Source organism: Lemur catta, chromosome 13 (genome assembly GCF_020740605.2).
Source record: "Lemur catta isolate mLemCat1 chromosome 13, mLemCat1.pri, whole genome shotgun sequence".
NCBI classification, from domain to species: Eukaryota; Metazoa; Chordata; class Mammalia; order Primates; family Lemuridae; genus Lemur; species Lemur catta.
Genome location: NC_059140.1, coordinates 73,954,865 through 74,099,043, shown reverse-complemented (window position 1 = coordinate 74,099,043; position 144,179 = coordinate 73,954,865). Strand labels below are relative to the sequence as shown.

Below are 144,179 nucleotides of genomic sequence, written 5' to 3'. Positions count from 1 at the left end.
TCAGGTTGGAGGGGCCAGATGCCAGTTTTTGTTTCCTAAATGACACATTCTTAAAGAAAAATATTTGCCTTTTCAAAGCTATTTAATCTACCCAGGCAGTTTTGTCTTTTAAAATGTTAAAACTATTAAGTGTTCTTATTTTCCACAGTAGGGAACAAATTTATTTTCATGCATTGACGACTCAAACCCAAGGAGATTCCAAGTTGGTGTGTGTAACACCAGTGGCAGGGGGATAGTGTCACCCTCTTCATTGGCTCCTAAAGACACTCAGGCCAAAGAAGGATAAATGGAAATTTCTGGAATGAAACTTAAGAGTTTAATAAGAACACACTTTGTGCCCCCATGAAACAGCTGAGGTCTTTAGGCATCCAGAAACTCATCTGATTATATCCCAATTCTGGGGGCCTGAGGACAGTGGAAAGTGGCTCATGGACAGAAGAGGTGGGCAGGAGATTCTCTAATCTGGGATTTCATGTCGAGAATCAATCTGGTCCCAGCTGTGACATAGCCTAAGGCTATGGCAGAACCCAAACTATTAGTGTGAGTCTGTCTTGCGCGTAAATTTGTTGAGATCTTCTTAGCTCATGTGTAGCCTGTGGTCTCCCACAATGACCAGGCATAGCTGTATTTCAGTTTCCCAAAAAAGAGAAGATTTATATTTTTTGTTCTTGTTAAATTCTTGTGTGTCAGGCACACTAGAAGATTTACAAACATCGCATTTAACAAAAACTCTCTGAGGTAGATATGATACGTTATTATCCCCGTGCTACACATGCAGGATGTGAAGGTCGTGTTGGTTAATGAATCTTCTTAAGGTCATGCAATTAGGAGCAGATGAGCCAGGACTTGGATTCAGGTCTGCATGACCCCCAATCCTAGTTTATTTCCACTATACATGCTGCTTCCACTTGCTCCAAGAGAGGATTCTTCCATTTTCGGCTTTGCTCATGGAATCTGGGGGTAGAGGCGGAGGTCAGAGCAACCTTGAGAAGGTGACAGACAGCCTAAAATATCTGTCTAGGTTTGCCCAGCGCTTCTTTCTGACTCATGCCCACATGCTTCCTGCTGAATTCTCTCACATAATTCAATTACTTCAAGGTCCATAATTTCTGGGATTTGACCCTGACCTGACCCAGGGACTGGTCTTGCTCATGGGGGGAGGGTTTTTGCTCCACTTAGAAGGAAATATTATGAAATTCTCTCTGGCTCATTTGTCATTTGTAGTTCTATGTGACCACAGGCTTAGTCACCAACAAGCTGCTCACTAGTAAGTGGCCCCACTTCCTTAGAGTGTCATGACCAAGGGAAATTGGGATCAATATGTGACTTGGATCAAATGTTCCAATAGGAGCATGATATTAATTCACTTATTTTTCATGGTGTATCTGTGTCTTGCTCTGAAGAACAAGGAGTTCTTTCTTACAGACACATAACACACGGGCATTAATTATGGCACTTGGACTCCAGGAAGAAAAACAGCAAAGCCAAATGACGAAAAAGGTAGTAACTCCGAGAGTTCAGCTGAGTCAAAGTGTTCTACCCACCAGGAGACAGGTTCCCATCTGGCCCCAAAGCAGCCTTCCTGCCTTTCAGAGATTCTGCTGTTCCCGTTGAATTTGCTTTGGTCTAGACTTGTATTTTTTTCACTGTCAAAATCCATTTTAAATACTAACCAAAGTAATTGTGGATTCTCAAAAACCTCCCTAATAGACAAATATCAGGAATTTCATAGAAAGAGAGGTTATTGGTTACATTCAAATGGTTTCAAAATACAAAGTAGGAAATGTAAAAGAGCCTAAGACGTGTTTAGATTTCAGATGCATCAAAGCAGTGGAGAATGGAGTGCTGTGGGGGACAGCAAAAACAGAGGCAAGAACACCACTTGGGGTCCAGAGCTTGCTGAAATGTCCCAGACCAGAAATCGTGAGGGTGTGACTTCAGGCAATAGCAGGGGAGGGGCTGTATTTAAGATAAAACTTTTGCGAATCAAAGAACACTGTCAAGAGAGTGAAAAGGCAACCTATAGAATGAAAGAGAATATTTGCAAGTTGTGTTATCTAATAAGCTTCTATTATCCAGAATATATAAAGAATGCCTATGCCTCAACAGCAAAAGGACAAACAACCCAATAAAAATACGGGCAAAGAATGTGAATGGACTTTTCGCCAAAGAAGATATATAAATGGCCAAAGAACACATGAAAAAAGCTCAACATCATTAATCATTAGGGAAATGCAAATCAAAACCACAATGCCATACAACTTCATATCCACTAGGATGGCTGTAATTAAAAAAAAAAACACAGAAAATAAGAAGCGTTAACAGGAATGTGGAGAAATTGGAACCCTTGTACATGGCTGGTGGGAATATAAAATGGTGCCGCTACTGTGGAAAAACTGTTTGGTGGTTCTTTAAGAAATTAAATATAGAACTATCATGTGATCCAGCAATTCTGCTCCTAAGCATATACCACAAAGAACTGAAAACAGAGGGTCAAACAGATATTTGTACACCAACATTCATAGGAGCATTATTCACAATAGCCGAAAGGCAGAAACAACCCAAGTTTCCGCCAACATATTAATGGTAAATAAAATGTAGTATAGTTGTCCCTCTGTATCCATGGTTTCTGCATCCATGGATTCAACCGACCTCGGATCAAAAATATTCAGAAATAAAAGCTTGTGTCTGTACTGAACATATATAGCCTTTTTTCCCCCTTGTCATTATTCCCTAAACAATACTGTATGACCAACTATTGACACAGCATTTACATTGTATTAGGTATTACAAGTGATCTAGAGATGATTTAAAGTACACAGGAGGGTGTGTGTCTGTTGTATGCAAGTACTATGCCATTTTACATTAGGAACTTGAGCAGCTGTGGATTTTGTTACCCACAAGAGGCCCTGGGACCAATCCCCCACGGATACTGAGGGATGACTATATATACAGTTGATTCTCATTATATTAGTCCATGGTAGTAATGTTCTATAGTCACTGCAAAAAAATGAATTAGTGAATGCTGAATCATTGTTACTAGAGAAATACAGGGTTAGGTTCCTGGGAACATCTACTCACAATATTTTCATCAACTAATCAGTGTATAACCTTGTTTTATGCATGTTTCTGTTTAAAGACACTTGATTTAATGTGTATTGTTGACTCCTCAATATTGAACTCATGGACAGTAGCACTTATGCCTGGATGAAGCTTCTCTGACACATGCATTTTCTCCATGAGGAAAATCACAGCCTTCGTGCCCTCAGAAGCCCTGACAGCACTTCAGCACTATGCCTAGGGGCCATTTTAACACATTGACTGCCGCACTAGAAAAAAATTTTTTTTCTTGGGGCCATGGTATTTTATTATGAAAATAGAATAAAAACTTTGAAAACAAAATGATCCTTTCTAATTTAATGAAAAAAGAAATTCACTGACTTCTATTCATTTAATATACGTTTTCAGAATTAATTTGTCAATACTAATTGTAACAAGAACATCAACAAGTAAGATTTTCACAAACCAACTGCAGGGTTTTGCCCAGGTTTTGCTTCATGAGGCCCCAGGCTCAAAACTAGTGTGAGTTAAATACAACTGACATGGCAGTCAAACTGTTAAACGATGAAATCACCAATAAAAGCACAAAAAATGTAGAAAACGTGTTGCTACACAGACCACAGAAATGACACGTGTACAGTATGAGAGCTGAAATGATCAGAGCATTGCTTTGTTCAACCTCAGCTGAGAAGGTGGATGTCAGGTGATTAAAATATGTTGCCACTCTGTGCATGTCCACAAATGACCACAAAAGCCTCTTGAATACGGATTTTGTGGTCACGAATAAATTTTAGCAAGTAGACAGATTCATAAATATGGAATCTCTGAATAGTAAGGATCAACTGGACATACAATGGATTATCCAGCCTCTATTCCTGTAAAAAGAAATGACTCGAGGCAACAGGGATGGACTTTGAAAAGATCATGTTAAATGAAATAAGTCAGACACAAAGGGACAAATATTATATAATTCCACTCACATGAAATTCTATAATAGACAAATTTATAGAAACAGAAAGTATATTGGAGGTTACCAGGGGCTGAGGTGTGTGTGCTGGGGGACCATGGGGGGTAGTTAGTGCTAAATGGATATAAAGTTTCAACTTGGGGTGATGAGTTTCGGAAATAGATAGTGGTGATGATTGCACAACATTGTGAATGTGATTCACTGAATTAAACTTAAAGATGGCTAATATGGCAAATTTGTTATGTTTTACACAATTAAAAAAAATTTTTAAAGACACATCAAGAAAGACGTAGTAACTAGTTGCCTTTAGGGGTCAAAAAGGAGTGGGAATGCAAGCATGTTATATCTTCAGCTCTCGGTGAAATAAGTAATGGTATTCAAAAAACGTTATTTCATTAGTATCATAATTGTTACCAGCTTATCTGACTTTAGAGCTCATCCCTCTCAGCACTGTGACAGTACACATGCAACGGTCCTTCTGCATGTCACTGTGAAAGTCCCTAATGGTGAGTCATAGAAAGGATGCAACGAATGACAGTTGAATCCTCTATACAAGGCAACAGGGACATATATTTAAGTGGAAAATCCAAGGTTTTATGGCCTGCCTAGTGGGTTATTAATAAAGCTGAGTAAGCAACTTACCTCTAATAACTAGTCCTGCGAGCCCTCTGCTTCTCTACACATGATTACCTCCACAAAATGTTCTCACTTTTGTATTGATTCAGTCCCCTGCGCGGTTGCTAACTCCTTTCTCTTACTTTCTCAAGGGGGAAAAGGAAATCAATTCAGCGTGGCTGGAAGACATTCGGCTTTATCTAAAAGTGATCGATGGCAATAATTTTCATCTCTGTTATTCTCTTGTTCCAAGAAGCTGAGCTTCAAAAAGCTTTTCAGAAAAAAAAGCAGATGGTGGAGAAAAACATAAGGTAATAGTACCTCAGGGGCAGGGGCTCAGAAGAGCTTTGTGGGATCATTCAAGGGCAACACTCAGAAGGCAACTGGGAAAATTTACGTGAGCAAAAAGAAACATTTACAAAGAAGCTGAGGAAAATAGGCTTTTGACTATTTCTCATGTTTAATGCATATTTAAAAACTGAGGTTTGGTCATGAGTCTTCAATGAAAACAACCATATGTTTGCTACATGTTTGTTGGACAGCCTAGTAAGTGCCTTATAATCTTAGGAGATGGGTGTTCTGATAGTACTTCTTATATTACCAAAGGTAGAGTGTAGGATATCTTGGAGGACAAGATTAGAAACATGGATGTTGCATTCTTCATGACTTTTTCTTCTTTAATACATGTCAAAAATGCATACTTTGTTATTTGCCAATGAAGCCTTCTATTTTAATTCTATATTATATAATGAAAAAAATGAAACACTTAGGTATTTGCAATGAATTGAATGTCTGTCTCTCCCCAACGTTCCTAAGTTGAAATCCTAACCCTCAGTGTGATGGTGTTAGCGGGTAGGGCCTTTGGGAGGAAATTAGATCATGAGGTCTTATAGAGTCCTCATAAATGAGATTAGTACTTGTGTGTGTGTGTGTGTGTGTGTGTGTGTGTATTTTTTACACATATAAAAGAGAGCTTCCTCACCCTCTTTTCACCATGTGAGGATACAAGAAGACAGCAGTCTGCAACCCAGAAGAGGGCCCTCACAAGAAATGACCGTGCTAACACTCTAATAGTGGATTTCCAGCCTTCAGAAATAAATTTCTTTTATCAGTAAGCCAACCAGCCCATGACTCATTGTTATAGCAGCCTATATAGACTAAGATAATACTGAAATAAAAATTTCAGTTTTTAATCTGAGGGGGAAAAATAACAATCTTAGGCAAGTTAAATTGAGGATTTCTTATCGGGAAATTAGGTGTTAACTCTTATGTGTCAGTCTCTGTTGCCTTAAACCTACCGCGAGTGACAAGGGATGGCTCTCTCTGCCACTACAGTAGGTCAGACATCAGGGAATCTCTGCAATGTGAAGTCATAGAACCTTGTTATGTATTCAAAAATACAAGTTTCTTTCCTTGTTCTTGTTACCAAGTCAGACCCTGGAAATTGGATTAACCAGATTTTGAGGGTTGAGTATAATTTACTTTTAGAGAGTGTTAAAAGAAAAAACTTTAGACAAATTTAAGAGTTTGAGTAAAGAATGGTTCACGAAAAGAATGGGCAGCACTCAGAACCAAGAGAGGTTCAGAAAGCTCCACTGTGCAATGTGGGCAGCCAATAATCATAGATAGAAAACAGAAGTAAAGTACAGAATTGGCCTGATTGGTTACAGCTAGACGTTTGTTTTATTTGGACATGATATGATCAGTTGGCAGACTGTGATTGACTGAAGCTCAGCTCCTTGTGGTTAGCTGAGACCTAGCTATCTGCTATAAAAACATACTCCTAAAATAGGTTTTTGTTCAGTTATGTACTAATTTAGGTTGCAGTCCCTTACGTAGAAACTTCAAGTAGGGAGACAGCCTCCCTCAGACCAACGGCCTCCTGCTTACTGAATTTAACAATAGAGAGGCTTTGCTACCTCAGCTTTCTGTGAACAAGTACAGATGCACATGAACAAGGAGGGGTTTGCTCTTGGGTACCGTGAAAGGTAAACAACTTTCTTGAGAGGGAAATTCTACATTGAGTCTGCTGGGTCCTGTATGTGAGCATTAGCGTGTGTGACGGTATCTGATCCAATCACTAACCTCCACAAAATGGTCATGGGTTACTAAATGGAGGAGACCAGGGGTAAGTAGGAATGGGTGGTGTTCATTGGTTCATATGCCACAAAGACCAAGAGCACTTGGTCTTGGAGAAGGTGAAGAGATACTAAGAGTGACTCTGCTCAAGTCTGTGAAAGGCAATCCAGTCTTCCTAGAAAGTGGCACGCAACAAAGAAAAGAGGATGGCACACATTTAGACAGAATAAGGGAAATCAAATCAAGGTAGAAGAATATGATACATGCAAGAAAGAGAGGGCTGTCACTGTTAAATTACACCTACAGGGCTATGTATCATCAGGCATAGGGCTCTGCCCTCAAAGATGATTAGGACTTTCAAATAAAATGGAATATGAAGAAGTGGTAGGGAGGACTTCTATCACAGATGGCAGAGGAGGAACAAATGAATTGGGGCTGCTCGTAACTCATGATGGCTGGCTTCAAATAGCCTGGTGTGGCTGGTCATGGGACCTGAGAGAACACTGGGATCAACTTCCTCTTTTTACATAGCATCAGTGTGAGGCCTGGAGGAATCACATAAGCTGAGCAGAATCAAACCCTTATTCAGTGCTAACTCTGCTCAACACTGCTTTGGTTTTACCATGTTACTCATGGGGGAGCTATTTTTAAGGGGTGCATAGCTCCGGGAAGGAATAACATATCCTATCTGCAAAACATTCCCAAAACATATGAGAATTACTACTTACATGTATTGAGCACTTATGAGTTCCAGGTGCTGTTCTGTGTGTCTTCACACGTATTAGCCCATTTCAGCCTCACAACAAACCTATGAGGGGGCCACTATTATTATCCCCTTTTACAAATGTGGAAACTGGGACACAGACCCAGGAGCTAGGTATAGGAAGGATTAGTTTTGTGCATCATCTTTGAGTATAGAGGGAGATTATTTTAAAAATATTCTTGCCACATACAGGAATTAACAGCTTCTCAAAGTATGTGATTACTCCAAGAGAATCACATTTGTGAGGAATCATAGAAACCAATCATCATGACCATTAGTCATTTTCATTATGCTAACGGAGCCACATTCAAGCACATTTAGAAGCAGGTTAGCTCACTCCTTAGCTATATTCTTTTCTGCTTTCCTTTGCCCAGCCTGGCTTGATTTTCATATTTTAGATTATATATTAATTGTGCCCTAGGACACAAGCCATACAGTAGAATAGTATTTATGAATTTTCAACCAAGAGCATCTTTTGAAAAATGTTACCAATTTCTAAGTAGTCATATTCATTTATTATAAAATTACTCCATAATAAATTCAAGCCAAATACTTTGAAAAAAGAAAGGATAGAGAGTTTCCACTTTAATGTTTTTGTAAGGGTATGCAAGTCTTTTAGGCAATATAAACCCACAGTACCTTCCCATTCACTTCCTGCTCCCATCTGAGGAAAGGAGCAGGAAAATGCCAGCAGCAAAAATTCTGAAGAGCAGACTAGAACAGTGGTGAGCACAAGGAGGGCACTTTCTACCTACATGAGTCAAGGTTCTCCACAGAAACAGAACCAACAGGATGGATAGATAGATACCTCTATGTGGGTGTGTAAATAAATTAAAAATAGTATAATATACATAATAAAGAGTTTTATTTTAATGAATTGTCTCATATGATCATGGAGGCTGAGAAGTCCCATGATCTGCAGTTGGGAAGCTAGAGACCAGGAGAGCTGATGATATAGTCTGAATATAAAGGCCTGAGAAGCTGGAAAGCCAATGGTGTGAGTTCTAGTCTGAGTCCAAGTCCAAGGGCAGGAGAAGACTGATGTCCCAGCTTGAAGCTAGGCAGTTAGAAAATTCTCCCTTATTCAGCCTTTTGTTCTACTCAAGCCTTCGGTGAATTGGATGAGGCCCACCCATATCGGGGAGGGCAATCCGCTTTACTCAGTATATCATTTCAAATGTTAATCTCATCCAGAGATACTCTCAGATGCACCCAGAATAATGTTTAACCAAATATCTGTGGCCTAGTCAGTTGACCCATAAGATTAATCATCATCTTATCTTCTTCTTTCCATCTCTATGGGGTACTTTGGCCCCAGTGAACCACACCTCCTGATATTCATACTCTATGTGCCCTCTGGGCTTGACTATGTATCTAGTTTTAGTTAATAGTACATTAGCAAGTGTGATGAAGTTGGAGATTTTATAAGCATTTGCACAGTGGGGATTGTACTCTCAGAACATTCCTTTCTGAAACACAACCACCATGTTGTTAGGAAGCCCAAGTAGCCACAGGAGACACCTATGTGGAGGAGAACTGAGACCTCTGGTTGAAAGCCCCAGCTGAGCTCCCAGTTTGTGGCCTCTACCAATCACCAGCCATGCAAGTGAGGCCATTTGGACATTCTGGTTATTCCCAAGCCCCACTTGATACCACATCATTCAGAAGAACAAATGAGCCAATCCACAGAATCATGAGAAATAATAAAATTTTTTAAGCCAGTGAGTTTGGGGATGTTTTGTTACACATCAATAGCTAACTGAAACAAGCCTTCTGTGCTCTGCTAATCCAAACCCTCATCAATTTACTTCTGGATTACTGTCATACCCTTGGAGCTAACTTTCCACATTCAACTACTCCAGGGCATACTCCAAACTCTAACCAGAGGGATCTTTCTAAAAACCATCAATGGCTCCCCAGGGCCTTTAAGATAAGGTATAGTTTATAACATGGGACACGAAGATGACTATAGTCAGACCCTTACTTATCTCTCTGGTTCAGCCTATTACTTTACTCCAGCGCTCACACTCTACCAACTCCCAGTCATTCTTGAACTGTCCTTCCCACTTTGACTTACCATGCCAACTCCTCTTTACCCTTCAAAACCCAGCTTGCATTCCCCTCCCCAGGATCCTGTAGCATTCTGCTTACCTCCATTATAGCACTTATTTGCTACACTGCAATTGTCTCCTTTCTTATCTCTCCCCTTATTAGACTACAGACTATTTGAGGACATCGAATAAATATTTCACTTCTGTGTCCAACACTGGCCACAGTGCTTGGAGCATTGTAGGTGCTCAGAATGTGCTTGCTCAGTGAATATTATTTACTCCACTCTGCCATCATTCCAAGATAACACTGCTTACTTTTTCCAGGCTTATTCTTACTCCCCCATTAGGGACAGATGAGGAAGCTATTACTTGGGAAAAAATGGTTTGACAAAATCACATCTTATATTCTAGAATAATGTCAAATGGGTGGCAAAAAGTCAGGTTAAGCAAGATTTCAGAGGAAAGCCAAGCTACAAAGGTGGGGACTTTGCTAGAGACAAAAGTTTAGAGCTTGAATAACTCCTGCGCTTCTCCAGAATTCATTTCATATTTCACTTCCTCTGAGACATCTGACTGCCAAGAAGACTAGGGATGAGCTCCAAATCAGGAGATACAAAGAGTTAAGAACTAGGACAATAAAACCAAGTCGAAAGCACCCCAGAATCAAATCTGGGGTGGTAGAGATGGTGCTTCTGAGTATTTGCACCAAATTCTGGCTGTTTGAGTCTTTGACCCTGTATACTATCAGAAAGGCAGGAAGCCGGTGGAGCAGCCTGGCTGTCAGGACAGGTTCAGGGCAAGTGCTATCAGGCAGCTTAAAAGCACAATAAAGAAAATGATCAGGGCTTGCGGTCTAAGGAATAATGGTAGGTTTGGGATCAAGAGGGCTAATAATTTGGAACTATAGAATGTGTGGTGACTACAATTGTTCTAGGTCACGTGGTGTAATATTTCAGTAAATGCTGTGAAGTCTTCTATCTGCATTTTTAGTGCTCTGGTTATAAACTGCTGGGTTAGCAACAATGCTGACTCTTTGTGGTTGGGGGATTTAAAACCCTTGAAGGGATGTGTATCAAATTTGCCTGGAAAACTTGCTAAAAATGCAAACAAATTTCAGGACTTCATCCCAGTGAGCTTCTGAGCAAGTAGAGAATCTGTACTTTAATTCAACGCCCCAGGCAATTCTGACATAGCCGGTCGGTACCACACTTGAGAAACACTGACTTAATACTTAGCATGATTTTCTGGCTCAAGAATTTTTGGAATTCATTGACATTTGAGAGGCATACGCTGCTAAACAATTCTATATTCCTGTATCCCCCAAACTCAATCACTTGAGGCAGCTGGAGAAGCGTGGTTTGGTTTTACATTACATTCTCCTTACCGAACATCTCACTTATATTCTGAGACACATCATGGGAGAGGAATTCATTTTGTTTGTTCCCAGTTTGATCAACTGAGAATGAAATATGTGACACTCCGGCTGCCTCAAACCTTTATAGAAAGGTCTGGAAAATATATACAGCCCCTGCCCCCCCCCACTCATTAAAAATACATTATAAGATCTTTCTAGAAGGATTTTTTACACTTTTAATGGGTAACAAGATGCAAAGACATTAGCAGAGAATGTAAAATTAAAGCACTGATACAGAATCCTGTGCTTTGGGTTTGCAAGGGGGAGACTGGAGCAAGTAGAGAGGGCTACATCACTGCCCCACAAAGAAAGAACTGAGATCCAAGTGCCACCTGCAGTCAGCATTTCAAGTCAAGCAGCACAGGCAGGTTTCTTGGCAACTGCATGTTTTTCCTTCACAGACCTCTCAAGTAGCACATACTGTTTTGTAAACTACTTTCCCATTCTTTAGCTTGTCTGCCAGAACAACCATCTAGAAATCTGGGCTCTGTGATAACTCTAATAATAGTGGGGCAGAAATAACTTTATAGTAACCCTTTAGTCCAGGAGAAGGGAGAGTGAAAGTCTTTATTCACTTTTGTAAGAACAACTATGATAGAATCCATTCTGGAAATGATTGCTGTGTTCAGTTCTGATTATAATGTTTTATTTAGAGGATATTGGTTTAAACGGAATAGCAACCAACTGAAAGAGGAGGATGAGGGGTTCTTAGAAATTTTTCAAATATGAGAAATGCCTGAGAAAGCAAAGTGCATACTCACATTTAATTTTTTTAATGTATTATGAAATACAATATTTTGAGAATTCTGAGATGCACATCTTTTCACATTTTAACAACTCTAACCCATCCAAACAGCAACAAGTCAGATTAAAAGGTAGAACGATACCAATATCATTGAAAACTCCTAGGTGCCTCTTTTGGGTCACATTTCACTTTCTTACCTTCCTGGGGTTGCCACCATCTTTATTTTTATAGTTATCATTCCATTTCCTTTTCCTATAATTGTATTTTATATGTTTGTATATGTGTCTTTACAAATATGTTTTTGAGGTTTTATGATTGATACTGTGCTACAGATAATCTTTCAATTTCATTCAATGTCATTTCTGAGATTTATCAATGTCATATATTATTTCATCATTTTCACTACTGTTCAGTACTCCATTATGTGACTATACCAAATTTTTCATCATCTACTGAGGATATTTGGGTTGGTGCCATTTGTTTTTTTCTACTATAAAGAATACTACAGCAAACCTTCTTTTACATGTTAAAACCTATTGATTTATAGAAAATATTTCTTAGGTTCTTGGCATAATTACTTATATTATGTGTGCTACAAAGATCTTCTAGTTTATGGGTTGTATTTTTATTTTATTTATAGTATCATTCTTATTTTTTTAAGTTTTGTTTTATTTTTAATTGACACATAATAATTTAACATATTTATGAGGGACTATGGGATGTTTCAATACTTGTATACTTTGTGTAATGATCAAATCATAGTAATTAGCAAATCTATCATCTCAAACATTTTTCATTTCTTTGTGATAAGAATTTCAAAATCCTCTCCTCTATCTGTTTTGAAATATACAGTAGTGTTAACTACAGTCACCCTACTGTGCAATAGAACACCATAGTTTATTCCTCCCGTCTAACGGTACATTTGTACACATTGACCAACCTGTCCCTCTCCCCCAACGCCTTCCACCAGTCCCTGATAATCACCATTCTACTCTCTACCGCTATGGGATGAACATTTTAGATTCCACATATGAGTGAGGTCATGTGGTAGCTGTCTTTATGTGTCTGGCTTATTTCACTTAACATAGTCTCTTCCAGGTTCATCATGCTGTCACAAATGATAGGATTTCATTTCTTCTTATGGCTGAATAGTAGTCCATTCTGTATACAAAACATGTTTGCTTTACCCATTCATCTGTTGATGAACACACGTTGATTCCTAAGTGTCCTGATAGTGCAACAATAAACATGAGGGTGCAGGTATCTCTTTGACATAATGATTTCACTTTCTTTGGGTATATACCCAGTAGTGAGATTGCTGGATCATATGGTAGTTTCTATTTTTTCATTTTTTGAGGAAACTCCATACTGTTTTACATAAATGCTGCACTAATTTATATTCCCACCAACAGCATACAAGGGTTTCCTTTTCTCCTCATCCTCGTCAGCACCTGTTATCTTTTGTCTTATTGATAATAGCCACTATCTCTAACTGGAGTGAGGTGATATCTCATAGTGGTTTTGATTTGCATTCCTCTGAAGATTAGAGATGTTGAGAATTTTTTTCATACACCTGTTGGCTATTTGTATGTCTTCTTTTCAGAAATTTTTATTCAATTCTTTCGCTCACTTTAAAATTCAGATTATTTGCTTTGGTTTTGTCTTTTGCTATTAAGTTGTTTGAGTTCATTGTATACTCTGGATATTAAACCCCTGTCAGATGTATAGTTTGCAAATATTTTCTCCCATTCTTTAGGTCTCTTCACTCTGTTGATTGTTTCCTTTGCCTTTCAGAAGTTTCTTAGTTTGATATAATCCCATTAGTCTACTTTTTTCTTTTGTTGCCTGTGCTTTTGAGGTCTTATTCAAAAAATCCTTGCCTAGACCAATGTCACAAAGCATTTCCCCTATGTTTTCTTACTAGTTTCACAGTTTTGGTCTTACATTTAAGTCTTTAATCCATTTTGAATTGATTCGTGTATATGGTGAGAGATAGTGGTCTAGTTTCATTCTTCTGCAAATAGTCAACCAGTTTTTCCAGTACCACTTATTGAAGAGACTGTTCTTCCTCTAGTGTGTGTTCTTGGCATCTTTGTCCAAAATCAGATGGCTGTAGATTTGTGGATTTATTTAAGGGTTCTCTATTCTGTTCCATTGGTCTGTGTGTCTATTTTTATGTTTTGGTTACCATAGCTTTGCAGTATATTTTGAAGTCAGATAGTGTGATGCCTCCAGCTTTGTTCCTTTTGTTTGAGATTGCTTCGGCTATTTGGGGGTCTATTGTGGTTCAATACAAATTTTAGCATTGTTTTTTCTATTTCTGTGAAGAATGTCATTGGTATTACGATAGAGATTGCATTGAGTCTGTAGATTGCTTTGGGTAGTATGAACATTTTAACAATATTAATTCTTCCAATCCATGAAAGTGGATATCTTTCTTTTATTTGTGTCCTCCTCTTCAATTTCTTTCATCAGTGTTTTATAGTTTTCAGTGTAGGGATATTTCACCTACTGGGTTAAACTTTTTTTTTTCAGAATATTATGGGGGTACAAATGTTTTGGTTACATGAATTGCTTCCCCTTGATTAAACTTATTGCTGTGTATCTTTTTTTGTAGCTATTGTAAATGGCATTTTTTTATTAATTTCTTTTTCAGCTGGTTCACTATTAGTGTAAAGAAATACTATTAATTTTTGTATGTTGATTTTATATCCTGCAACTTTATTGAATTAGTTTATTAGTTCTAACAGGTTTTTTGGTGGAGTCATTTAGGGTTTTCTATGTATAAGATCATGCCCTCTGCAAACAGAAAGTTTGACTTCCTCCTTTCTTATATAGATGACTTTTATTTCTTTCTATTGCCTAATTGCTTTGGCTAGGACTTCCAGTACTATGTTGAATAGAAATGGTGAAAATGGGCATTCTTGTCTTGTTCCAGATCTTGGAGAAAAAGCTTACAAGTTTTCCCTGTTCAGTGTGATGTTAGCTGTGGGTTTGTCATATATGGCTTTTACTATGTTGTGGTGCTTACCTTCTATGCCTAATTTGTTGAGAGTTTTTATCATGTAGGGATGTTGAACTTTGTCAAATGATTTTTTGCATCTATTGAAATGATCATATGAGGGTTTTTTCCTGCTTCATTCTGTTCCTGTGATGAATCATGTTTATTGATTTGTGTATGTTGAATCATTCTTGCATCCTTGGGATAAATCCCACTTGATCATGGTGAATATTTTTTAATGTGCTGTTGAATTCAGTGTGATAGTATTTTGTTGAGGATTTTTGCATCCATGTTCAGGGATATTGGTCTGAAATTTTCTTTTTTTGTTGCATCCTTTTCTGGTTTTGTTATCATGGTAATGCGGGCTTCATAGAATTAGACTGAAAGAATTCCCTCCTCTTCAAATTTCTTGAATAGTTTGAGAAGAACTGGTATTATTTCTTCTTTAAATGTTTGGTAGAATTCACTAGTAAAGCCATTGGTCCTGGACTTTTCTTTGATGGGAGACTTTTTATTACTGTTTTAATCTTATTACTTGTTATTGGCTTGTTCAGATTTTCTATTTCATGATTAAATCTTGGTAGATTGCATATGTCTAGGAATTTATTCATTTCTTCTAGGTCATTCATTTTGTTGGTGTATAGTTATTCATAATAGTCTCTTATGATCCTTTGTATTTCTGTGGTATCAGTTATAATGTCTACTTTTTCATCTCTGATTTCATTTGACTCTTCTCTCTTTTTTCTTTGATAGTCTGGCTAAAGTTTTGTGAATTTTGTCTATCTTTTCAAAAAAACACTTTGTTTTATTGATCTTTTAGTATTTTTTTGTCTCTATTTTGTTGATTTCTGTTCTGATTTTTATTATTTCTTTTTTTATACTAATTTTGGGTTTAGTTTTTTTTTCTAGTTCTTTGAGGTGCAACATTCAGTTGTGTATCTGAGATCTTTTTTGAGGTTCTGTCTCAAAAAAAAAAAAGATATGATTCAGAGAAGATGAAAATAAAGATGAAAAAAGGAGAATCAGGCAAATGCAAGTACATAATCAACCAAAAAGGAGAGATTACAATCTTAATAGCAAACAAGGTGGAAGTCAGGTAAAAAAAATTAAATGAGTCAAAGATGGGAACACTAAAATGTTAATGAAGATACAAGATTGTGAATATCCATCTATGTGTAAAATAATGAAGCCATAATATTCACAAACCAGAAAATGAGGAAGAAAAAGATTAACAGCCCAGTAGAAAAATGGGCAATATATATAAAATGTGTTAACAGAAAAGCATATACAAATGGCTCTTAAACACATGAAAATATAGACATTTTCATTCATAGTAATATAAACGCAATTTAATTTTGTACAGAGAAATCATGTTTCATCTATCATGTTACATATAATCCAAAAGATTGAAAATTCACTGTGGGACTGAGGGAAAATGGGTACTTTCCTAAGCTGTTGGTGAGTGTAAAAATTGGCACATTCCTCCCATTGCCCTATAGAGGTCAATTTGGCAATATTATGAAAACTTCCTTTGCATATATCCTTAGGCCCAACAATGCAACTCCGGAGGTGTTGAATTTGTTCTGTAGATGCACCTGCATGAATGTTAAATAATAAATATGCCTGGTTATTTATTCACTGTAGTATTATTTATAGTAGCATAAGATTTGAGACAGACCTATGTCCACTAATAGAGGACCAATAGCTCATTCCTACTTTAAAACACTATGCAAAATTATTTAAAAAATAAAAAAATCATTCTATATGCTGATACAAGAAGGAAAAAACTTTCAGGATAATATGATATGTGAAAAAAACAGGGAGCAGAGCAGTGAATACTACTTTTTGTCTAAGATTTTGAGAGAGAGGAAAATATACAGGCATAAAGAAACTACCAAATATGCATAAGAAATCAGTAGCAGAAGTAGGTGGGGTGCAAGGGAAATCATTTGCTTTTTGCTTTTTTATTTTGTAATTGTTTAATGATGTAAATGTATTATCCATATAAAAGTTAATTTATAATATGTTAATATAAGGGGGAGATTGTTATAGCACCACTACATTTATATTTTTTCCCAAGTTATGACATTTAAAAAAAATCCTGTCATCTATTATAACTGTTAAATCATAAAAGAAAAGAAAGGGCATCTTGAAACAAATAAGCAAAAGCAATAAAGAATGACATTTTTTAAGAATAGTCTTTTACATTGATACAAAATTACGTTTTTCTCATTTCACTGTAGACCAGTGCACACGTCATCACTACCTGGTGCCGGCCCACAAGGAAGCATGGGGAAACCACCAGCAGAAATGGAGGGAACAAGGGAGCTCTTGATCATAGAAGAGATATAAGACTTCCTCTGGAACTTCATGGGAAGGACATTATCATAATGAGATGCCCTAATTCTTATATATCAATATCTACGTATCTGTATCTACATATATTTATACCTTTATCAAATCCTGAAATATTAGGAATGATCAAAAAAGATTTAAAAATTATAAAGACAAAGATTAAAAAACAAACTCTAGAAGCTGAGGTCCAAAAGATAATCCCTCAAGTGGAGGCTGAGGTTCTCTGTGAGTGGGAAAGTGCTCCTCCCCAGAACAATGCTGTTGTCCAGGCCACACATTCTCGGCTGCGGCTGGCTGCGGGACACCCTGCTGGCCCTGGGCTGTGGAGCAGTGCATGGGGTCCATGTGATGGCCAGTAAAGGACACTTTCTTAGGTCTGGGTGCTATCTCTGGACTCTCCTGTCTTAATTCCCTGCCCCTACAGGTGGTTTTGAGGATGAGGGATCAAAAGGTATGAATTCAGTTTCGCTATCCCCTGCAGTTAGGTAGAAATGAGTACATGTAATTAGGGCATAGAAAACCTTTCTTAGTTTTTGGAAGGGGCACTTACACATACCGATGCCTAATTTGCCATAATATAAAAAGTAAACTGAGGCAGAAGAACAGATTGGTCTCCAATGACAGTAATAATGAACAATAACAGCTAACATTTGCTAAGCCCTGGCTACACCCAAGTTGTAGTTTAAGCTCTTTGTACATGTTACATTATTGAATCTGCACATCTCTGTGAGATGGGTAACATCCCCATTCATCTAAGAAATTATGGAGGCACTGAAGCCTCAGGAAGTTGAGGCCAGTTGTACCAGGCCATGCAGCTAATAGAGAACCCTTTCTCTTTTGTGTTCTATGCACAGAGACACCATGGCAGCAGTGGAAATAATTCTGGATTGGAAGTAAGACACCCAAATTCTTTTTATGGTTCTAGCTTCTAGGTAAATTATTTTATTTTTATTTTTCCAGGTCTGTTTGTTCATCTTAAAATTACAGAAATGGAGTTTCTAACATAGTCACAATCTAACATAGTCTAATGTAGACATGGTCCCCAGCTGGTGCTTACTGAACTGTGCAACTCGCCAGCCCACCCTGGTGCCTCCACCAGTGCACAGAGTGATAAGAGAGTTCCTGGCCACACTCTGAGGGTATGCCACTTGAACTGATGCAGTGCCTAATTCTGATCCATAGATTTCTGAAGGTGGTGGTCCACTGTAGTGTGTCATGCCAGAAACACTGAAATGGACAGGGATATAGTAAGCCTGGAAAGAAGATGAGCTCTTCCAGTCTTGCTCTGTCCTCCGTGGCCCTCAGCTGGTGCAGAAGGTCTCTGTAGTTCCTGTGACTTAGTGGGAAGAGGCTCAGGGAGACAGACACTGTGGAGCTGGCAGGTGACTGCAGCCTTGTGGTTGGCCATGTCCCACTGCAGGGACCAAGAGGAAACACGGCTGCCTCCCTGATGGGGGATGCCAGTGATTGAGAATGTCAGGGTGAGAGCAAACACCACCCTACAGAAAGCACACGCACCAAAGATCACTGCATCGGCAGAGCCATCAGCATCAGTCTAAACCTGAGTGAGAGAGATCTCAGGCAACTCCCCATGAGCACCGTGAGTACAATTGTACAGGAAGATATCTAAGAAAACATCCATAACCTCTTTCTCCTCTGCGTTCTAAGAACCAGATTACTCTCCTCCTGAACTCCAACCACAAATATGTAAGTTTTGACTCACATTCTGTTTTGAAGATTTTAAAAATAAATAGGACTCGTGTTATGACCAGAATGGGCCTGTTCTTGTAATCAAAAGTGACAAGAAAGTTATGCAAATTGTTTTTAAGGGGTTCAGCAATAAAAGGGACATGACACAGTATACTTGAAAGTAATGAAGGGAAAAAATAAATCCATTTCATATTTATATTCCCAAGAAGTTAAAATTTGTCATCTTATTAGAAAACATTTATGATACAACAATTAAAAACATGGTGTAAGAGGGCGCTGTCAATGGCTCCCAAAGTTGTTCTAGCCCTTTTCCACTCTTTTGTCCTTCTTTTCACAGAACAGCTTACCACCATGTCTTTTGATTAAAAAATAAAAAATAATAATACCTTTGCTGTAGGGCTGTTTTAAGCATTAATAATATAAATGTTTAATAATGGAAGGTGTTATTGTCACTATTTCTACCATCTTCCAATTGGAAACATGTTTTCAATATTATTTTTGCCTTTTTTTTTATTTCAGAATATTACTGGAGTGCAAATGCTTTGCTCACATAAATTGCCTTTGCACTGCCCACGTCAAAGCTATAAGCATGCCCATCCCCTAGACAGCACACAGCGCACCTGTTAGGTGTGAATTTACCCATCTATTCCTCCCCTCTCCCACTTGCCTGACCCCCGATGAATGTTACTTCCGGATGTGTGTGTGTTGATCAATTAGTACCAATTTAATGATGAGTACATGTGGTGTTGGTTTTTCCATTTTTGTGATACTTTACTAGGAAGAACGGGCTCCATTTCCATCCAGGTTAATAATACAAGAGGTATTAGTTCACCATTTTTTTAATGGTTGAGCAGTATTCCATAGTATACATATACCACATTTTATTAATCCACTCATGTATTGGTGGGCATTTGGGTTGTTTCCACATCTTTGCAATTGTGAATCATGCTGCTATAAATATTCGAGTGCAGATGTCTTTTTTACAGAATGTCTTTTTTTTCCTTTGAGTAGATGCCCAGTAATGGGATTGCTAGATCATATTGTCATCAAAGAGCAATAGTTTGACCTCTTCTGCCTGCGTTTGGATACCCTTGATTTCCTTATCTTTTCTGATTGCTCGGGCTAGGACTTCTGGCACTATGTTGAATAGAAGCGGCAACAGAAGGCAACCTTCTCTAGTTCTACTTCTAAGTGGGAATGCTTTCATTTTTTCCCTGTTCAGTATGATGTTGGCTGTGGGTTTGTCATATATGCCTTTTATCATTCTATGCCTACTTTGTTAAGTGTTCTTATCATAAAAGGACGCTGAATTTTTTCAAATGCTTTTTCTGCAACTATTGAGAGGATCATATGGTCTTTGTTTTTACTTCTATTTATGTGGTGAATTACATTTATAGGTTTGCGTATGTTGAACCATCTCTGGGATGAAGCCCACTTGGTCGTGATGGATTATTTTTTTGATGAACAGCTGAATTTGGTTTGCTAGGATTTTACTGAGAATTTTTGCATCTATATTCATAAGGGATATTGGTCTGTAGTTTTCTTTTTTTGTTGAGTCCTTTCCTGGCTTTGGTATCAAGGTGATGTTGGCTTTGTAAAATGTGTTGGGAGGATTCCGTCCTTCTCAATATTATGCAATAATTTCTGCAGGATAGGCACCAGTTCTTCTTTGTAGGTCTGGTAGAATTTGGGTGTGAAACCATCTGGTCTGGGATTTTCTTTGTTGGAAGATTTTTTCTTGCTGCTTCAATTTCAGTATTTGATATTGGTCTGTTCAGGAGTTCTATTTCTTCCTGACTGAGCCTAGGGAGGCTGTGTGTTTCTAAGAATTTGTCTATTTCCTCCACGTTTTCAAGTTTATGTTCAGGGCTCAATAGTCATTGCAGGACTGTTCACAATAGCCAAAGTATGGAATCAACCCAAGTATTCATCAACAGATGAATAGATAAAGCAAATGTGGTATATGTACACATGGAATACTATTCAGTCTTAAAAAAAAAAAAAGAAAATTCTGTCCCTTGTGACAACATAGATGGAATTGGAGAACATTGCACTAAGTGAAATAAGCCAGGCAAGGAAAGACAAATCCCATTTGTTCTCACTTACGTGTGGAATCTAAAACAATTGAACTCAAAGAAGCAGAGATTAGAATGGTGATTACTAGAGCCTAGGGGCTGGGAAGTGGAGGGAGTTGGGGAGATGATGATCAAAGTCTACAAAGTCTCAGTTAGATGGGAAGAACAAGGTTTGTTTTTTTTTTTTTAAAGATCCTTTGAGATCTGTATCACAGCATGGTGAATACAGTTAATACTAGTGTTTGTATATTTCAAAATTGCTAAAAGAGTAAATTTCAAATATTCTCATCACAAAAATGACAAGTACAATATTTGAGGTGAGAGCTATGTGAATTAGCTTAATTTAATTCTATATTGTATTCATAGATCCTAATATCACTTTGTATATCATAAATATGTACAATTATAATTTGTCAATTTGCAGTAAAAATTTTTTTAATTATGTTTTTAAGTGCTCTAGGACAGTGATTTCCAAAACACCTTTAGCCTTGGAGTGGTTTGCACAAAAGACGTCTTATGTGGAAGCTCCACAATGAAACAGAAGGAAACTAAATCCACCCTGGAAATGGAGGGAGCAGGTATTGTCCGTGTTCTAATTAGGGTTTAGGGTGGATGTGTTTGTTCCCAGGGATGAGGGCAGAGTGGAAGGTGGGGATCTGAGAAGAGTGGGAAGACTTGGCACAGAAAAGAGTCTGCTATAGATAATCAAAGAATTGTATAGCAAAATTCCCATTTGTCTTCATTTGGTGGACATTTCTTGTAGGTCTCTTTGATGATAATAAATAATTCAAATATATGCAATATCTTAAATATACATTTACAAAGTTTAAAAAATTTTGTAGGGCACATATGATATTTTAGTTTACCAACTAGCCAATGAACTAAGCAGAACAGCCATTATTATTATAAGTCCTATTTCACAAATTAGGCAATATAGCCACAAGTGAGTTGGCATATTTTTAGAAACATTTGCAAATAATTACCCAAGTGGTAATTGTATTCATAATTAATTTCATAAAACTGCTTTAATTGGAATTATTTAATTCATATAGACTATTGAATTTAAGTTTAAATCCATTCAATAAAAGAGGAAAAAAGTGCGAAATTGCTTAGATTATGAAAGATTTTTATAACTATTCCATTTACTCATCCCTGATCTGATTTTTTTTTTGAAAAATCATTTGTTTTGCATCCAGAGCTTGTCCTGTGAAACTTGCCCTAATATGCCGTCAGAAGCTTATTCAGTTCTCCTTTTCTGTGACATATATGTATAATGTTTTATTTTATTTTAGACTCAGATATAACCAAAGTCACTCTTGGAACTAGATTTCCTCTTTCTTTGTGCCCCACAGGAAGCCTAGCTGGAAGGAAATAAGTGTTGATTAAGAAGTACATGAAACATGGAGCCAATTATTTCTGTGCAAACTATTTAAATACAGTGATTTTTGTTCACAGAAGGAGGATCGAGAGAAGCTGAGCCATCTGGAATCTAGAGAATTGAAGAAATGCATTGGGTACAAATAACAGGAAAATGGGAAAGAGGAAGCTGTCAACTTTTAAAAGTGGTAACTTTAAAATAACTTGTTTGGAGATCCAGTCCTGCTCTGCACATTCCCAAGGGAGACACTTCCTAGAGTGGCCACATGATGAGCTCTGTGAATGAACTCCCCAGTGAAACACCATAACTGGTAAAAATTGTGTAAAAACAACCATTTAAAGTCTCTGAAAATTGTTCTACAGTCATACAGAAAACAAAGAAACATTTATTCAAGAAAATTATTGTATCTATTGATTCAATAACAGCGAGACTCTGCAGCACTTAAGTCACAACCTTCTTCCCCTCACTTCCCTCTCCCAGCTCAGTGTGATGGAAACTCCACTGGATGAGCGTGGCCAAGAAAACAAGCCTCCCTCTCCTCCAAACTCCAAGTTAAGGGTGCTATCTCCCCCAAGAGGAGAAGGCAACCAGCACTTTTCATCACCCCAGTTTCATGTTGCACAGGTTAACTTCTAAGCAAGTGTTGCCGAAAGATTGAGACTCCCTTGCTCTACCCACCCCCACTTGTAGGGTGGAGATTCTACCCCAGCTGTGTTAGACTGAGAATAGTGGGGCCCAATTGCCCTCACTTCAGCTTCCTTATAGGGTGGAGATTCCATGGTGGGAGAGGCAAGTCAAGAAGACTAGAGGCTGTCACCTCTGTCCAGCATCCTGCTCATAAATCAGGGTTGTCACTCCAAGGAAAGAAGATTGTTGTCCTTTAACCTAGCTCAGGAGCAGTAGCTCAGAGATCTTGCCCAGGGTCAGAGGCAGCCCAGGAGAACAGAGAGATCCAAAGCTCTACATAAAAGAACTTTCTTTATTTGGAAGAAGTGGAGAGGTGCAAGCCTGAGGGTGCTCTCTAAAACAATGAAAATTTTGGTGGTAGGTTCCTGAGAGGAGGTTGATAATTACTTGAAAGCTATGAGTGAAACTCTAGGTCTATTTGCTCACCAGAGAGAACCACAGAAAGGGCTAGCTAGGAAAATCCCTCCAGGGATCAGAACAAATATCAAAGACTAGACTCAAAAATTATCCCTGCAAAGGGGCTTAAATTAAACTGGATAAGATGGTGGAACAACTTATGTTGCAGGACTTCGTTGGAAACCAAAGAGCAGTCAGCTGACACTTAGTGAAGCCTAACATCTGGTTGTGATAAGCCTCAGGGAAAGACTCAAAGTATAGACAATAAAAAGCCCTGCTAAAACCATAGTCCACCCAGGGTGACCATGTGTATGTCCAATGCTGTGGCCTCTGAGGGACAAAACCAGAGGCTCCATAACTGTCAAGGGGAGTAGACTTAAGTAAAATAGTCCAGTCAAGCTGTTAAACCAATAAGCAAGCAAACAATAACAATAAGTCTCTGGTAGGGGATCAGTATCCAGAGTTGCTATATTATTTTAAATGCCTAGCTTTCAACAACAACAGAAAAATTATGGGACATGCAAAGAAACAGGAAAGTTTGACTCAAGCACAGGGGGAAGAAATTTAAAAACAAGCAGGCAACAGAAACTGACTACGAGAGGGCGAAGGCAAAATGTTATATTTAACAAATTTAACGAAATCTAACAAATTTGTTAAAGTTAACAAATGGCTTCAAAGGAGCCATTATAAATATGTTAAAAAAACTAAAGGAAATCATGCTTAAAGAAGAAAAGAAAGGTATGATGACAATGTCTTGTCAAATAGAGGCTAGTGAGAAGATATAACTTATTTAAAAATGGAAATTCAGGAATTGAAAAGCACAATAATTGAAATTAAAAATTCACTGAAGGAGTTCAACAGAAGATTTGAAATGGCAGGAGAAAGAATCAATAAACTTAAAGATATATCAATAAAGATTGTACAATGCAAACAACAAAACAACAAGAACAACAACAAAAAAAAAAAGACCGAAGGAAAAAAGAAGAAAATAGGTACCTATAAAACACTCCACTCCAAAAGAGCAGAATACATGGTATTCTCAAGTGCACATGAAACATTCTTCTGGATAAAACATAGGCTAGGCTATAAAACAAGCCTCAGTAAATTTAAAATGATACAATTATACAAAGTATGTCCTCTGCCTATAATGAAATGAAATTCAAAATAACAGAAAGAAAATTAGGATATTCACAAATATATGGAAATTATACAATATACTCCTAAATAACCACTGAATCAAAAAATAGATCACAAGAGAGATTAGAAAATACTTTGAGATAAATGAAAATGAAGACACACATACCAAAACTTATGGGATGCAGTGAAAGCAGTGCTCAGAGGAAAATTCATAGTTGTAAATATTTATATTAGGAGAAAGATCTCTAATCAATAGCCTAATCTGACACCTTAAGAAACTAGATAAAGAAAAGCAAATGAAATACAAGGCAAACAAAGAAATAAAAAAGATAGAATGGAAATAAATAAAATAGTGAATACCAAAACAATAGAGAAATAAATGAAACCAAAAGTTGGTCTTAAAAAGATCAACAAAATTGACAAACTATTAGCTTAATGGACCAGGATGAAAAGAGAAAAGACTCAAATTACTAAAATCATTAATTAAACAGGGGGCATTACTACCAACCTTACAGAAATAAAAGGGACTATAAAAAGGCCATGAACAACTGTATGACAACACATTAGATAACCTATATGTAAAATAGAAAATTCCTAAAAAGACACAAACTATTGAGATTGCCTCAAAAAGAAATAGAAAATCCTCATAGAACTGTGACAATTTTTTTCAATTAGTAATCAAAAAACTTCCTACAAAGAAAAGCCCAGGACCAGATGGTTTCACTTATATATTCTACTAAATGCTTAAAGGATAATTAACAACAATCCTTTACTAACTCTTCTAAGAAATAGAAAAAGAGGAAACACTTTTCAACTTACTATTTGAGGCCAGCATTATTCTTAATACCACAGCCAAACCAAGACATCATAAGTAAAACTACAGAACAATATCTCCTATGAATATAGATGAAAAAATCCTCAAGAAAATACTAGCAAACTGAATCCAGCAACATGTAATAAGGATTACACATATTACCAGGTGGGATTTATTCCAAGGTTACAAAGTTTAACATCTGAAAGTCAAGAATGTTGATGCTGAATTAGAGACAACTCTTTGTAATAAGAAATAGGTTGAATCCCAACTTTGTCATAATTTATCCTACTGGCTGTGATTTTCCAAACATTACTTAACCTTCTGTGCTGCCATTTTCTCACTTATGAAATTATTGTAATATACCACATCAATAAGCCATGCGATCATCTCAATAGATGCAGAAAAGGCATTTGACAAAATTCAATACTCTTTCATGATAAAAACACTTAACAAACTAGGAATAGAAGAAAACTTACTCAAGCTGATACAGGGCATATATGAAAACCCATAGCTAACATCGTACTTAATGGTGGGACTAAATACTTTTCCCTAAGATCAAGAGCAAGACAGGACTACTCTATTCAATATTGTACTGAAGATCATAAGCAGGTTAGTCAGGCAGTAAAATAAAATAAAAGGCAACCAGATTTGAAAGATGTAAATACGAGACCTGTCCGGAAAGTATCCAGCCATTGTTAACAAGAACATGTTGGATCATAACAATCTTCCTAGCTACTCCCTTGCTCTTTCCCCTTCAGCCTCACTGATGCAAACAAGCAAAGCAAGTTAAGCCCTGTGTGGAAAATGGCCACATCAAAGGCAAAAGAATCTTGGGTCCCTAAATCAATGCTTGGAGAAGAACAATATTTCTGCTTGGGATTTCCCATATTAGAGCCATAATATTAATACGTTTTGAGATTTGTGTATTACAATAGCTAATGTAAACTTAACTAATATGAATTCCTAAAAAAAAAATAATAAAAGAAATGTCATCCTTATCTATTAGAAGAAAATCATACAAAAGACATGCACAAAAAACCCATACCAAATTATAAGTGTGAATTAACTCATGAGCCTGTGTTAATCTGATAGATGTAAGTCAATATTATACTTTATTTATTTTCTGTCACTTCTCTTTGTTGTGTTTCTGAGTAAGGCCTATCCCTAAAACCTGACAGAGAGGGAACTGGCTGTTCAGCCTCATAGAAATGTGGAGATATTTCTTAGCCTGAGCCTTGGCAACATATCTTGAAAAGCAAATGTTCTATTTACTGCTATAACATTTAGAAAAATATTGTTAGCAGACATTTTAACAAGGTCCTCTTTTTTACTGGGCACATCACTCGCAGATATATGGCTTCAATACAGCTTACCTTTTTTTTTTTTTTTTTTTTAATGTAGGCAAACATGGTTTCAAAGGCTTTCCTTGAAGAACTTTTATTTCTTCAACAAGGCTTTTCTCCTTTGGGGAACCGGGAGAATACAAAAATAAAGCTCACAGGAGGGAAAATGAAAATCAAGATATTCACATGCAAAGGTAAGCAAGGCATGATAACCATTTTATATTCTTGAGAAGCTTTCAGTATGAAGAGTATTGATTTATGAATACAAAGTTTTATCTTATTTCAGTGTCTCTGACTTGGGTATTTTAACTTCCTAAGATAACATTTATCTCAATCAATATTTTCCTTGACTATGGGGGCTCCTGGGAGATGAGCTAAAGTCTGTAGAAATCTGATTACTTTTACATTTCTTGGACAAAGATGAGAGCATTTAGCTTTCCAAACTATGTTGTAAATGTAACGTGATTCTGGGAAACTAATTGTCATAAGAATTGATATTATATAGTAGATTATAATTAACTGAAAGAAAAAACCTTTCTGAAATATGTCTGGCCTGTCTTAGGATAAAATGATTGCTAAGAACATAGAGATGCCGTTTAGTCAAAATGTAAGATATATGATCTAGATGACTGGCTATTTTTGACTGTTATGTGATAGCTCTGAGAATTATATAAAACATAAAATTTAAAATCAGGGTTACCTGCCCATCTTCCCTAATCAGAGACTAATGCAAAGTATTGGAATTCTGGATTATTGCAACAACCACCAGCTGATGCCCATCCAGATTTTTCCCATCCAATTCATCACCACGCAACCAAAGCGAGAGTCTCTCCCCAGTATAAAGCCACACGGTGGACCAATGTGACTCCCAGTAGTCCACAGAATAAATTCCAACAATCTTCACATAATTTTCAAGAAATGGTATCATCTGGCGTTGCTTATTCTTCTCACTTTTATCAGTCATTGAGTGAGAAATCTTAATTTCTTGGGGTAAAAACATTAAAAAGTTCTTATTTATTATTCTCTTTTGCTAAATCTCTTTCCATGGTTATCGTTCATTTCTTTTTCCTTTTTGTAATTTTATTGAGTGGGTCATACATAACTGCAAAATTCAAAAGTTTTGTAATGGTGTATAAGAAAAATAACTCTATCTTCCACCCAGTTACTCACCGTGGAGGCAATAATTATAACTTATTTCTTTGTATACTTCAAAATATAGTCCAATTATAGAAGAGTTTTTTTTTGTTTTGACACACAAATGGTAGCATAAAAGACACAGTATTCTTTGTCTTGCTTTATTTCATTATCTATGTATAATTTATGTTTACAGACATTCAATGCCAGTCCATATAGAACTGTTTCATTTTAATTAACTTCATAGTATTCCATTGTATGGAATTAAAAAAACCCTATTACCTTAGTTTAGATGCTCTAGAAACTAGAGCCTGATGCATGAATTTAGTGCTCACACTTTCAGAGGCACAAACCCGGGGCAATGTGAGGGAAGAGGAAAGTGAGGCAGAGCCAAGAGTGAGGGCACGCGATGTGATGTGCTACCTGTGGCCTTCTGCTTCATGACCAGCCTGACAACACACAGCAGAGTGCTTAGTTCACATGACACAGGAGACTTCCCCAAAAGGATTCCAAGGAGGAAACACATCTCACTGTAATCCACAATGGAGGAAAAGGAGGCCGTGGTATATCTGTCCATCTCCGTTCTGTCACCTCTTTTCCATTGGTCGAGATCCACCCTCAGCCTATCTCTGCACTTTTTAGTGGTGTCGCCCAGCCCCTCAGGAGACCAGGTGTATGTCTCACAGTGTCGTATTTTATCCAAATCCAAAATTGTTAGGATGATCCCTTGTGGTGGGGAAAGTAAAGAGAATCAGGAAAGGACCACAAGCTTAATATCTCAATAGACATAGTGTATAAGAGAATTATGAAAAACTTAGTGTGGTTGGAGAGGATGAGGGAGAGAGGATGTATCAATTGATTGTCATTTACATTTGTTTTACATTTAACAATGCAGCAATGAATATCCTTCTTTGTGATATTAAGTGTGATTATATCTGTAGGATTCTTCTGAGAACTGCAATTGTTGAATCAAAGGGAAGGTACATTTAAAAGTTTTGCCAAATACATATGTGTTTATTTGATTTTCTTCTGCTCAGGGTTTAATGAAGTTCTAGAATCTGTGGCTTATTATCTTCTACCGGTTTTGTAAAATTCTTAACCATTGTGCCTTTAAATATTGCTTCTTCCCCCATTCTCTCTCTTCTCTATTTTTGGGACTTTGATTCATGTCTGTTAAATTTTTCCTCCATGTCTCATATACTTCTTCTGTTTCTGTCCTTTGGTCTCTTCTTGCTTCTGCTTGGATATGTTCCAGTAGACTATGCCTCTCTTCTGCTGTGTCCAATCTGCTCTTCAGCCAACCTGGCGGCTTTTTAAAATCTAAACTTGCCACATATCAAATTTACCATATATGCTGCTCCTGTCTCTCTGGAATCTTGGCCCTCAAGCCTTGAAACCATGGTTACCCTAAACACAAATTTTAGTCTCCTCAGCACCACACGATAAATAGCTGCAAGTTCTGCTCTGTTCCCCAGCTGCCAAGCTGCCACATTGCTTTCTGCTGAGCTTCTCAGTCTCTGAGTTTCATGAAAGTTATTCATTGGCAAGCTCCTTGCAGGAAAAATTGTTGAGGACTATGGGGCTGTCCTCAAGGTGTTTCCATTCTTTCCAGGATCTTGGTCTGTTGGTGGGGGGGACAGGAATATATTCAGTTGACTCTTGAACAGCATGGGTTTGAATGGTGTGCAGACTTTTTCCTGCCTCTGGCACTCCTGAGACCACAAGACCAACCTCTTCTCTTCCTCCTTCTCCTCAGTCTACTCAACATGCAGAGGATGAGGATAAAGACCTTTATGGTGATTCACTTCCATTTAATTAATAGTAAATATATTTTCTCTTCCTTATGATTTTCTTAATAACATTTTCTTTTTTCTAGTTTACTTTATTTTAAGAATATAGTATATAATACATATTACATACAAAATATGTGTTAATTGGATGTTTATGCTATTGGTAAGGCTCTGATCAAAAGTAGGCTATTAATAGTTAAGTTTTGGGGGAGTGAAAAGTTACATGCAGATTTTTGACTGTGCAGGGGGTTGGCACTCCTAACCACCACGTTATTTAAGGGTTAATTATATATGTGTCTTGTTTTATATAAATGTATATGTATAGTTTTATAGAAAGAGAGAATACTAGAGCATATATAGAAAACTAGAATGCCGATATAACTAGGAAACTATACATAGAAAACTAGGATGCATCTATTTATTTATCTATAATATATTGGTCTCCCATTTTTTCTGGTTTTTCTCAGTGAGAGGGTAGTGTGATACAAAACATTCCATTGTGAGTATAGTGTTAGTGAAAATCAAAACTTAAAACTCTTGATGTGTGTCCTAAATTAAGAGTGACATTAATATTTTGAGGATATCCTAGAATTCCAGGAACATGTTTTCAATGTGGCCCACCTCTGACTGGAGTACTATGTCAAATTTAATGCCCTGCATTGTGAGAGGACTAGTAAAAAGAAAATAAAAGATAAATAAAAGAAATTGTATGGTTGGGAAATCAGTATAAATAGGAAATGTTCTAGAAGTGTATGGAGAAATTTATAGATCATGCTGACAATTTTAAAGTCTATAAAAAATAAAACTGTTAACATTCTCATCCAAGAAAAGGATATATGAAATAAAGTTTGAAAGGAATTTATATATATAGATATGTATGAGAGAAAATGGATGTGTAGGATCTTTTTTAGAAAAGAAAAACTGGCAGTATTGCCATAAAAAATTAGATATGACCTGCCCTTATAAATTGAACACACACTAAAGTCTAACTTGACAAATGATTATAAACTGTAAAAGGTAAAACTTTATTGTAAATTGACCTTTAATTAGATAGCTGGGCCCTTCTATTTTTAATTAATTCATGTATCCATGTATTATTATAATACTGGAATAAAACAGAATTTAGCATCAATTCTATTCCTATTTTTCATTTTTTATAGATGTAAATGATAAGAAATTCTGTTACATAAATTTAAAAATGGGAGTAAGAATTTTTTTTAAAAAAAATAGCAATGACAGTTCTTAGAATTCTTTCTAAATACATGCCAAAATTTGTATAGTGATCAAGTACCAAATATTTTTGCAAAAGTGGCAAAATGTTGATAATTTTTGAAGCTGGATGATTGTAGTGTAGGAATTCATTATACAGTTCTCACTACCTTTGTGTATGCTTAACAATTTCCATAACGTTTTTAAAATTACTTCATAATCTATCAGATGATAACTTTATTAGGTTCTCTGTAAATTTTGTTGAAAGCAAAGAATTGAAAACCTACTGGCTTTGTGAAATGATTCATTACTTAGCCATTAGAATCATTTATTTTCCCAAGACAAAAAATCAATATTTTCAATTATCCTATTGTTTGGGATTCTTAAGATTTTTATACCTCAAGGAAATTAGTGCATCATATTAAGATTTGGTCAGGTGAAAGGTATGTGTTTCTTTTGTAAATCTGAAGTAGGGCAATGGTGAAAGGAAGAGGGAAAAGGAGGTACCTCTCACCATGGGGTTGTCCTGGGCAGATTAATTTCAGGGAAAAGCACATATGAAAGTTGAAGATCTTGGCAATTTCTTTAAACTCTCTTCCTCTGGAATGGCTTTAATTCCCTGGGTATTTGCATAATAATTTGAAGGCTCCTGGTATAAGCCACGTTTCTCTCCCCATCACCTCCCACCCCCATCAGTATTTGTTGCATTGGTATAGGAGCTTTGCTTTTGTAACTAGGAGACTGAGGTGCTTTATTTGAATGGAAGGCCTGGTGTCTGTCCCAAAATAGCCACTTCCACTGGGTTTAAGATCTTATGATTGAAGGGATAAGGACTAGAAACTTTTCATGGGACTTGGTGAAATTCCAGATAAGGAGTGAACAAAGGGGTGGAAGCAATGTGGTATTGTTTGAGAGAGACATTATGAGACCCTGGGCAAGACAGAGCTTCCAGATCCAGAGGTTAAAATAGGTCAAAGAGAAAGAGTTGGAACTCATGTCAGAGTAGCTGGCTTTAGGAGCAATTATAAATGGCATCTTTAGCCAGGTCATTCTAAGTTTTAACTTGGGTGGTAAGTGGAGGTATGGGGCCTTAGGCCATTGTCATTTTGTTATTATGTTAATTTTGCTTCATTTTGTAATCACAGGTTATTGATGCCTGAACTTAGAGTTATTCTAAGAAAATGGGTTCTATCCAAAGTAGAAGTACATTGTAGTGTTCCTTAGAAACCTAAGATTCCTCAGAGGGCACAACACCATCCTGGGAAGGCACCTTCCTCTCCCTCAATGAGGGCAGTTCTAATTTTATTAGTTTTGTATACTGGGGCTTAACATAATATTTCATTTGGAAGAAGGATTAGTTCTACCTCTGTTTATTTTATAGGAACATGAGTTTGGGAATCAGTGCTCTATTTCTAACCTTAGAGAAGTTACCTTAACTCTTTTTACCCTTGGTTATCTGTAAAATGGGAACAATTATGCATTCCCTTCAGTGCTATCATCTATAGTTATTTCTCAAAGTTTAACAAATTTTAGGAACAGGAGTTACTTTAAAATATCCCCTTTTAGGTATGGGTGAACAATTGTGTAATTATATTTATCTAAGGTTAAACAAATGAATAAATCTATTGTAGATAATGAGAGTCAGATTTCTCACTGTCAGAGAAAAAAGTTACAAACTCTGTGGAGGTATTGATGTGAACACGTGGTTTAATAGATGATGGATGGATGGATGGATGGATGCAGATGCACATTTAGATATGCATTGGTATTCATACATTTATTCCAAAGCTCTGCCTGCAGAGACAATAAAAAAGCAGTGACATTATGGTAACACAGAACACATCTAGTGCCCAGATCTTGGTTTCTAAATATGATTCTTCAATAAAAGGAACTCGGGTGCCTTGGAGAAGTGATTGATTCCAGGGCTGAGGCAGGGAACATACAAGATAAACCTGGAGAATCTAGCCCAAACCTGTGAAGTAGCTACTGGTATTCCCATTATATAGATCACCTTGGACAAAGTTGAGTAATCTGCTTGAAGTTTCTCAGCTACTAGTAGGGGAGCTCAGAGGCAGACCCAGATCTGTCTAGCGTAGAGTTTGTGCCCTATTCCCTAAACTGCACTTCCTTCCTAACCAGCACATTTGTACTTAACTGCTTTATGTCCATATATTGATGCCCAAATTGACTGTGGACCTGGGGTTTGAAATCAGATGTTACTGACCGGTCTCACCTCCAGAAAAGGAATGAAACTTCTGGCCAAAAGCACTGAGCCCACTATCACTTTCTCCATGGTTCAATCAGCAGGGCATCCCAGAAGCAGAAATTGCTAAGTACAATAGACACAGAGATATCAATGCTGACTCCCTGAATTTGGAAGTAGACACAATGTAGTCAATTATTGTACAACTATTTTTGGTGGTGGGGGGTTGGTGCCACAAAGGGTTCCCTTAGAGAGCTAGAGGTGAGTTTAGCATTTGAACACTGCAGCTGAAAGGGTCCTTAGGGACATTTCAGTCATTGGAGCTGTTCTCTAATAAAGCCAGAAGGGAGTCTGGTCCCTTCAACCCACCACATCCCGACTCCCAGAGGTCTTTTTAATATCTACTTCTAAAGTTAATATGCTGTCCCTAAAGCCAGAGTCTTTTGTAATATGTGCACTTTTTAACCAACTCATTTATTTCCTTGTATGTAAGACAAATATTTATGTTCCCAAGGAAGCACAAACAAATATAATCTCTGGAAGCATTTTCATAAGAGTTTAAACACTGGAAACAACACAAATATCCACTAATACAATGGTTATATGACTTATTAAATAGTTGTAATATGGAATATTATTTCTTTGTTTAAAAGTATGAGGTAGATCTGTAGAGTACTTGAAAAGATTTATGAGATATATATATATATATAATTATGTGAAAATGCAAATTACAAAAACGTTTATATACAACATCTGATTCCCGTCTGCACAAACCAACACAAAAATGAAACCTATATATTTGTATATGTATATATATCATGTCAATACATGAAAGTGGGCTGAAATGACACACACTAAACTCTTCCAAGTAATCATTTCTTGGGAAGGTAATAGGAATAATGAGAAGGAAAGAGTGAACTTCATGTTTTATTCTCTATGCTTATATATTATTTTATTTTTATAATGTGGCTGTATTAACATAAATTATAAAGATTTGTTCAAAATAGTGTTTTTTAAATAAGTCTTACCTTTTTTAAATACAAGGAATTACTGAAGAAAAGAAGATATAATAGACCTAAATTCCAGGTTAACTATTCCAATGACCACTATCTAACTCTAAGTGAGTTACCTTTTAAAAAAAATTAAAAGTAAGCGAAGATGAGGCTTTCAGAGATTGTTAAATGTGTTAATGAGCAACAGAACCAGACAATAGAATTAATTAAGCACCCCCAATTTTAAGATAAATGTATGAAAATATCAGAGAAGGGAGGAAAAGTTATATGAGTTTAAAAAAATCTAGTGATTTTCCTCAATAATATTTTAACCTTGTTGCATGAAAAAAGAAATGAGCACTTAAAAACAGCTGCTTTCCCAAAATCGGTCTAGCTCTGGTCTAAACCGAGACACAGACCCTTAAGTTAAGATCTGAACTCCTGGGCTCTAGATTTCTCTGGCAGCAATGACATTGGCCTTTTAAAGAATATCATGCATATAAATGAAGGGAACCAAATATTTCAGATTGCATTCATTTTGGAAACTATACAATAATGATAATCGCGAGGACTATCTCATGTGGGGAGTCATGTGCTGGGTTTTGAACCCATGTGATTGACCTAAGTTATCTCAGTTAGTCTTTATGACATCACTGTGAAGGGAGAGTAATTGCACTCCTTTTATTAAGTCAGCAGCCAAGACTCTAAGAGGTTAGAACTTCTGAGAGATACAGAAGCTACATTGCTTAAAAAAAAAAAAAAATCAGGCACAGATAAGGAATGCAAGCCCTGGACAGATGAAGAGATCTGTCATCTGCTGGATGAGAATGGAACCCAGGGCTTCAGCTTTTAACTCTTTTATTAAGACTTCATGGACTGGCACATGCTCTGTCCTCCATCTTGTCTCCTACACAAACTTGAGTCATGACCAGGGAAAACTCTAGTTTATTTTTGAATAGCTCAGGTAGAACAGCAGTAACACACATAACCAAGCTAAGCCTAACTCAATAAACACAACTCTGAAATCATCACTTCATTGGTCACAAAGCTGCACATGCCTTGGAACACCCAGCTCATCCACCTCTCACTCCAACTAGTTCTTTCAACAAATAATAAAAATTATTTCTGCCCATCTTGAAAATGACTTCTTTTGACATTTCTGAACCATGCTGACTTTTTGTAATTTACAAAGAGAGATGACAGCTTACCAAAATATTATTTTGAATCAAGCTATATGCATTCATCACATTAAATATATATTCATCACATCAGGTTGTATATCACTGATCAGTAGGTTTCCACGGCAGTAATCAGCAACAGGGTTTTGTCATTGCTGTTACCACCACTGCGTGCACTGGCCTAACATAGATCCTCAATCCACCCAGCACCATGTCAGCGTTGGTGTCTGCATTAGTCAGTCATTACAGCAATGTGGCAAATATGAGTTTGGGTCATTACCATTGGGGGTTAATTTATGATGAAATGGTAAAAGATGGGAAGGGAGAAATGAGAAACAGAGCCCGTGGGAAATGAGAGGGCTGTGTCAGTCAGGGATCTTGGGTAAAAGCTGCACTATTTCGAAAATGGGGAGAATAAAAGGATGCTAACTAGTGGTCAGACTACAGCTAGACCCTGCCACAAAGTGAGTATGGTAAGGACATGCCTGTCACCATCACCAAATGCCAGATTCCCATCCCCAAATACTGACTGGACTTTCACTGTCTTCAGACCCAACCACATCAGATAATCAATTTCAGATTGCCTCATTTTCTTTGAAGTCTATTGCCTGCAACCATTTCTATGTCTGTTAAGTTTCTGTCTGCTGATTCTGGAAAGAAAGGGGAAGAGGAAAGGGAGATGTTACAAAACATATCAAAGAGTTTTCAACAAACTAAAGAATCAGGCTTAGAAAATAGGTGGAAACAATGAAAGGTAGGAGCAATAAACATCACCCTTTCTCCTCCTTCCCATCTTCTCCCAAGAAAAGACTGTTCAGTGAGGACACGATTCCTGCCCACCACTGGCTGCAGCAATGGACAAGAGATGCCACAGCTGTACCACTGCCCTCAGTACCTAAAACCTAATGCTGTTGTGGCTGTTGCCACCTCCTGCCCCCCAAAAGAATTCTTTATGGCCCCTGCTCTTTATTTGTCTAGCTCTCGATTCAAGATCCAAGGGCAGTGCTGCTGACTGGTAAATCAGTACTATTAATAGCTCACATGCCCATGCTCAAGCTATAACGGCAAAGAAAGTGCATAGCTGGGGTTTTCAGTTTCCATATGAGTAGGTTAAATTTACTTACCATTAAGACTTAAAAGGTAAGAAATTTTCAAACATAAGAAGAGGTTCGAATGTCAGATAAATGGGTGGGGAAAAAAGATAAATGTCTATTCCAAAATGGGAGAGGGTTTCACCTGATTTCTTGCATTAGAGAAATCAAGGATCACATGAACCAGATCCAGAACTGAATCTCATCAATATCCTGTAGTTTGAGGCTCTACACACCAGCTGACATTACCCCCAGGAAGAGAGAGAAATACATGTACAATTATTGTTATTTTTTAAATTGTCAGTATTTTGACTGTACTGTGGTCACCGTTTAAATTATATCATTCAGAGCTTTACCACATTGTGCATCATCGATGACAAAAATGGGACATTCTGCCTCTTTTGCTTGGTTTTACTTCTTGGTCTGTAGGAGAAATGTACACTTGATTTCAAGTGATTGATCTGGTATTTCCCTTCTTGTCTTTTGCTCTTGTTTTTTCTATACTATATTATTTCTGCAAGTAGGGACTTTCTTTGAAATTTATTGTTTCCACATTTGTAAAAACTTCACATTATTTCTTTTCTAGTTATGAGAGAAGTTTATTATCTCCCAAGGGATGTGCATTTATCATTGTAGCAGGTTCCGAGGACCTGCCTTTCATTGATCTTACTGACAGGAAATGCTCCTTATGGGCAAATCTTCTCCAGACCTTTTCTATTTCTGAACAAAGAGCATTTTGGGAACAATTTGCTCAAAGTCTACTTTTCATTCAGGAAAAAAAATACACCTAATTCCTTGTTTTGCATCTCTGATATTTCTTGTTTTTCCATTAGTGTCGTTAGACTTGCTCTGGTAACTATCTGTACATGCATCCAATTTTCTCATTCCAATACCTTGCATTTATATAATATTCCACATTATCACAATTTTATACTAATAGGTAGAGAATCAGATGTCCAATAAGGTTGAATAACTTGCTCTACATCTTGCAACTAGCATATGGTAGAATCAAGATTCAGATGCAGATTTTCCTGCTCTACATCCCTGTTCTTCTCAATCTACCTCAGGCCTGACATACAGTAAGTGCTTAATAGATGCTTGTTAGATACAAGAACAACTTGGAAATTAAATAAAATGCATCAAAATATATTTTGTGTTTTCTGGGTAATATTTGGTTATATGAGCCTTTGATATTTAAATCAACTGATTAAAATTTGCTATTGCTACTTAACCAAGTACTAGTTTAACATCTAGATTCCCTGGAAATTCTGACATTGGTAGCTCAGGTAATTTTTGTCATTCGGAGAAGTCTCAGAAACACTCTTTTTCATCAACCAACTACCAGAAAAACATGGAGCTTGGTCCAACAAGAATAGGGTTGGATGTCATGGAAGACTCAGTAAACTTCTTGAATCATTTCATCTGGAGCCTGATGAAAGTGAAAACATCAATCAACTGGCAAGATGATCTTTTCTCATTGCTGCAATAGTCCCTATCTTTGCCAAATTTCATACAACCCCCAAACCAAATGATTTTTCCTTGTCATCTGTATATGTTGGCATTCTAGAGACATGGCCTAGGTCATACAAAATGATCATCCTTTTAACGTTTCTCATGCTTCTAACACTGTACTATGTATGCAAATGTCAGAGGCTGTATTAGTTTTCTAGTGCTGCTGTAACAAAGTACTACAAACTGGGTGGCATAAAACACCAGAAATTTATTCTCTCACGTTTCTGCAGGCCAGAAGTCCTAACTCAAGTTGGCAGGGCTATGCTTTCTCTGAAGGTTCCAGGGAAGTATCCTTCTCTGTCTCCTCCAGCTGCTGGTGGTTGCTGGCAATCCTTGATGTTCCTGGCTTGTAAATGCAGTGCTACAATCTCTGCATCCATCTTCACTGGCCTTCTCCAAAAACTGTGTCCAAATTTCCTTCTTCTTGTAAGAACACCACTTACAATGGATTTAGGAAATGTTCTAAATCCAATATGCCCTCATCTCAATTTCATCTGCAAAGACTCTATTTCCATATAAAGGTTCTGGGTGGACAAGAATGTTGGGAAGACACTATTCAATGCAGTATAGGGGTTAAGAAATACTTGTTCATAAAAGGAATAAAATGTCAAGGTCTTGTGCTTTAGTCTGTGCCAAGAAGGAAATGCAAACAATTGCTTTGCAGAATGATCCCTCCTTCAATCTTTGAGTTATAAATTGACAACACCATTTCACTCCAAACAGAGAATTTAAGCATTTCTTCCCACTTCTTTTATGTTTTTCCTTCAAATTGTTACCACATTTTCTGATCAAGTATTTCTATGACTTAGTAAATTAGATGCACACTTACAGTTTTTACAATGTCTTCTTCCCCCACTCTTCTTGTTTCCTTATCCTCTTGGGAGTGGTGCTTTTCTCCAGATGGACTAACTATTCAGAAATTCAGTAAGATTCAACTGCCAAGGATTAGTAGTGAATACCTTCCCTGGGAGGTCCCTAACCAGGACTATTGCTAGAAGAATGCAATGTACAGTGTGAAGCCCCCTCTGCCACCCCCATCTCCAGAGATATTATTATTTATATAAAAACTGCTTCAAATCAACACAAAGGCACTCTCAGAGGGAGAAAAAGACACAAATTTTCTGAAAAAGGGCATGTTGCTCTGTTTGGGATAAAGAACATCTACAAAAACCTACATTTATCATAGTTAATGGTGAGAAACTAGATGTTTTCCCCTAAGATTGGGAACAAGGCAAGGATGTCCTCTCTCACTACTTCTATTCAGCATTGTACTGGAAAATCTAGCTAGAAAAAAAAACCAAAAATACTACAGAAGTCAGAAAACAATTAACAAAATGGCAATGATAAGTCCTTACCTATTAAGAATTACTTTAAACCTAAATGAATTTAAATTTTCCAATCAATAGACATGGAGTGGCCATCCTTTGATCCTCCAGGGGGTTAGGGTAGGGAAGATCCTTTTAGGTTAGTCGCTGTTACATGTAGGCAAGGTAAAGATTGGAAGGATTTTCTTTTATCTGTATTGGAAACAAATTGAGGAAACAAAACCCACAGTAAGTAGTTCCCAAAATTGCGTCAAAAATTTAGACACAATATTTGAAAAATAATTACTTTGTTTGTTAAACATTTTACTAAGGCCTAATGTTAAATCACATTCAATTATACATTCATTAAATCACCTTCAGGAAAATAAATAATTTTATCAAACCAGAACTATTCAAAAAATGAGATCAATATAAAGATCACCACAAAAGCAGCGGTCACATTTGTCTGTCAAGAATGCTTGTAGATAGCCTGGCAATCCTCCAGTAAGGGCAGTTTTTCAGAGCTGTGCCATGTTTGTAGCTGTGCCACTCACGTTTCAAGACGAAACTTCTCTGTGAGGGCCACCACTGGAATATTCTGTAGCATGGCTGTCCTCATCTCACAGAGTGTTTCTAGAGCTTTGAATATGGACTGAATTTAACTTTGTGATTTTGCAACTTAAGTCTTTATGAAACTTACATATTTTTCTTAATAAATGGCAAATGGCTTGACTGTCTTTTTCTTTTTCCTTTTTTTGAAAAAAATGTTTAAAAAAACTATCTTTGATGTCTTACCTATTCATGGAAAAATGACAACTCAACCAGCTTTCAAATACGAAGATATTGCTATAGTCTGCATTTATCCCTCTGCCCCCCAATTTCAGTTATTTGGGACAACAATGATGCCCACTCAGTTCATGATGATAGAGTAGATCCACCACCACCATTTAACATACATGTTAAATGATATATACAATCACCATTCCTAATCGTCTTCATTAAAACTAAAATATTTGGACAACATTCAAAACATCAATTTTATGTAATTTCAGGGATCTGAAATGCTTGGGAACATCCCACCTAAAGCTCTGTCTACATATTACCAAGCAATATAAATTTCTGGATTATGTAAATCAACCCAAAGATAATAGTCACTGATTAACTGCATAGAGATAAACGTAAAGGTATTTTTATGTCATGCTATCATCTTTCTCTAAAATGACACCAACAAATGATCTCCCTATTTTGTTTATTTTATTATTGACAATATCTATGTCTCTACTGTCTCTATTTTTTTTTTTTGACACAGTGTCTTGCTCTGTCACCCAGGCTGGAATGGAGTGCAGTGGTGAGATCATACCTCATTACAGCCTCAAACTCCTGGGCTCCAGTGATGCTCCCACCCCAGCCTCTCAAGAAACTAGGACTATAGATAGGTATGTACCACCATGCCTGGCTAATTTTTAAATTTTTTTGTAGATATTGGGTCTCACTCTGATGTCCAGGCTGGTCTCAAACTCATGGCTTCAAGTGATCCTTTTGCCTCAGCCTCCCAAAATGCTGAGATTACAGGTGTGAGCCACTGCACCTGGTCCAAGTCTCCATTTTTTATTCCATTTTTAGTGCCTGGAGTTGCAAATTTTATCTTTCTTTCCAAGATCAAAACCACGTGTGCAATGCTCTTTCTGGGATAATTTGACAAACTGATTTTCACTTTTTTACTGTAATAACTCATAGCAAAGGCATTCTCATTTTAATGGCAGCTCTTAGATACATTATTCTAGAGGAACAAGTCTAATGGTAGAAAATCCATGCAGATTGTCTATGAAGATGTTTTAGATTAGATTGACATTTTAGCACCATTCTAATCTTCTGTTTGTCTATATTTAAGGTTGATAGATGTGTGATATACACACATTGTGTTATCCTTCTTTCTTATGAAGATTTCATTTCTTTAAATGAAGGAAGATGAAAATGTAAACTGTGATTATATAGCTAGGTACAAATGATCTTGATCAGCACTGTCTGATATAAATATTTTATGTATAAAATTTTAAATTTTCTATTAGCCACATTTATAAAAGTAAAACAAAGGAGGATAAATTAATTTTAATAATCTACTTTAACCCAATATACTTAAAATATTATCATTTCAAAATATAATAAATATTAAAATTGTAGTTGATGTATTTTAGTTCTTTTTGTACCGTCTTTGGAATCTGTCTGGGTTTTACACATACAGCACATTTCTATTTGAACTAGCCACATTTCAAGTGACCTTCTTGGACAGTGCAAGTCTAGTTACAGTGGTGATTAAGAGGGGGAAACTGGGCTTCAGGTGGATTAAGAATTGCAGCTAGTATGATATAATAAGAAAAATGTGGATTTTGGTTACCCAATTTATACTTAAATTTCAGTTTTCCTAATTAACTAAGGACCTTTAGAAAAATTACCTTACATTTCCCTGTCTGTCTGCATGTTTCTCAAATACAGATAACGTTGTTTCATCTGGTTGGTTATACTTAAGATTAAATGAGGTAACATGCATAAGTCTTTGGAAAATGCAGAAAAGCCAGTGTTCAGAGCACAGGGCTCTCATGGGGGAGGGAGCCTTGAAGAAAATGAGAAACCCCAGGAATCCAGGAAACTCAGCTGGAAGTGAACTATTCTGCAACTAGATTCCCTTTGGGAGGTAGGTTGGATGGAGACTGCTGTGATGGTTATTGACAGGAAGAAAGATGCTCTTGGGTCTAGCAACTGAGGATTCAATGCCAACTCCACAGACCACTGACCGGTGCTGAGAGATGCACATGCTGCCCACGTGGAATCCTCTGGGTCTAGTGGAGTTGAATATCAATCTGCAAGAGACTGGAACTTGGTGTTCCAGTCTCTTGTGCATGGCTCAGATGAAGCTGGGTTTTGGACAGAGATTCATGCTTCTATTTTTTAATAGCTAGAATAAGATGGGATGGGGAAGATAATTTTATAGTTCTATTGTTCTATAAAACAAAGTCTTATAATTGTGAAAATTGAAAAGGCAAGGAATACAGTCTTTTCTAAGGGAGAAATTGGAGGGGAATATAACCTAAGAATACTAAGCTGGTTTGATGCTAAATCAAGGGAAGGATGTACATTTTACAGTAAAAATAAAAATCTGAGCTCAATGGGCAATTGTCAAGAGGTAGTGGGAAGGAGGCAACCTTACCATGATGAAAACAGGAAGTTCAAGGTGCTGGAGTCATTGAAGAGGAAAATGTACATGCAGGTATGTAATGAGATAAATTAAAAATAACAGAAATGTGTTTGTTTCATCAAGTATACAGAAACACAAGACGGCTTGAAAAACAAACCTTATAAATATGTAATAAATTATATGTCCCTCAAGAGAGAAGGCCCAGAACTGTCTGTTTCCTGTTACACAAATATCTTCATAAAAACACCAGTGCAAGTAAAAATCTTTAGAATATGTATAAATGAATAAATAAAGAAATGTGTAAATACATGACTATTCAATAGAGTAGAAATAGAAGTTGGAGAATAAGAAAAAGAAAGGAAAAAAAATAAGTATGTAGGTCTAGGAGTGGGAGGAAAAACCTAATTCCATCCTATCAGAAGACTTTATCTCATAGGACCAGGAAAAAACAAACAAAATGTAGCAAACCCAATGTACAAAGTTAGAAGAAGATGTTAACAGCAAAAACAGTTTGATGTTTTTGTTTCATTTTGCTTGTTCCTTTTTTGATGGTGTTGGAATGGGTATTATTACTGCTGGTGTCCCTCTGCTTAAAGAAACTTACTAAACAAACATCCATTTTTACAAAACCAATTAATTTTGAAGTATTAATAGCTGTATTCTAAGACTGATTTAATTCTCCCCTTAAAAATTCATCCTTTCTAGTACTTTTTTTTAAGCCCTGATATTCCACTAAGTGGGAAATAACTGAATGGGAAAAAATGATTGAGAAACAAGTGTCTTTTCTTATAAAAATAATTTGAGGGATGGGTGGTATACAGTTGAGTTCATTTCCTAGTCTGTGAAAATGGCTGAATGCAATGACCATGTTCCACAGCGTCACCTAGTGGTCTTAAGGGACAGGACCCAGAGCTGAGGCAAACACTGGGTAGATGTACTTCTGGCTTCAGAAGCCTGCCATTTCAGAGAGTAACCTTCTCTTTTTATTGAAGATAGGGATTTAAAAGAATTAATAACTGCCCTCAGAGCTCGGTGTTGAGGCCAACACTCTCCAGCTTAACCTATGCTGCCGTGTCTCACAGCACTGGCCTCAGTTATTTTTATAAGCTTTAAGTCAGTGTTTTAAAATTGGGTTTCCACACATTTGATGTAAAACTGCTTAGTCTTGTGTTTTTGAGATTTCTGTCTGAGAGCAAGATAGAGAAAAAGTCAGAAAAATAAATGCATGGCTTTATGCAAACATCATTTCTAAGTTTTGTGGAAATGATGTGTCCACAAATAGCGTCATTCTTGCTTCATGCTCTCACTATGTCTCCAGTGTTTGATTGCCACTGGATTACAAGGTCGTGGGCCTCACTGATGTGGCAATGCACTGTCCTTTGTTTGTCAAGACACTGTCCTTTGTTTCCAGGATCATTGTATAACTGTCCCTTAACTGACTTACCTGCTATCTTAGTTCCTTTTCTGTTAGTATAACAGAATATCACAGACTGGGTAGTTTATAAGGGAAATAAGTTTATTTTGGCTCATAAAACTGGAGGCTGGGAAGTCCAAGAACATAGTACCAACATCTGGTGAGGGCCTTGTGCTGCTTCATAACATGGTGGAAGGTATCACATGGCCAGAGAGGAAGCAACAGAAACCTGAGGAAGCCAAACTTGCTTTTATAACAACCTCGTCTCACCATAACTAACCCCCTCCCATGAGAACTATCTCATTCCTGCAAGAATGTCATTAGTCCTTTTATGAGGGCAGAGTCCCCATGAACCAAACGCCTCTTAAAGCAGCAGTCCCCAACCTTTTTGGCACTAGGGACTGTTTTCGTGGAAGACAATTTTTCCATGGACTGGGGTTTGGGGGTGGTGGCAGATGGTTTTGGGATGATTCAAGTGCATTACATTTATTGTGCACTTTATTTCTGTTATTATTACATTGTAAGATATAATCAAATAATGATACAACTCACTATAGGTTGGGGACCTCTTAAAGGTCCTACCACCTCTCCACACCATTACATGTAAGACCAAATTTCAACACGAATGTTGGAGAGGACAAACCACATCCACCCCATGGCACCTGCCTATATCCTGAACCCCTCAGAATTTGTCCACCACATTGCTGCCAGTCCACTTTCTAAAATGTCAATGTGACATGTTCCTTGCCTAAACCCTTTAGGGATCTCTCTTTGCCTTCAGCACAAAGTCCAAATTCCTTAAGGGACATGTAAGCCTCCTCGGGACCCAACCATCTCCCAGCCTTGTCTCCTACTACTCTTGCTCACATTCCAAGTCCAGCTGGACTGGGCTTGGGGGATGCAGACCGCAGTCCTGGCTCGTGTTGTTCCTACTACTAGAAAATTCTTCCCCTCTCCCTCTCTACCTATGTTATGCTTGTCCTTTGTCCTTTCGCAACCTTAAATTTGGGTTAGGTACCTTTTCCAGATCCTCCTAGAGTATTTAACATGATCCATAATGTGATACTTAATATGCCATTTAATAATTACTTATATTTCTACCCCATTATACTATTAACTCTTAGAGTATCTTATACCTTATCCCCAGTGCTTTGAAGAGTGCCTGGGACATACGTAATCTTGGTAAATATTTGAATACAAGAATATATGAATGATTCGGTCAATGGCTTGCTTCTCTGCCCCTAACACAACCAGTCAATCAACCTAATTCCAAATTAAAATACGATGTGACACTTAGTGGGACTTAACCTGTTGCTATGAAATCACAGAATGAAAGACAGCGAAGAAGATGTGTCACATTCTAAAGACAGCTCACAACAATACCTCCACCCAGGCCCTACTACAGCTAACTAGGGAGTTGTTCTGCAAACATACTTAGAGAAATGTAAGGCAGTTTTTCTAAAGGTTGACAGTTAATTAGGGAAACTAATTTCATTCTGAAAATTCTTAAGAAGTATTTTCCCATAAAAATATCACACTGATATACAGAATTACTTAAAATTAATTGTGAAATCTTAGATCAGTGCACAAAATATCTAAGAAAATATATCAGATATCTAAGGAAATCATTTCACTTTAGAAAATTCCTATTTAAAATTATTTCCACTATATTGTGGAAATTTGTTCTATTTCTTTGAGTTTACCTAAATTGAAGAAAGCCCTTTCTTTTGATAAAGTAATTTACATGCAGACTCATTCCAAATTGTCTTTTTGAAGAAGTTGGTGAAGTAGATATTATTTCACTTTTTGCAGTGAAAAACACCACCTGATACTTAGAAAGGCTATTAATGCCACCCTTATAAACACTGGTGATTTCTATTTATTTATTGGTTTCTTTTGCTTTATTTCCTATGAAATGCCTGTATGGAAAGAATTTTTAGTATAATGAATGATCAAAGAAAATGATAATATATTTTGTGTTGAATAAATAAGAGAAATTTTAATGTTCTTTTTACTTGTATCAAAATAAAGTAAAAGAGATGTATAATAAAAAGTGATGTAAAGTTTTATTTCAGCTCTTATAGGACATGTTTGGGGGCAATAAATGTTTATACTATATGTCAGTATTTTTGTTGAAATACAACTCGATTAACAGATGGGAATTTTTTCTTATTCAATGTATCAAACCTGTGAGTCTCCTCCTCAAAGAGATTTTATAGAGAATATTTTTCATATTCATATGAAACAGACTTAGTGGACTTTTAAATATCTCGAGTGGTCTTCATAAATATTTTAATGGAAGATAAACTCTGGTTCATACAGGAATTGTACTTCTGCTGTTTATGTCTGAATTTTCTTGCTTATAGCTTTTTAAAGATATTTTGTGATATCTGAAAATAACTTCTCATATTTTGTGCAACTCTCGAGATAACTAACATTGGAAAGATCCAGACAGTGGAGTGAACATATGCTTTCCATTATACCTGCTGAAATGGTGAGCATGAATCACACGTATTTCTATTTGGTTTATAGAAGTATGTCCTCCATGCTCAAATTTCATTTGTAATCAAACTATTTGTTAAATGAGAATGAAACTATGGAAACCTATATTCTGGCTCCCTCTTGCTAACTATTAATACCTGTGTGAATAGGGGCACAATCTCTCATGTTTCTGGGCCTCAGGTTTCTCCTTTGTGAAATGAGTTGAACTAAATGATTTCTAAGATCTCTTCATTTTTATAGAGCCTGAAAAGTGATCAAATGAATTACCATGTAAAAAGTATACTTCACATTAATATTAACCGAATATTTTCCTCTCTTGAACCACCAAGATTTTACATTTTAATAATTCAGAATTTGCATAGAGTGCTCTCTACAACGCTTTTGCCCCTGTGTAAACTAAAAAAAAAAACAAACCAAAAAAAAAAAACGGTGAATGGAATCTACTGGAAGGAAGTATTAATCTTATTTTTCTATGAGATTAGGACCTGAAGAAGAGCGTCTGTTAGATTAGCACAACTTCAATTATATACCCGCTTGCTAAAATTTCCCCAAATGTATTTCATATGACACTAGCCCTACAGTGAGTTAACAGATACTCTGCTCTTACAAAGAGTCCTAATGTCAAATAATTTGGGGAAATGATGTGCCAGCAAAATTAAACCAGTCTTATTACCCTGTTCAGAACATTAAATTTGCTAACAGTAACTTAATTTTCCAATACAGGAATGTAGTGTTCTGTGCAGGGGGGTGCCCTGCAGCCACATCAGTAAAAGACCCTTCCCCATGCCCTGCCGCCACACATAGCTCCCCAAGTGAGTAATCAGACAACGAGATTTTTGGCCAGAGCAGCCAGGTATGTAGATATTAAACCAAACCCAGGCTTGTTATGAGAAGTAGAGAGGGCAGATCTTGAACCGGTGCAAAAAAGTTCAATTTAAGTAATTTGTAGTTCAATTTAGAGAAAGACTTTCCACAAGTTAGAGATAAGCAAAAATGGAAAAGATGTTTTCTGGAGGCAACGGTTTGGGGAAATGTTCACACTGAGGTAATCAAGAAGTAGAGGAACCAGATACTCTAAGCCTTTCCCAGCAGAAAGGTGGAATGTGCTTTTAGTTAGGGGGACCCTGCTTATAGCTGTGGGCACCTTGTGAGGGTCAGTAGCTGACTCAGTGGGGGCCTCCAGGCAGGGCTCTGCCAACCAGTCATTTTTCTGGAAGGGAATGGGGAGGGACCCACACCAGGGACAGAGCTCACCCATGTGGCCTCAGGCCCAGGCTGCCTCTGAGGCCAGAGAAGGGGTAGTGCTCTCCCGCCTTGCAGTTCCTCCTGACCTCGGCAGTGCCCACGTCTGCCAGCGTGAGACAGAGGGGAGATTATATATTACACATTTACTCCTGGATTTAACAAATGCTATATTATATTATTCTATTTTCTCCATTTCCAATTAATTAGTAGCAAAACCTATACAAAAATACATTATAAAATGTAGCTTTATCTTATACATATGTTTTATGTGTTTGCTATAAATTTCACTTTACATAATCAGACATCAAACTAAGTTCATCATTATAAGACATTATGGGAAAAAAGCAAACTAAACAACATTAGGAATATCGCTCAGCTGTATTAAAGGAAATGATCCACAATAATTTCATAGGGAACTTCCATTTTATCAAAATCTTATTTTTGATAAGTGAATCCAATTACAGCTCTGCTTCTATTAGTAGCTTGGGATTTTTTTTTTTTAATGATCTTCAGGCAAAACCTCTATGTTTAAACTGCCTGGGGTGAAACTCCTTCAACTGTCAAAGAAACAGTTGAGCTATTAGTATGTTCCTCACGGATTATTTTCTACCAGCTTTAGAGTAACTTGATTGCTTTGTTATCCAAATGTTTGTCATTGCCAGTGGGGTACATTAAGCATATTGTAACATAATTAACACCGAGTGCTCCTCAGAAAGCAAAGAAGGGTGAGTTTTGCTTTGTTTCATTTTTAACGCTGTGTTTGTACTCCATCCTACATGCCACCATACCCAAACAAAGGTGCAAAAGCATGAGCAACCATCCGAACAGTCCATCTCCATGTCGTTGGCCTCAGATCATCCAGTTGTTTCTAATGCTCCGAGGATGTCTGAGGTTCCTGCTCAGACTTGCCCTTCTTCACTCCTCTTTGTCATTGTCATCTCTGGCCCCTCCCTCCCCACTCGCTCTTATTCGTAGATGACTGTATCAACTGAGCTCTTGCTTCCTCTCCCCACTGCTCCTGCCTCACTCTTAGCAAACTCAGGATCCAAGTAGACAATTGATTTAGCATTTCAGTCTCTGAAAGCCTCAAGCTCTTTGCTTTGTATGGGTGTCACTTCCCCCTACCTCAGCAGCACCTCTAGAATCTTAAAAACCCCTGTCCCTGATAACCACATCCTTCCCTTCCAGCTCCCTACCCTATAGTGCCAATCCAGAAATTCTCAGACCATCGCCCAGATAGTTTCCTACTCTCAACCTTCCCCTGGTACCCTTGTGGCCATTCTGAGTCATCATAGATCCCAAGGACCATGATTATAGGCTCAGCCCCCTCAGTCTTCCCACCTTCCCTCCCTTCACTGGCCTTGCAAAGCTGAAATCCTACATAAGCCTCACAGGCCACCTGCTTCCCAACCGCACAACACCAGGGCAAATACACCATTAAGCAGACTCACTTCTCTTTAACTTCATGGAGAGAATTTCAAATGAGCACACAACACTATCTGGCAATCCTTGAATACATGAATAAATGTACTCCTCCAATACATTTGCTTGTCTACTCTCCAAAATGACAATTTCCTACCCTCTCCCTGCTCAACTCTGCTCACCACCTGCACTCACACCAGTCTTCACCCTTTGCAGTCTTTGCTTTGACCAGTGACATGGCTTCATATGTAACTAAAAGAAATAGAGACAATCAGATAGGCACAGGATTGGCTCACTTTGCCTGGACTCACCTAGATTAAGAATATTGCTACTGGGTGCAATGGTGGATCAAGGTAGCGAATATACTTCATGAAAGTATAACTATATTTTTTGTTTACCTGAGTTTGTTAATTGAGAACATTATATCTGCAATAAAAGTAGGCTACTTGGCAGTGTCTTTAAAATCTTCACTAGAATTTTCTTTTTTAAATGTCACTACATGATACTGTAGTTAGCTGTATTTCTAGGTAGTCAAATAAAAAAATTCTAGCATTTTTTGAAGGGTCAGTAGCAACTAGAAAATCATCTGAAAGGCTACAAAGCTCTATTCTTGGATCTGTCTCTTTGATATTTTTTATGAATGAGTTGGATGAAAATACACAAAGCCATTTTATCAGATTCACAGATGGCAGAAAGTTGGAAGCAAAAACTAATACGTTGGATAAAAAGACGTTGGAAAAGATTTAACATGCTACAACAATGGTCTGAAACAAGAAAAAATTTAGCAAGAATAAATATAAAATTCTTCACTTGGGTTTAAAGACAAATCTGTGATGCAAGTACAGGATGGAGAATGCTGAATTAACAAAAATAAACATACAAAAGTAGTCTTGCATTAACATAAAATGTATGTATTTATGTTCATCACAAAGAAAGTAATAGACACCCCTACCCTGTCATAGGCATAGGCCAGACCTTAGTTGGAGAATTGAGTTTAATTCTGGGTATTTTAGATCAAGAGAGAGACACAAAGTTAAAGCCTACAGTTCATCAAGCAGAGGGGAGACAGGATAGGGAAAAATGGAGACCTTATGGTGAGAGCAAAGCATGTATTTGAGAGGCTATAGAACAGATCCTTCTGCAACTGAGAGACAAATCCAAGATGATCTGGCCTGGTTGAGTCTGGTGTCCACCAGAATCCCAGCCCTGCCAGTGACTTACCTTACAAGTTCAGGCAAGCTATTCAACCTCTCTAAGTCTCAGTGGCTTCATCCACAAAATCTTTTGGGGTACCATTATTAACAACCACCTCATGAACATGGTATGGAAACCAAATGAGTTGGTAATCCATTTGAAGCAATTAGGCCACTCCTGGCACATAATAAATGCTAAATAAACATTTTTATTTGGCAAGGACAGACTCGGCAGAAGGTGCAGGAGAAAAACAGATTATTGCTCTATTGTCCAAAGTTGGTGCTTCCAAAGTTCTGTATGTTTTATGTTCATAAAATATTTCTCTAATTTGAGAGGTATTGCTGTTACTGTGTTTGCATTTTGTATTTCTTGTTGTTGCTGTTGTGTAAGCCAAACAACATTAGTGCTAGTTAGGAAGAAAAGTCCAAAAGAACTGTATGTTTTCCCACATTCAGTCCAGAGAACAGAGGGGGAAAGGTGTCTCTGAACATATCTAGGCACCTTAGCAACAAGAACCATAAACAGAAGATGAACACGGGGAAACATTGTAGGACCTGTCTGGTTTCTGTCTCTTTTTGAAAATCTTTGCTCTTGTCTTCATGATATGAGTTTTGTTTACACAAGGGTGATATTTCTTTACCTGCTACAGCCAAAAGGACTGGAGGCCAGTGATTTCCTGTGGGAGACACTCAAAGCAGCTATTTGGCTTGAGCCCCTATCACTGTGTAGCTTGTCCCAGGCAGAGAGCTGTGAGCCTCTCCAGTAACCTCTCAGGAACGATATTCCAGTTCCTACTGCTCCAACAGATAGGGTACTTTGGCCTAAATCCCCCTCACTAGTGTTAACCATGTACTCCCCTGATTTGCCCCTGGAGGAGAAACAGAAGTGCTAACCCCTCCTCCTTTAGAAACAGCACACTCTGCAAAATTAGCGAGCTGCTTTGTTTGTTTGTTTGTTTCTTTTTGTTTTTATATCCTAGATCCCCTCTGATGGGCTATCTTAGTCCATTTTCTGTTGCTATAAGAGGATACCACAGACTGCATAATTTATAAAGAAAAGAAATTTATTTCTTACAGTTCTAGAGGTTGGGAAGTCCAAGAGCATGGCACCAATATCTGGTAAGGGCCTTCTTACTGCTTCATAATGTGGTAGATGGCATCACATGGCAAGAGGGCACAAGTGTGCATGCCAACTCAGGCCTCTCTTCCTCTTCTTATAAATCTACCAATCCCCTAATGGGGTCCCACTCTGATGACCTTATCTAATCCTAATTACATCATAACGGGTCCACCTCTGATTAACATACAAATTTGAGGGATTAAGTTTCCAACACATAAAATTTGGAAGACACATTCAAACTATTACACAAGGATTGCAATGCTGCTAGATATGTTTCCACTCTTCTCTGTATTATCAACTTCCCAACATGTCTTTTTAAAAAACCCTTCTTCTTCCTGTAGTCTGCATCACTCACTTTATTCCGTCCTTTAGAATCAAACTTTTTGAAGGTGTGGTCCTCAGTGTCAGGTAGATGAAATGGTATCAGTCATATTCTGTTCTCCAGTTGGTGGTGGGTGGTGATATTCATTTCATCACCATGTTTCACACACACACACACACACACACACACACACACACACACACACAAACACATATATTACATACATGCTCTTATAAATATCAAATAAGGCAAAAAAAAAAAAAAAGAGAGAGAGAAAAGAGTAGTCTTTATACATCCCTGTTGCCTCATTTCCTATTCACTCCTGAACCCACTGGAACCTGGACCCCTTCCAGCACTTCACTGAAATGTTTCTGCTAATGTGATCAATGGCCTCTTTTTTTTTTTTTTTTTTTGAGACAGAGTGTCACTCTTTTGCCCGGGCTAGAGATCTGTGGAGTCAGCCTCACTCACAGCAACTTCAAACTCCTGGGCTCAAGCAATCCTCCTGCCTCAGCCTCCCAAGTAGCTGGGACTACAGGCATGTGCCACCATGCCCAGCTAATTTTTCTATATATATTTTTATCTGTCCATATAATTTCTTTCTGTTTTTAGTAGAGACGGGGTCTCACTCTTGCTCAGGCTGGTCTCGAACTCCTGAGCTCAAACAATCCACCAGCCTTGGCCTCCCAGAGTGCTAGGATTACAGATGTGAGCCACTGCGCCTGGCTGAAAAGGGATTTATTAGGGGAATTGGCTTGCTTAACTATGGAGGCTGAGGAGACCCACAATAGGCCATCTGCAACTCAGAGTTCCAGGAAATCCAGTAACATGGCTCAGTGCAACCTAAAGGCCTCAGAACAAAGGAAGGCCATGGTGTAATTCCCAGCTTGAGGATGAAGGCCCGAGAGCCCTTAGGACTGCTAGTGAGATTTGTGGAGACTAAAGGCCAGAGAACCTGGACTTCTGACATCCAAGGGCAGGAGAAGAAGGATGTCCCAGCTCCAAAGGGGATAGGGTGAGAATTTGCCCCTCCTCTACCTTTTTGTTCTGTCAGATGCCCAGCCAAATGGATGGTGCCTGCCCACGTTAAGGGCAGATTTTCCCCACTCAGTGCACCGACTCACACCCCAGTCTCCTCCAAAACAGTGTCACAGACACACCTGGGACAGCCCAATCATTCTAAACCTAGGCCAACCCACCTGGATTTTCCCTTCAGCAGAAGAGGGATGGGCTTAACACTTACTGGAACATTAAGAATAAATAATACTTTACCAGCTAAGTATCCCTTAATCCAGTCAATATCCAAACTCAACCACCACATATCTTTCCTCAAATGATCACCATTGTATGCATATTGGGGAGGCCTTGATAAATAATGATGAAAGGTCTGGGCATTTATTATTAGTTTGTACTAGCTATGTGGCTGTGCATACTTTTAAAGAAAACATAAAGTACACAACCTTGAATTACATATTCTAAAAATCTACCTCTTTTCATCTGAGACATAATAACATGCAAGATGAAGTAACTTCCTCAAAGATACAGCTAGGGATTTCAGTTTAGTAACATAAATTTCTAGAACTAGATTATTTTTAAATTATTCAGAATAAGATTCAAAATTAAATAAAGAAACACATGTCTAATATTTAAAGCAAAGACTTTGTTTTGTCTAGTAGAGTTCAGATGTTGACTATGGTATCTTACATGAGTGAAGATATAATGTTGATTGCCAAGAGAAACCAGAGATAAATAAACACAATTACGGGAAATTTCTTCTGACATATATATATATATATGTGTGTGTATATATATATATAAAACCAGACTTGAATTTCTACTTTGTAGCTTAAAGCCATATACATAATAATGTTTGAAAGATTTATTGATTCTTCTAAAAGAGAGTAATTTTCCCCAGGAACTAAGAAAGAGTACCTTATGTTTATGGTGGGGAGAACATCTGTTAATCATGATGTTTTTCTTAATTCAAGAGTCTTTAAATGAGCAAAAAGAGAGCATCAACCAATAAGAGAAGCAGTAAGACACCAATAGATAAATGTGCAAAAAACCTAAGCAGAAAATACACAAAAGAGGAAATGTGGTTAGAGAGATAGGGAGGGGAAAATGAAGGTTTAAAAGTTATTATTGGAATTACTATGAGAGAAAACAGCATTTTGTTTAGTAAAACACAGATGGGCCATTTTGGATGTGAAAAGATAGTCCTGGGAAAAATTTCCCCTTAACTGAAAATGTCAGTCTGGGGTCTCAAGCTTTCCTGTCAGAGGTCCCTTTACTTCTGAAATTGAAACGAGAGGCAGGGTAGGAGGATAGAGCAATCTAGGGAATGTTTCCATGTCTCCAGAAGTCCCCCTGATGGCCACTCAGACACCGGCTCAGGAAAATGCCTCTTTCCTGTTTCTGCACAGATTCCTTTCTTCCTTTATGTCCTGGTTGTCACCGCGTTGTTTCCTATTGCACAAGTCTGGCCTAAAATGGCTATTTCTCCATTCCCACGTCCATAGCACCTTGGTGATCTGACTTAGAACACATCTGCATTATTCATCTGCTGTATTTGCCTAGCCCTAGTTATGTCTATGCCAAATTTGCTCTCATGTAGACCCACGTGAGTGTTGAAATGGAACATTCTCCTCCAGGGTTTGTTCTTCAGTGCCTGGTCTTCCTGGTACAGGCTCCCATTTCTTCAGAAACATCTTTTCTGTGCACATAACCAATCTCTCCTTGGGGAGGAAGTGGAATCTGGGATTGTTTCTGGCATTTGGAGAAAGAGAGCAGTTTCAAAGGGCCTGCAGAGCTCTTCCCAGCCCTTCGGAAGTCAGGGGCTCTCTGAGTGCCGTGTGCAGTCTGACACAGACCTCGCCCACCCAGGCACTCGGTGTTTTGCTCCCAGGTTTTAATGTTGAACTATTTTACTCTGACTTCTTTATGAGTTACATACACAGGGATATGATAACCCAAAAACTGGCCTTCCAGGCCTTCCTAGCTCTGCTTTTTCACCAACTTTAGCCCCAACCCCATCACCGCTCTTACCTGATTTGCAATGATATCCTGAGGGAATCCCAGTGCCCTGTGAGCACAAATATGTCATCTCAAGTTAGCGTATGACCAGAAGTGAAGACACCTCAAAGAAAGAATATTCTAAGATAATGTATGTTTCTAATCATAATTATCTGTTCTTGATTTATACAATATGGCTATGCTTAGAATGAGGATATTATTTTCTTAGAACATCCCTCTCTCTTTGAAAGTTAAAAACAAAAGTGACTAAATGTCTTTAGTATTTAAAATAAGCTCTTTAAAGGTATGTGGTATTGGGGAAAGAAACAAAGCGAGGGTTTCGCTTACTTCAATGCTGCTATGTTAAAATCCTTTGGGGACTTTTGTCCTAATGATATTTAGTTCATCGAGCAATTACAAAGAATGAAAAGATCTTTTTGTATGAAGGGCTCATAATTTTAAAGAGAGAAATCAATCAAGGTTAAAACATAAGCTTCTCTTTCTTGTTTTCTGAGAACTATAAAATATTAAATTTATCAATGTACTTACAGACTACATGAATCTTAAGTTTCCTTCTAGGAAAGAATTTTTAATTCTTTTATAAAACTAAAACTATTTGAATCTAAAGCTATTTGAGCTCTATACTGTGTTCATTTTTCAGTGAGGAAAACCGTGCGAAAGAAAATGAAAAAGAGAAAGGCAATTGGAAGAGAAGAGAAACACACAGGGTGATTATGAAGAGAGAAAGATTGATGAAGGAAAAATCACTCATTTACTTAACCAGCAAATATTTGTCAAGGGTTTCCTCTGTGCGCAGCGCAGCGCTAAAAAGGAGAAAGAGGAGAGCAAGAAGAAAGGAATCAAAAGAACGGGAGAAGCCCAGTAGTTTCTGAATGAGAGGAGGTCTGGGGTGAGGTGCTGTTCCCTAAGGCTGTGGTGTATGAGGTGTTACCAGCTGGAAGAAAGATGAAACCACTGCCCTTCAACATTTTGTTGAGCTAAAATCTGCAGTTCACAGCTCTCCACAACACTTCATTAAGCCTTCACAGACTTTCCCTAAAATTTAATAATCCCAGCAATAAAATCACACTGGGGGCTGCATAAGCTCTTGCCAGGCTCACACTCATATACAGGGTATTTGTCAAGAGTCAGAAGAACTAGGGCTGAGGGCCAAATTTGGCCCATGGGCTGAAGGTTTGCCAAACCCAAAGTAATTCAAGGCGTTGGTCCAAAACTATTCTGCAGTATGTGGTCATGTCCTGAATTCAGTTTCGTATACTAGGAAAAAAAAAATGTAATCAAGGATTACTTTTTTATGGCATGCCAACCTATTTATATTCCTAAAAAGTACATTAAATGAAAAGTGCTCAATTACTGATGAAATATATAATAGGTGCCTATTATAAATTTTAGCAAAGACTCAATTCATTAAAATTAGTGAGTACAGAGTTTTTAAATTGCAGAACTAGTTCAATATACTGCTAGCCAAAGACACACTGTGAAGATGTATCAGACTGTCAGTGCTTATTTTGACAAATGAGGTTTTCTAATTTATTCAATGACCATGACTTTCTGGATTGTTGACACTGTTTTTCTCTCTTAATCCCTTAAGAACAGATCAGCCTCCTTCCCTCCCTTCCTCTTCCTCTCTCTCTCTCTCTTTCTCTCTCTCTATTTTTCTGATATCAATGGTTCCCAGAAAGAGCTGGAAAAAATGTCTGAAAAAAAGCAAAGCAAAGAAATATGAAATATATCTTTGCTTAGCATATTGGAGAAAAAAGTTTTATAAAGCTGTAGTTTTCTTATATAGCAATTGTATTCAGTAAAGTATTTATCATTTAGACCTTTAAGCTAAAACAAGGAAGAAGAATTAAATATAGATTTCTTCATAATTTCTTACAACCTATTTGCATTTTGTAAAATTATTTCACTGCAACTGTAAAATCTTTCTTTGTATCAACTATTCTGAAGGCTTTACTGTATCATAGAGCGTGATTTTCCTGATGCCTTAGGGCCAAATGATTTTCAGACAAAGACATATTTGGTTTATAATGAAAATAAGAACTATACACCCACTGATCTAAAAAGCTCACCAAACTCCAGGCATAAGAAACATTAAAAAAAAAAAAACTACACTAAGTACACTAAGGGCACATTATAATCAAATTGCTTAAAACCAGTGGTGAAGAGAAAAATCTTTTTTTTTTTTGTTGAGACAGAGTCTTGCTCTGTTGCCCAGGCTAGAGTGCCATGGTGTCAGCCTAGCTCACAGCAGCCTCAAGCTCTTGGGTTCAAGCGGTCCTTCTTCCTCGGCCTCCCGAGTAGCTGGGACTACAGATATGTACCGCCATGCCTGGCTAATTTTTTTTTCTATATATATTTTTAGTTGTCTGGCTAGTTTCTTTCTATTTTCAGTAGAGATAGGGTCTTGCTCTTGCTCAGGCTGGTTCCGAATTCCCGAGCTCAAACGATCCGCCTGCCTCGGCCTCTCAGAGTGCTAGGATTACAGGTGTGAGCCACCGTGCCTGGCCAGAGAAAAATCTTAAAAAGAACTAGAGGGGATAAAACATCCATATTACATATCAGAAAAAAAGATATACTTCTCACTGAAAACAATAGAAGAAAGAGGACAGTGAAGTATCATCCTTAAAGCACTGAAATTAAAAAAAAGAAATGAAAAACCTCAGCTTTGGGAGAAAAGCTGAGATAGTCTATGGAAAAATTTTAGATAGTAAGAACAAAGTATAAGATCATTTCAACAGATGTATAAAAAGCAGGTGACAAAATCCAACACCTATTCATGATTAAAAAAAAAAGAAATAGATGTTTCCTTCTGTTCAAACTAAACTAAGAATAGAAGGAAACTTCCTAAACCTGATAAAAGACATCTACAAAAAAATTTACATCATACTTAATGGTTAAAGATTAAATGCTTCCTCTTAAGACTGGGAACAAACAGGCAAGGATATCCACTCTCATCACTTCTATTCAATGTTGTACCAATGGTCCTCGCATGTGCAATAAGTCAAGAAAAACATACAGAAGGCATGCAGATTGGAAAAGAAGTATAACTGTCTTTATTGACAGATGGTATAATAATCTACAAAGAAAGTTCTAATTGGTCAATGAAAAGCTACCAGAATTAGCAAGTATGTTTAGCAAACTTTCTGTATATGAAGTCAATACACAAACCCAATTGTATTTCCATATGCATGCCAGAAATTAAAAATTGGAAATAAAATTTTATTTTTAAAAATATAATTTACTATAACATTTAAAAGGATGAAGTGCTTAAGGATAATTTTAACCAAATATGTGCAAGATCCGTATACTGCCAACTACAAAACATAGCTGAAAGAAATCAAAGAAAACCTAAATAAATGGCCACTGATATCACATTTATGAATCAGAAGACCCTGTATTGTGAAGATAAATTCTCCCTAAATTTATTTATAGATTGCACACACTCAAATCATAATAACAGCAAATGTAGAAATTGACAGGCTCTTCCTATGTAAATGGAAACCTCCTAGAATAGTCCAGACAATTTCGAAAAAGAGCAAAGTTGGGGGATTTGATTTGAAGACTTACTACAAAGCTACAATAACCAAGGCAGTGTGGTATTGGCAAAAGGATAGATGAGAAGTCAATAGAACATAATAGAAAGCCCAGAAATAGACCCACAAATATATGGTCAACTAATTTTCAGGGTAATTCTATAGGGAAATGATAATCTTTACAGCAGCTGTTGTTGGAGCAAGTAGATAGCCTGACTCTTTTCTAATACCATAAACAAAAAAAATCTCAAAATTTATTACAGATTTAATTAAATCTAAGAGCCAAAACTTAAATACATACATAAAACTGATGATTTTTATTGTATATAAGCTATAACTCAATACAGTTTAAATATATGTCTCCATTATCACACACAACACATTTTCAATTATATTGAATGCTACATTTAAAAAAAATGAGTTAAAATAATCTTTTTCCAGAAAGCTAGTATTTTACAAAGTACTCAGTTCAAATCGTGACCTCATCTAGGATCCAGAAGGTTTATCCTGGGGAAGTCTTATAGAGCAAAATTCTCTATTTTATAAGAAACCCAGAATTGCATATGATGTTTCAGTTTTTCAGTAGTATTCCTGTATGCATCTGCTATATGCACTAGAGGCTTCATAGATTACTACACATGGCAATAGTTATAATAATTTTAATTTCAATCAATCCTTAATACAGTTACCTCAAGAGATTTGTTTACAAAACACTTCAATGGCACATAACTTAAGGTAAAATTGAACAGCACAAGAATAAGGAAGTGACAGAACAACTCTGCTAGAGTAAAGTTTCTTAGAAAGTAAATATTTCTTAAGCACCCAGCTCAGGTAAATGTCATAGGAATCTATAATGATGTAAGTTTTGATGATGGGGTTGGGGGTGGGTTAACTCACAACTAATGAACACGGTGAGTGTTGTAGGGAGGGAAAGGGCACGTCTCAAATCATGGTTGGGATGTGGCAAAGTCATAACATGTAACCAAAATGTTTGTACCCCCATAATTTCACGAAATAAAAAAAATAAATAAATAAAAAGCCAGGGACCAAGCCATTCCTGGGAAAATTGGTATTTACTGCTGAGCCGTGGATCATTGTTTTGTTAACAACATCTGCATATGATCCTGCCTGATATGGTTGTCGATAAGGCTGTATGACCTTCTACATAACTGGTTATTAATCACCTCAAATAGAAAAATAACACTACTAGATGTGAGGTGAATGAAAACTGTAATTATTATCAGCATGCTCTGGGAAGAGAAAAATTTTCTCACTCTCTGATCTTCCCTGAGCACAAAAGAAAAAAAAAATTATACACACACACACATATAAAATTCCAGAATTCCCCTTATTACTTCCCTGGTCTTACTCAAAGTATGGCGATGACATTTGGAAACACTTCATTGTTTCAGCCTATTTTTCTTAACTGTTCTCCATTCTACATTTTCACATAGTAAGTGTTTGGCATTGATAGTTCTACGAAGTTTCTTCCTCTTGGCATATTCACTTTTCAAATACTGTGTCATTCGGCACATATCTGTGATGATGGGCCCCCTCCCTCTCCCACCGTCTTAAATCATCATATTGTATGACATACACATATATATGTAATATATATAAGATAATGTGAATAATATATGTTAAATAGAGCTAAATGAACATCATGGAGAGATGTGAAGATACAGGAGGAGGCATCTGCAGGCTACAGAGGCATGTGGAAAGGGAAGAAAATACAGATTCCAGACAGCCAGCCGTGCTGCATGATATATATATAAAAATTTCAGGCCACTGTTGGCACCAACCAATGAAATCATTTCTCTGTCTCATATCTCAGCCTGGATCTCGGCTGCCTTGCTGAATCTCTTTGAGATTTCTTGGTCCTTACTAGAGCTCAGGGGACTCCTCAAATAAAGGCTTAGAGAAGTCATCCATATATGTGTCTGCCTCAGAGACAGCTCTGTGATTTAATAGAGAATTTCAGCCTTTCCCTGCTCCTGTGCTTGAAAAAGTCATGCTATTTGGCCTCATGAATTTGATTGAAATTAGCAACTATATATCCCATGAAAATATAAAAACATTTCAACATTTTCACAGAGTTTAGTGTTTTCCCCATTTGTTTGTTAGCTTTGTATGCCTTGAATACCCATTCTGAAATCCATAGCATTGTTTTGAAGGATCTAGCTAATTTTCGGCATATAATTGTTTACATAACCTCACCTACACCCCCTGGCATTATAATTTTTCTTTTCTTAGCTCTCTCCCTTGTGTTTTACCCCAATGAAGCTTGTGCATGCTAGTCACATAATAAATGCTCATTAGATAGTAATCTCACATTAGCTGTATGTAGCCCTAGTACAGTGAGTGCCTTAGAATTTTAATGACTTTTAAATAAGGCTTCTAATGAATATCTCCTGCCATATAACCACTGAGTGATTTTAAAATTTAGATTGTATTTCCCTTTAGCTTTTCAATCCCTTTATTCTTAAAAGTATTTAAGGAATTATTTTTACAAGTGAAACTCCTCGTTTCCCTGCCCGCACCTCCTACCTGCACTTTGGCCTCTATTTCCACCTGCTGATTGGGCTTTGCTGTCCATCCCCCTGGCCTCTCAGACTCAACATGGAAGAACTCACTCAACATTATCCCTAATCTAACCCTCCTCTTCCTAGGTCTGTTACCCACGGGCTCAACCCAGAGACCTGAGAATCACCTGTGGCTTCTCGCTCTGCCTTCCTCCTGTGGGTCATCGCCCCGTCAATTCTACCTCCGAAATAACTCTCACATCTGTTCCCTTGTCCCTGTTCCCCAACCACGTCTTTGGTTCATGCCTCGCAGGACTAGTGCAGTACATCTAACGGGTCCTCCTGCCTCGGGCTCTGTCCTCTCTGCCACACCCTCCACGCGGGCCATGCCAACTTCTCTCGCCTCCTTTGTTCAAGCTTTTCAACAACTCTCCCTTTTCTGACACGTGAGGTCTACATTCCTTCCCATGGCTTAAAAACCACTTCACATACTCGCCCCTCTTTCGCCAGCACACTTGATGTCTTCCCACGGCCCCTGCCCTCCAGCCCATGGCACATGTCACAGTCCCTCGTTCTTCAACTTTAACATAAACTCAAAGTTTGACAAACGGACACATCAGTAAGTGAAATAAAAATACCCACCCTGAGTTGTTCCAGGATTGCCCAAAGAAGAGCAGAATGAACTCTTCGAATTATTTCTTCTGGGAAACTTGGAAATAGTATATAATGTAGGATACATTCCCAAAGAAGAATAACTCTGCAAAGAAAAATTGAATTTATGTACTAATTTATTCAATACACATAGCACATGCTTCTAGGTCAAGCACCCCAGTTTTTGCCTTGTAAAACTAAGAATTAGACTGATGATTTCCAGACCTATCTGTCCGAGTTAGGTTTTACTGTGGCAAACACAACAGCAAAAATAATGCTTAGGTCTCAGTGCCTTACAACAATAAACATGTACGCCTGGCCTATAGGTCTGTGTCTCTTCTGGGCCTGGCTGGACTCAGGTTCAAGCATGCTCCATGAGACTTTCATTCTGGTTAAGGAATGGGGGAGCACAAAAGGCCAAGCCATACTACAAAAGCACACTTAAGGCCTCTGCTGGAAGGTGGCATATGTTACATCTAGTCACACTCAGTTGGTAGAAAACAAGTCTCATCACCAAGGCAAAAGTCAACGTACACTACCTACGGAGAGGTCCTGCCAAGTCATACTGCAAAATGAAGGGGTGTATAATCCTTTCACAGAGATTGGAATAATTGGGAACAATAATCTAATGTAGCATAATTTGTCTGATGTATTTTTTGAGTATCTACCCTGTTTTTGGTCTAGCCGTGTACGTACAGGCAGCATTCTCTCAGTTTCACGCAGGTACAAGAACTGCTTTACTTCCTTTTCCCTTCAGCCTTCTATGGATGTTTCTTAATATCAATGGAAGAATAACTGGCACTACTTCTTAATCTCTAAATCCATCAGTCAGGATGGACAGAGCTCAGGTTTCACCTAATGACTCTCACAACACAGATTGTTCCCTTCCCTGAAATGCCAACAAACTTCTTGTCTGCATCTTTCATTTTGGTTCTTACTTAACTTTTCAGTGCATCTTGTGCTTGACTGTATTTAACGCTCCCTTTAAAAGGAGGGTTTGCTGGGTGCACAATCTTTAGTTGTCAGTTATTTTCTTTTAGCACTTTGAGTATTGCTACACTTATTTTGGCTCCCATTGCTGCTATTGACAAGCCTGCTAGCATTCTCGTTTTCCCTTTGCAGGCAATCTGTCTTTTCCCTCTGGTTTCTTTTTTAAAGCCTTCTCTGTATCTTTGATATTATGCAATTTCAAAACCAAATGTCCAGATCTGGATTTATTTTTATTTTTTTTCTGCCTAGTAGAAGTTTTTCTTCCTATATCTAGAAATTCTTGTATTTTATTCATTCTAGAAAATTCTCAGTCATTATCTCCTCAGATAATTGTCTCTTCTGCATCCTTACTAGTGTCTCCTCTGGGGACTCTAGTTATATGTTGAGACTTTTCATGCTTTCTCCCAATGTCTTCTTTCATTTTTTTATTCCCGGTTACTCTCTATGCCTTCTGGATAATTTCTGCTACCCCTTATTCAACTTGTTTTCTCAACTGTGTCTTGACAGCTGTTTAGCCTATTCATTGAGTTTTTAAATTCTGCAAATACGTTGCTCATTTCTGAAAATTTTTTGGTTTCTTTTTGATGGTTTCTTATTTCTTACTCATTCTCATGATTTTGTGTTTTCTCTTTAAATATTTTATAGTCTATAACATAATTTCAATATTTGAAGTGCTTGGGGTTCTAAATCTATTTTGTTTCTGTTGACTTTCACCCATGTGAGGTTGGTTGATGTCTGATAACGAACTAATAGTTGGTTGATGTTAACCTGGGTATAAAGCCCAGGGGTCTAAACTGAGGATATTTAATTGACAGAGTTTGTGTTTCCTTTGCCATGGTGCCAGGGGGCGCCACCTTTCACTATGAAGACTGTCTTCAGCTTGGTCTTCTAAGGAGGCTCTGGCTCAGCTCTCAGGCTTTGCCACTGACCTGAGGCTTGGCCTGAAAGTTGCAGTGCTGATATCTGCATTTGTTTGCAAGGCAACCTTGCCTTTTACATTTGTTTGCTGTGCTCCATTGCCATTTCAGCATCTGGTTTTTGCTTTGTCTTGTGTTTTCCCTTTAGACTGATTCTTCTCATTCTGAAGGCTCCAGAAATGCAACAAAAATTATGCAGGAGCCATTACAGTATTTTCAAGCAAGAAGTTCTTTCAGAGTATCTAATCTACTGTACTGCCAGTAGTAGATGCCTTGGCAATATTTTTACTCTGAGTTTACGGCTGTACTCCAAATAGCTGAGCTTGCCAAGAGTTGAAATTCCCAAATAAATGGAGGAGCATGACTTAAATTATTTTAAACTTAGAACATGAGAATTAGAACACTTAACTTTGACTTTCTTGATCAAAATGGACCCTATACCAGGACTGGTTTGTTCAACTGATGGGCATACTATGCTGATGTGATCATGTGATTCAGTTAGGTTTGCTCTGCCCACAGGGTGCAAATAAATCTGTTACCGCTGTTAAAAAGGTTACTCAAAATATCAATCTTGTTGAATGATGACTTAATGCTACAAAATCATATATAAAGGCTAACATAGAGTTATAATCACAAATACTTAGCTAGTATGGCTGAATTACCAAGGTTTTACTATAACCTGATTTATGATAAGGAAACTATTCAGGTGAACGTTGCCACTGTTGGCCTGCTATCACGAGCTTGAGATTCTGATATTATTATTCTATAATTTGTCTTTTTGAGGAAAAAAATCTTATCTATTAATGTAATTTGTTCATTGAATATCCCATTCATTGAATGTACTTTTCCCCCAAAACAGAAAGTGATACTAAGCTACTAAAAAAAACAGATTTTGTGAATAAAAGACTATATAGTCTGTAGAAGTGAGAGGTGTTCACAAGGCTATACTATCATTAAGTATAACAGGTATTTAGTAAATATCTTGATTGAAAACAATAATTTGGCAAGATAGTGAATCATAGCCTATATGGAAACAATTACACAATTCTGAAAATGTTTTAAAATCTGGGTTTCCTGACCATATTGAAATAAATTTTTTTCTCGATTTAAGAACTTCATATTTAAGTGGCTTCTAAGGGCTACACAAAACTTATAGTAGAAACTAAGAAAATGCCTGCACCTTCCCTTCCCACAAAAAAATAGATAATTAGCACTTTTAGTAAATAACCCCCTTTGAATTAGCCAGAATTATATTGAATTGTGCTACATGTTAATAGTAAATAATATATTCACATGAGCTTTTATAGTATTATTGCCAAAAGTATGGGTGTTTCCCACAGGAGATTGGAATAAAGAAATGAGTTGATTCAGGCAAAGATCAATAAAATACACGTTTGCAATTTGCAGCTAATATCCAGTAATGAATCAGTTTACGCAAATCTCCCCTCTCAGCTCTGCATGAGGCACTCTCTGGAGCCTCCTGAATTGTGTCTCTAAGAAGAGGGTAAATTCATTCACCCTTATTTAAACATATACATTATATCCCTGTGTACATTTCAGCTATTTAAGTTGCAGTTCAAACAGCTGGATATTCACACTAGATAAATGAAAGTTAAAACATATTAAATGAAATGGCTGTTTCAATGCTTATATTTTCCACCTTTAAAATACGATGTCAAAAATTTTAACTATTATTTATAATTATTGAGTTTTGAATTTTTGTGTTAATACTTCAAAGACGAACATTGAAAAGCCTAATAGAAAGGGATAATGAGTTAACTTTTTAGCAATTTAAATTTATTGCTAAGCCTTTATATTCATGAAGTCTAACTAAGCTAAGTCTTTGAAATCTTGACATTTCTTCTCTCTCCAAAAACTGCATTTTAGTGAAAAATATATTTAAACTTCGAGTAGACTTGTGATGGACAATTCATGGTATTTAATTGCACCTAAAACTTCATGTTCAAAGTTTCAGTACCAGAAACTAGCATCCATCATCTTGGCAGCAGAACACAAAATACAAGAAAAACAAATCATTCCTGATTTTTTTAAAAAGCGAAGTAAGGGCAATTTTTCTCTAAAAAGACCTCGAGGTTAGTGAAGGAAAAAAAAGTACTTGAAATGTAAAAAAGATCTTGAAGTATTTCTTTTCATCTTTTACTTTATTCTCTTTGTTGCTTTTTCTTTTGGTTTGAAAGATCAGATGAGAAAGCATCTAAATGTATCTGGAAGTTGTCTTAGGGAATTTAACTAACTTCTTAAAAGAGAAAAGAACTAACTAAATTTTGTGATAAATAAAATATTTTTATTTCAAATTCTGTTTGAATTCTTATTCTATCAAAGCTAGAATGAAAAAAAAGAACAAGGAAAACCCGATCTCTTATGATTTATGTTGATGATAGCTACCACAAGATAGTTTTTCAAACAGTGTTGTTCGGACACAGTTAATAACAACATATAAGACAATCCGTATCATTCAGCTACAAAATCCTCCGTCCAAATCAGTACTACAAACTTCTTTCTTCATTGATATTTCCCAGTTAGTAAAATCTATACGCAGACAAGGAAATAAAGAAATTCTACAACGTCTTTTTGGAAAAGTCTTTATGATTACGTCAACAGAATCAAAGTCTTTATAATTAGCATGAGTAGAATCTTAGAACCAAAAGACCCTTTCTGTATTTTACATGTACTAACTATGCTGTTTAGGAAGCTGCTTTCAGGCTGTAAGAACTAAATTATAATTAACGTTTGCTAATAGGTGTGCAACACAGAATTGAAAGCAATAATAAAATTACCCACTTGAAGAAAAAAAGAATATGATTATGAGGGTGAAGTTCAAAATATTGTGTGGATACTTTGCAGTAAGTAATTACTTAACACAAGGCCATGTATTTTAATTATAGTTACCTTTCTAGATGTCATTTGAAAACATGTAAGTGCATTTGAACAGAGGTGGGTGTCCTTTGTGTCAGTAAGCACCTTTTTGTCATTTGCTTATTGCATGAAAATATGCTTATGAAGAGTATCACAGCCTACCCCATGTAAATCTGTATCTCTTCATATTGAAGAACTTCTATAGATGTCTGGATTTAAATAAGAGCGAATTGCTCCACATGCTTTGAGGATAAAAAATTTTAAGTGATTAAAAAATGTTTCTTCTCTACCAATATATATCTTATTTATATCTCTCTTTATACATCTTAATGAATTAATGACCAACAACACAACTGTAGATTTCAAATAAAATGAAACAGAAAAGAAAGAACGAAGAAGACAGGCTGGAGCATAGTGACAGGAGTCCGTCTCCCCCCGTGCCAGTGAAGGGCTGGCTGTGAGCATGCTCAGACACATGGGAGGCACCAAAGTTACTATATCAGAACTCCTTCTGAGGTATGAGGAGGCTATGCCTAATAACTCAATTGCTGTAAACCTGTTGTTATATTTCTGGTCTTAAGCATTTCTTCAGCCTCAGATTCATTGCAATGTTCTTTCTACTTCATTTCATCGTTCTGGTAGATGTCAAAGGTAAGGCTGCTGCTTTCTCACTTTAAATGATTGCAATTCCCAAAGAATACAAAATTTCTATGGAGTTCTATAATGTTTGTAATAGATTCATTATGGTGTTTGAAAAGCTGACATCAAATTTGCCTTGTCCTTTTCATTATCGTTAATTGCTTGTAGTCCCATATAGCCTAGCAATTTTTAGATGCAACGAACTTTTCATGGAAACACACCTTTATGTTATTAAAGCTGTAGATAAAATACTTTAAAAAACACTGTTGGCTATATCAGTTATAACGGAGAATTTTCAGTATTTGTTTTAGAAGTATGACAAATTAATAAACTAAAACTGTGTTTTGTGAAATGTCAATTTGTTGAAATATGTCCATAAAATTTATATAATTGTTAGTATCTCTGTTTCATTGTTAAACCTAGTTAGACTGGAAACGCCAAAGCCACACACAAATGTAAAACACAGTATTTCTCCCTAAAAGTAAATCTATCTAAAATACAGCTAAAAAAATCTACAAAAGTGCATCTATTTAGATAATTTTCTTTTTGTTTTTAATTGTAGACATTTTTATTTCAGTCAAAATGTTAATTTTCAAGTCAGTGACATTTTTATTGCAATGCCGACCAAAAAAGTAAAACTTAAATCTTCACCTCGTTTTAAACAAAGACACTTGTTTTGTTGTGAGCTTGTACATTTCACCATACCGAAGGTATGCTGGGGGTTATTATTATTATTTAAAAGTATCTATTTTAATTAATATTTTTTCTTAAAGACTTTCGATAAACCTCTGTGAATAAAGAAAGTTAAAATTTGAAATCATTCTTATTTTCTGAGAAATTAGTTTCAGGGTTTTTAAATATTCAATTTTAGTAAGTGAATTCCAACTGAATATTTTTAATCTTAAAATAAAATGCAATATTTATGAGCAATCATCTTAAAACTTCTAACAAAAAATTTTTTAAAGATTTTTAAAATACCTAAATTTTATTTTGAATTTAAAATGATACTAAAACATTGTTTCAACTTATTTAAAAATGTTATCCTCATACACCTAGAATGATTTTTACTTTGTATTTTAATCTCTCTTACATAAAAAGCTCAGTATTATTTAAGGAGAAACAATATATGAACTCATCTTGATACAATACAGTTGTAAAAGGCAGTCTATGTCCTTGATTTAAGGTCTTACCTCAGAAGTTCACGTCCTATCTATATTTGGAATGTTCGATTTTATAAGATTTTTAAGAATAAACAGTTGCAAAGTAGGTTCTTAGATTTAAGACATGTCATAGAGGTCATTTGTGCCCTTAAAAAATTCTTTAATGTACAGCACTATAACTATAGTTAACCAGTTTTACTATACTGCTGCTGTTACTCCTGAAAACGCATTTAATTGATTTTGCTTAAACTCTGAGATTAAAAAACATCTATTACTAAAATAACATTTTAAGATTTACCATAATGTAATTGTTCCTTTAGGAAATAGAAAGAAAGAAATTTCAAACAGATAATTTTTGTTTGATTTTTATATCTAAGTAAATGTCATATTTCAGATCCTTAGTACTAACCTAACAAATATTTATCAACTAATTATAGTTCTCTGGAAATTTTTATTTTCTAATTTTACATTACTTTTGATTGCTAATTTAAACCTTTATGTTTAAAATAATTTATTTTCAAAGATATATTAATCAATACATTGTCTTACTCCTACTTATGAAAATAATAAGCATTTGCTATATAATTAGCAAAATTTTTCTTTTTCACAATAAAATTATAGATGGTTAAAATGGAAGGCTCTGCATAGTAACTATACAAAGGTAATTTAGAATAATGTAAGAGTAAAGATTGCTTTTTAAATTTAAGTAAATATTTGTGATAGTTTCTTAGGCCAAATGTAAACAAAATGAAGTTAGAAATTCTATGACTGTCTTGTCTCTTCCGGCCATGATCAACCTGGAGTGCCTAAGGAATGAATGACCTTGACCGTCTTAAGCTACAGACACTAATAGATAACTACAGATAACATATCTTATTATTTTACATATATTTTATCATTAGTTTATTCACTTTGTATCTGTTAACCAATCTCAAACCACTTCGAAAAATGAAGTTGTTTAGAGGACTAATTAAGGACAGTATTACAAATCAAAAACATGTGGCTTATATAGGAAATTAAAAGCACCAAGTATTGAGGATGCTACTTGGGAACTACCAATTGCTACTTACTCAAATAATTTGCCTAACTTCCAAAAAATGCGGTCCTCCAAAGCAGTGCCCAAGCAGCATTTTGAGGTGAGCAGTGTTTGACTGCCCCCTAATGGCCAAGTTCAAGGCACAACGTTGACGGTTCTTTTCTAACCGATGTCAGTTCAACTTGGCTGCTACTTGAGAAAAGGTTTCCAACTGAATTTTAATTTCACACCCATACATCCCTGCTGCGGGTAGCTGTGAAAATCAATTATATTTCAGGCCAGTCATCCTGAGGACTAGCCTGCTTGAGGGCTGAACGGAGCCTGCTGTGAGGGAGAAGGGAAAAGATCTGGAACCCGGGTGTTAAAGCCTATAGAGTTCCGTTATCTCTAAAGACATCGGCTAAACACGTTTACTCATGTGTTCGTCTTACTGTGAATATATGTGACCAGATGTAATAAAAGAATTTTAAGGCCTCTCACTTGAAGTGACAAAATTGCCTGCCACTTGAATTTTAGAGACAAAACTGGGATGCTGCTTTCCAATAAGTTGATGTTGGAAAATTACCCATTTTTATCCTGGAAAATAGTAGTCCAGATAAAATTCAATTAGCAAAGAATGATTTTGTATGAGTAGTTATGTAAAGATCATTGCACAGAGTTTTTAGGAACTTATATCTATTTAAGAAACAAAACGGCTTGGTTGACTTATTTGGCAAATACATGAATTAATGTTCATCACAGACAAAATGAATGTGTTAATTTTACATGAGAAATAGTAGTGAAATTAGAGGCAAAATTATCTTTTAAAATACCTATTTTGTACACTTTATTCATATTGCATCAATTTCTCACCCCTAGACTTCCATGTGTTCAGTATGTATTTTTTTTAAAAAAAGTTTGTGATGAAGGTTAACATTGCTGTTATAAAAGTACCCTCAAACCAAAATAAAACAATTGATTCAGCACTCACGGGATAAACAGACTTTTGAATCTCTTAAGACTAGAAAAGATTTGCAATTGAAAAATTAACTTTATTACAAAATAAAAAGCCTTTAACATATGTTCAAGGTGATTGATAAAATTCTAGCCTGCTCCTTCTCACTGTTCTTCCGTCTTGGGCCCCTTCCTCTGCTCCTGTTCCTGCCTCTCTCCTGCCTCCCCCACCCCCTCCCCACCATGGCTCTCTTCGCATTTTCTCTTCTCACCACTTACTCTTCCTCCTTCCAGACGCATCTGTCTTAGATACCCTCCTGGCCTCTCCTCCCACCTTTTCTATATCTCATCTTCTGGCTCCCATCCATCCCTCTCTGCCTGGTTTCCTGGCCTCTGAAATCTCCCTCTCTGGTCTCCTGTCTCTGCTCCTTAACTCTTTGCTTGCTAAAGTCTTCTCTTATCCGGCTCTGCCTTTGTCTTTGCTACATCCCATTCACTCTGATCCCCACATCTGCTCCATCCCGATTGTTCACATCTGTCTCTTTTTTTTTTTCCACCTTTTTTTCCATCCCTCAATTTGTCCTTCCTCAAATACCCCTAGCCTCCAGTCACCTCCTGTCTTTACTGAGCTTTCTCCCCAGGGGCTTCCTAGATCTTCCTTGTCTCCCTGTTTTTGGCCTTTACCCCCTTTCTATCATTTGCTTCCATCCCCAGTGTCTCCTGGCCCAGACAGTGGTCACCCTTTCTGTTGCTCAAATTGCTGGAACACATACCCAACACAATCAAACAAGAATTATGCCTTCTTATTATTTCAACACTGAGTGCTCCCTTCTTCTAGGTCCACGGTGATTTGTCTACAATTCTGAAATCCAGAAGGCTCTGAAAACTGAAAGTTTGATCTTTTTTGCCTACAAAATCTGGTCAGAATTGACCAGAAGCTATTTAGTATCTTTAGTCATGTACTTATTGTAATATTTCATACATTGTGCTATGAAAAAATGTTAATGTGTTTGATTATGGCATTTTGCCCCAGACATATTGGAAATGTTATATAATTTATAGCATATGCATTGTATTAACTTTCTAAAATTAAAATATTATAAATTTTGCAACATATCTCTCCAATGGGTCTCTGCTAAAGTGATACAGAGCCTTACAGTCGTCAAGCCTGGTCAGATCACCAACTGCCTATGCCACATCATTCTCAACAGGTGGTGTGGCGACTATTTGCTTTGCCCAGGGAAGTTCAGTGTTAATCAAATGGGTTTGATACACAGAAGATAATGTTAACTAATTCTCCCTTTCTCTAATTTCAGCTTATTTTTTATTCAACCTCTAGGTTGTTTTTTTTTTATTTCAGTGATTATATTTTTCATTTCAATAATTCCAACTGTATTTAAAGCTGTCTGTTCTGGTTTTATAAACTTCCATTTTTATTTCATGATACTCTTCCTTTCATTAGTTCTTTGAGAATTTTAATCATATAGATTTTAAAGCTTTAAAGCTCTATCATCTCACGATCCAGTTCCAAATCTCATTTGCAGAGGTACCACTGCTGCCTTCGCTCCTGGCCATGGGCAAGGGGCATTATTCAAATCACAACCTTGGGTGGTCAGACAGAGCTAGGCCATCCCCCACCCACTGTCGGGGGCTCAGTCCCAGTGCTTGGCTTCACGAAGTCCCCAGCCCCTGCGGGTGGGGCCGCATTCGGTCTCTTTCCCACGCTGGGATCAAACCCAGTCCCAGCTCCCTGTCCCACCTGTGATGACATCAAAGAAATAGATTCCGGGAAGCACTTCAGCCCCTGAAGATTCAGTAGGTCTAGGGTGGGGACTCTGCATATTTAGGAAGCACCCCAGGTGATTTGACAGCTGTATATATTCCACAGATCACACCTCTGGAAAAACTAGTATCGCAGTTAGCACATCAAAATATAAGTAGGGATTTTTTTTCTATAAGAGATTTTAACATTTTTGTTATACTCTTTGTGTATACCAGGATTGCTAGTTGGGTTCACCTGGATTATCTAACACATTAATCCTACTTGAAAAGGTGTTTTAAATTTGAGGGTTGTAGGCGCAGATTAAGTATTTGGCAAAGGAATAGCTGAACCTACATTGTCTCATAATCAATCTCCAGCTTCTTTACAGACAGTGTAACCCCAAAGTTATAATTATTATGCAAGTTTACCTACAGATCATTCTTGATGTTAATTACCAGTCCTGCCTTTAGAAGAAATTAATAAGCCCATAACACAAATGGCTAAGGAAGAATCTCTTCTGATTTGGGGCCAAATCCTCTTTCTCATTTATTACCCAGTTGTCATTATCCATTTTTTTGTTTGATTATGGCCCAGCCGGTGGACATCATATCAGTCATTGCCTATCTCTCTGTCTCTTAGTCATGTCTTGCCTGGGACATTCTGTTTCAACCACACAGGCTAAAAATAACATATTTATTACTGCAGATATTTCTACTCCTAATTTCCTTTTACGTAAATTCACGATATATAAGAAATTTAGAAGATATTGATTCTTATCTATTCTGCCTTGAGGGCTACTGCAAAAAAAAATATTCCTTTAAAAGCCTCAAATTCTGTCTGAGGGTGAGATGACAGTCTTTATGTAAACTTTATGATAGGCAGGAAAAGGATAATAACCTATACTGAGTATTACGAAAAACTCTGTTCTCTTATTCAAAGCCATTTCCTTTATGGCTGCTTCCTGTTTCCCACTTTAAAATGCTGCTTTTACTGTAATAACTAAAGCTAAAATTATTTACTTGGAAAAAATAAGTTGCCCTCTCTAACAGCATAGGGTTTCACAAATGCTATGTTATTTTTGCCTATTATATGTGTGAATTGTAAGTTTTGTAAAGAATAAAGCATGAGGCAACGACCTGTGCTGTGACCTGCTTTCCAAACTAGTGTGAGCTACATTACCCAACCTGCATAGAGTTCACTGGAAAATTAGAAGCCTAGCCACCTCTCCTTTTCCATAGTAGATGGCTTCAAGCAAAAATGTCAATAATAATGATAATAATAACCTGATGTATTGATGTAAGACAAATGAAAAAGGAAAATGAGCATAAAACTTCCATATGTACTTAACCCACATTGATACCACAGTCAACAAGTGTACCCCCAAGTGTGGCCTTAGCGTCTGACATGGATGGCCATCAAAGTACCTATATGCTTCCAACTCCCACATATAGGGATTTAGGCAGATGTGACTCACATATAGAAACAACATTGTTATTCCCGAAAATGGTAACTAAGTTTGGACAACAATTTCTGAGGCATTTGCTGGGTGCTAAGAATTGAGAACTTTTCTAGCCACTGTGAGAATCAAAATTGATAAAATAAATTTCTTTTCATTATTGGGATACAGTGAACTATGGGAAAAAAGAAAATATCTGTAATTATAAATGAGCCATAAATACTACAATAGAGTAATGTGCATGATGGTTTGGGATGAAAAAGAGAAATTTTGTACTCTGGAGTGGTCTTGGAAAGTGTCAATAAGGTTTTCACAGAAATGACTTCTGAGATGAATATCAAAGAAAGAGGAAGTGGAAAAGGAGAAAAATTGCATTTTAGATACAGAAGAGCACATGTTAAAATCTCAATATTTTATTGTCTTAAAATCAGGGCTTCCAGGAATGTTTTCCTAACTGAATACAACATAATTGTAAAAAGTAATGGAGAACTATCTGCTGGTTGTACTTGATCTGAAATCACTTTGGATGCTTTAGTTTGTTCATTTTTAAGACTATGTAGTCTTCGTTGAGGAACATGCCACACAATTTTAGCCACTTTAATTTTCAAAAACATTTGGATTGTTTCCAGTTTGGGTCTATTGTGAATAATGCTTCTGTGAGTATTCTTGCATAAGCCTCCTGGTGCACGTGTGCATGCATTTCTGTGGGCACACCTAGAAGCAAAACTGCTGACTCACAGTGTTTGCAAAGCTTTGAGTTTAGTAGATGATGACAAACTGTTTTGCAAAGCAGCTGTTCCAATTAACATTCCCACCAGTGTATGAGAGATTGCATAGCTTAACATCCTCACCAAATAGTGTAGTATTGGATTAAAAAAAAGAAAATTATACCCATTCTAGTCATCTTTAGTGATATCTTATTGTGGTTTTAATTTGCATTTCCATGATTATGAATTAGATTTAATACCTTTTCAGATGTTTTTAGCCATTTGGATATCCTCTTTTATTCAGTACCTATTCAAGTCTCCTGCCCATTTTTCTATTTACTGCTAATCTTTTCCTTATTGATTTGTAGGGTGTCTGTACATGTTCTCATTACAGGCCCTTTGCAAATGTCTTCTACCCTGCAGCTTGCCTTTACATTCTCTTAATGATTACTTTTTCTTTGTTTTAAATAGAAGTCCTTAATTTTAATATATTGTAATTTAGTTATTTTTCTTACATGAGTAGTGCTTTTGTTTGGTTTTTCTTTTTTGTATTCTCCTTACGATCTCTACCCCATGGTCATAAAGATTTTCTCTTACATTATTCTCAGAAACTCTGTTGTTTCACCTTTTATACCCACCTGGAATTGCTTATCACCTTCCCACACTGCTCTGCAGTGCAAATGTTCATGGCTCTGTCTTTTTCCAAACTTTCTATTCTATTCTGTTGGCCTATTTTTCAGTTTTTGCCCCAATGTCACACTGCCTGAATTCTCATACCACTATGATAAGTTTCACTGCACAGATGACAAGTTCTCTCACCTTGTCTCCTTCCCCAAGGCTGGCCTGGCTCTTCGTGTCCCTTTGCATTTCCACGTGCCTAGGAGAATCCACTTCTCCATAACCCCTAGGATTGTTTTAATCTACAGATCAATTTGGGGAAAGAATTAACATCTTTAAAATATTGTCTTCCATTTATTTAGGGCTTTTATGACTCTCAATAATAGCATATACTTTACATAAGTACTGTGTACATTTTTGCTAGATTTATGCCTAAATATATAACTCTGTAGATGCTATAGTGTAAGTTGTGTTTTTTAAACACCTCATTTTCTAATTGTTTCTTGCTGATATATAAAAATACAATTGACTTTGCAGAAGCCTTCCTAAACTCACTAATACTAATAATTTACTATTTTGGATTTTTTATGTTCATAGTCATACCAGCCATGAATAATCACAGTTTTATTTCTTCTCTCACAGTATTTATACCACTGATTTACTTTCCTTGCTTAATTGCACTGGCTAAGTCCTTCAGTATAATAATGAATACATATAGTAATAGTGGACATCATTGTCCTGGTCCCAGTGTCAAACAGAAAACCTTCAAAAACTCACAGTTAAATATATTATATGGTATGGGTTTTTATAGATGCCATAATTAAATCAAGTGAGTTACCTTCTATTTTTAGTTTGCATGGTTATTTTATTTTATTTTTTATTTGAATAGATTTAGGGGATACAAGTTGAGGTTCTTTACATGTATATATTATATAGTAGTGACCAATTATTTTAAAGTCAGGATCTGAGCCACAAGGCTCGGTTTTATCCCTGGAGTTGCTCCTAAGCAAAGTTAAAGACAAGTGACAAACTGGGAGAAAATATTTCCAAGTTAGAGAACAGAGGGCTAACCTTCTGAAAGAATTCTGGTCTCATTGCCAGATTCTGTTTTCTCACACACGGTTCCAAACACTGTTCCAGAACACTGCTGTCACCACGAAAGTTTCACCCGATCATAAGCATACATAAGTTAGTTCGTTCTTCATAAAGCTAAATGTATTCCTTTGAAAGGACTGTTTTTTCTTCTATGGATATGTTCTCTCTAATTTTTAACTACGTTTCTTATAAATCAATATTAAAATACATGGCAACTTAGAGCTTTTTAAAACATACCCTTATTTGACAAACTAAAATATTAGGAACTTTTTGCAAGTCCCTCTAAATTCTTTGAGTCCTTTTATTGGTCTAAGAAATGCAAAACCTGGACACCTCTGACCTAATGCACATCAGTGACATTCAGGATACTGACAAAGAAAAAGGAGCTGATTAATTAAGAACATGAAGAGGGGGAAAGGAACCTTTAGAAAATAAGGAAGAGGAAGTAACCAGGGGTGTGAGACATCACAAAGCCAAGGGCAAAAAGTTTTCAACTTGGTGAACGTGGTTGGATGGGTCAAAAGCCACAGGAAGACAAGTAAGACGAGGACTGTAAAATAACTATTGAATTTAGTAACAAAAAGGATGCTGATGATTCTGGTGAGAAGAATTTCAGTGGAGTAGCAAGGCCAAGACTGGAAGCTGTGGATTTAAGAATGGAAGGGTAGTAAGGAAATGGAGATATTGACTTGTACGGTACTTCTGAGAAATTTAATTGTGAAGGGGAGAAGAGTGTGTCCGTCTAGAGTCAAGTGGGTATAACAGGATTTGGCTTGGCTGACTGGTTTATGTGATTGTTTTGAAGATGAGAGCTGATTGAATAAGACCATTGTTAAAAATGCAGGGAGAGACAGAGATATTGAAACTATAGGAAAGAAAGAAAATGATTAACAAAGAAAGAGTATGAGAAAATGAGTGTAGAACACAGATGGGAGGCTTTACTATGGATGAGAAGGAAGACCTCCATCCTTTATGCATCCTAAAAGGAGCATCCAGGGCCTTGGACTAGAACTGTGTGATTTCCATAAGGCTCTGCACAAGGAGTCTATGTGAACAGCACTCAAACTTGTGGGAGGTTTGTCCTGCCCGGACACATGCAGCAGTCTTGGATACAGGTAAATTTATAAGTCGAGTCAGAGCGAAGTGGCTGAAACCTATAAACTCAGCACTTTGGGAGGCTGAGGCAGGAGACTGCCTCAGACCAGGAGTTTGAGACCAGCCTGGTCAACATGGCAAGACCCTGTCTCTACAAAATATAGAAAAAAAAATTAGTGCACGCTTATAGTCCTAGTTACTCAGGAGGCTAAGGCAAGAGGATTGCTTGAGCCCAGCAGTTTGAGGTTGCAGTGAGCTATGACCACACTACCACTGCACGCCAGCCTGGGTGACAGAAAGAGACCCTGTCTCTAAAAAAAAAAGTTTTTTAATAAAAAAAAATTTGTAAGTTGATGGAAGTTTATTGGGTTTTGGTTTGGTTTGGTTTGGTTTGATTTTGTCTTCAGGGCAGCATTTTAAGGAATATCCTGTTTGTTTCTACTCCCGCTCCCTACACCATGGCTGGCGAAGAGAACCTGGGTAGGGGCTGTCAGAAAGAGCCCTCAGATCAGCATGGGCTGGGAGACCTCAGTCTGGGGTAGGGCCTCCACTATGGTGGAAGAAAGTCTGAGGTGGACCAATTCCAACCAGCCCCTCCTAGGCTTTTACTCATCCCCAGATGTTTATAGCTGCTTGCACAAGACTGGGATGAGGCTCCCAGAATGTTCTAGAGCCAAGCTGCCCTCCCACATGTCCCAGGTCCTTCCCCAATCACCCTATGGAGAATGGGTCAGTGAAGCCCAGACCACTCAGCCTCCCCGACAGACTCTCAGACCTCCCGGGCCCACGAGGCTCCCTGGAACCTGGTGGGGGTAGGAGGAGATTCTCTGACAACTCCTGTCCCACCCACTTTGGACAGCAGAGCAAAAGAAGGGAAAGTGAAACTGTTGGCAAGTAGCTGCAAGTCGGAGTGAATCCCTGAGCATCCGCCTGTGTATGTGCATGTGGTTGGGGGGAATCTTGGAGAATCCCAAGAAGAATAGTGAGAGTTCCTTGAGACAGAACAGTTGATGAATCAAACAGGAATCAGAAGAGAGACACTAATAAATAAAGGTATCACTTTCTCTCCTTTCCACGTTTTCCGTGCCACCATCAGGCGTCGGCTTGTCTGTCTGCTCCACAGTCACCCTCCCATGGTCTTCACCCGCCCCACTCCTGCGTTCTCTGAGTTCTCTGTGCTCAGGCAGGTTTTAGGAAGAAGGTCGTCTCTCACATCATGCAGAATAAGATGGGGTATTTAAATACTAGAAGATAAGCTTTTTAACCTAAAAGAATGAATCTCTAAAAGTGAAGTTTAGGCAGTTTACCAGTGGGCAGAAGAAATACTTTTGGAAGAGATGTCTTCCTTGTTTCCTCAAATCCCTCATAACCCTCAAGGGCCACAGCACTCAGTCTGGGACCCACACAAAGGCACCCAGCAAGGGGGATGTGGGGCCGAAATCCATCCCTGCTGACAATGATGTTGGCAATTTGAAATTCTCTTTATTTTGCCAATTTAAATCAAAATGTATTGTGCCTACACTCTGTTCCACAAACTTAGGCACCCTTTTCCCAAATCTATCTGTTCAAATATCAGGCAATCATCGGAAGAGGGAGATAGGGTAAAATTTCATGCAGAAAATCTGCGTATAGAGTCCTGAGGGGCTTCACTGGCATGAGCTGGTTGGTTTGTGCCAGAAGAACACTGCCGAAAATAAGGGTTTAGAGAAATTCAGCTAAGCCAGAAATCTTTGAAATGGGAAGAAGATAGGGGTAAATGTGTGAATAAAACTGGATCAGAATCCTGTACAATGACTGATGTGGCCTAGCTGTCAGGGCAGGGAGGACCAAACAGTAGCATAAAAGCGTAAGATTTCCAAGTTTTTTTTAAAAAAAAACACAACCAAGAGGCCAATTTATCTCCACCCACCTTCACATAAAAGCCTTTTTAGAGAGTCTTTCCTAGTTTCCTTGAAACAGTAAAATATCTACCCTACAAAGGTGGGCTTTGAGTGAAACTCAAGACTCTCTGCAGAAGTGGGGGGCTTCGGGCAGGTGGACTGAGATGGAGCTGGATTCACCTTTGCCTCTCACTGGAGCTGCCCAGAATGGTGTTGCTGTTCCCACAGAGATCCCAGCACCTGAGGGCCAGGTAGGAATGGACGTTGTCTGTCTTGTTGACTGACATCAAGCCCGGCACATAGTAGACACTCAGTTAACATCCCCTGGATGTTAAATCAATGTTTTTCTGGTGCTGCAGTTAGTTGGCTCTTTAGAGTCAATGGCACAGGGTTCATCTGTGATTTCTAGTCACCCAGCAACACCACCACCTTCCTCAGTGACAATGTCGTCTGAATTGACTTGAACACCTCCAGGAGTGGTGCACTCTGGGAAGTGGCCTCCTTGGCCAGTGTCCCCAGTGCTCTCCCAGGGCCATGGAGTCGTCATTTCATCATGTCTGGCATTAGTGTGGGAGGTCTCAGCCAGAACACCAGACAAAGAGGACACAGACTTTTTTTTTCAGCTTCACATAGGACTAGCATTGGCAGAGAACCAGAGAAAGCAAAGACTCCATCGATTCCTGAACTGAGGAACTAAAACATTGTTCTCACCTGATGTTTCCCACTAACCCAGGGAAAGTGTTGGAAGGAAGCAAGAAATATCCTTGGGCAGCAGTCCAGTTGGCTGCAAGAGACTATCAAAAGTCATTTTAAAATCCCTTTTCATAGATGCAACCAGGATATTGACCAGAAGATAGAGGAAGGACTATTACTGAGCAATGCACTTTCATATGTTCGAACCTCCCCTCGGCTGTGTGTTTGGCAGGGGTCCCGTGGAAACTGCTGCCGAAGCTATCAACATTGCTGTGATGTAGGCATCCTCACTTTTATAATCCCCAAGTTTCAATAAAAACTGTCTCTTTCCACTTCCACAGATGGCAGGGAGAACAGACAGCAGAATGTGCTTTCTCCAGACAGTTAGGGATTCTTTTTCAGGACATGCCAAACACAGCAGGAGTTCTTAATTATTTTTTAAATTGTATACTGACAGAGCAGAATGATAAATGAAGTATGTGGAAGACTAAACAGTATTTTGTCATCAAAACAACAACATTAGTCTCCTTTAGGAAGCTTAAATGTTGAAAAGAGCTCTTCCTTCTAGTCCTTTTTTTTTTAATTCCTAAATGACTCAATTTATTTGTTCATTTAAAAAATTATTGAGCACCAAGGAAGACACTAATTTAGACAATAAGGATTTAGGGCACAGAGAACAAGGGGTAGGGAATATATTTCACTTATTTATCTTCCTTCCACATAAAAGTTATATTTTGAAATGTCTTCTGGAAGACATTTCTCTGGGGTGGAAAATAGAGAATTACGAAAAATGCAATTGGCAGATTCTATTCGTACATGGTCAGTCCTTCCCTTCCTCTTCCTTTGCCCATACTTGCTAGATGCAACTCAATTCTTTTTTGAGGGAAAAGGAAATGATCCGGATCCTCTTCTGTGACAGCTGACTGCCTGCCTCTGCCTTTAAGTGCGTCTGCCCCCGTAAGATGGGCATTTGGTGAGATCTAGCCCTTGAAGAAGTCATGGTTAGCTTCATGAAAAACCCCAGAAGGAAACCCAAGATACCACCTTTAAAAGATTTTACTCACACAGCCTCAGCTTTTTATTTCCAAATTCTCTTTTATCAAATGCTTAATCATGTCTCCCAAACATGAAGAAAATATTATTGTCAGGAGGTTGTAAGGACATTTTCATTGTTTATCATTTACAACCCTCCCTCAGCTTTTGAAAGAGACCTGAGGCTGCTTAAAATAAAAATCATATATGCTCATGTGGCTTTTAAGATAGAATCATATGAAGTGGAGGAAGCTTATAAGATAGTCCCTTTCATATCTTTCATAGAAGTCACATTTAAAAAATCATGAAATGCTAAGACACAACAAGCTTCCGTTTTACATAGAGATTCCTTCTTTAAGTTTTATTTTCTTACCTGGTGTGGAAATTCCCTAAGTGCCAACATTTACCCAGGGTGACAGTGGGCCAGGTGCTCCCAGCACTTCACAAGCACTTGCTTTTCTAGTCCCCAAAACATACACACAAGGGAGACGCTGTCATTAATTCCATTTTAAATATGAGGAAACTGAGGCTAAAAGAGGTTAAGTAGCTTGCTGGAGGGCACACAGCTAGTGAGTGGCAGAGAGAATTCTAATCCATGCCTGATGGTCTCTGGAGTGCATTAGCACCAGTGAATACTCTCTAATAGTGGGTCACATCCCATCAGTGGGTCATGACATCAATGTAGTAGCTTGTGATCCCTTTTTAAGTGAATGAGATAGAATAGCAATGATCAGAGTTCATTCCACATAGTAAAAGGTAAGTAATATTTCAAGAAGTTTTGTTTTCATCGTGTGGATGTGGGTGTGTGCGGTGTGTGTGGGTGGGTATGTGGGTCAATGTAGGAGGTGAGTATGTGCTGGTGTATGGGCATGTGTGGGTGTGTGTGGGTGTGTGGATGTGTGGGTGTTTGTGAGTGAATGTGTGGGTGTGTGCTAGTGTATGCGGGTGTATTTGGGTGTGTGGGTGTATGTGGGTGTGTGGATGTGGATGTGAGTGTGGATGTGCGTGGATGTGAGTGGCTGAGTGTGTGAGTGTGTGCTGGTATATGTGGGTATATGTGGTTGTGTGTGTAGGGTGCAGGGAGGTTGTGGAGGATGAGTGTGGGAGTGGGGTGTGTGTGTGAGTCTGTGAGGGGTGCATGGGTGTGTCTGAGTGTATGCTGGATTGTGATACAAAATTTATTTCTAATTGTGAGTTACTGTCTTAAAAAAATTTCAAAGCCACAACACAAAGATACATTGACTCCCACTCATTCATGTTCCAAACACATGAGGACTACTAGTTTTTATAAATCTGCTTTCCATAGAAATCTTTACAAGCAAGAAGTTAAGGGATTTTGAAATCTATGACTCAGTATGCCTCTCGCTGCGTGAACAGGCTTAACAAGCCAGCCCCAGCACCATGCAGTGGAGAAGTCTGCCTAAAATAGTCACGGACTTGACTGGTCTTAAGCATGGTGGCTGATAGTAAATCTTTCATCCACCAGGGCAGCAATAGCAGAGAAAATAGTTTTTGCTTTTGTAAGAACAAAAAAGCAGTGGGTAGAAAACACCCCAAAGCCGTGCTCTGGGTCTTCCTCCTCAGTCAGGAAAGGAGTGTGCACCTTTCCATCTGATGCTCTGCTGTCACATGCTTGTGGGATGCCCAAATTCATCAGAACTAAACCACTAAAGCTCAAATAATCCACTTATCGTCTCAGATGATATCGCTAAAAGCCTAACATGCACTTGTAATTGAGCCATAGCTTTAGTGCCTAAACCCAGACTTTTGCCCTCAAACAAGTGGCATCATTTGATAAACAATGAGGGCCAGGAGGTGTTACCTGCTTTAGGAGAGTCCCCTGAGGGGCTTTGGGGGAGGACATCATTCCACAAGGCAGCATTTACTTGGAGAATCCAGACCTCACAAGGACACTTTCCCCAAAACCAGAGTAGAAGTCACTTCCTAATCATTATTTGGAGGTAATAATACCAACCATACAGAGTTGCCATTAACATCAAATAAAGTAACAAGGAAAGACTCAGCACAGAGTAGACAATGCTCCATGAACGTTTGTTCTCTATCCTTCTGTTATGTTAAAAAAAAAAAAAGTCATCCCCCTCACAGACCCAAGGAAATTCCTGGTCATGATGCCAACCTTTGGTGATGTGGTTACGAGCACTGTGCCAACACCCCTTGCTCCCTTCCGTGAGTCATGATGAGATACAGCCATACCTGTGTCTTCGTTCACTCACTGTCTGTGAAGTTTCAACCTCAACCCCTTTTTAAAAAATACATGACTTTCATAATTTTACTAGCCAATTTACAATTGTATCTCTTTGTTTTCTGGAAAGTACTCTCCCAAAATTGAAAGAATGTCTTTTACATATAAACTTCTGGAATTGTCTTGGTCATGCTACCCACAGATATAGTACTTTTGTAAATGTTAATTATATTTCCTTTCTTTACTCTCTTATTGAACCCAGCAGGTATTCAACTCTCATTGGTCTTTTCTTACGTACCCTACGTAAGATTATTTTTAACTGACCCTCATTGAGGACTTATGATCCTTGAAATTCAGGTTCTGGATTTGATTGATATCCTCTAGCACAATGGTTAAGAGTGGCCTCTGGTGTCAGAGGGATGACTCGAATCGAGTCTGTGTCACTTTCCAAACAAATGACTGTAGGCAAGATATTTGACTTCCCTAATTCTGAAACATGAAGGATAAATCGCCCAAACCACAGGCTGGTTGAAGGATTAACTAAGATATCCACTGTGCAAGGTGCCTGGCACACCAAACTCAAGGAGTGTTAGATATTATTGCTTAGTATTATCTCCCCTTATTCTAATGTGGTTCTGGATTTCTAACTCACACCTAAACTTTCCTTTTGCATATGTATTTTTATTATGTCACCTCAAATCCTTATTAAAAAATTAATAAGTAAATAATGTAAATATCTATTGGATCCTAGCAGCTTATGATCTTGCCTTTCTGTTTTCAAGAGTGGACAACTCCTTGATTTCATACCAAAGTAGGGCAATACATTTGGTTTTGTTTACTGTGACCTTGCGGCAGAAGTGAATTCACCATGAACCTTGCTTCCATTCTTGGTCTAGCCGGTGTTGGGTGGAATCATGGTTGTTTGAAATGCCATCATTAAGAATATGGCTCAGAAAAATGTGCTTTAATAATAACACCAGGCAAACTCAATTCATGGGGTTCTTGTGAAAATTAAGTAGGACAACGTGGACAGATCTTGGCCATATTAACACTTTGTTTCTCTCACGTGAGATTTTTGTCCTCTTTTTCACATAGATTTCGCACTGACTGAAGGTCGTATGATCGCTCCTTTGTGCCAAAAGGGATATTTTCCCTGCGGGAATCTCACCACGTGCTTACCCCGAGCTTTCCACTGCGACGGTGAGGATGACTGTGGGAACGGGGCAGACGAGGAGAACTGTGGTGAGTGCCCACTGTGTTCCCACTCTGCTGCCTCCTTGCTCTATGAACTCCCCAACGCTGTGGGCAAGTTGGATAATGACTTTACGTAATGACCTTGGAGAGCCGATTGGGTGTTCTATAGGCACTCTCTTTGTAATGAAAACAATTACCCATCAATTTATTTGTGATGACCTGAATTTTCATATAGGCAGGATGCTTAAATCAGAAATACAGTATTATAAAATGTTATCCTTCATAAAAATTGAAGTTACATTTTAAAATCTACTTGGGGACTCACATTTTAATTTTAAGGGGCTTCCTATGATTACTTCTGTATGGCTGGTAATTTGGTTTTGCTGCAAGAATATCCACAAAGTGTGAATGGGCCCCTCTAGAAAATTAATTGATTGAGCAGACGCATACGGAGTGCCCACTCTGGGCTGGGAGCTCCAAATCACTGGGACACAGGGGGCTCGAGGGAGACAAGGGTCTTGACCTTGTGGAGTTCGCACAGACAATGTGAACTAAGATGACGACAAACCTGTACACAAGTACATTAGTCTCAGAGAATGGTAAGTACTATGAAGAAAATAAAGCAGGAAAATGAGATAGAAAGTGACTTGGAAAGAGAAGGGATACTTTAAGGATGTAACCAGAGAAAACTTTTTTAAGATGATGACATTTGAGTTAAGAACTAAATGAAAAAAAATAAAGGAAGCACAAAATATTCTAGAGGAACAGAATTCCAGCAAAGGAAACCACAAGTGCAAAGGCCCTGAGGCTGAATGAAACAAATGACATGTTTGAGGAACAGAGAAGCCAGTGTGGTTTGAACAGAACGAGGATATAAATAGAGGAAGAAGGTGTAAGCAGAGGCCAGATCACATAGGGCCTTGCAGGCCAAGTTTAGGTCTGTGGAGTGAGACGTATGTATTGTCTACTCTAACCTACCTATTGTTCTCTAGAGGAAACTGACATCAATAGTGGTGAACATGTCTAGTTAGTGACAGAGTAGACTCTAGAACCCAGATCTAAATCTGAAAGAATCCCTTGTGTTTTCTGCCACACGGAGCTACCTCTCTTTGGCACTGCCCAACCATCCATCAAAGAGGGTCAGCAAAGCCTGGGAACATCAAGCGTCTGTCTGTAGAATCTGCTCTCCTGCCCCTGAGTACTCAGGCATGCTTCCCTCTCATGGAAACAGCCTCTGCCCACACTTCCCGTGGATCACTCCTACTCATCTTTCAGTTCAAGTATCCCCTCCTCCAAGAGGGCTTCCCTGGCCACCCTGAACCTGTATCGTTGGTCTAGGATGGGTGCAATTTCTCTGTGTTGCCACAGCAACTGGGACGTCTCTGTGCAACTGCACTAAGTAGGCTTCCCTATCTTCTCACTCTATTTCTTTTCCTGGACAGGAACTCTATGAATATAGGCCAGTGTCTTATTTGTTTTACTGTCACCAGAGCTTAAAACAGTATAGTACACACTAGGAACTTAATCGGTGCTCAGTTTTGGGGGTAGCTCTCTGGATGCCAATGGCCAAGTTACTCAAATTCGTGGCTTTTCCTCCTTGCTACATGAGAATCAGAGACCATGAGTGTTTATCAACCTCATGAGGATGTTCTGAACCCAAATTAAATAATGCATGTGAAGGAGCATTATAGTAGAATCATTGAGGATATTAATAGGAAATAGAAATAAATTAAAGATGCTAGGATCAAAGGAGCCTGTGAGCAATTATTTAAATTTACTTATCTATTCTGGTGAACTTAAGTATCATATGTTATAATGCATATCTTATAATTTTTATCGCATATGATAAAGTAACAATACCTCAAAATTAGGCTTCCTTTTTAAAAAATAGAATTTATCATAGAAGAGAAGAAAATTTGGCAAATAAACAAATCATATTTACATATGACAAATTGATACTAACATATGCCAAACTGAGAAAATGTTATTTTCCTCAACAGGACTCAAAAGCCTTTATTAAAAAAAACTTTGTTTTTGCTTTATTAGAAAAGATCAGGTGACATAAATTTTATCAGAACTCAATATATCTATCAAGTATGTATCAACATCTATTTATGCAGTAGTATGCACATGTCAAAATTAAATTCAGACTATAGTTTCTTCTGAGGTCTTCAAAATTAAAGTCAAACATTTAAAATGTCAGTATTAGAAATAGGTGACATTTTCTAAGACATTTATATTTATGTAAAATAATTATATATTTGCATTATATATTTTATGACACATAAATTTGAAATATTTGTCATTGTAAAAAAGAGAATCCCCACAGATGTTTGCATAGTTTTTTCTCCCTTACTATTTATGTATTTAAAATATAAATCATCCTATTACTTAAACAAATTTTTAATTTAATTTCATTATCGAATTTTGTTTGTAATGTGGTATTTGATTTCTAGAATAACTGACACATGTCAATCACCACTTCACAGGTGACACTAGTGGATGGGCAACCATATTTGGCACAGTCTATGGAACTGCTAACAACGTGGCATTAACACAGGAATGCTGTAAGTGATAATTGGTTCAAAAACAGTATCAGCTTTGCAAAAAACATGATTTGTAGTGCATAGATTTATATGGGTAGTGTGATCAATTCCATTCAGAATTTCCATTTCAGTTCAATGTATTTCACTGGCTAACCAGTCTGCTGTCAGCCTGTGGGGCTGAAAAGATAGAAAGAAGAAAATGACCATCTTCATTTATGCTATTTTTATGTGTTAGTCTATGATTGCAAGAATATAAATATTGAATAATTGTGACAAATAGCAAATTCTTATTCCCTTTAATTATTTTCTTCAAGAAAGACACTGAGCACCCACTACTCTCCAGCCTTTCTCTCAGGCACTGAGAGCACAGTGATGATTCACACGAGGCTCCAACCCACACACACCTCACGCTGTGGCAGTAAAGACAGGTCCCTGGTTGCAGAAGCAGTGAGGACAGCATTAGTGCTCACAGGGAGGAATGGTGTTTGCACAGGGAACATGGAAGCCAGCTGGAAGAAATGATGGCTCTGCCAGGGATGGGAAAGATCCCCAGAGAAGATGACATCTGAGAGGGACCCTGAAGTCTGTGGATAGAGGAAGGATAAGAGGAAACAGGAGGAAAGGGGGAGGCAGGTCAGCACAGCACTGATGTAGGAAGGTGCAGAGCAGGCTGTGCAAGGCCCTTTCACAACGACTCTGAGTGCAGGAGGTGGAAGGTGGGATCTGAACCCAGAAGGCTGGGCTGGCCCATGAAGGGTTTTGGGTGCACACTTTTGAGGGTGGTCTCTATCCGGTAGAAAGAATTATGTTCATGTGTGTGTGTGTTTTTGTGTATATAGGCAGACAGAATTACGTAGGTGAATGTGCAATGACATACATTAGTATGTATATATGTAATGTATATCTTAAATACTACACTGACAGCATTTTATGCACTTTATAATACCAGTTTACAAATACCACTTATTGTCTACTTTGTTATACACAAGTAAATTATGTAATTAGAAATTTAAAAAGGTAAGATTAAAAATCAGTATAACTGGAAGTCTGAATATTTTCTGTCTGAACCTCAATGGGGTGTCTTGTACACATCCCATTTTGGAGGTCACTGCTGTACACAATGGGCGATCATTAAAGGTGTGGGCTTTTTTATTTGGTTGGTTTGGGTATTTATTTTATTTTTTTAATGAAGAGGGAGAGCACACGACCAGAGATGTATATGAGGAAGATTCTTTCATCAGCATTGCAGAGAATGGATTAGAGCAGTGGGTCTCAGTGGAGACAACCACGACCCCCAAGACTGTTTGACAGTGCCTGGAGACATTTTTGGTTGCCCCATGGAGGGGGGCGGGTGCTGCTGGCATCCAGTGAGGAGAGGCCAGGGATGCTGCAGAACATACTACAATGCCCAGGACAGCCTCCCATGACAGAGAGCAATTGGCCCAAAAAATCAATCATGCTCAGATGGAGAGGAAAGAATGATGAAAGAGATAGTGATTGTTATGTTTATTACAATGTTCAGAAAAAGCCAGTGGGAAGAGTGAGGTAGAGAGACATGCAAGAGGCATTTCAGAAGGAGAATCCACAGAACTTGGGGGTGTGGCTGGCTTGCAGGTGAGGGAGGGTGAACAGTTATGCCCACATTTCTGGTTTTAGCAACACACCCAGCTTGAAATGAAATTCTTTTATTGGTAAATAAGTTTCCAGTCACAGATTTTTAATCTAATAATATAACCACTATTCCAGTGGTGGTTATGTCAATAAACACTGAAGTAAGCATACTAAAGTTATCTTTAGGGAGTTGACTAATTAATATAGACAAGATAAAATACATTCCAATACTTTATATAGTAAAAGCATCTTTTGCATTAAGTACGCCTGAAAGAATCAGGGCAATTGGAAAGAACTTATAATTATATTAAAATAATAAATATAAATTTGAAAATAACTTCCAATTTCTTAGCTCCACCAGCACAAATACCCATAGGGTCAGAAATCAGGGGAGAAATCAGACTCCAGAAATATTTGCATGTACTCTCTCTCTCTTTTTTACACACACACACACACACACACACACACACACACATACACACACACACACACGGTGACTGGTTTCTCCATAGATTTCTCATTCTTTTATATGCCATCATCTTAATTATGTCAGTTCCTTCAGAGTGATTTCTAAAGCCTTTTTCTTTCTTTTGAATACTTCAGGTAGATGGATCTTTGGTTTTCTCAGCTTTAAAACTTCTCTACAACTTTTACCTTTCACTTTCAATTTCACAGTAATGGAAAATAAAGCACCAAAATGAGAGGCTATGTGACTGGATGGGTTTTAATAAGGTGCAAGGGTGGCAGTGGCAGAACCTGCATTTCACTCTTCTTGCAGTTCTCACAGAAGTCTGACAGGGGACAACATGGAATCTGGTTTTAATCCACAAGCATTTAATTGAGCAACTACTTTGTGCTATCAAATTGAATTGAATTGACTCAGTCATATGCATTAAGGTTTACCTAATCATTCTATGTTTTTCATTGAGGAGAACCTAATCTTGCTTCACTATATAATTTTATGCCATTTAACATTTCTGTGGTTTCTTTCCAATCACCTGTTAAATGCCTCTGAAATGGCTACTAGAAGCTAGATCTGAGAAGACCACACTAGTGTATATTTGATTACAAGAGAATTCTTATTTGCCTTTAAAATGGGCTTAATGAGTATATTTAACAGATGTAAATTCTATACATTCAATGAAAAGAGAACAATGTCAGTTATTATAGACAAAGTCATAATTAAAGAAATGCGTTTTTTAGTGAGTGAAATCTTACTCTTTTTGTCCCCCTAGTTCTAAACCAGTATCCACCACGCTGTGATTGCCAAGAAACGGAACTGGAATGTGTAAATGCTGGCTTAAAATCTGTGCCAATGATTTCCAGCAATGTGACATTACTGTGAGTTGAACTCAATTCTTGATAGTATTTGTCCCTAAAGTTACATGAAATGAAAACCTGATAGTGTTGCTTGTATGTTAGCAAAATGATAGAAACTCTTTTGAAAACCACGAGTCATCAGAGAATTCTGGATGCTTCCCACCCAGGGAAAAAATGTTTAAACGCTGTATGTCAGATTAGCCCAGGGATCATTTAGCTCACAAATGCCTGTGGTCTGGAGTTTTTATTTTCAATTACTTTTTAATTTGTGCATTATTACTAATGTGCCTGTGGTGAAATGTTAAAAGAAAAAAAAAAAAGGAAACACCTTGCTTATTCTATGCCATTTTTAATGTTGGTAATTTATCCAAGACTGCAAAAAGATCCATGAAGCTAACTGTACCATATCGTGCAAACTTTTCTGTACTTTGCATGAAGTTTTTAGGAGCCTCAAGAATTTGCAGTCATGTCGTTATTTGGGCATGAATGAGTTGGTTAGGATCTTTGGCTATTTTTGGTTTTGTTTGTTGTGTTTTGCTAATTTACACAGAGAGTAAAAGAAAAAGTTAAATCACCATGGACTTTCTAGTCTATTATACTAACTGGCTACACTTGTCAAATATTTGCAAACTAATTTTTCTTTATGAATTTTTCATTTTCCCATGAAAAGTGTTTAGTTACTGTCATGTTCAAATGTGTGTTACGTACCATGGAACATCATCAAAGATTCTCTTCCCAAGCATGCAGCTTCTAGGGAAGAGTTTGGTTGGCCATAAAAATCCATAATGAAGTTTGCTTTGCATGTTATTTTAGGTCTCTTAAGAAAAACAAAATCCACAGTCTTCCAGATAAAGTTTTCATCAAATACACAAAACTTAAAAAGATGTAAGTAGCCATTAATAGTGTACTTACGGGAAATTCCATTGTGATGTTTGGTTTAAGACATTTTTGATCTAACTATAAAATTAAATATCAAGTTTATTATCTTTATCATTACATTGATGTTTCTAAATGTAATTAAGATTAGAAAATAAAGCATTTAAACGTATATTATCTTTTCACTTCATAATTTAGAGTAGCTGAACTGATTTTGTTTAAACCTTTTCAGAGCATTAACTTGGAGTTGAGATAAAAATAACTGAGTAGAAAAATACATAGTTCTATGCTTTTCCTCAAGATTATTTGGAAATGATTCAGAAGCACTAGATGTACTTTTTAACTTGGAAAAAGAGGGATTGCATAAACAGAACAGTCAGATCATCTAAACCACATTATGATAGGATACAAACTGTCTCCCAAGGTATCAGGAACAAAACCACAATAGTAGTACAATCAGTGATTTTGGCATATTTGAGGAAAGAAAATATCAATACATAGGGCATGGTCAGCAGATAAGAAATAGCACTCAGGGCCAGGTGGGGTGGCTTATGCCTGTAATCCTAGCACTCTGGGAGACTGAGGCCGGAGGACTGCTCGAGGTCAGAAGTTTGAGACCAGCTGAGCAAGAGTGAGACCCCATCTCTACTAAAAATAGAAAAAAACTAGCTGGGCATGGTGGTGTGTACCTGTAGTCCCAGCTATTCAGGAGGCTGAGGCAGCAGGATCACTCAAGCCTGGGAGCTTGAGGTTGCAGTGAGCTATGATGATGCCACTGCATTCTACCTGGGGTGATAGGGGGAGACTCTGTCAAAAGGAAGGAGGGAAGGAAGGAAGGAAGGAAGGAAGGAAGGAAGGAAGGAAGGAAGGAAGGAAGGAAGGAAGGAAGGAAGGAAGGGAGGGAGGGAGGGAAGAAAAGAAATAGTATACAGTGAGAAAGAAGGGTCTGATAGGCTTCCAGCATCATATAAGACAGAAAACTAGAATCTGGGAAATATAATATCTCCCTAGAGATGGTTTCTGTTGGAGGGCAGGGATGGATCATCAATCTTCACCATGTTTTCATGAACTTTCTCTTAATACTATCCATATCCCTTTGCTTTGATTCCCTACTCATCAAGCAACCTTATGATGAGAAATTTAACTTCCCAACTTCTTCATACTAAAGTATTTGAAAAGTTGCATTGAATAGGGAATAAAAGGATTCTCACTGGTGGAATGGGATACCTCCTACTCATTTAATAAATTGAGAATATTCAGGTTCATGTATCAGCCTTTTGTAAGTTGGATTAGTGTCTGTCTGTCCCTCTGGGCCCAGTCACTCTGGGGCACTGGAGGGGCCACACCTGCCAAGATGATCATTAGATAACAAAATTTGCAAGATAATGCTGTATATGCTATAACCCCCCTTGGCAGTAATATCATGTTATTGTTTTATGTGTCAACATCCAGCATAGAGGAAAAAGTTTCTAGAAATGTACAATTTGTTAAAAATCCAGGAATAAAAATGATCTGAATTTTTGCTGACACTGGACAAACACATATGGTTTGAAATACTATCAAGGATTCCAAGTTCATGAATTTAGGTACAGGGTCCTTCATGCAAGAGAGGAAGTCACTGAAGGAAGTCCACCAGCTAGATTCTCATGAGAACACAGATTTGATTATTTTCTCTGTAAATCTCAGCAGCAGTCAGACCTGCTACTCCATCCCAGAGTATGCAGTCATTTTGTCATTGTCACACTGGGGTAGCTACACATTGGCTCTGGGCGTCCAGACTCCTCTAGAGAGGAAACCCTAACTACACTGCTTCTAGTCTTCCTGGAAATTCTTAAAATCACATGTTCATTCGGTGAATCAATATTGTCCTTGGAACTGCCTGAATAATGCTCAAGGGAGGAAAAGGAAAAATAAAACAGCACTAGCTGAAAGGAAGGGAAAGATTCTTGTTTTAGAGTAACAATTTAAATTCTATAGTCTAAAATTTCTTCTTAATTTTAAATTCTTCTTCAAAATTTCTACTTAAATCTCCTTATTATATACAATGTAACTAAAGTCTACAGTGGTTATCTAAGATTTACAACTAGTTAGTGGAAGAGTCAGAATTAGAACTCAGGTCTTCTCGTGTCCAAGGTAGTGCTTGCTTTACCATAATGAGAAACTTAGAGATGGAAATAAATTGTTCTAGCATTTAACTGCTATCAACACGTATTGTCCTCCCCCATGTAGAATTCCCTTTTATACCTTTTGGTTCCTAATTTAGGGAAAGCCGACTTCTTGGGAGCAGAGAGGTCATTAGAGGACCAAGCAGGAAAGTTAAAATTAGATTTCTCAGGCCAAGTTCTTTCCTGGTCTACTGATCTGTAGCTTTGTTCTATGCTAACACTTGCTTCTCATGGTACCTGCTAGCCCATTAAGGAAAGAACATGTAAGCACTTCGATAACTCAAGTCCCAAATTTCCTAATGAAAAAAGATGGAGATTAACCTTCATTGTCAAGATCAGCTAGCAACTTCTCCAAATAAATGTTTAATTCTACTTTGTCTGAGAAAACTTAGACACCACATCATAACCTGAGTATCACCCAGCAGGGCTTCTCCCCATGCAAGCTGTTCTTTGATGCTTTCTAGGCAATTTAATTCTCCCAGAGACTCATAGGAAAGAGATTAGGAAACTCTCATCAATAAACATTCACTAAGTGTCTGCTATTAATATATGCAATATATAGCACAGGGGAATAAAACACAATCCCTTACATTCATAGATCACGTTTTTAAAGTTTACAAAGAATTCTAATATTTGGAATTATCACTTGGGCTTTGATCTTAACAGTTTGTGAGGTGGAACAGACACCATTAGCTCCCTTTCAGGAATCATGAAACCCACTCTTGGAGAAAAGAGGTTGTTTGCCTAAAGTTAGCCAGCTGACAAGTATTAGAGCTTGGCCTCAAACCCAAACCATCTGACTGTGTTCCTTTGGAAGCTGATCCACGTGGTCTCAGAATATTGTTACCGTCAATGAATCCGCCCAATAACTAAACTTTGGTTTGAAAATAACTCAAGTTCTTTACAGGCACTGCTCAAATATCCTAAAGCAGCTCATAAGCTTAGCAATCCTTCTTTTAATCTCCCTTCCTCCCCATGTCCTTTATCCACATGCCTGCCACTCTTCCCAAACTCCCAGAAAAATCTCCCCCAGCCCCGGTCCAACGTCTCGTCCCACCTGTCCATCTACTCTCACCTTTTGCTTCCCAATTGTGCACACAACAGCTCAAATAACCAATGGGGCAAAAACCAAACCATCACGAGGTAAGGGTGTCAGGCAAGAGAAAAACAAGACGGGCATCAGCTAGAACTCTTGGTTAGCAGTGGCAGGAGAGCAGAAGCTGGCAAAACCCATATGTTCATTCATTCTTTCAGCAAATATCTCCTGATACCCACACCATGTCAGGAACCAAGGCTATAACAGTAAACAACACATATGAAAGCCCTTTCCTTGTGGAGCTGAATTTCCAATGAAGAAAGACAGTCAAAAAACCAAATTTAAAATCTAATCTAATTTGTTAGATGGCAATTAGGGCTACAGGGAAGAAGAATCCAGAAAGAGGATTAGGAGGTGCTGGGGAAATGGAGTTCCAAGCAGCATCCTGATACATTCTGTTCATATTACTACTGCCCAACACTTCTCTACAGCTCCCTGTCATAGGATCTACCCATGAGATGAATCAGAACATCTAATCCGCCTTCTACATAAGTCTACAAATATTTAAAGTGAGTTGTCATCACCTGCCAACCCTACCACAAATCTCTTCTCCAAGAACCTTGGTCCCTTAGATGCTTCCCCAGAGGACCTGGTTTCAAACCTGTTTGTCATTCTGGTCACACTAATCTGCATACATTTGACTATACTTGCCTTCACCTGTGATATCTAGAACAAACATAATTTTATCACTGTGACATGACCAGGGCAAACAGGTAGCATCAGCATCCCTTTCTTTCTGAACTCTATGTGCTCAAAGGTTATATTGCTCTTTTGGTGTCTCCTTGATACCCTTAAATCCTGGTATTCTTGCTCTTACAATTCCTAGTCCCATGCCATATGTGTTACCCCCTTAGTGATGTGCACTCCATCCTGTACTTGTACACTTAGCATTTGAGAGGTAGTTGTGGGTCCTTAAATGTATCCTTAGTCAGTTTCATCCTGTAAGATTCAGATTTTCTTGCCAGAATGTGAAGATCTTCTTGTATCCTCCAACATATTCACTATTCCTCCCAGATTTCTGTCATCTTCAAATAAGATGAACCATCTCTACCCAAGTTATGGAGTAAACTAAACTAAAGGGGACAGCACCAAATTGTCTTTCTATATTCTTTCATCATCATCCTTCAGATAAGGATGTGTATCATTCTTTATTTTGTCCATAAAAAAATCACAAAACCACTTGATCAATGCCTGATAGACATATACCAATGCCTATCACACAGTTTTTGGGTGACCCATCTCTGGAAGAAGAAAATGAAGTGCACCTGACATGCCCTATTTCACATCAACGGTCCTGTTCACTTTCTCTTTGACGTGTTCACAAAGCAGCATCCTAATAGCCCATTCTGTGATCTTCCCCACGTCAGCACTGAGCTCATCCTGCTACCGTTTGTGAAACCTACTTCTTCGCTTTTTTGAAAACTCAAAACATTTGCCATCCTTAACTGTCTGGCTACTCATCTTTTCCACAGATTCCTCAGCAATTGATCATGATTTGATGTTCTCTTTTTTGGCATTTCTCAGTTTCTGGGAGACACTGTCGAACCAGAGGGCTTTCATTCATTTTGGGTAACACATTCTACCATCTTGGGTTTTTGCTGCCCCTGCCCTGTCACCTTTCCATTCACTTCAGTCCTGAGACCATCTCTTTGACTGAGAAGACAGGAACAAAGTAGGAGTTGAGAAATAAGTGGTTTCTTCTTTTATATTATCCCAAAACATCATACAGAAGATCCCAGGAAACAAGCTTAGACTTTTCTTTAAAATTTCCTTGCTTCAACAATATAACTAGAAATAGATTTTTATTGCTCCCCTACAGTATTCTTTACCATCTGAGTTGGGTCAACTTGACTGGGGTCAACTATAATTCCATTTTCATAAAACCCTCACTTTCATCCTTCAATTTTGAAGGAAATACTCACTGACCATCATACTCTCCTTGAGTTGGATTCCTCCTTGTTCTCTCCTGGTCCATGTAACATATGTTGTAGCATACGTGGTAAGGATCCAGTGAGGATCAATGAGTATTTATTAAATGAATGATGGATATAGGGCTAATATGTAGGACTAAAGAGAAGGCAGGCAGCATCTTCAGCAAGGAGAAAAAGAAACATGAGGAGAAACACTCAGTTTGTGGAGAAGAGAGTAAGCAGGCCGTTTGCCTAAAGAAAAAGCATTCCCACAAGAGATGACGGAGATATGCTGGCAAGGTCATTGCATCACAACCGTATGGACGTTGAATGCCAGCTCAGGCATCTGGATTTTATTCTGTTTGAGAAGGGAAAATACATGTGCAAATATGTGTTCTAGACTGTGTTGAGCAAATAAAGTTAATCTGCATCTTTAAGTTGTATTGGGATATATGCTGTGAGGTCACCAAATTTGATGTCAAGTAAGTCTCCAGTCCAGAATGTTCTAAATATTCACAGTGGAGCTGAGGTCATTTAGGCACCCAGAAAAACAAATTCCTAAATCAAAATTAAATTTTAATTGCCAGATGAATAAATGTTGCTCAACTGATCTGAATGCTTTACTATCGATCGGTTTATTCATTTCAATAATCTTTTAAAATGGCAGGCCTTTCTAAATTTGGGGTGGGGGAAGCAGTTTCAGATGACTTTTCAGAGAAATAAAATACAATTTATGGGATTGACTATAATACTTTATCACTGCTACCATAGAAACCAACAGCAGTTCTCCTCCTCGTTGTAACATAAACCTTATATAAAGGAATTCCTTCCTAATCTGGGTTCTTGTTAAATGTGCTCATTGGCAGCAAAATGTGATTCAAGGTGTCTGCCTGGCTCTTGAATACAAAATGTCACATTTAAAAATAGCCTATAAACATGCATGTCATTAAAGCATTTATTTGCTTTAGTTTCAGGTACATAAATTCCTGGCGTTTCTGCTTGAAAAGTCCTGACAGCTGAAACAGCAGGAATTCATGAACTAGTAAGTTATTCTTAGAAAAGCCATTCAGCGTAAAGTATGTTAACTGGGCTCCATGTCTCAGTTCTGAATAAAAAGAGGGCACCACTTGCCAAATTGTCGTGTTTCCAAATTTCCCCTCACATTCTCCAAGCAAAGAAAAAAGTGGGTACTAGAGGATGGAGTTTAAGGTCAGCAGCCTAAGTTTAAAACATGGGAGTTAAAACTCTAGTTATTATTTAAGGAGTTTGAGTCTTAATGTCAGTGAAGGCAGATAGATTGTACGTATCCGATGAGTTGTGCAGATCATTGATTTTACTTTTTCTTTCCTTTGACGTATAAGACAAAAGCATAGGTCAAAGTCAAAATTTGCAACTGCACCCATCTCTTCAAGATGTGACAACATGTAGGTAAAATGTGGATTGCACTCTTGAATTAATCATCTTGAATAAAATGAAAATAACACTCATGAGGTATTGAATTTTATATTTAAGAGGAATTTCAATATACCTACATTAGAGTGTTATGTTCTTTTTCTATTTTTATTTGCTACTGTAACATAATTGACCATCTTAACTTTCATCACATCAGTCCAAGGGCTCTGAAAATGCTAAAACAGTTATTGATCTGTGTGGGTGGGTTCATCCTATTCATAGCAGAACCTTAAACCAAAAGCAGAATTTATGCTACACTGTGAAGCATCTTGCCACAGACATGGTACAAGGGTGGGGGTTTAGGATGGCACAAGATCACACTAGGTTTCAAGTTGACTTTGCAGGATTGAAATGGATGCTTTGTGTCTCCCTACAGTGTAATGCACATGCTCTGTAGTACCAACCCTTTCCACATGGTGGTACACAGAGAATATTTGTACAGAACTTTGGGTAAAATATTGGGTTTACTGATAACTGGAAGCTGATTTTGGCTTTACCTGGCTATCTTGAGGTGTGAGGGAGTCAGTATCCTGGAACTCCTGTAACACATTCATGACCCAAGAAGGCAAAGGCAAGGAAGCTCTGTTAGGGAATAATTGTGGTACAACAAAATTCAAAGTGCAGCCAGGTGCTGAATGAGCATGTGCTGGACTAATAATTTTACAGTAGAGTGTCATAACAATTAATACAGTGTTGTGGCTGGGTGCAGTGGCTTACACCTGTAATCCCAGCACTTTGGGAGGCTGAAGCAGGAGGATCATTTGAGGCCAGGAGTTCTAGACCAACCTGAGCAAAATAGTGAGACCATATCTCTAACAAAAATTTTAAAAATTAGCTAAGTGTGATGGCACACAGCTATAGTCCCAGCTACTTGGGAGGCTTGAGGTGGGAGGGAGTATTGCTTGAGCCTAGGAGTTTGAGGTTGCAGGGTTGCAGTGAGCTATGATCACACCACTGCACTCCAGCCTGGGCAATAGAGCCTCATCTTGTCTCAAAAAAACAAAAAACAAAAAAACAAAAAACAAAACAAAACAGTGTTGTATAATATTTTAGGAATTAATTCAAATCAAAATAAAAAAATGGAAACCATTCAAAAGACTATGTAGTGATAGTAATTAGTTACTATTAGTGTAGATATAGCCTGTCCTGACAGCCTTTAGAAAACAGGAATTAAGGGCTAACCTCTCATTGTATAATGAATACAGGATATGGAAATTATTTACTTAGATACTCCTGCCAGTACTATGATTGAATCAATACTGTATTGTTAAGTTGCTTTGGAAGTTAAGTGAATCATGATCCTGTGAGTTGAAGTTGGCCTACTTGCCCCAGTTCACCTAGTGATGTTCTGAGAAACCCTGAGCACATCTCTAATTCCCCTTGTGCTTCTCACTTTGCATCTTGAAATAGAAAATAATAAAACTTGCTCCCCCACCTCCCGTTCGTGGGAATAGAATGAAGAGAATTGAGGAATAAAAGGTGCAACTCTGTGCTGAAAGAGTAAGAAAGCTTAGCAGTGAGAGGCTGGCTAGTCTCACCTGCCTGGCAACTCCTGCTGGTCAGAACAAGACAGCTGCCATGGTTCCAGTTTGCGGAAGCCAAGACTAGCTCCTTCCCCAAAACACCAGAGTGCAGGGGTAGGGATCAGAGATGCCCCAATCTCATTGCATGGGTACTGTGAGGACAGCATGCATTTCGCTAGTTCATGGCCATCTCCAACTGACAACATCTCTACTCTCCAGCATGAGAATAGGACCTTGTACTTTACAGGCCAATTTCACAATTGTCTTTAGGTTAAGAAAGTGGAGAGCACCTTTGACATCCTAATAAAGTTCATAAACTATAATCACTTGACTCTTCTATCTTATTCCTCCCAGATTTCTTCAGCATAATTGCATTAGACACATATCCAGGAAAGCATTTTTTGGATTATTTAATCTGCAAATATTGTGAGTAAGCTCTTTATCATTATATTATGGGTATAATTTTAAGTTAAGACTAAAAGGGTAGAATGATACTTTTTCAAGGGTTGACTTAGTTGTAGGGAAATGGGAGGAACAGGTTATCACAAAGTACTTAGATTAGTTATTACACTGAAAGGACTATTAAAAGAGTCCTACTTTTGCCAGAAGACATGTAAAAGCTCTTTTCAACCTTGTCTTCTCTGGCTTGGATCACTTCCACAATATATTAGCCTTTTGAGTTTACTAAGGATATGATCAAAAAGGACAAAAGCAAAAATTACTCCACAGAGTGAGTCATTATACTCTTATCCTCTAATACAATGTAATATCCCAAAACATTATGTTTGGCCACTTCCCTTACCCTGGGCCTAGTGTTGCACACACTGGACTTGTGGCTATCTGTACCTCCTGGCCCTCCCTTGATTTCTCTGTTTATCCATCAGAGCGCCTTCACGAGCAGATGTCCATACTTTATAATCATCATCAGTGGCTTATATTCTAATTATATGTGATGAAAATGGAGCATTGCGTTTGCCTAATTAACTCTCCCATGCTTTTTGTAGATATCTCAACCACAACTGCATTACGACTCTCAGACCTGGAGTATTCCAAGACTTACATCAGCTAACTTGGCTGTAAGTATTCTAGCTTTTATTTCCCCCATAAAGGATCATAGTCTTAATGATGTACAACAGTGCTCATATAGCTTCCACTTATTGATGTATCTTGTTTAGTATACTTATTTTTCTTTTCTTTTTTTTCTGAGACAGAGTCTCAACTCTGTTGCCCGGGCTAGAGTGCTGCGGCATCAGCGTAGCTCACAGCAACCTTAAACTCCTGGGCTCAAGCAATCCTTCTGCCTCAGCTTCCTGAGTAGCTGGGACAACAGGCATGCATCACCATGCCCGGCTAATTTTTTCTATATATATTTTTAGTTGTCCAGCTAATTTCTTTCTATATTTTTTAGTAGAGACAGGGTTTCGTTCTTGCTCAGGCTGGTCTTGAACTCCTGAGCTCAAAGGATTCACCCGCCTCAGCCTCCCAGAGTGCTAGGATTACAGGCATGAGCCACCGTGCCCAGCCTAGTATACTTATTTTTCTGATTGTCACATAATCTGGAGCACTTTACCCAAGCAATTCAGACAGTGCCACATCAAGTGGTAGTTGTGTGGAAAGGAAGCTGGTCGTGCTTTTCCAAGTGGCCTTCTGAGCCCAGCAGTAGGCTTGCTAAGCCGTCCCTCCGTCCAGTGTTCACAAAGGGCCGGTTTCTTCAATCTCAGAACACTGGCATTTGGGCTCACATAATTCTTGACTCGGGCGGAGGGCCGGGGGTGGGGGAGACTATGTCCTGTGCATTATAGATGTTTGGCACCATCTTTGGCCTCTACCCAATAGAAGCCAATAGTCTATCTCCTTCCCCAAGACTTGTGACAACCAAAAATGTCTCCAGACATTGCCAAATGTCCCCTGGGAGGAAAAACTGCCCTCCATTGAAAACCACTGACCTACAGAGGAAGCAAGTTCAGGATTTGTTCTGATTTCCAGAGCATCAGAACAAAGTCTAGCAATATGGTAGCTCATGGCATTTCACCACTTCCCAGGCTGAGCCACCAGTGCACTCCTTGCACTCCATTGCAAGGAGTCTCATATCAGACGTCTGTGCTTTCATTAGAAAAATAAGCAAAGGGTGGTTAGAAGGTTCTCTGTGTTGTTTGCCCATTTTCTGCAAGTTGGCCTGGTCTGGGGGAAAAGGCCAAGGCTTGGCTTCCTCCAGACCCTGTGTGTGCCTGGCCCCATGCTTAATCTCTCTGGGTCTCTTTTTTCTCATCTGTGAATTATAATTCCTTTTTAAGAGGGAGGTTGTAAGGATTGCAACAATATTTCTCCTTAGTCTAATTTCTTCTACCAAAATATATTGATAGTTAAAAACAACGGCTTGAATTTACAAATATTTTCAGTCTTTCACCTGCAAAGCTCTTTATGAATGGTTTGACAGCAATTCATTCATTTGTGCAGACTTTATTGAATACATCATTAAAGCACCGTGAGACCAAAGAACCACTTATGATTCCCTAAGAATTTTATTTTCATCCATTCTTCATGTGGTTAATCAGTAGGCCAGAGCATGTACAGAGCCCATATTCATTCCGTATGTGCCACTGGTGCTGGACCCAGGTACTCAGATGTAAAGGATTATAATTGTGGTCTTTAACACCAGTGGGAGGTGGAAAGTGAACAATCAGAACCCAATTCAATAAGTGCTGTGATGGAGTTGCAGCAATTTGGAGGAAAGAGTTGCTCTAACTACAGGATGAAGGAAAATCTCCCAGGGAAGAGACACCTGAGCCACATGTGGAAGGACACAAAGCCCCAGTCATTGTGGGGAGGCAGGATTGCCATGGGCCTTTTATTTTTTCCTGGTTTTATTTGACAAATATCTCTAACAGTGGGATGTTCTTTGAAATGTTTTGTCAGAATTCTAGATGACAATTCAATAACCAGAATTTCCCAGCGGTTGTTTACTGGATTAAATTCCTTGTTTTTCCTGTAAGTATTCATCCACCTTTCAATACATCTGTCTATAAATTACAATGACATCTAATACTAGCTTACAAAAAGAGCTTTAAAAAAAATCAAGCCCATTTTGCTTTTTATTAGTCAAAACCTCTCCTGTATTTCCAGCCAGTTACTATTGCCACTTTCTGGCCATGATTCAAAGGGAACAGCCAATCAAATTATAATGTATATTTTAAGCCTACTAGTTGATATTTTTTTGATCCCTTTTAATTTCCTTTAGTCCTGAGTCATGTTTTTATTTGCAGAGGTTTACCAAAGATAGTATTCATTTTTATATCCTAACTACATTTTAGAATCTCCCAGGAGGTCAGTTCCAACTCCATTTTTTAACAAAGGAAAATGTGCCCTTGCCCAGGAAGAGTCATGGAAAATTCCAAAATCTTTGTCCTACCAAGAGAGCTATTCTTGCAATTATATTTTCACCGTTTATTAATACACTGGAATGATTTATCAGTAGGGGATTATTGTGTTCCTTTATAGCTGTTCACATAGCATCATTATTTTTCCATTTGTCAGAAGGGACCACAATATCATAAATTAATCATGCAACTTAACATGCTCATGAGTTGTTTTCTGTCCCTAAATTCCCTACCCCAACCCCTGCCATCACTACTTAGATTTAATGCAGTTTCCAATGAGGCCCTTTAATTTTAACCTTCTCTCCTTTCATACAACACTTGGCCCTTTAATTTTATAGATAATTAATGGCTCTCATAAGAAGTGATGAAACTTTGGATGTACGGCACTGGAAATGATTACATATGTGAAGTTTACAAGGAAAATTACCATGAACCTAAAAATTATTACTCAATATATGCTTTTGCTTCATCTCATAAAATTGAAGCTCTGACTGGGGTGGGGGGCAAGGGCAACATACATCACCTAAACATTTGTACCCCCATAATATGCAGAAATAAAAAATAAAAAAAAAACTATATACATTTATTACTAGGATATGTATCATATTTATGCATTCATAGATTCTTTGACATCTGTTTCCTAATCCTTGCCATACACATATTTAAAGACCATTTGGAAGAAGTAGTTATGTACTAATATAAATTCTTCATCCTGATGTATTGATTTTAGCATGCAAGTTAATAAACTGTAGAATAATAAAAATACTGTCCTTAAAGTGGCACATAATTTTGTTTCTAATAATATTTTCTTTTTGTAAAGGTCTATGGTTAACAACTACCTAGAGGCCCTTCCCAAGCAGATGTGTACCCAAATGCCTCAACTCAACTGGATGTGAGTATTCATGTAGGATTTCATTTGTTATTTGCCCAGATCAGGGAAACTAGCCACAGAGTTAATACAACATTATCTAAAAAGTCCATCTAGGGTTTCTCACCAAAACCAAAATCTGATCATATTATTTCCCTGGTTTAAAAATCCTGTGAGGGTTCCCAAAGGTGTGGGGATAAAGTTTAGTCTTTCCCCTTGAGCACCCAAGACCTCATTTTCTGTCCCTTATCCCATGTAGTCTCTTTCCCTGCCCCTCCTCCACACACCCCTTTCTTCCAGATGTGTAAAACTACTGTTCCTACAATCAAGTCCCTAAGCATATACTGTTCCTTGAACTTGAAAATCTTGCTCCCTTATTCTCTTGGCTAACCCCAACATTTCCTTCAAAAGTCAACGTAAACATCACCTTTAGAAAGCTGTTCCTGACACACCAACCCATTTCAGCAGCTGCCTTTGTCCTCCCTTTGCATCAGGACTCTACCATGCCGCCCAGTTCCTACACCTCACACCTGTCTCGGGGCAGTATCATCATATAATCATTGGGTTATCTGCTTGTCTCTCACATACTTACATAAGTTCTGGGAGGGCAGAAACCGATGATATGATTTGCTACTCCAGCATTAGGACGATGACCAGCACATGATAGATGATCAATAAACCTTTGTTAGCTGGATATGCTAAACCATTTCCACTCCCTGTTAGGTTTTAACCAATACTGGTCTAAAACATTCATTTAAGTTACCCCATGACTTCACCACCACTACCCACTATTCTGTCACATACACCATGGTCTCCTGCAGCACCCAGGGCTGTCAAGGCCATTGATTTCCTACCTTGTGAAAATGCTGTTTGTACCATCCTTAGAACTCTTCTCATGGTCAAATCGGAGAACTCTATATCCACAAGGTAATATAGTTTTTGATTCTCTCTGAACCAACTTCAAAATTTCTTCTTACAACACTATTAGAGTGTTGTGTTTATTTTATTGTTATGTATTTTTTATTGTTATGTATTTATTTATATATCTGTCTGTTATCAAAGGGCTTTTAAAGCAATAAAGTCCCATGTGAGTGTGCCACTATTAAAAATGGAAATAATGAACTGAAAACAATGAGAATAAAACTTGTTAAGAATAGGTGAAAATAAAATACTCAGAAACTAAACAACTACACACACACACACACATACACACACACACACAGTGGAAAACCAACAGGAAATAGTAAAGAGAGCAGGAAAATATCAGGGCCCCAGCCTGCTCCCCCTCCCCAAAATTCGCATCAACAACAAGGAGGAGGTGAGGAATTCTCATTTTCACTGTAGGTTTAAAGGCAGGAGAAAACCGCCCTGGGGAGGCTTCTCTTCTTCCCTCACTTGCTATCGAGTGGGACAGTTGCTCTCACAACTCCAAAGTGTCATACTTGTGAACACATGAGAAATATATTTTCTATTCTATTTAACAATATTTGGACGTGTAAGAAAGGATAGTGTTTATTATTTTTAATCAGAGTATATTGAGTGAAAAAATATAGAGTTCCTATAAGAATTTCCAAGATGGCTTTAAAATAGGATTTAAAAGAAAATGACAAAGGGATTAGAGATTTTAGTGTGACCCATGAGAAAAATTCAGAAGCAGAAAAATATTTGGGGAAGATTGTAGGAAGCTGACTATAAAGAGAAATTAGGAGACTTGGCAGAAAAGTTGGCTTTTTCTTATTCCCCCACACTACTCAGAGTGGGAATGTCAGAGTGTTCTTCAGGTTGTTGCTCAAGTACGTGGGATGCCCCTGTCCAAAGGAATCACCTGGCAGAATGAAATGTCCCCACTCATACTTCCCCAGTGTCAGCATGCGTCATAAACAACAGCAGGACCTGCTTAGACGCAGATGGTTGGACCTCAGTCCTGGAGTCTCTGATTCAGTAGGTCTGGGGCAAGAATCTGCATTTCTAACAAGTTCCACATGGCACTTAGGCTGCATCCCTGTTCCCTGCCAGACTGAGCACACTTGGCATTAGCATCCTTGAGGCGCATTTTGGCATCACGCAGAATGGGATTCACATCCTGACTCCGGCGTTCAGTATATGCAAGATGACATTGGCCTCAGTTTCTCTTACAGCAAAACAGAGGCACAAATATCTACCAGATGCTGGGGAGAATGTGAGAATATAATGATCAGTGAGTCCATGGATACAGTAGTTAACTTTCTAGGCTTTAGATTCTGACTGATCTGGGTTAGGTCAATCCTATCACTGACTAGCTGTGTGACCAGAAGTGAATCTCCAAGAGCCTCTGACTCCTCTTATGTTAAATGGGGCCAATGATGCCAACCTTGCAGGAGTGCTGTGTGATGCATTCAGAACAGCACCTGCCACTGTTAAAGCCCAATAGATGGGAGTTTATGGTGGGTTGGGAAATGTTATAATTAATAGCATGGTGTTCAGCACAGCAAGACACTAGCTTACTAAATGTGAGAACACAGTTCAGAACTGTTATATGAACAAAAAATATCTCTAAAATTTGGGGCCACGTGTGGCCTTCTGGATCCTTGAGTGCAGACTTTTGAGTGAATCCAAATTTTACAGTAGAGTTTGGATTCAGTCGGGGGGCTGTACTCGGAGATCTGGAGGGCCACATGCGGCCTTGAGGCTGGAGGTTCCCCAGCCCTGTGTCTAAACATACGATTTGTACAAAAATACTAAAAATATTAAAAATATTTTTCCTCCATGACTTTCAGGGATTTGGAAGGCAACCGGATAAAACATCTTACGAATTCCACATTTCTGTCCTGTGATTCACTCACAGTGCTGTAAGTATACAATGGACTTCAATAAATAAATGAGTGGAAACCCAGTAGATATGAAAATTAAAAGAAAACATTGACAAAAAATTTTAAAGTAGTGTTTTGTTTACAGCATTGGTCTGAAACTGCAATACCAGAAATGCACACATTGATTTATTGATTTTGATGTTGGGGCTGAGCCTTAAGTTGCCCACCATTTAGCACTCCAGCCGCTGTCCTTGTTTTTAAAGGGAGTCATCAGTCTATGACCTTCTCAGCTGCACTGGTACCTGAAAGTTCCAGTTTCCTAACCCCATGGTCACCAATGAAATGAAATAATATATGTGAAAATGGTTAGCTCTACGATGATTAGCTGTTACTGCTAATGACTCTTATCACTGGATGTCTCTCTCCCTAAAAAAAAAAAAATTATAATTTCGTGCTAAAGGAGAAAACATCTAATGTATTCTGATTGGCCAAAGATTCTGACTGGTGACTGTGATTGCTGACTATGATTATGATTTTATTGGGGGGCGGGAAGGCAGATGGATCAGTAAATCGGGACATTTGCCCTGGTACGCTTCAAAACAAGTGTTTTGGTTTTGTTGTAATTATAGCTTTCCACATTTAGTAAGCACTTAGCCATGTTTGTTGATTGGATGAGTGATTGGAAAAAAGAACTGAAAAAGGAAAATTAGAAAGAGATGTGTTCTAAAATAATCAGAATCCAAACCCAGTGTAGCTTTACAGATCACACTCAGCATCTCAAATTGCTCATGACAGCACTTCCTGGAGAGAACCTGGGGTTGTCCTTGGTGAGAAACTCCTGCCTTAGGTTCCACACCGAAAGATGAAAGACGCCTCCCTTGGAGACTTCAACGAAGGCTTATTACATTACACTCAATCAGTGGCCGTCAATGGCGTCTCCCAATAAGAACTGGTTACTACAGCAGACGCAAACCCACGTGCTGATTCTCGCCATGTCTTACAGGTTTCTGCCTAGAAATCAAATTGATTTTGTTCCAGAGAAGACATTTTCTTCATTAAAAAATTTAGGAGAACTGTAAGTAGCATCGTCTACTAGGAAAATATGATTGCTTCTTCTAACATTATAAATTTAAAGGACTAGTGAGACTGCTTTTCCACTAGTAGCAATCAAAATCCTGTAGACTATTGGATACTAAAAAAAAGTTAAGAAAATCAACATTATCCTAAGGTCTAAAGCACATTCAAATCAGATATGGATCTGGCCTACCCTAGTTTCTCTATTTCCTTTGGGAGATTTCATATATGTGTGTGTTTGGGAGTAAATGAGTTTTCCATAGCTTCTTAAATGCAGGGATCGTTTCTCTCTAATGACTTGAGTATAGTTAATTGTCAATAAATGCTTGCTGAGTGAATAACTGACTGGCTGAAATAAAACTAGTTATAACTGAACAAAAGGACAAAGATGCTTATTAACCCTTGATAAATTATGACATCTATAGCAAGTGAAATGAATACAAATGTCTGGAATGAGGATTAGGCTCGTTGAAAAATATTCAGAGAGTTCATGGAATTTTTTCTGTTCAAATACATGTTTTGTAAATGGAAGCCTTTTAAAAAGCATTTGTCTTCCTATTAATCCATTGCTCCCCATAAAATTGCATATCATTGAAAGTTAAAAGTGTGTTACATGACAAACAGTGGTGATTAGGGTCGAGAGCTCACCCTCCTGATTGAGGCCTCAAAATGGAAATTCATTTCTTATTTAACCTCTCCTCCATTCTTTATACCTTCTTTTGAAATCCAGAAAGGATTGGATAAATAACTCAGTAAGAGTAATCTAAAAAATAGTTCATGAACAATTAAGATGATTCAATCTAATTAATGAGCACCATAAATCACATCCAAAAATATTTATTTATTAAGTGCCTAGTATGTGCAAGGCACTGCATTACTCCCAAAAATATTGTCATTTTAGGTCAAAAACTTAAAGGCAGCTCGCTCAGAAGAGAATTCCTCTCAGAGGCATTCCTGGTCAGACTCTGGAGTATGAACATGGACTTGAGTTACAGGCAGAGGTGGGGGAGCAGCCTAGGATATACAAGAGCATATTAAACCCTCATTCTCTTCTACAAAAATAGCCCTATATTAGGATATATTAAAAATGTGTGAACTTGTCCATTCAAGAGTGTCTGAGAAGATACTAAGTGGCCAACACTATCTTAGCTGGAGTGCAAAATAGATACAAGACATAAGACTGGACCTCAGAAAGTTTAGTTGGATAAACAAGAGATCATGTATATAAAGCAAGCAGGAATCACAGAAGCATAAGTGGTAGAAGTTGTACAAAGAGTACCTAAAACAGAGGAAACTAATCGAAGTAAATACTAAAGCCCGGTTGAGAATGCGTTGGAGAGGGGTGAGAGGAAATTCCAGACAGGAACTGGATGACCAGGATGTCCCATGTCCATAAGTGATGGAAAGCATACCCATTTGGCTGACACATGGCCTTGTTGCGTAACAAGTTATCAGGTTGGTTAAAGGATTCATATTTTCTGTTACATCAAATGGGATGATGATATTAGTGAGGAGCAATAACTATGTCATTTATTTCCAATGTAATTGCTTTGAATTTTCACTGTCATCAACAGGGATCTGTCTAGCAATATGATAATGGAGCTACCACCCCACCTGTTTAAAGATCTGAATCTTCTACAAAAGCTGTAAGTTCTTCTGCTCACTATAATCAGATTTAAATAGCAACACCTTGAGCTTCCAAAATAATAACACCCTCGTGCTTTTTTCCCCTTCCTTCTAATGGTAAAAAAAAGGAACCTGTCATCCAATCCTCTTTTGTATCTCCACAAGAACCAGTTTGAAAGTCTTAAACAACTTCAGTCTCTGTAAGTGAAATATTATAATTATGCTATTATAATTTTAGTGGTAGTACTTTATTTAGAGACACATTTATTTTTAAATGAGTCTTTCACACACAGGAGCATGCTTTCTCAGACTGTTAACGAATATCACTGTTACTATCAAGTACCTACCAAATGACAAATATGTCTCATTTTTTTACCATTCAATATGCAAAGGCCATTTCTGTGTTTGCAGATACATATAGCTCCTTCTTGAAAGCTGGATTCATATAGCAAAATCTCATCCTATAGTTTTCACAAAGAATTAAATTTGCAATAATTTTGTTCCTAAAAGATTGGTAAAAACAAATTATGTAATACTTGCCTGCCTTTTCCTTTTCCCTTTCTTATAAGAATCTATTTGATATTGGCCTACAGTACATGCTTTTTATTTTACAAGAAGTAAAGAAAAAAACTATCCCACAAATGTGAACATTCAGACAATCAATGTTGCATAGTATTTTTAAATGTCAACCATATTATGTCTCAATGATGTCAAGAATTCTGCTACTTATCCTTTGAGCTTCATGGTTCCTTTCCCATGGATGGCTATTGTTGGCTAAATATGTTTGTTTGTTTTTAACACAGAACATATTACATTACCAGATTTCAACCTAAAGAATTTCTTCATTTAATTCTAAAGACCAATCCTTAATATCACTTTTTATTCTTGCTAGTTTTCTATTGGAAATTAATACAAGATTTAGGTACTGTGTCAACAGATATTATGAGCATCCACTGATGTAAAAGACTTGGTCCCTGCTCTCAAGAAACTAGAATATTAAGAAACCCAAAATACTAATAACTCATTGTTTTTAAATAGAACACCAGAATTCAGGATGTGGACGACATGATTCTTCCCTTCACTCACCACAGACTGCATTTCTGAAAACCAAAAGATCCAGTCACCACATAATATTTTTCTGAAAGTCAAAGCAGTAACTATTTACTCCATACTTTTCTTTGTTTTGTTCCTTTCTTTATGATCTCATTGCTTTTTCTCTAAGATTCATTTACACATTTGTTTCACAAACATTAACTGGTCACCTACTTATGCATGATTGGGATAGAGTGGCCTCTGCTCTTTCGGAATCTATAGAGGAGTGATCAAATAATCACACAATCTATGTAAAGCTAAAACTGTAATGTAGCAGGGATAATGCTAGGGAGCAAAAGAAAACAGAGGGAAAAAAACCTTTTAAAAAGGACTTAGAGTTTCCTGCTAGAGGGGCCATGCGATGATTCAGCAATATAATAATAGCTCCCCCAAGTTTCATTTCTGACTTCTGAAAACAAGACTCACTGGTCAAAGGAAAACTCAGAACCATGTTGATAAACCCTTTTTCAGATTAGCCAAAAAGAAACCAAGTGAGATTCAGACATCTTTCCAGATAAACATTAAAAACAAAAGGCTTCTGTCTTTTTAGATTGTGCTCTCTCCATCTGCTGCCTGAGAACACGGAAGCTCTTAATTCACACCATCTTAAAGAGGTCTTCAAAGTATCCATATTTGTAAAAGCTTCCGGGTAAACTAAGAATATAGAAGTGATCAATGGAGCCTTTTGAGGCCATTTTTATGGGCCAGGAGGAATTAAAGTAATTAATTATGCCTTCCACTGGTGTCTTAGAAAACAACTGTCCTGAATTAGAGCACCTCTGGCTACCTCCATGGTTTCCGGCCCCATAGACACATAGGCCAGAAAGAAATGCCTATCTTTAAATCCCAGATTCTCTGTCAGGAGCAGTGGTTTATGCCTGTAATCCTAGCACTTTGGGAAGCCAAGGAGGGAGGATAGCTTGAGGCCAGGTATTCAATACCACCGTGGGCAATAGCAAGACTCCAGTCTCTACAAAAAATAGAAAACTTAGCCGAAAGTAATGGCTTGCTCCTGTAGACCCAGTTACTCAAGAGACTGGGGCAAGAGGATCACATAAGCCCAGGATTTTGAGATTGCAGTGAGCTCTGATGACGCCACTGCATCCTAACCCGGGCAACAGAGCAAGACCCTGTCTCAATAAATAAATAAATAAATAATCCATCCAGGTTCTCACAAAACTCACTTCACTGATGCTCTCAGATTGGAAGTATCAGCTCCTGAATGAAACCCTTTAACTATCATGGCATTGTTTAAAAAATCAAACAACAGAGCTAATTTCATAATCACACAAATCACCACTGCCATTTCAAAATCACAGAAATGAATGAACATGTTCTATTAGAATGTAGTTTTGCAGATGAAGTGACAAAGTCAGCTCCAACTCACAGGAAGCAGAAATAGAAATGGCAACTTTCTCAGATAGTGTACTATAAAATTTTCATCCTAATTTGAACTGGTAACATAAGATCTTGAAGCATTATATTTCAGCTATGAAAAAGAATGCAATTATTAAAATATTTATTCTTAAAAACATTAAACCTATTGTGCCTATTTTCCAGAGACCTGGAAAGGATAGAGATTCCATATATAAACACACAAATGTTTCAACCCATGAAGAATCTTTCTCACATGTATGTATGCATAAAGAATGGAGAAGGAAGCATGGTGAAATGTTTCAAATGTTCTCATGTAAACTGTCTAACGTATCACTGCAATGTGTTTATATGCAACAAAAGTTTTTATTGAGAGCTTTTTAATTTTGTCACCTTTGGTCCCTGTTCAAATAGAGTTCAATATTATGATGTGCCGACATGAATGACCCTTCTCTCTGGAAACATGCTGTTTATCCAATTGAGGCCCAATAAGAGATCAGGGTACCAGAATGCCACATATTACACAAGATGAAGTCACTGGCTAAATGGTACTCAGGAGACCTGGAAACATTAATTCACTTCACATGATGAGCAGTCGGCTACACTAAGATTTGAGCCCTTAGGAAGAAAGATGCTATATAAATTCCAGGTGTTGTTACTGTTACTAAGTGCACTACAAAATGGAGGTAACTAATCTTTATAATAGTTTTTGATAAGTCACTTTAATATATTTGGCTAAAGTGCACTTGTGTAAGTTGTGTTAATATGTGTTTATAACATGATCATTTCTTTATCAACTGTATAATCTATGTATTCATGATTTCCCAAATTAACCATTCTTATCCACAAAAATAGGAAGGATTCAATGTAAGACTACAAGTTGGGTGCAGCAAGTGAATGACATGATTGATATGAAGGTGCCCTTTTGGGAGAACATTTTCTTTATGTCTGTGCAGTAGGTGTGATTACTAAAAGACACGTGTTTGATGCATAGCCACATGATTTTGTTAATTTATTTTTCTGGGGCACCATTAGATAAATATTTAATGGGCCTATCATTTCCTTGTTCCAAAAAGAATTTGAGGTCTTCTTAGAGTAGAGAAATTCAACCTTTTTAGAGGTTGATAGAGAAGCTGCTGTTTTAAATGTAGACATCAGGTCAAGGTCAGGAAGTGCCCACGATGAACAGAAAACACTTTAGCTGAGTTACTTTCCTCCTAAATGACCTGCTTATTCTTCTTTCATCCTCCTTGCCCTTCACTTACTGGAACACCTCCACCTTCTCTCCCCTGTCCCTTCCACCCTACAACCAGTGGTGTGGCCACAGTGGGAGGGAGGTCAAACCACTGAGAGACCCTTGGTGGCTCTATCTGAAGACAGAGGAAATAATGGAATCCTGAAGGAACCAAAAGGTCAAACCAAGTGTGTACCAGGGACTCCAGGGAAGGAGAAGAAAACAAGGGAGTTAGAAGTCAAGTTCCTTTAATTGGATGCTAGATATTAGGAAGCCAGACTGTATGCTACTTGAGGACAGGGATTGCCTCCTATTTCTCTCCCTGACACACCCAGCACTTAATTATTCAGCATCCATTTGCCAATCCAAGAAGTATTTGTTGAATCCCTACCATGTGCCAGGCACTGTTCCAGAGGCTGGAGACACAGTGATGAGCAAGAGAGAGAATGTCTGTCCCATGGAGTTTCCACTAAGCTTTAGGATCCAGAGAGTAAATGTATACACAAGCAAAAAGTAAACAAGTGCTGCAGAGACAAGTCAAGCAAGATGATGATGGAAGGAGAACGTAGGTGGTTTAGATGGAAGTCAGAGTGACGTGACAGACATTTGAGCAGATCTGAATGGAGGGAAGGGCAGCCCTGGCAATATGGGTGGAGAACCTTCCCAGAGGGAAAAGCAAAAGCAAAGCTAGATGAAGGGCAGGGGCCTGGCTTGCCTAAGGATTAGAAGGTGGCCAGCGTATCTGGGTCGAGCAAGGGATACAGGGCAGGAGGCGAGGTGGCTTGGGCAGCCAGGGGTCCCTGTGTGACACGATGCCTTGAGCCTGCGGCAAAGTAAAGCTTCATTTAACTTGCTGGTCTAGAAACTGAATTGGGACCAGACCCCCAAAAAATGGATTAGACTGAGAGAAAAAAGCAGAGAAATGAACTGAAAGAGGTAGTAAAAGAATGAGAATAGAATTAGTTTTATGAGAGACAATTCTGAATGCACTGGTTTCTGGGATGGCCGTAAACTAAATGACCTTGCCATCTCCAACAACTTCAGGATTTCCCTGTGCCCAGATCATAACTACATTGACTACAAACAAACCTATATATTCCCCTAGAAATTGTTTAAGTCCTTCCACACCCTGGTAAGAAATTCATGTTTAAGGTGGCTGCTGCTTCTCTCAGCTCCAGTGAGACCCTCGGAGCCCCTCCCTTCCTGCCACTGCCAGGGAAGAGTTAAAGTGAGCAGACCCAGGGTTTAAATCTCAGGATGAGACTGCAATGTTTTAGGTGAACTACAGTAGGTTGTTTATATCCCAAACCCAAGCCCCTGGCTGTTTTGGAGATCAATTGAACAATGATAATCTACTTTTTATAATCCCCTGCAGAATAATCCCATATGACCGGAAAAAAAATATAGCCCCTGAGATTTCAAACTTTCATGTCCTCCCCAATGCTCCTCAGCCAAGCCACTGCCTTTCTGTGTCCTTTAGGTTCTTCATCTTGAAAAGGACACTGCCTAATATGTAATGAAGAACTCTCTAATTATGTAAACACTACTAAACAAAAATAAACAACCCTAGCAAAGTTGCATACCTAGCATAGAGTTGCAGCCCTCAGGGGACTGCAACAGTAGTTTCTGTATCACTGCTGTAAAGTGACTCTTTTTTCCCTTTGACTTTAGTTATTTCAAAAACTTTCGATACTGCTCCTATGTTCCCCACGTCCGAATTTGTATGCCCTTGACTGACGGCATTTCTTCATTTGAGGACCTCTTGGCTAACAATATCCTCAGAATATTTGTCTGGGTTATAGCTTTCATTACCTGCTTTGGAAATCTTTTTGTCATTGGCATGAGATCTTTCATTAAAGCTGAAAATACAACTCACACTATGTCCATCAAACTCCTTTGTTGTAAGTATGTTTTCTATATAAATAGATTTAGGATATCTTCTGTGAAAGCATATGTAGATATGCTTTCAACAAATGGCATTTAATATAAATTATATATACTGGGCAATTTTTTTTCCTAAATATAAATGTGCTGGCCTTTTGTGGCTCTGTTTTAGGCTGTACTACGATCTTACAGTGACTTGTTCTTGGGGGTTATGTCTTAGAAATGGGTAACGAGCTGATGAGTCAAGTGATTAATTCTGGAGAAAGTTCTGTGGGTTCTAAAACTAAGCTTGTCTAATTTCAATCACAATAACACCTATGCTTCTCAAGCCCAGATAATAATCTATATTAATTGTGCAAATAACATGTTTACTGTTTAAAAATAGCCTCCCCCCACCCTGAAAACTTCTTGTCCCTTATTTTTTAAACCATAAAACAAAGACATAGTGTGGAACTTTAGAAATAGTACAGATTTTGAAGTCCATTGGTATTGAGTCTAGTACATGTTTACATTAGTTCATCTAATACAGAGTGAAGGAACTAGACCTAATCAGAAAACTAAAATGCTAGAAATAGACTTAGAAACCTGAAACCAAGATGCTGGAAACTAACAACATACACCTATCGATTCTTCCACAGGTGCTGACTGCCTGATGGGTGTTTACTTGTTCTTTGTTGGCTTTTTTGACATAAAATACCGAGGACAGTATCAGAAGTATGCCTTGCTGTGGATGGAGAGTTTGCAGTGCCGCCTCATGGGGTTCCTGGCCATGCTATCCGCCGAAGTCTCTGTCCTGTTGCTGACCTACTTGACTTTGGAAAAGTTCCTGGTCATTGTCTTCCCCTTCAGTAACATCCGGCCTGGGAAACGGCAGACCTCCGTCATCCTCATTTGCATCTGGATGGTGGGATTTTTAATAGCTGTAATTCCATTTTGGAATGAGGATTATTTTGGAAACTTTTATGGGAAAAATGGAGTATGTTTCCCACTTTATTATGACCAAACAGAAGATATTGGAGGCAAAGGGTATTCCCTTGGAATTTTCCTAGGTAAATTATATTTTTCATTTCCTGGAAAATCATAATCTTGATAGAAATACCATAAATTACAGCAAAGGTGGATTTGTCCATTTCAGAAACTAATATAGTCAAGACCGTGTCCTTTTTAAGGAAAAGTTCTTGCTATTGTGTTTTTTGAAGTTTTTATTAAATTTTTTATTATAGAGATTTAATGTGGAAAACAAAGACATACTGTCAGGATCTCTGGGTGACCTTTTTATTATCCGTAAAATCCTTTGATTTCATGTTTGTATGCATTGACTATTGGCTGGAGGAATTCTAGTTCAGTGCCTAGTCCTGTAACCGTACAAAGTTATTTGAACTCATTTTTTTTTTGACAATCTAGTTATGAGTTAAAGAAATAATTTCAAAGGTCTGGAAACGTACTAGCAGGAGATATCTGAATGGAAATACCAGGAAGATTTATTGTCTTTGTTCAATGTAGCTCTTAAGTCAGCAAGGTAAAGATGTTTCATAAAAACTCTTTCTTTTTCAGTTTTCTTAATTCCTCCTATTTATTTTTAGAAAAGACCCTACATTCTCTTACAAATGAATAACAATTTAGTCCTTTAAAATTAATAAATAGTTTTCTATTTTCTAATATGCATCACTCCTGCTTATAATTAAGGCCATTTCCATGTGCTCTCTTTAACTAGGGCAGTATCACCGTTTTGACTCCCCTTCCCATCTCTTCTCATCCAGGCAGTCAACAAGCTCTCTTGTTCTTTCTTTTTCATAATATGGTTTTCATCAGAATTTGCCTGTCCTCCTCCCAGTCTCTACCCACTACTGTTGCCTTAGTTTAAAACCTTCCTACCTCAACCCTGAATTATTACTTTAGCCCTTACCAGTTTTTTGACCTCTGGGGCCTTCGTCCTCCTCTCCTTTATCTGTTCACTACGGCTGTTATAATCTTCCTGAGTATCAAAAGGACTGTCTACACCTCTGCTCAGAGACTCTCAATGGCTCCCTACTACTATCAAGGTCAAGATTAAATTACTTCAAACTCATCATGAAACGGTCCTCACCATTGTTGCCAGTTTTTCTTCTTCTACTCCTTCTCCTCCTCCTCTGAAAAACGAAACATTTTATCTGCACCATTTTAATAATACTCCTCACTCACTATCCTGTTTGGTAGCTCTTAGTTCATAGATATGTCACTCCCAGGATATTGTAGGCTGCTTTTTATGTTTCTTCATGACTCATTTCCTCACTGCTCCTAGCATAGGTGCACTTAACAGAGACACCCCCCAACACACACACACACACACACACACACACACAGCATTACATTCATTGATTCAACAGGGATTTATTCAGCACCTACTATAGGCTGTGCACTCTGTTGAGCTCTGGAAATACAACAGATCCAGCCCTCACAGACCTTACAGACCATGGAGAGGAGGCAGACGAGTCAACACGTCCTTACAGCACCGGCTGATAAATGCCATGATGGAAGAGGACAGAATGTTCTAGGAGGCCCAGATCTGAGGCCCAGGGAAGGCTTCCCAAATGATATTAATCTAAACTGAGGCCCAAAAGGATGAGGAGGCATTGGCCAAATGAAGACAGAGGAGGGTAGGGTGAGGGCTGTGATCCAGGAAAGACATAGTGCATTCAGAGGCCCAGAGCCAGAGAACCGGGCGAGAAGGGCTAAAGATGCTCAGTGCGGTGGATCTTACAGTGAAGCCATGGAGGTCAGCCCAAAGGGGCCATGAGCCTGTGATGTATTCCAGATAGACAGAGAGTAATACACACACACACACACACACACACACACACACACACACACACTCTTTCTCACACCATCATTGTCATCTATTTGCATGTGAAAGAAGTCTTAGAGCTCTAGATAAAATACATTTTTCTCCTATTTGAAGAATATGAGAATATACAATTTTTAAACTGATTTTTAATTTGAGAATGGTTTTAGTTTTAGAGAAAAGTTGCAAGAATAGTACAAGTTTCGATATACACATTGCCCAGTTTCCTCTATTGTTAACATCTTAATTCCTGTAGTGCAGTTAGAACATACACTTTGATCCTTTCTATACGTCTGTTTTTAGAATTTAGGCCAGAGAAGCATCTTCTAACAGAGTGATTTTATTTTATGCTTAACTAAACTTTCTGACAAGAGGCCTAAGACAAACTAGCTTTATAAAATTTTACTATATGGCTTTATAGTGAGATTCCAGGGAATATGAATGCTTTGGATAAAAATAACAGATCACCTTGATTTAAAGTATTTTCCCCTAGAACTTATCAATCTTACATACAGTCTAGGTTCAGATTGGCATGTTTAAAGCAACTTTGAAAATATATGCAAATTTTATGTTCACCATGAGGAATGAGATGGTCATTCTTAGGACTTTTATTACAGCAACAATAAAGCAAACCAAGTGACTAAGAAGCCAGCATTAAAGGGGGTACTGACATTAAGCGAGAATCTTGTAAATATATTGGCCTGCGAAGAGTGAGTCATATAGTTGAAATTTAAACTTTTTTCTTTTTTCTTTTCTAAAATGAGTCTAAAGGGTTCTGAACCACAGTAGTTTAAATTACTGTGAGAAACCTGAAGAAAAATAAATAGAAATGCATTTTTGTTATATGTATTATTCTTACTTAAGACCAAAAGCCATGAGGAATAATGTTTCTGAGGCAATTATGCTCATGATAAATTCTAAGGTTATCTTATTCATATTTATAAGATGAGGAAATGGGGTTGTATTTTTTTTTTTTGAGACGTGCATATGATTGCAGGAAACTTTAAGGTTTGAATTTGTGGAGAGCTAAAAATAAAAAGACTTTTTCATGCTTTAAAAAAGCTAGAGTTTACTTCATGATATGTAAAGATCTGAATTTTAGATCTGCAATTCTTCATAAGGAGTTTATGTAGTTGAAATCTCTTTTTAATCTGCCAAGCCCAATTCCCTTAGTTTCCTTGAACTTGGGGTTTTAGCTGAACACCACTGGGTTTATATAAAAAAATGCTTCTTCAAAGTGTCAGTGTAAGAAACACCATATTTAGCATCTAAGTACAGGTTGAGCATTCCTAATTTGAAAATCCAAAATTCAAAGCAATCCAAATCTGGAACTTTTTGAGCACCGATGTGAAGCCACAAGCGGAAAATTCTACAACTGATGCCTTTGCCTTCTGATGGTTCCATGTACACAAACTTTGTTTCATGCAAAAAATTATTAAAAACATTATTCAAAATAACCTTCATTCATAATGAATTTTGTGTTTAGATGTAGGTTCCATTCCCAAGATATCTCATTTTGTATATGCAAATATTCCAAAATCCGAAACACTTCTGGTTTCAGACATACCAGATAAGGGATACTCAACCTGTGCCACAATGTTTTTATTGTTGACTTATACACCTGAGATGTTAAGAGGTGTGCTTTTCCCAACAGGTGTCAACTTGCTGGCTTTTCTCATCATTGTGTTTTCCTATATTACTATGTTCTGTTCCATTCAAAAAACCGCCTTGCAGACGGCAGAAGTGAGGAATCACATTGGAAGAGAGGTGGCCGTTGCAAATCGTTTCTTTTTTATAGTGTTCTCTGATGCCATCTGCTGGATTCCTGTATTTGTAATTAAAATCCTTTCTCTCTTCCGAGTGGAAATACCAGGTCAGTCTCTTCTACCTTTGCCAAGAACATTGTGCCTTCTTACGCATTTGTTTTGCCAAGGCCAGAATCTAGGACAGTGCCTCATACATGGTAAATTCTCCATGAATACCTATGGCTTCAATACAAACAGTTATTATTTCCTCCAGCGTTTTACGATCAATATTCTAAAATAGAAACTGGGTAATGGTGCGATCCAGCCAGGAATAATAAAAAACAAGAGCTAGAGAGAAACCAGGTCTGAGTATCCTGCTTCTACCGGAGCTAAATAGTGGTTCTTAACCAGGACTATCCACAAAAAATCAAGGTATGCATGCCCAGGCTCCCCCCAGGTCTCTGGATTTAGTCTCTAGGTGCTAAGGCCTATATACAGGGTGTTTTGCAAAAGCTCTTATTGTGGTTCTGACGTGGTGGTTAGAACCACCAGTCTATTCCATGGTCCTAGCCATGAAAGGTCACACTGGGCTCTGTGGAGTGCTGGATGTTCCGTAGAGGTGCCTGACACATCAAAAGCCCTTATGAACGAGTGATGAATGAAGATCAATGCACAAATGACAAACAGCTGTAACAACTTATGTCCCTCTGGCTTGTGCACAAGGTCGTGAGGCCTTGTCAGATGCCTTGCTACAAAATGCCACACAACATTCACAGCATCCCCTTAATCTATCATTTTCATCTCCACAACAAGGCATTGACATCCCTCAGGCCATCTAAGATGCGGAAGCGAAAATCAGAACGGAGAAAGGGGCTGAATACTAGGGAGGCTTTGCTGGGTGATGAGAGCAGAAGTTGTAAGGATTTGTGGGTGATCATTCAGGAAGAGCTCGTAGTACACGAAGAGCAGAGTGAATTAAATACTAATGGTCACAGATGTTCACTTGAGGAATAGTCTCCAATCTATTACTGCTACCTGGTTGTCTCAATTTTTACATCCTAACATCTCACATTCAATGGGACTAAAATGCCCATTAGCCTTCCTTGCTCGTGGAATAAAGTCCAAATGCTGGATTAGCATTTTAATTTTTTTTTTATCCCCACCCCACCCTCGTACATTCTGTGATCTGGGCCCATTAGAATGACTGGGCTTTTTTCCTTCACTTTTATGACAAGACATCAGCCTTTGCTGAAGAGGGAGCCTTTGCTCCATCTGGATTATAGGTTCAACCTCTGAGATCCCAGCCTACTGAACACCCTTTGTCATCCCTCAAGGCTCAACCCAAATACTCCCTCTTACACGGGGCCTCTCCTGACCTCTCTTCACCCCACTTCCATCCAAACCAGGTGCTTAAATGTCCAAGGCATTTCGTTTGCTCCTCACTCATTAGCCTCGTGTGGACTCCTCACAGAGGCATTAGTTTGAATGCATCTCCTGCTCCCTTCAGATTATAAACTTCAGGAGGGGCATCACGTCTTACTCCTCTTTGCATTTTCCACAGTACCTTTCATATAGTGTTATGTAATAAATGCTTTCTAATTAGAGTAGCTGAGCTGGTCCAAGAGTGGTAGAATGGGGGTGGTCTGTCGCATCAGCCTCCCCCACTCCTGTGTCCACACCTGCTTCCCCGCCCTGCGCCATTGCGTCTCCTGGGTGTGAGGGGAGGCAGCCTCGTGTGGTGGAAGAAGGGCTCGGCACTGGGTGAGCGGGAGTCCCAAGTTCCTCTCCCGACCCAGCCACTGACTCATTGAGGGAGCTTACGGAGGTCACCTCACCTCATTTCACTGAGGCTATTTCTAGATGGTCTGTCAAAGTTCTTCCAGTGAGAATATTCTGTGAGTCTGTTAATTCCTTGAGTCTTTTTCTTTCTGCATTGGTAGCCTTTTATGTCCTCACGTGGCCTTTCCTCTGTGTGTGCATCCCTGGTGCTTCTTCCTGCATCCAAATTTCCTCTTCTCATAAGGACACCAGTCAGATTGGAATAGGGACCACCCTAATGACTTCATTTTAGCTTAATCACCTCTTTCAAGGCCCTGTCTACAAATGCAGTGATGCCCTGAGGTACTGGGGATCAGAACTTCAACATATGAATTTGAGCAGATATGATTCAGCCTGTAACACTCTCTGATTTAGAATTAGGAGATGTCTGGTGATCAAGGGTGTCTGATAGCAGCAGAAGTCATCGTCACCCTTAGAGACGCTAAGACACTTTCAGATCACGATAAGCTTAATAAATACCTCAATAAGGGGAACTAGAACAGGAAAAAATGTTTTGTGGAAATAGTATTGGGCCATGCACCAGTCTTTCTTTACATTTATAGTTCAATACTTTGAGGTTAGACCACTTTGGTGGACCTAGGAGAAAAGTCTTTATCACACTTGACAGAGTCCTCTCTTGATGTTGTAGGAAATGCTGCATTCACTGACCTAAATCCACCCTGTCCTCACCCTCCAAGAACCCTGGGTCTACTGGTCATGGTCATGCCATGTCACTGATAGTACATGGGGTTACCCAAAACACAGGCCAGCTTTAGCCCTCCCATGTCACATTAGAGGGTCTCTCTGAGACTGAACGGGACATCCCCTTCAGAGTGGAACTGATATATGGGCCTTATGCAGCCTATTCGTCTTGGCCCAGTTGAAGGCAGGAGCTGTTAGGCACTGTTTTCTATGAGGATGGGTGGGATTAATGATCACAATTCCCTTTGGGGACACAACAGACAAAAAGCAACTTACTTTGCCTTTCTTCAATCATTAACTCTTCAGATTATCTGAGTTTTTAAAAATTAAGGACAAATAATATAAAACTACTTAACAAGTCTAAATATGGGATAAAATATAGATTTTTTTCCTTTCCATATTCTTTTCAGTTAAAAAAAAATAAGAACAAGAAAGAGAAGAGGTCAGGAAAAGAGGAAGACAGTTATAGAAAAGGATCTGGGAGGGATGAAGGAAAGGAGGAAAGAGAGGACGGAAGGTCAGATACGCAGTCAGAGAAGAGATGGAAAAGAAAGACACAGTGAGGGTCAAGAGGACAACATAACAGTGGTTAAAGGATAAGAAAATTACAGGCTGGAGAGGGGACAAAGGGTAGTGAGAGAAAGCATCATTGGCCTGTCTCTCCAGCTCTTCAGGAGATCTTTGAAGTTGTGAAGATATGGGTGGAGGCACATGATGGGGTGGGGTTTGAGAACAGGTCTCAGTGCTGAAAGGAGGGTCTGCAGAGCCCATTCTGGCCCAGCCCCTTAATTCAGTGAGCGAGTTATCACCAGTCCCTTCTTCAGAGAGGGCAGGTGAGATCTAGGGATCATAAGTGACTCGCCCATGTTCACCCAGCTGAGACTTATCTGACCACAGCTGTGAGCGGGCTGTGTTTAAAGGAGGAAAATACATTTCATTTTAACCAACAAATAATACACTTGGGAAGGACATATTCCAAATTTCTCCTCAAGAAGAACTTTTTGTAGCCTATTTCCCCAAATATTAGCATTTGTAAGGCTTCACACAAGAGGATTTCAGCAAGTTTGGAGGATGCACTCTTCTTTGCTCCTCAACCCTTTTCCTGGGATAACAGGATGGAAGATACGCCAGGACAGGCCACTAAGCCTTGCGGACTGGGTGGAGTTAAGACCAAGGTCAGAGCTGGCTCCTGGACCAGAAGTTTACTGAAGCCTGTTTTATTGTTTAAGAATTATTTTCTCATTTTCTTATTTTTTATAAAGAAAGGCAACAAAAACAAGAAAAATACATTGTATAGCAATTTATACTTTAAGAAAATGTTATCACATATTTGCTCTTACTTGGTCTCACAACAACCTACAAATTAGTTACTGAAACTCAGAAAATTTTAGTGATAGGACTTTAAATTCGTAGCTCCTGTGCCCTTGCAACAGAGAGATTTTCAATAAGCTGAGGGAAAATGTAAATATACTCTCATAAATAACTGAGTTGTTTGCATTTTATGTCTATTTAAAACTTCAACTTTTTTTCCCCCATTTTGTTTCCTTCTCCAGGCACAATCACTTCCTGGATAGTGATATTTTTTCTTCCAGTAAACAGTGCTTTGAATCCAATCCTCTACACTCTTACAACAAGCTTTTTTAAGGACAAGTTGAAACAACTCCTGCACAAACATCGGAGGAAATCGATTTTCACAATTAAAAAAAAAAGCTTATCTATATCCATTGTGTGGACAGATGACTCCTCTTCACTTAAACTTGGAGTTTTGAACAAAATAACCCTGGGGGACAGTATAATGAAACCAGTTTCCTAGTAATAGCTTTGGATCTCTGGACTTTCGATGGACTACCTAAAACAAGGGACAGCTTTTGGAAGATGACATCTGCAATGCTTTTTCGTCTTCACCAACAGCAAACCTTTCTGCACAGAGAGCACCACAGAATGACTTTACCAACTGTGCTGAGTACTGCACCAGTGTTCTTCTACTCCCCCTTACATGCCTGAAATGCACAAGTGAATCCATGTATAGTGGGCTGAGATGCAGTCGGTCTCTAGCTAGCCAACACGATCAACCCACCAGTGGATGCCCACAGGTTGGCACCGCGTGGTCTGCTTTCACATCAAGTTGCACTGTCCATAAAGGAAAAACATTCACGACATCTTATTCCAGTGTGGCCATAATAACATAAATCTAACATCTCTTTCCTTTTGCAATATCAAATAAAACCATCAGCATCTTGCTGAATTGATGGTAAAGGATTTCTGAGATGTTCAGCCACTCCAAGTCCTACCCTATGAAGGCTGGTGGAGTTGCCACTTTGAAAACAAAACTTCATACAAGGTTGCCAGGTCTAACATATGACCACAGAGGCACACTGATGAGCCTAGTGCCATTCACCTTTTTGCGTTTTATTTAATGTCAGAAGAGCTGAGATCTTCAGATATTTTTCTTAAGGTTTCCCAGGGCACAAAGGAAAATTGGGCACCTCCACTATCAAAACTGTACTTTAATATACTTTAACATTTTTTAAGTATAATTTTTTCAGAGCCGTAACCCTATGACTGCAAGTTCTGCTTTCGTAGAAGACACAGATAAGGGGTATTAAAGGGAATTCAGGAATCATGGTTTGATTTGGAACCATTTGCTTACTCAAATAAGTTCCCATTATTTTTAACAAAAAAGCAAGTAAGTTTGGATTTGTTTTTTGAAAATGAAAAATACTTGTGAAGTCCTAGACATTTTTAATACTGAAAGTTTATACATGAAAAAAGAATCAGGTAAATAAAATTATATTTTGCATTTGTCCATATATTATTTAAGCTTACCAAAGACCATGGGTAGGGTTTATTGACTGTTAAGCACGTTTCTCCTGATAAAGAATATAGCTGGGAAAAACAGCATTTCAGCTCACAAGACACATCTAACATTTTTCTTTTTCTTCCCTTTTTGCCACAGCATGAGGCAGTAACTTAATTTCTTTGCTGTTCACTTCACTGCAAGTTCCTTTAATGAGACAAAATATAAGCAGTTGACAGAAGCCAGCTTATCATCCACTGTTTCACATTAAATGGCAGGCATGCCCTTTATCTCATAGCTTCCAGGAGAGAAAGAAACTCAGAGTCTAAGGGTCACAGCCATGCTGGTAATTCACTTGTTATTACTTACTGTTGACTACATACATAACACGAGTTCCTTCATTTTAATCAAGTAAGATATTTCCTACAGAAGTAAAATCTTTTCATTAGGATTCTGAGAATAATGTTCCTACCCACTGACTAGGCTGCCCTTTTCCTTATGGCTTCAAACTTTTGTCCATTTTATCTCCTCAATATGATGAATTGCTTCCCAACTTTTTTTCTAGATTCACTGACATTTTATCAAAAGTTCTTTGCCAGTAGCATCAGGAGCATAAATAAGGGATAGACCTTGAGCTTGGGGTACTTCAATTTCAGCACAAACAGGAACTGTTGTTTGTGAATGTCCACTCTGCTGCTGGTGAGCAGTGGGCATGAGAAGCACAAGGTCAGGTGCTTCAGGGAAGACGGTGGCTACATGGAGAGATGGAAGCTATATATATTGGTCAGCAACATGCCAACAAATAGTGTAAAGTTGAAATCCAGCAGCTTACTTATGTACAATCTTATTCTGTACTGATGTCCAGATAGAAAACCATTAGAAATGTGTATGATTTTAGTAAATAATAGTTTTTTACCTGGATTGAGTGAGATTTTTTGTGTTAGGGTGAACCTCTTTTCTAAACTCAGTATTTCTATTGTATATGGTCATGAAAATACCACCTGTGATCATGAACCGTTTTCCATGACAATATAAACCATCAATTAAATATCACTCTAGAATTTAAGAGGCCATAGACTGCGCCATCTCTGAGTAGAAGAGGGCCAGGGCCAGTCACCTGCTCCATGTCCTAACTATGCATCTGTATATGACCAATATCATGTCTTGAAGGGGATAAGGAAAGGTACACTAAAAAGTCAATATGGAGCCTCAGACAGATGTGCAGAGGGTATGTGTTTAATCTGTGTTAGACATAGTTAAGTTTGTTTACATAGCTTTATTTCATCCTTGAGCCTCATTTCTTTTCTTTATCAAAATAGCTTATGTCCATTGCAGTCACTGAAATAGCCTTTTTATGGTCAGGCGCTGTAGGTGAAATTACAGATACTGGAGCTTAAGTCACAGGTAGCAGTATCACCTGCCACACTCTACCGTGTACCCCAGTTCCACAGCTCCATTTACCTGGTCTCCATAGCATCATGAAGCCACAAAAGCAGACCCATCATGCCAGTGTTTAGCTCTTAAGGATGACTCTGGTGCAAATAATTTGGTGATTTGCTACAGATCTGCTCATGCTACATTTTTAAGAATTTATCTCACCCCAGGTGATTCTTTACTATGCTTTACCATCCTAAGGTTAGCAAGCAATGCAGAGATCCAGAGAAGGCACATGATAGAAATGAGAAATAGTAGAGTACCATGAATTATAACTAACCTATTATTTTATCAATGCTCCAAGGGGGCCTAGTGGAACTATATCTACCAGAATAAACAAGGAATACATGTGAGACATATTTCTTTTAAGTTTTTGCAGTGTAGCATAAATGGGCATATATTTATATAAAGATGCTGTAGGCCACTTTACTCAAGAAACAAAATATTAATTAAAGATAAGTGTATTTTTTAATTCCCTTACTCTGGTGAATAAGAAAGGGAGAGTGATGACAAAGATCTCTTTATACTTCTCTGTTTATATATTTATATGTTTATATGTCAGCTTTCTGACATCCTGTTTATGCAAGATGGAAGATGTATATTTAATAATGGCAATGTTCATTTCTGAACCCGGAATGTGAAATAAAATTAGACTATTCTCCTTTTAAATGGCTTTTCAATAGAAGACTTCAAAGTCCTTGAGAAATACTTCCTAAATCCCTGTAAGCTGATGAAACCTATTGCTCAATATACTTCACTAGAATAGTCTTCTGGATATTTCCCCACACGCCCCACATGGGAGAAATAAATTACAAATGAAGAAATAAGGAGCAACAAGGCCAAGTTACAAAATTGCACATGCAGGAATTCGAATCTCCTGCTGTCTGAAGCCCATGGTGACACTTCTTACCTCTAGGCTCTGAGTGAACTCATAATTATTAATATTTTGAACTGTAAGCTCTTAACTACTTTTGATACAAGAATAAATTATTTCCGGACCACCTGGGACTCAATAACATGTTTACTAGTTCAATGATTTTCTGAATTCATGGAGCTAGACTGATTGCATCAGTAAAGACTTTGTAATGAAAGCCTTACCCTTCCCTGCTATAAAGGCAACTCACATTTAGGGACAGGAACTACAGGGCCAAAAGTCAGGGGGCTAGAGCTGTAGTTCCAGTTCAACCATCAACTGCTTACATGACCTCAGAAAAATACCTTTAAATCTCTTCTCTTCTCTATAACCTAGTTTCTTTATGATCATATCACATAAAACAGATGTGGGATCCCCCTTAAAACCACATGCTGAAGGTCCAAGTGCTCAGCATCTAAAAATTTACATCAAGTGCAAGGATCATTCAACTCTCAATTTCCCTGGGATATTATACACTTTTCAGGAAGAATTAATGCAAAGGACACCAAAGTTCAGAAATCCACTTCTTCCAGGGGTGGGTTCCAGGGCCGTGTGAAAGGATACTGAACAAACCTCAGACAATGAAACTTTTCTAAAGCATGGCAGCTTACAAAAGTACAACAGTAATTACCACTTAAAAATTAGGTGGCCTTATTGCTAGCAAAATCTAGGAATGCAGACATCAGGATGATTAACATGCAATCGTTGTAACTACAGATCACAGACCAACTATCTAATTTCCCCATAGAACCAGGACAGAACATGTGATTCTTTCTTTTTTTTTTTTATTTCAGCATATTACGGGGGTACAAATGTTTAGGTTACATATATTGCCTTTGCCCCACCCAAGTCAGAGCTTCAAGCCTGTCCATCCCCCAGACGGTGTGCACCGCACACATTAGGTGTGAACATAACCATTCCCCCTCCCCCTTCCCATCTGCCAGACACCTGATGAATGTTATTACTATATGTGCACTTAAGTGTTAATCAGTTAATACCAATTTGATGGTGAGTACATTTAGTGCTTGTTTTCCATTCTTGGGATACTTCACTTAGTAGGATAGGCTCCAGCTCTGTCCAGGATACTACAAGAGGTACTAGATCACCATTGTTTTTTGTGGCTGAGTAGAACTTGGGTTCTTCCCACATCTTTGCAATTGTGAATTGTGCTGCTATAAACATTCTAGTGCAGATGTCTTTTTTATAGGATGTCTTTTTTTCCTTTGGGTAGATGCCCAGTAATGGGATTGCATCTCAATCTTTATGAACTTTCTCTTTCTCCTCTTGTCCCTTAAAATTATATATAGGTTTCTGAAGTGTTATTCTTGGATCCCTGATCTTTGCCCTCTACACACGTCTCCCTGACTTCAACCTCTCTATGGCTGTCATAGATAAGTAAGTTAATTTTTAAAACTCTCTTTAAAAGACATACATACAAATAGAAGGAGCTTATTTTGACTGTTATTACCAAATCTTGACACTCACTTTTTAATCTCATCCACCAATTATACAAAAACTTTTGTTGAAATTTCTATCCTCCCTCATAAGAATAGGCTATGCTCCCAAACTCATCTAAAAACTGATGCATTTTTGTATATTTAAAAAATAGGTTCAAGTCCTACATAACTATTGTTTGGAAGACTTTTTGGATAGGATACAAAATCCTATAAGCTTAAAATAAATAAGTGGCCAGACTGGAGAGGGGAGAGGAGGATATTTGTGGCTCCATATGTAAATTTTCTCTCAATTCCATTATTTTCAGACCAAGACTTCAACTTACTTAAACTTTTTATTTTTTTTTTAATTTTTTTCCTGGACCAAATCAGAATGTCCACTGAAAGTATGAAATCTAGAAGGTGATCTTAAGGAAAAGTTTCATAGATAACAAGTGAGAGTCACTGAATGATGGGATGAAATCCTCACCTCATATGATGGCTGTCTTAGAAGCCGAGGCAGTGCTATTAATTGATTATCTTTCTTGTTTTTATGTCACAGGCAATGGCCTAAGAGACTAGTGTTGTATTATCCTGTTGCTTTTGAAACAGAAAGTCTTTTGGTCATCATCTTCCACTCTTCCACAGCTTATGCTTTTTCTTAATAATGCTTGGTTCCTCACTTCCTTTGAATTTTTTATTTTTACCACCTTGGCTTCCTTTTTGTCAGCCAATAAGAAAAGAGTTGGATAGAATGTATGATTCAAAAGTAAGAAGATTTTTTTTTTTTTCCAAGACTGAGTCTCACTCTGTTACCTGGGCTAGAGTGCCGTGGTGTCAGCCTAGCTCACAGCAACCTCAAACTCCTGGGCTCAAGCAATCCTTCTGCCTCAGCCTCCCGAGTAGCTGGGACTACAGGCATGCGCCACCATGCTTGGCTAATTTTTTCTATATATTTTTAGTTGTCCAGCTAATTTCTTTCTATTTTTAGTAGAGACGGGATCTCATTCTTGCTCAGGCTGGTCTTGAACTCTGAGCTCAAACAATCCACCCACCTCAGCCTCCCAGAGCGCTAGGATTATAGGCATGAGCCACCATCCCTGGCCTAAGAAGATTTTTTTTTTTTGAGAAAGTGAATCACACCAAAAAGCACACATCTAAATTTCTGTTGCCATTCACTCATTCATTCATTCATTCATTCAACAAACAAGCCTTGGGAAGCTACCTGGAGCCAGACACAGTCATGTCCAACAAGATCATCTCCAAGGGCAGGGAAATCACACCTCAATAAAAACACCATTAAGTTATGAAAGATTGTATGCAGTGTATCACTAAAATAAAATTTTAAAATACAAAAAACAATAAATCCCATATATATCCATGGGAATAATATACAGTCATGTGTCACTTAACAACTGGGATATGCTCTGTGAAATGCATAGCTAGACAAATTTTGTCATTGTGCAAACATCATAGAGTGTACTTACAGAAAACTAGACAGTATAGCCCACTGCAAACCTAGGCTATATGGTATAGCCTGTTGCTTCTAGGCTACAAACCTATACGGTATGTTAGTGTACTGAGTACTGTAGCACAATGATAAGTATTTATGTATCTAAACACAGAAAGGGTAGAGTAGAGACATGGTATTATAATCTTATGAGATCATAACATTATATGCCATCTGTTGTTGACTGAAATGTTATTTGGTGCATGACTATACCCTATTTCAAGAAAAGACTTACCCCTGGGATAGGAGAAAGAAATATTTTTTTAATTTGTGTCTTTAACAATTGTTCTAAAACCAAAAAGACCTCAAGCAAATATGACAAATATGATTCATCTCTTTAATTTTGCTAGTGTACACATTTTTATTTGTTATATTAATTCACAAACCTTTCTGTAGTCATAGCATCTTTTAAAATTAAAATGTAAGTGGCTCAAGCCTTCACCCTATATATAGCATAGAATGTCCAGAAGTCTTTTCAAGATTTCTTTAGAATTTTAGGGGATTTACAAGTGGCTGTATCAGTTCCTGTGCTGTAAGCATCTTTCCTTCTCCCTTGACTCTGGGCCTCAACTAGCCTTGACTGCCCGGACCACAGGCCTCAGTCCTCGCTCAGTATGTTGCTTTCACCACCACACACACAGCAGAGGGAGGCTTAGGGCAGGGTGAGTTGTCCCTCCACTCCCTATATGGTTACAAACACACAGCTACTGTTTATGGTAGACTTGTACTGACAGTTGAGAATAATGAAAGATTGCAGCTCAGTGAAATACTTAAATAAAATATGTCCTAAAAGCTCATTCAGCCATTTCTACCTCTACATTAGGCCTTCACTGTTTCCATCTTGGTGTTTTATCTTATACACACACACAAACACACATACACATTCTCCCTACTCTGACTGCCAGTCTCCTACTTCGGAAATCCTGCTACTGCCTTCTGCAGAATAGTTTTGTCCTTCACCCTTGCCTCAAACTAAGTTGCTATTTTTGTTTGTTTGTTGTTTGTTTTTTTTTGAGACATAGACTCACTCTGTTGCCCAGGCTAGAGTGCCATGGTGTCAGCCTAGGTTACTGCAACCTCAAACTCCTGGGCTCAAGCAATCCTGCTTCAGTGTCCCGAGTAGCTGGGACTGCAGGCACACATCACCATATCTGGCTAATTTTTTTCCGTTAACATTTTTAGTAGAGACAGGTTCTTGCTCTTGCTCAGGCTGGTGTCGAGCTCCTTCAAACTAAGTTTTAAGCCTACCTTTGCATATCCAACATATGAATGCTTTGCTCAACAAGGGCCTTCTTTCCAAAGCCTCTTCAGTTTAGCTGCACAAAACAAGAGGAAAAGCTTTGAAATTATAGGTTTTCCTTTAGCATGATCAAATTTTATGAAAGATAGCATCTTCCTACAAGTCTTTCTGAAAACCAAAGGAAAACAGTATGAAAATTCACTCTATTTCTCTCCAGAATAAATCTGTAAGAACAGTGAGTCTCCTCTAGTTCCCCCATCCACAATTTACCCAACCCTGCTCCATACTCATATATGTACAAATGTTAAAAGCCCTGAAATCTGAGTCCCTTTAGCATAAGGGCAAGTAATCCCATACACCTTAGTTTATACTGAAGATATGTGTGTATGATAACCTAGTATTAGAATGAATGTCCATAATGATGATGCTTTAAATGTGTATAACCTTCTACAGATTACAAGGAACTTTTACATAAAACAACCTACAAAGAAATACATAGCATCCCACAAATAATTTTTAGCTAGAGAACAGTTCCCTTGACTCCTAACACAGTGTCTTTTCACTCTACCATGTTGTCTCTAATCCTACCTCATCAAGAAAAATTAGATTAGTGTCAGGGTACTGCAGAATACAAAAGGTTTCAGAAATAGTTCATTTCAGAATCTAACATTTGATGAATAAATGAGTGTCTAGAACAGTGCCTAATACATAGTAGGCACTCAAGAATAATTTGTTGAATGAATAAATGAATGAATGAGTAAAATGCATTCATCCTTAGCGTCTGAAATCACAATCTAGTTATCCAGAATGACTCAAGGATGTCAAATGGCTAAATTATGATATCCAGGACAGAGGGCAATTCCTTTATATGTACAGATATGTATAGAGCCATAAATTTCCCGTAGCTGTCATTCTCTTCCTTGCCATCTAATTGTACATAAAGCCACAGGTGTAGATTATAAGCAGACGAGAAACATATGATAGGATATGTATCCTATCGTATCATCCTATCATATATCCTACGATAACATAGGATATATGAACCCTACCTAGAGAAAGACACTGAGACTCAGATAAGATTGTTCTACAAAGTTATGATTTACTCTATAGAGCACCTTTTGTGTAATCCGCAGTGAAACCAGACTTTCTTAAAAGAAAGAATACGTCTGACATCCTTCTTCCTGATGCTGAACACAAGGATAATAGCAGGTAAAATCAAACCCTTGATTGTGACTCAGTAAGGGAGAAAAATCTGTTCAGAGAATAGGACACATCAGGGGATAGACCTTGGTTCCAAGCTCAGGAGGGACCCCCTGGTGGCTGAGCAAACAGCAGAGTTTTTTCTTTGGGAGGATTTGCTTCAAAGAATGTAAGAGAAGAGAGGGGATTCAAAGAGAAAGAGTGAGGATCATATTCCAAATTCCTGATACAAGTATTGTAATTGAAGCACATTGAAGAATTTAGAACATTAACCAAAAAGTAAGCAATCCCTACCTAGCAAAAACGCCAGAATGCCATTAAGTCACCAGCAAAGCACATCCTGGAGAGGAAAGGGGTCCGATTTTCCATCAAACCACAGCAATCCTGGAGTGGGCTCTTGGTCTAGATCCCAGGAAGCTTATAGAATACTGTCAAATGTTGAGCTTATGTAATCGTATTAAATTGAAAACTTGCTAAAGGATACAAACATCTTGTGATAAGTTAACATGAATACCAAAAGAAACAAAATTCCATTAATTCAATGCAATTTTGTAAATATTGAGGATTTTGAGTCAGTAAATATTGAATACACAATTTAAAAATTAATGATTTTAAAATACCCTCTAGCAAAAGAGATCGTGTCTTTCCTACAGGTGGTTTGAAACGTAAACTATAGCTTTCCTGGAAATCCACAGGGGCTGACTGGCTTTGCCTGGCAGCTCTACTCTGTAAGTCCCACTGGCTGTGGGACCACCAGGCTCACTCTCTGGCCAACTGTGGTGCTGGGAAAACCATTAATTGGTGTTCTGTTTTCTTTTCTTTTTAACAATGTAATTAGTGTTGCACAAACTAAATTATGGTAATAGTGAAAGAAATTTAAATAAAGAAATAAAAATCATATATGCCAATACCATTCAATCGGAGAACCAAATTAAGGACTCAATACCTTTCAAAATAGCAACAAAGAAAATAAAATATCTAGGAATATATTTAACTAAAGAGGTAAAGGACCTCTATAAAGAGAACTATGAAACGCTAAGGAAGGAAATTGCAGAACACGTAAATAAGTGGAAATCCATACCATGCTCATGGATTGGAAGAATTAACATCGTTAAAATGTCTATACTACCCAAAGTAATCTATAGATTCAATGCAATTCCTATTAAAATACCAACATCATTTTTCACAGATTTAGAAAAAATAATTATACACTTTGTATGGAATCAGAGAAGACCCCGTATAGCAAAAGCAATCTTAAGCAATAAAAACAAAATGGGAGGTATTGATTTGCCAGACTTCAAACTATACTACAAAGCTGTGGTTCTTAAAACTGCTTGGTATTGGCACAAGGGCAGGGACACAGACCAGTGGAACAGAACAGAAAACCCAAATATAAAATCATCCTCATATAACTATCTAATCTTTGACAAAATAGACAAAAACATACTCTGGGGACAAGAGTCCCTATTCAATAAATGGTGCTGGGAAAACTGGATAGCCACATGTAGAAGACTTTCAGGACCCACAGATTTCACCTCTCACAAAAATTAAATCACGGTGGATAACAGATTTAAACCTTAAATGGGAAACAATTAGAATTCTAGAAGAAAATGTAGGAAAGACTCTTACAGACATTGGTCTAGGCAAAGAATTTATGAAGAAAACCCCTAAGGCAATCGCAGCAACAACAAAAATAAACGACTGGGACCTGATTAAATTAAAAAGCTTCTGCACAGCCAAAGAAATAGTCATGAAAATAAACAGACAGCCTACAGAATGGGAAAAAATTTTCGCATACTACACATCAGATAAAAGACTGATAACAAGAATCTATTTAGAACTCAGGAAAATCAGCAGGAAAAAATCAAACAATCCTATCAAAAAATGGGCAAAGGACATGAATAGAAATTTTTCAAAAGAAGACATAAGAATGGCCAAAAAACATATCAAAAAATGCTCAACATCCCTAATCATCAGGGAAATGCAAATCAAAACCACAATGAGATACCACTTAACTCCGGTGAGAATGGCCTTTATCAAAAAATCCCAAAACAACACATGTTGGCGTGGATGCGGAGAGACAGGAACACTCATACACTGCTGGTGGGAATGCAAACTAGTGCAACCCCTATGGAAAGCAATATGGAGATACCTTAAACAGATTCAAGTAGACCTACCATTTGATCCAGCAATCCCATTATTGGGCATATACCCAGAAGAACAAAAGTCATTCTTTAACAAAGACACCTGTACCCGAATGTTTATAGCAGCACAATTTACAATCGCAAGGATGTGGAAACAACCCAAGTGCCCATCAATCCACGAATGGATTAGTAAACTGTGGTATATGTATACCATGGAGTACTACTCAGCTATAAGAAATAACAATGATACGACATCTCTTTGGTTCTCCTGGAGAGAGCTGGAACCCATTATACTAAGTGAAGTATCCAAAGAATGGAAAAACAAGCATCACATGTACTCACCAGAAAACTGGTTTCCCTGATCATCACCTAAATGTACATCAGGGAAGGATACCAATTGAATATCAGACTGGGATGGGGGGTGGGGGGAGGGGATGGGTGTATGCCTACATGATGAGTGCGTTGCACACCCTCTGGGGAATGGTCATGCTTGAAGGTGCAGACCCGGGGAGGTGGGGGGGGGGAGGGGATGGAGGTATGACTACATGATGAGTGCCAGGTGCACTGTCGGGAGAATGAGAACGGACGCGCTTGGGACTCTGACTCGGGGGGATGGGTGGGACATGGAAAATGTATATAACCTAAACTTATGTACCCCCATGATGAGCTGAAATAAAAAAATATATATATATATAAAAAAAAAAAAAGAAATAAAAATCACCTGCAATTCCACCATTTTAATATAATGACTATTTTCATTTAATTCTTTTCTTTCCCTTACTGTGTACATATATGATTTTTCACATCTTAAACTCAGCATACATACAATTGTATTGTGTTGTTTTTCTTTTTTTAGATGGTAAAATTTTTTCATGATGTTACACAATTTTCATGATTGTTATTTTTCTAGATAGACATGCATAATTTTCCATTGAAGTATTAATCCTAATTGATTTAACCACTTCTCTGCTGTAAAACATTTTGGTTCTTTCCAAATCTGTCCATTCATTCAGAAAGCACAGAAGTGATTTTTTTTTAATGTGCCGAACACTGTGCTAAAACACAGGGACATAAAGATAAATAAGAAATGGTCCCTGCTCTTGAGAAGTTTAGGTTGAAGGAGACATGCTCTCACTAAAGGAACTGAAACACAATGCAAAGGGCACAACGAAAGGACCAGAAATCAGAAGGTTTGCGCAGTTTTTCAGCGGCTCGATTAGTATTTCTCAAAATGCTTAGGTAGGGATATAAATAGTTGATATGAGAAAACAGGGTTCCAGAGTCAAGTAGTTTTGGGAAGAGAGAGAATGAAACAAAGTTAAACATAGTATTTTAAAATACTGTGCTCCTAAAGACCCTGTGTGCATTATGAACCCCCAGGAGATGTCGTCTGTAGCATCTCTCACATTTATTTGATCTCAGGATCCACTGCAAGGCAACCGTCAGACAGAGGATCTACCAGGCAGACTCTGTGGAAAGCCGCTCTGGTCTATCATACAAGCAGATGTCCAAACTGGCAGAACTAATGAAACAGATCACTCCAGAGTTTGAGTTTGCCAGTTTCATTCACAGGATCATCATCGAGAATTTTACAAATTAAATAAATAAAATGTCCCCTAGTACTGAATTGATTTGCTACTAATGTTTTCTGAATGTTTAAATTGCTTGTTGTATCCTCCAACCATGAATAGATACTATGTGTTGAATTGTGTTGCCCCCAAAAGATATATGTTAAAGGCCTAACCCCTGGTACCTGTGAATGTGACCTTATTTGGAAATAGGGTCTTTGCAGATGTAATCAAGTTAAGTTGAGGTCATTGAGCGAAGTCCTTAATCCAATATGAGTAGTGTCCTTATCAAAAGAAGGAAATTTGGACACAGACACAGACACACACGGAAGACAGTCAAGTGAAGAAGGAAGCAGAGACTGGGGTGATGTTGCCACAAGCCAAGGAATGCCTGGGGCTATCAGAAACTGGGAGGGACAACAAAGGATCTTTCCTTACAGGCTTTCAGAAAGAGCAATCATCCTGCCAACAGGACAGCTTCAGACTTCTAGCCACTGCAACTTTGGAAGAATAAATTTCTCACCCTAGCTTGGGGGATAGAGGCAAAATAAAGATACTGAGTCAAAGAGGACGAGTTAGGATGAGCAGTTTGGGAGGCCATGCTACTCAAAGTGCGGTCAGAGGACCAGCAGCAGCAGCATCTGAGAGCCTAATAAAAATGCAAGATCTTGGGCCCCACCCCAGACCCATAGAAACAGAGCATGCATTTTCACAAGCTCCCCAGCTGACTGATATCACACTATGCCCAGATGCACTGCTCTAGGGCACACTGATGTGGAATCAGGCACTATGCTCTCGGCAGTGGGCTTATGTTGAGCATAAAATCTTCTCTTCTGATTCTTCTGTAACACCAGTGTAAGGCTTAGCTTCTTTTCTTTTGGAATGTAGACATGCAAAGCTGAAACTGAAATGGTGAAATATGCAGAATGTGGGCTAGAGTTTTCTGTTATTACATGGCCATTATCAGCAAGCATTCTCGGAAGGGAAGCTTCTAATTGAGGTTAAAGGGACTACAGACTTTTTTTTTTTTTTTTGAAGCCAAGTAGAATGAGTCACAACCCCGCCTCCTCTTTGTTCTTTGTGGTGACTGCAGAGATATGCTACCCACTGCATGGCCCTTCAAGAATGAACTAACTGTTATTCCAGCTGCTGTGAGTGCAGTTTGCAGCCTTCAGTTGTCAACCAGCTCCTTCAGGGATCACCTTATCTGCGGAGAACCACCTCACCCAAGGTCATGCCCTCCCAAGGGCAGTGGCACCCAGCGATTGAGGTGGGTGCAGCTATTTCAGCAAAGAGCAGTCCAAGGCATGACAGCTCTGATGGACCATCTCTGATCCAGAGCTCCCGTGGCCTTGGGCTAGGCTGCCAGTCCTGCATCCCAGGTCTTCTTCCTCTGCCTAATCTACTTCTGCCCTCTTCCTTCTACACGTGTTGATCTTCAAGGCACTTCCTGTAATAATATGCCTTGAACCCTAAACTCTGTCTCAGAGTCCACATTCTGGTGATACCTGTGATGTATCATGAAGGAAATAGAGGGTTGCCAGGCCCTAGGGTAGAAGTAGAACATAAATCTCACACTGGGCATTGAAAGACCTACTTCAAGTTCCAGATCAGCCACAGAGAGGCAGTGTGGTCTTGAACAAGTCTCTTATTGTCTTTGAATCTCAAATGTCTGTAAGACAAGAATAATTCTCCATCTATCTCACAGGGCTGTTGTCATGAGGACTTAATGATGAGATAATATGTGCTTGGGAAAGCACTCTACAGAATGCAAGACATGAGATAACTTATTATTAGTCAGTAGATTTTAGAGTTTGTTTCATTTTGTTTTTCTTTGCCTATTGCTTAAACCCATCCTTCTCAGCATTAAACCATTCGGATCACTCTAGAAAAATATTTCTCTGGGCTTTTCTCACATTTGGCTGAGAATGTAAATCTTAAAGGTTCATAAAGAGATGTCAAAAATCAAAAATTCAGAGTGAATGTCAAAGTCCTCTGAAAAATTTATGTTTAGCAAAATATTTCTGGCTGGGCACGGTGGCTTACGCCTGTAATCCTAGCACTTTGGGAGGTCAAGGTGGGAGCATTGCTTGAGACCAGGAGTTTGAGACCAGCCTGAGCAAGAGCACAACCTCATCTCTCCAAAAAATAGAAAAATTAGCTGGGCATGGTGGCATGTACGTGTAGTCCCAGCTACTCAGGAGGCTGAGGAAGAAGGATTGCTTGAACCCAGGAATTTGAGGTTGCAGTGAGCTATGATGATGCCACTGCACTCTAGGTGGGTCACAGAGCAAGACCTTGTCTCAAAAAAAATTTTTTTTCTATGAAAATTATTTGTCACAACACACCCAAGGTGTGGGCTACATGAAAATCTAGTCTTGGATATGAACAAACTAAGAAAGTTCACGGTAGATACTTAAGAATAGCTTCAAAGGAAATATGTGAGCCCTGAGTCCTGTTCATGTACAGGAAGCCATAGTAAAATGGTTTTATGCAGAGGGGGGCATATTGATAATATCTCAGCCCATCCTAGCTAGAGAATTTTGTAGGTAATCATTGGTTCATTTTTCTTTCTGCTTCTGACATTTTTTCATCATAATTAGGAGTCTCATCTGAAAGATGGTAACTCAGTTGGAAACCAGAAGAATGATGGACATTTCCATTCTTAGTGGAAGGAGAGACTGATAAAGCAGGGGCTGGACACAGTGGGGACAGCACCTCTTCAGTTGAAAAGTGTCAACGGAGCCTCATTAGTTGCAAAGTTATGTCTACTGTCTCTGACAACTGTCCTATCCTTTCTTCCTATGTACCTACCTTCCAACCTATCTAGCTTTCTCTTTCTCTCTCTCTTTTGCTCTCTCTGGGAGAGAAATAGTCTCAGACTTGTGTAACAATTCACTTACTTGTAAATTTCTATAAAAGAAAAATTAAGAAATATAATAAGGACCTTTATACCTTCGGCAACCTTTGTGTTTCTCATTTCTATTTACTAAAAAAACACATTATTAATTAAAAATTATAACTAAAAATTCAGTTGCCTTTTAGGCTCCTGAAAAGTACCCCTTTGCAAAAATGCTTACCCTTTGCTAAGGGCAATGATCTTTCATTTAGCCCTTTCCCAGCGTTGATAAGGACAAAGCATGTGCTATTTAAAAACCCACTACTGAAAGTGGTCCTGCTCCATTAAGGCCAGAGAACAAGCAGGGACAAATGATCTCTTAAAATTTATTCTATCCCCAAAATATTAACAAATGATGACTAGAGAAGATGAGGGCCAATTTGACAGCAAATAGAAGGAGGCTTAACCTAAGCTGAGAGAAAAATGAAAAAGGCCAAGTTGGTTTAGGTGTCTGTTCTCTTCCCTGTTTACCTGTTTTCTGTTCCCCTTAGGATCTTTCAACCATTTTAAAGGTTCTCCCTCCTCACATTCCCCTGGCCTCCCAAACTCCTCATCCTACCTTGGTCCTCCTTGACCTCCATATCTTTATTTTGTCTACAGCCCCGACCTAGGAGGTGCACTCCCTCCCACCCACACCCCACCCCAATAGTCGGTGGGTTCCCATGCTCTCAGGACTTAAAGGCCAACTAACTAATCCAGAGGCTAACTAGTCTTACAGAAAGAGGCTGGGTGGGGATGGGCTGCTTGCAGATAATACATAACATGTGCATGTTAATAATAACCCCCTAAAGACGCACGGTTCATGGGGACCATTTTTACCATTAGTGATTCTCATGGTGGAGATATCAGACTTGACAGCTGAGAAGGGCCAGGCAGCAGCAGGGGGCAGAGCAGAGATATCCGCTGGAAAGAGGGAGCTGGCCAGAAAGGCCACCTTCACCCCAAGGAGGTTCCTCCCAGCCGTAACCTTTTGAAGTGGGGGTCTTCACCTGCTATTTCCTTCCTTCCAAGTTCTGGGAACACTGATACTATCTTGCCAAAGCCTTTTGGTCCCCTTAATTCCCATTGGTCTAGTACTATACTTGGCTTTAGAACAAAGGGAATTCAGTGTTTGACAAGGATGATCTCCCATGATCTAGCAGTTTTAAAAGATAAACTTGCAAAATGAGAAAATCAAAAGAACAATTATGCACTGAAGTGCTGAACACCACCCAAAAGATAAGTAGTAAGTACTCAACTGCATTTACAGCATTTTAACTTTCATTTTTAAAAAAAAAAAAAGAACACGAAGCTTTTAGACTCCCTCAGTTCTGCACTTCCTGAGGTAAAAGCTGTGTGAAAAGAGTGACATTGCCAAGGGTGTTTGGAACTGATCCGCAGAGGAATTAGGCAGCAGTCTCTTGTGAGAAGTACAACACCCATTTAGAACAGTAAGGAAGGGCGGGAACCCAGCAAAGACGACTCAGGGGAGGACAGAATGGCTCTAGGAAGTGAGAAGGGGCATACGGAGAAGCCATAAACTGTAGGTGAAAAAGCACCAGATAGGAGTCAACAAACACCACTCCAAACAACATAGACTCACAGCTCATTTCTTAGATCTTTCAGCACGTGCTCACAGACAGCCCGGATCTCAGGGCACCTGCAGCATAAAAACCGACATAAGCAAGGATGCCCTCCTCCCCCAACCCCTTTTCTGTTCTTAAAATTAGCAAACATAAGGCCCATATCACTCTGATGTCCCGCAAAGCCCGACTATCCAAAATGACCAAAAGCAATAGTCATCCACTCATTCAGAGAAAAGAATGAAGAGGAAAATGAAAGGATAAGGACTAGGGAGACAGATTTTACCAACTTGCACATATTTCAGAATAATGTTTATGCCTGCCTCCCACTTAGATGTAACGCATGAACAAGATTCAAAGAGATACTTTTTCTCCCATTAACATTTGCAGATATCTCTGCTTTGCACAATTAATATTCAGTATGTTTGAAATCTGGTCAAATTTGTCATAAGAGAACTTTCATTTCTGAAGGACTTGTTCATTGAGTTATCACTGTACAAACATTAAAATTGCAAGACTTAGAAGAACAAAAACAAGGCCAGATATGGTGGCTCATGCCTGTGGTCCTAGCACTTTGGGAGGCCAAGGTGGGAGGATCACTTGAGGCCAGGAGTCTGAGACCAGCCTGAGCAACATAGTGAGACCCAATCTCTACAAAAAAAATTTAAAACATTAGCCAGCCGTGGTGATTCATGCCTGTAGTTCTAGCAACTTAAGAGGTTGAGGAAGGAGGATGGCTTGAGTTTGGGAGTTTGAGGCTGCAGTGAGCTATGACAGCACCGCTGCACTACAGCTTGGGTGACAGAGTGACACCCTCTCTCAAAAAAAAAAAAAAAAAATTAAGCCAGATTGCTGATTTAGTCTCTGTTTTCTAATAACTGACCCAGAAAAGAAAAGCTTAATTTCCTAGAACATAAAGTAGAAATATTTCCATGTCTTTGCCTATTAATCAAATATCTTAAATCCAAATGTATTAAGTATGTATACAGCTGATGTTAAATGAAGTACATTATTTCTGTAATAGCTGATTCAACAGCTATTACTGAATACTACAGAGATGTCTACTATTACATTTGTAAGCACAACTATGATGGATTCTGAAATATAATTCAAAAATCAATATCTGAAACTATTTTAAATGCATACTTGACATTATTCATTCTAGAAGCATGCACAGCACATTCTCTAGAAAAATCAAAGGCATACGTACTCTGTCAAAATCAAAACTGTATTTTCAATTCTGTCTGCATGATTTGATTGCACAGGAATAATACTTCGATTTAACCAATTTAGAGGAAGAATTCTATCTATGATGAAAGAATATTAAACTTGTGTAACTTAGCCTTAGATTTTCTACAGCTAGAACTCTGTGTCTTAGTAACATTTATCTACCAGAAATATTGACTAACAAATAAATGAATAAAGTAAAAATTAACTTTAAGTTTCTTTCATCTTAATGTTTCTGCAAAAGTACAGAGAAAAATCTGTCATAGTATGAATAAGTTCAATATTGTTATTCCCTGACTATACAATACTTAATTCATTTTTCTAAGGTATGCTTGGAGAAAAAAGGTGATGACTTAATATTGTACAGATTAAATCTATGAAAAACAATCACTAAATAATAAAGCAAAAAAATATTTAACAAATAAATTTTTTTCTTTAAAGTCCCTGGAATTTTAGGATACATACTGAAGGAACAAATAAAAAATATATTTTGCTTTAGATGAGGTTTGTAATTTTCCTTTTCATGCTTGTTTTTAAAGAAATTAAGACTCCTTTTTGAAAAAAATGCTGTATAATTATATATTACTTTAATATTTTTAATTCCTGCTTTGATATATAAACAGATTATGATCAAACTAATTAATATATTAATCTGATTCATGACAAAATGATAAGTCAGGCTACAATTGATTTACCACTCATTATAGTTTCATCTTTAGTCTACAGTTGAATCTAAAACTGATTTATTTTTCTGAGCAAAGATGTATTGAGAATTTCATTTTTACTTATTTATAATAATTGTTCAACATTTACAAAATCCTCAGAATTATATATTTTATTGATCCTTTGGCACTTTAAAACCTGTAATTCAGGTACATTTTTGCCATACCTCTGAAAATTATAATTTTACAATTTATTGTGCTTTTAGTAGGCATTTAATCATGACCTCAAATCAGAAGCTTTAACTGTAAAATACTTAGAGCCTCTTACTACAGAACTTGGTGGGTGTTGGTTTGCAAAGACAATTACAGAAATACATCATTTAGAAATATATAGTCCACAGAAACAATTAATGACATACCTTAATATATCACAAGAAATGCACAAGGTCTTATATCTACAGGCAAACTGAAGGGATAGGCTCCTATCTCCTTAGAGTAGCTTTCCAGGCACTGAAAAGCAACCGTCAGACCTCCCTTGGCCTGCTCGGTAGTGAAGCAGGGGCTGTGTGCAAGGAAGAAGCCAAGAGCAATTCTGCCTAATGGTGCTGAGAAGACCTGGACTCACATACCTGCAAACTGTCAACCCCTAAATCCCAACCACGATAGGAATTCTCCTCTTCTCGTATGTTTATAACCCTCAAGCTGCATTTTACCTATCCATATTTAAGTGGCTGTTGAGTTTAATTTAATCTGATTTCACATCCATCCATAAACTGTCAAGGGAGAAGCATGCTGTTGGAGCTTTTCACACTGTGCACACATATAAGGATGGTGCCACCCTTATTTTCACCTCCGCAGGCCTTTGTTTTGGGCCAGTCTCTTCATGAGCTACCCAAGATGCCTAGTCAACAAGTATACGTGTAATTTTTAGCAGCAGAGCTCCAGAGTTTGGTCTACCTCTTTTTAATGTTCCTGAGTATTAATTTCTGACAGCTCTTGAAATTCAATGAGTCCCAGCTCTGAATCACGTTGAGGGTGTGGGTGCAGAGCACAAAGATTCAGGAACCTCCCTAGAGCTGAAAATGCTGGAGTTGCTCTTTAGAACATAGCATACACATGGTTCTTCCAGAAGTCACATATCTTTTGACCTAATGAAAACAGAAAAGTGCTAGGCAGAAAAGAGAATTGAATCTGCAAAGCTAGCTAAGGTGATTCAAATCTGCCAGAAATGCTTCTCCCTGACTGCAAAACTGTCCTGGGACAGCCTTACATTTATTGCATTAATCATTCATGTTGGAGAGCCTCTAGTTTTATTTTGTCACTAGATTAACATCTTCTGAAAGAAGTAAAGAAACTGCTATCATAATAAGTAGTCCAAGACAGCCTGGCAATTGGAGTTTTTAAAGGTGAAAAGATGGCAGAAAGCCTTGTCCTTAGCTCGCCTGCGAGATTTCCACTTGCCCATCTACACACCATGTTCTTTTCAGCACCCCCATTCCCATCGATTCTCATATTCCCTGCAACTGGTTCTGTGCTTGCACAACAAATACACTCACAGTTGTTCCACAAACTCAAATTCCCATGAAGATCATATCAAATAGTAATAGAGAAAGGAGGGAAAGTTTATATCTTTTCAGATCATACTGCTTGTCTTTATATCTCCTAAGAAAGAGAAACATGCATTCACTGACTTATTCACATATTCAAAGGGGAAATACTATGTGCTCTCTTTTTCAACAGGCTTATAATTTATGAAAGTTGTTTTAAAAATCTGGGTCAGTGATCTCTTTTGGATTTCAATGAGAATAAAAACTCTTCCTAGGAAAATGAATACATCCATATATAATAAATTTTTAAATATAAAGCTTTAGGGAGTTGACAACCACCTATGGCCCACCTATTTAGCCCATGTTATGAATTGAATATTTATGTCCCCCCAAAATTCATATATTGAAGTCCTAACCCCCAATGTGATGGCATTTGGGGAGGTAAGTAGGGTTAGATTAGTGGAATTAGTGGTTTTCTAAGAAGAGGAAGAAAGAGATCTCTTGTTAGAAGCACAGTCCACATCTCCACTAGGAGGGGATGAATCAAAGATCTGCATGCGGAATTTACTTGGACTCTGATCCATGTGCTTCTCCCCTTGGCTGATTTTAACTTAGATCCCTTCCAGATTATTATTATACTGGAATACACCACATCTGTGAGTATAACAGATTTCAGTGAGTTCTGGGAGTCCTTCCAGTGAATTTATGGAAACTGTGGGTTGCCTTGGGGACCCTCTGACTTGCAATTGGTATCAGAAATGAGGGTAGTCTTGGAGACCCACATACACTGTGTTTGGTGTCAGAAATGAGAGTGGTCTTGGGGATTCCATAACTCTGCACCTATTAAGCATTTATGACTTTATAATGCTATCAAAGAAATTGGTCACTTTTGGAGGGTATTAGGAAAACCATTATCTTAACTGGTAAATAAAGGAAAAATATAAGCATTTATTTTGACTTAATTATAGGAATTATACTACTGTATAATCAAATAATAGATTAGAGGAGGTGTGCACTTTCTTAAAAGTAATGCAAGTAAAAGATGAAGCAGCAATGACCAAAATAGAATATCATCATTTTGCAACCCTTAGTGAATTAGTAGATTTAGGCACTACATACCAGCAGTGCCTGAAACCACAAAAAGAGAAAATAACAGATAATATATGCTTCTTGCTGAACGAATACCACCACCGCTTTGCAAAAGGAATCAAACCTGAGTCTGATTAACTACCTGAATCCAGGTACCAATTTGCAGGAAATAATGAGGACAGAGACAATTGTTAAACGACATAATGACTACTATGCAGCCAACAAAATCCAGATCGTGGGAAACTCCATTGTTCAAACAGCACCAGTTCTACAACAGATTAATTGCAAAGAAAATAAAGGGATAGAAGAGAAATCTGGACACTAAAAGAACTTTATCAAATTATAAAATGGGCAAGACTCAATGATAGTGTCTGGGGATGAACATTTAGGTGATATAACTATAAAGAAAGTGAGGAAGTGATGACTATGAAAGCTGGGCTAATGTGACGGAGCTGTGATTGCACAGGCAAATGGAGGCACTTCCTGGGTGGCTGGAAATGTTCCATTCTGGATTTGATGGCTCAGTGGTAGTTATGAATGTGTTCCCTTACATAATTTATTAACCTACACGTCTCTTTTGTGTGGTTTTCTTTACCTTTTGAAGTTGA

At 38.0% G+C, this 144,179-nt stretch overlaps 1 protein-coding gene across 1 annotated transcript; it reads left to right on the top strand.

Moving 5' to 3' along the window:
• The first annotated feature begins 66,428 nt into the window (after positions 1–66,428).
• RXFP2 (relaxin family peptide receptor 2) lies at positions 66,429–122,260 on the top strand. Its single transcript, XM_045566826.1, has 18 exons — positions 66,429–66,591; positions 83,345–83,491; positions 85,933–86,010; positions 88,836–88,941; positions 89,734–89,805; positions 98,297–98,368; positions 98,947–99,018; positions 100,859–100,930; positions 102,140–102,211; positions 104,944–105,015; positions 105,980–106,051; positions 107,625–107,696; positions 107,805–107,876; positions 110,329–110,400; positions 113,048–113,277; positions 113,899–114,309; positions 117,736–117,954; positions 121,900–122,260. Exons 1-18 carry the CDS (start codon positions 66,549–66,551, stop codon positions 122,157–122,159), a joined length of 2,214 nt encoding a protein of 737 aa, XP_045422782.1. The 5' UTR covers positions 66,429–66,548; the 3' UTR covers positions 122,160–122,260.
• Positions 122,261–144,179: the final 21,919 nt, after the last annotated feature.

Excerpts from the sequence above, each read along its gene's own strand:
- RXFP2 (XM_045566826.1), top strand. The coding sequence starts at position 66,549 with ATGTTCTTTCTACTTCATTTCATCGTTCTGGTAGATGTCAAAG. Across the intron at positions 99,019-100,858 it reads TTACATCAGCTAACTTGGCT|AATTCTAGATGACAATTCAA; the intron begins GTAAGTATTCTA and ends ATGTTTTGTCAG. Across the intron at positions 110,401-113,047 it reads ATGAAGAATCTTTCTCACAT|TTATTTCAAAAACTTTCGAT; the intron begins GTATGTATGCAT and ends CTTTGACTTTAG.